Here is a 122,590-nt window from a genome sequence, read left to right on the forward strand (position 1 = left end):
ATGAGGTAATGTTAGTCGGTAACAGTAGAAAGAGAGAAACGTGGTCCCCACAAATAGCAAACTGGGAATGGTGGTATATGAGGCCTGTCTCTCTGTGGTGGGGTAATTTAACAGATGGCAAGAAGGGAGACTGTTCAAACACTGTCCTTAAGACATGGAGGTCAGCCACCAGTGGCTGCCCGTCAGCTCCATGGTACAACTGGGTTTTGTTGTTGTTGTTGTTGTTATAAGCTTCCCAGATGTCAACAGATAAGTGCTTTGATTACTGCGGTTAAGATTGGTCAAGAATGAATATATATCCAACCATTTTATTCTTTCTCCACAGCAAGCAAGCTACAGAGGAATCCAAGGCACAGCCTACAGAGGAATCTGGGGCACAGGACCTGGATGCACTGATAGAAAAAATCCAGATGCGCCTGAAAGACAATTCATGCAAAGACAACCTGCAGGAGACGTTTCAAATATATGACAAGGACAAATCAGGATATGTGGACAAAGAGACGTTCTTTAAAATCTGTGACACTCTGAATGTTCCGGTTGATGACTCATTGATTAAGGAGGTCAGTGTGAATTTGTGTTTGGTGTGAATTGTGGTCAGTGTGAATTGTGGTTTGGCTGATTGTATAGGCTGATGACTCCTCATTCCTTCCTAAAGAGTTAAAAGAATCAGATCCCCTTCCGTTCTGATGGTGGGATTTCCCACATCACAGTATCTGTATCAACTTCCTTTTCTAATTGTTGCTTCAGGGTATCTCTTAAAACAGGGCTGGGGACAGATGTCAGAGAAGTTGCTAGACTACCAAGTAAGGGATGGGAGGCAGTATAGATCTGATCCTAGGGCAGCAGCTGCCAAGATCAGTGGATTGGACAAGATGTTTGCAGGCTTTGGGGTTTTTTCAAAGCCAGTTGGTTCATCGGCATGAAGTTCATCAAGTAGCATGAAGGCTGAAGCTGAGAGGACCACTGTCCAAGGCAGCAGTGTCTCATCTAGGGATAACATGGCTAGCTACAGATGAAGAGAAGATATAGAAGGTTTCCTCTTAGAAGTCTCATGATGGCTAAATAATGCTGTTATTTCTTTTATTTGTTACAAATCCCATAAGCCAGGAGCCTCCTGGAAGTCAGAAAAACTTTTCCCCACTCTGACCAGGATTCTAGCTTAATATCAAGACACGCTCATTAATTAAGACTGTGGTGAAGAATATGGAGGCTTTACTACTGACCTCGAAGAACTTCAAGCAAGAGGAAATGTTTAGAAATTAAGGTTTTGATTAAATAGCTAGGTTAGGATGCAGGGTTTTAAAGACAAGATGCTAAGGAGTGGGGAAGGACAGACAGCACTTGATGTGGGCTAAACACCCATTTAGTTCTACAAGCCATTGGTTGACAGCAAGAGTTAATCTCCCCCTCCCCCTTTTCTATGAGTGGACAATATAGAGGACAAGAGTGGGCAAGTGGGGGTGGGGTGGGTGAGGCAGATTTGCATATCTCACAAAGACAACCAAAGTCAAAGACTGTTGTCCATCACTGTTGAGTCCAGAGGACTTTTAAATGGATAGACAACTAGCTTCTTAGGTATTTCTATTTGAATACAGCCATGAAAGTATGTTGAAGCTGGGTCTGCTGGTACGTGCTGGCATTCTTAACACTTGAGACGCAGAGGCAGGAGGATCCTGAGTTCAAGGCCAGCTGAGGCTCCAAAGTAAGATAAAAAAAGAGGAAAATCGGTGTGCTACTGACAACGCCCTTATACATATGGATATCACCACTGTGGTTTCACTGTGTATAATGTGGGGCTTAATGTCTGACCTACCTTTCAGGATCACCGGATTACTTTGGAGTCAGCTGAGGATATAAAGGCTGAACTTTGTTTGGATTGGCAAAAGCTGGGGCACTTTCTGCGTAATCGTAAGAGAGCTCCACCATCAAGCTGAAGGAAGCCTGGCTCACCTATTCTCTTTTTCCCCCCTGCAGTTAATAAGGCTGTGCGCCCACGGAGAAGGGAGGATTAACTACTATAACTTTGTCCGAGCTTTCTCGAGCTGACCTGAAACAGAGGACGCAATGAAGTTTTGGCACCGAACCAACACTGAGAAATCTACCACACAAGCCTTTAAATCACTCCGGAAGCGGTATTCCTTTCCCTGCCCTTCTATTTCACTATCGCTCAAGTCTAAAGTAATATTTAAAGAATTGGAGACCTGTGCCTTTATTTGGAGTGGCAGGGGTACCATGATTCATTTTATGCTTTAGGGACCAGGGGGCTCCCGGAACTCATCAGACAGTATCCTGATATGATAGGGTGCTTGGAATAAGGTTAACAGCGGAATTGACAGGTATGTAAAATAGGCCTTAAAAGTAAGGAGACCCCAATCAGAAGTCTGAACGTCTAAAGAGAAGCATAAACTGACATACACCCGAGTAAGCAAGTCCTCCGCCCAACTGCCTTTAAACTACCATACGGCCTCCTCCGGCCTTCAGACGCAACCTTCCCATATCCTGAGGCTGCAACCAACAGACTGGAGCTGGACACTTCGGGTCCTTGCCAGCTTACAGACTCTGCCTGTGCAAGATACACGCTCACTCATCACACCACGACATACACATTCATTCTGACCCTTTGGAAAAGCTTAATACAGATGTAGAAGGCTTAAGAACAGAAGCAATGACAGCCATTTCTAGAAACATTTGAGATACTGAACGCTAAAGTTCACGGCAGCGCTGTTACCGCTAGCTAGCCACGGGCCTCTCTAACTACCCATCCGCTTTCCTTAACATTGCAGGGTGGCATCCTCCGTGCTTTTCAGAGTGTAACTCTAAGCCCATTAGTAGAAGAAAAACTGGGAGCTTGGGGTTTGGCTCAGTGGTAGAGTTTTTTTCTTAGTATGCATGACACCCCAATTTTACCAACTCCCAATATTACCAATTTTAATTCAAAATTATTACCAAATGTTACAAAAAGATTAAGTTAAATATGGAATAAATAATAATGTGGTAGCCATAGTACGGGGCCTATTTTTCTAAGACCTGTGCATTTACTAGGCTATAATGTACATATTTTAGAAAAGAGTTCTATTCAGCAAATAGCACTTTTTGGCTCGCTATTGAGTGCTGAGAGATAGCCAGGGCTGCTCTTCAACTGAAGATAGCCATGCTAGATTCTTTCCTGCCACCCAAAACACAACATGGTGAGGATTGAAGTCATGCAGGACCCAGAATGCCCAGATCCTCTCAAACCTGCCAACCTGGCTTTTGCCTTTTGCAAGGAGTTAAGATGCATCTGCCTAGCTTGTTCAAGAAGTTCCTTTTCAGTTCTAGGCTATCTCAGAAAGAAACCATGTTTTGTTTTCTCCCATCATTTCTAGCTGCTTGAAGTCATAAGTACTTTTAAAATATCTATTTCAGTCACTTTATCCTGCCTGCTCTATCTGGTGCGACCCCAGGCCTAGTGTGTACTAAACAAGTATGGCCTGGCCTCTGGCTCCTGGATCTGGCCTTTCACCTTTGGAGTATGAAGGAAGAGTTATAGAAGCTGAGGAGCAATGTATTATTCCAGTGGTTAGTAATATCGTTTGGAGATAGGACTGGCAAAATTGCATGCATCAGACTGGCTTGTTCTTACACACATGACACTGTTCTTGAGGGAGCTTTTAGGTCATTTTCTACAGAAATCCTGAGTACAGGCCCAGTCCCCAACTGCTCAACTCCAATGCACACTTCCTTACCTCCTCTTTTCCTTCCTCAGAGGGGTCTCTTGGGAAGAGGCCATCTCTGGTTGGTATTCATGGTCTTACCCAATGTTCATTCCAAGAAGGTACTTGGTAACTAGGGAGGCCAATCTCTTTCCTTTAAATTTATCTTAAAGAAGAATCAGTCACCCCGGATATGCTTTCTGAATTGTAGAGCACTGAGGCAAGGTCATGGGCCTGTGGGTAAGAGTGCCAACTGGGAAAGTGTAATGATCTGAGTTCCAATCCACAGAACCTAAGAAGAAGCCACTGTAGTCACATGCATCTGAAATGTCTAGCACTTCTCCGGGGATATAAGAGGCAGAGACAAGAGCTTCCCCAGGAAGCTCATAGGTCAGTGATCCCAGAGTTCCCAGTGCAATGGCTATTGAGAGTTTCTACCTCAAAGAAGACATGGACTGACTCCAAGTTTGTCCTCTGGTCTCCATATGCACACCATAGCATGCTCCCAGCCCCCACACACTGAAATATGTATACACATCCTGTCTTAGTTATGGTTTCATTGCTGTGAAGAAACACCATGACCAAAGCAACTCTCAGAAGAGACATTTAACGGGGCTGGCTTACAAGTTCAGATGTTCAGTTCATTATCAGCTTGGCAGGAGACATGGAGGTGCTAGCAGCTTGATCTGAACACAGCCAGAAGGCTGACTCTTAAACTTGAGCAAGTACCCAGAGCATCCCGAGAACCACCAGGGAATCTGTATTTTTTAATCTTAACTTCCACTGCCTCTCTCAGAAAATGGAAGTTCACAGAAGCTAAGGCCTGTGCCTGTCAATCTTTCACAGAGGCCTACGGTCGGTAGCACGTGGAAATGCTTCTTGGTCTTTTTCCAATCACTTTGGGCTTTTGCTGAGGTAGAGGGGTTCCTTTAGTTTTTCTTCCTCCCCTCTGAAGTGGCAACACTCATACCCCCTCTGTCCTGTTAGCACTCTCTTGTTGGCAACACTTATAAAGGACAGCATTTAATTGGAGCCTTACATTGAGTTTCAGAGGTTAGTCCAGTGCTGTCATGGTGGGGGAAACAGCACACAGGTAGACATGGTGCTGGAGCAGGAGCTGCGAGTTCTACCTCTGGATCCACAGGCAGCAGGAAGAGAGCGTGTGAGGCACTGGACTTGGTTTGGGCCTCTGAAACCTCAAAGCCCAGCCTGAGTGACACACTTTCTCCAACAAGGCCACACCTCCTAGTCCCTCACAAGTATTGCTACTCACTAATGATTAAGCATTCAGACACAAGAGCCTATGAGGGCCCTTCTCAAACTACCACACCTGCAATCTCAGCCCAGACCACTTATCTCTTATCTTTTCTACCAGATACCATACAGATAGATCCTTCAAGGAGAAAGTGGTCATAGGTAAGGTTGGCACATTCATGTTCCAGCTTTCTTCCCATGCCTCATCTTGTGCCTTCCAAACTGATCCAAGTTTGAGAAGACCCGGTAAATCCTTACAAAAGTATGAAAGATATTTTGTAGACCAAGGCTGAAGGGCTTTTCTGTGGAACCATCATCTCCGCTGTTCACTAGAAAGTCAAAGTAGGTCTCATTCTTTTGAGACCCTGGAGGAGCTATGAGTTCAAGATACTGTCATGGATGTCATGCATCTTGAAGCCTGGGCTCAGACGGTGAGTGACAGCTGAGTGATACCTGCAGTGTGCAATACTAAGACATGACCATTCTTTCAAGTAATCCACAGGAGAACAGAATCAGTCAGTCAGCGTCCGCAGGGCCAGCACACCGGTAGCTAGCCACAGCTATCAGATTTAACTGAAGCAAGTGTGCAAGACTGATAAGGATAGTTCATTGCTTCAGGGCAGAAAAAAAAAAAGAGTTGCCCTGTGGGTAAAGACAGGCTTGGTGGTGGTGAGCCTCTGGCCAAGAGCCACTGTTCTGTCCAGCGTACACACCCCACATGCACCAGGAGGGGGCCTTGGACATACTGTCTGTAATTTGGGGGTGTCACTTTGCATCAGCAGGCTTTCAATATACTCTGGACAAACAGGTAAAGACGACTTCTCTAAATATTGTCTCCAAGGGCCCATAGGCATGTGGCTTTTTAATATCCTGTTGTCACAGGAGCACAAGCACGGTTATTAGGACCAATTTAGGCAGGTATGGCTGCGTACATCTACAACCCCAGCCTGCTAGGATGAGTGTGTAAGTCCAAGGTAACTCTGTGCTGCACTTGAGGCCAGCCGGGACTATAGATGGCGAAAAAGCAAACACCAAACAACCAGTTTAAAGTTAGGCATGCTAGTGCACACCTGCGATCCCAGCTTTCCGGTGGCACAGGCCAGATTGCCATTTGAGGCAAGCCTGGGCTAAAAAGCCAGTGACAGCTCAACCAGAGCTATGTGAAAACACCCTGTCTCAAAAACCAAATTATATATAGTTTTGTTTGCACCACGAGCCTAACACCGTTGCCAGTCACCATATCCGGAGGTAGGGTGATGAGAAACGGGCTGAGCTAATGGCTGGATGTCACCTGGCACGGCATACAGAGCAGGACAGAAAACCACCTGCACCAGTGTTTGATGCCACCTGCTCCTCTCTCTCACCTCAATGAAGGCTCAGGGAGATTTTTACCCACTGTGGGTTTCCCTTGGCTAACTGTCCCTCGTAACTGTACACATCTCCTGAGCACGCCCCAAGCACAGTTCTGGAAAGTGCAGCCAACAGCCATGTGCAAGACCAGGCCGTTTCCATGACACCAGTCACCACCCTTGCCACCATTCTTGCTAAACTGGGGATATTCACGGAGACCAAGACCTGTGTCCCTTCCAAAGCTGAGTGCCTTCACAGGGCAGTAGCCAAAGCAGAGGCCATACTGTTGGTATATCCAGCTTACATAACCTGTTAGGAACCCCCCCTTTGTTAAACACGAAATAAAAACAATGCATACTACTCACAAAAATGAGAAAACCCAATTCCCTATGTCCCTCCCTATTCCAGTTTATTAGTTCCCGCTACTGCTGTGGATCCACAGACCCCCTAAAAAACAAACTAACCCAGCCAAGACACCTTTAATCCAGCTCAGAGGCAGAAGCAGGTGGATCTCTCTGAGTCTGAGGCCAGCCTGGTCTACACAGTGAGTCCCAGGTCAGCCAGAGATGCATATTGAGATCCTGTCTCTAAACAAACACACACCCAAAATCCCAATTCTTACATAGCGAAAAATTTCAGACATAAACTAAAGCTGACATGGACTCATTTTTTTTCAAAGTAAGAACAAATGAAAGAATTAAGACTAAAAAAAAAAAATATTACCACATACAACACACCAATGAAGCCTATCAGAAACTGTTATGACCAATAATTCTATGCCCTTTATTCGTGTATTTCAGAAAATATTTGATCATTTGTTTCAAAATGTACATTTACAAAAATCCATACAAAAACGGTAGCTTGTTTTTAAAACTAGACAGAAACAGTGGAAAAATGACTCTGAAAAAACTTCACCAAAAGTAAGACGACACCCCTCCCCCAACCCTTTAACAAGAAGGCATAAATACGGTAGGCACACGTTTTCCTCGAGTTCCTTGTTGAATTTGGTCCATAACATTGAACAGGCCAACGCAGAAAAACAGTCACTGTGTCCGCGTTTGCACTGTGAGTTTCTCGGGGCTCCTCAGCTCATCCTTCAGGTGCTTGTTAAACAGAGTGACTGAAAAGTGAGGTTTAATCACACATGAATCTGTACCCCAAAGAATGTTGGCATTCCCCACCACAGCCAGGCCCCGTTGTGTGTGTGTGTGGGGGGCAGTAAAGGGGAGAACAGGCCTCACCACTGTGGCTGATTCTTGGAAACATGGCCCATCCTTTGCGCAGGAACAAGAAACCCTGGAACGCCTTTGGTGGTGACAGTGATGTCAGCGCTTCCAGATCGATCTTATTCCCAGACACCAAAAATGTCCCAGTCTGAGGTTGTTTTTTTTTTCTTCTCTCTCTCTCTTCAACACATTTTTAGATTTAATTTTATTTTTTAAAACACAGTCAAGATTTCTAAGACAATAGAGCACATTCTATAAGATTGCCACAGAAACCCACCCAGGACCATGAGGATGACAACGGGAAGGGACTGACGCTTTTGTAAGGGGTGACGATGACCCCTCCCGTGGGTCCCCCCTCATCCGATACTGCAGGAAGCAGTAGGGGACAAAGGCCTGTGGGAAAGACCACTGGCCGGGAGGATTATTGCACAACCCGGAATAGCGGGAACAGGCAGGCAAGGGTCAGGGAGGGGAGGGCTTGGTGCAGGATACAGATAACCCTGACAGGAATCCAGGAGCTTTGTAACTACCAGAGCACAGGCACTGTCAGACAGGTTACCAATGAGCTAAGACTTGGAACCAGCGAGTACAAGTAAACACATTCCTCATACACACTTCGGGTTACACGGAAAGAAAACGGACGGGAAGAGGGTGCTTTTTCTAATCTGGGACGGGAATGAGGAGGTCAGAAGAGCCAGGGCTTGCCATGCAGGACCAGAGGTACACAGAAGGACCGTCTTCCCAATCCCCCAAGCTTCCCTTATTAGATGGGAGGTTTGGGCACCTACAGCTGGGCCACCTCATGGCTTCCATAGCCACCCAGTTGAGCCAGAAGGCAACAAACAAGGGAAATGTAGAATAAACCAGAGAACTCACAAGATCTTTCTTATGCTATGTGTGAGGGAGGAGAGGGTCAGAACAAATGAGACAAAACTGTCAACCTATGTCCCTTTTCCCCCCGAGCGGTGCTGAGGTATGGTGTCATTGGCTGTGGATGCCAGTCAGCCCTAGAGCCCTGGCAGTTGGAGGCCCAGCCATACAGTACCAGTGAAGGCCACAAGGCAATATAAGGCACTTTTTACACAAAAGAACAAGGACCTGCTGAGGACAAGACTTTTCTTCTTATCTGGGGAGCTTTGGAAGCAGATGTAGTGGGGCTAACACTTGCATAAAGATCCGGGTAAACAGTGAGAAGTAGGTACCATCATTGATAGTTTCCTTAACATCCTGTTCTGAGGAAAAAAGCTGTCAGCTCAGGAGGACGAGGGAGATGCTGGACCAGCTCACTGTTCTGACTCACAGGCTTTCAGTCCATTCCACACCAGGGAAGAAGGAAGGCCAGAGATCAAGAATGAAAATTTGTCTCCTGGGGACACAGAGGCCCTCAAGCAGTTAGCTACACCCAGACCCTATACCTCCTCCCACTCGACTTCTGCAAATCCAACCAGGAAGGCTGAAAGCCATTAAAGACAAATGCAAATGAAAACCTTCCCTAGCTGCAAAGAGTCAGCAAGTTTCTTTAGGGATGTGAAATCTAAGCTTTGCAGACTTTTGCACCCTTTCTGCTCCTATTAAAAAAAAAAAAAAAAAAAAAAAAAAAAACCAAAGGGGACTTAAAAGGTCTCCACCTCCAGGGTCTCTTAAAGTCCCAGGCACTCCACAAAAGCATGATGTGAGTAGCCAGAGCACAGTCATCTAAATTTAAGTGCCTTATGTTCACCCTTAGGGCACGTCAGATGATGCTGTCTGAAACCATTTAGGCACGCAGGACTAGGACTGACTGGAATAGCAGAAAGCTTGAGTCATCTTCTCTTTCCCCAGGGACCACCTCTGAATGTTAGAGGAACACAAGGAACTAATTCAGAGTGTAGGCACCCAAGCCTGCATAGCTTGTAAAAGTAACCATCTTATCACCACACCTGGGAAGGGTAACTAGAAACTGGGATTTCTCCATCCACCACTTCTTCCACTGACATCTGCTGGCATCCCAAGGATGTTGAGAGACAGGCAGTGGCTGCTGAGGTAGTGATTAGCATCTTCTGGGCTTGGTACATGGTAATGAACATCTTAAACTTAAAGGAGTATGACAAGTCCTTCACTGAGGGTGTGGTACTTTGGGGACAGGAGAGCCTGCATAAAAACAAAGAATGGGGCCAGGGTACCCAAATTACAAGCTAGCCTACAGGCCCGAAGGATGGTGTGGAACTTAGTTGCTGGTTCTGGCAACAAGGTTGGCGCCAACTTCACAAAGTCTTGGCTTTTCTATAACACCGACGCCAGAGAGGCTGGGTGGATGAGAAAGCATCCACAGTACTCTTAAGCCCAAGAACATCCCAGAAGGCAAGCCTGGAGAGGTGTCGCCCTTGGTCTCAGGCTTTTCTGAAAACGAGCACTCCAAACTTTTATGGCTGACCAAACCCTTATGTTCTAGAAGAGCCTAGATCAATCCCAACACTGGTAATATATCCAACAAACAAGCAACAAAGGAAGCTTGCAAGCACCTAAGGAGGAACGAATCCATGTCATCTCAGGCATCTAAGTGTCCTGGGAAAGAATAACAAGCACCTCCCCCACAGGGACAGGACCACTGGATCCTAGACAGCTGGTCTTTGGACCTGTTTCTCCAAGACTTCCATACGTCTCAGGCTTGTCCCAAGTATTTACTGAATGAGTCCTCAATAGTTCCACATAAAGACAAAGCTCCTGCAGTGAGCTGGCAAAGGCCTGCCAGTGACAGGTAAACTGATGGGGTGAGGTGAGTTTGGGAGCCAATGGCCGAACTTCCTCCACATAGCTCCAGGCAGCATCTCAAAGGATAAGCTTAAATAAAATCTCTACTCGGTCAGGTGGGCTGCACTGGCTAAAAGGTGCCAGATCAATTCTGTGGGGACATCCAGAGAAGGGCCAGGAAGGAAGAGGGAGAGACTAGAGAAATGTCCTTTCAAAATTCTATCTTGTTCCCTAAGCTCACACAAAAGAAGCCAAGGGGATCTCATCTCGATTCTGTATGCTTAACCTGGACGCAGAGAATAAAAACCTGCCACACTGATGTTTGGAACCAAACTCCTGCTAAGTTAGATTTTACGTACATCAGTTGTGGCTTGGAAAGGGGAAGCTGCCCTGATGAAGACCCATGGCCCTGTATATATGGGTAAAAATTCAAGCTCTGCTCTCGACTATGGTGTCCAAGAAAGGCCAGTATATCAGGTGACATTAACATTCCTGTGTCACCAAGAACTGCTCCCCTATACTCCAGCCCAGAGTTTGGGGACCCTTTAAAGCCTACATTCATTGTGGAAATCCTCACAAGGTACCATAGAAACCTGGTGACCCCATCTTCAGGTAGAAGTGAGAGGAAAGAACACTGAAGGGAAAGGGTCACAGACTCCTGTGGACATGGCTGCGTCGGCTCATGCAGCGAGAAGAGTGACCCCGAGGCATCCTGGTGTCAGGCTCTAGGATGTGCTCAACAAATGACACTGAAACTTTAAAGAACATTCGGGCGAGGCCAGAGGGAGGGTGGCCAGGTGACCCTCCCTGGGACACCAGGGGAACACACAGCGGTGGAGTCCTTGGGGCTTTGTGTTTCTGCAGAGATGAAGTTGAGGTTGCAGGTCTGGCCCTGGCTGGAGCAGGCCATTTCTGGACTTGGGAACAGCATGGGCAGGTTCGTAACTGCCATTTGGTTTGGTTTCAGATGCCGGTGGACAGGTGACGTATAGCAGCTGGCACCGCTGAAGAACGAACGGTCCAGCTCGCCTCCTCTGTCCTTTGTTTTGTTTTGTCACGCTGCCTTTCTAGAAGAGGCAGCTCTTTGACATGCTTTGCTCCTTAGCATGTCCCCCACAGAGCGAAGGCAGGCAGGTTTCCAATTCAGATGACACACTGGAAGCCCTTTGGAGTCCGGGGACTCAACAGTTAGTTAACACTGTCTTTCTGGATTAAGTCACTATGTCCCCAAACCGAAATGCTTCGGGGTCAGACGCATAAAACCAGAATCCTACATCTTGTCTGTCAGTCAGCACCAAGAATATTGTAATCCGAGAAGGATGGCTTTTCCTCTTCCTGTCCACAAGGGCCACCAAAGATCTGCCACCAGCTCTAGGGGAAGCTCCTTGGCAAGAGGCTTCCAGATTGGCAAGTCCTGGGACCGAAGGGAAGGACTGCCATCTTAGCTCCCTCCCATTGTAAAAATCAGAGAAATTGCACATTAAAGTCAGGAAGAAAGGAGGAAAAGAAGCAGCCATGAAGAGAGAGAGAGAGAGAGAGAGAGAGAGAGAGAGAGAGAGACAGACAGACAGAGAGAAAGAGAGACAGAGAAAGAGAGACAGAGAGAGAGAAAGAGAGAGAGAGAGAGAGAGAGAGAGAGAGAGAGAGAGAGAGAGAGAGAGAGAGAGAAGCAGGAAGACGACTAGGAGAAGGCAGGCCTCTGAGAAAATCCAAGATAGGACAGAGGTGAGGCCATGAGGTGGCTCAAAAAAGCAAGAGAAGATTTTTGGCTTTATTGAGAATGGTTTATGAAGGAAGAGAAAGACTAGATGGTAGAGAGAAACTCCCCCTCTGATGCCAAGGTTTCTGCTGGTGGAGATGGAGTATGGCCAGAAGGGCAGAGAGGCTGAGCTGGGGGTCAGGGTTCGTCATCTCTGCCGGGCCCTCACCCAGAGGATCCCTCTCCTCAGCACAGTGACCTTAGGGAGACTTGAGTTTCTTAGTCCGTGAGGAGGTTCCGTTCTCTGCCTTCACCACGCCATTTTCATGGTAACCTGGGGAATGGAGAGAAGAGACACACTCAGGGTTGTTGCTGATACTGAGGCAGGAAAATGGAGGCATGGAGGGGTTGGGGTGTCTAATGGGTGGGGACCCTGTGGCAGACAGACCATCCAACAAGGAAGTGGGCTGTGGCCAATGGAAGCCAGCAGACAGTCCGAGGAAGGCTGCTGCCTCTCCTAGAGTCTTTGATAAATGGGCTTGTTTCACATGATTAGTCTTTGACTATCTTTTAGTGGAGAGCATCTATGGTGACTCACAGAAACTGATCTGGGCAATGCTGGCTTTAATTTATTAGGTTCCCCTATCCCTCAGTCCCTCAGCCCCCTAGAGGACTGGTCTCAGCAACGGGAATGGTAACAAGGAGAAGAGATGGGGAACAAGATACTGCAGGGACGAGGCCTGACATTCCTTTGACCAGCAGCTGGACAGTGGTCAAAGCCTTGAATCCCAGCACTGGGAGGCAGAGGCAGGTGGATCTCTGAGTTCAAGGCCAGGCTGGTCTATAGAGCAACTTTCAGGCCAGTTGGGGCTACACAGAGGAATCCTGTCTCAAACAAACAAAAAAGAAAAATATCTCCACAAATTCAATGAGTTGTAGCCACACAGGAACCTCTCCTACCCTGTGCCTCAAGTTGTCCTCACACCCGACTGCCAACAAACAAACATACACTCTCTTTCCGGGCAGGCAGCTGCCTAGAAAAATGCAGGTGAGTCAGGAAACAGGCATGCAGACAGGCTAGGCCCCAGAGAGGCTGCAGTAGTTTGAGGACCTGAGAGCAAAGGGGGCTCACTTAAGGATGCTCAGGGTGAGACCCACCCCTGCTGCCCCTCCCTAACATGGTCACTGTCTTTCCTGAAGAGAGATGGAGAGCCTGGGAGGCAGGGATGGGCCGAGACACAGGCCACTTTGCAGCACAAGACTTGGGTGACAAGAGCAGCAGAACTTGGCTAGATGCCAGAAGCTACCCTGAGGGCATACTTCCTTCTATAAGTCCCCACCCAGTGCTGTTCAGAATTTCAGTGCCTCCAGGCCCTGTTATAGCCAGCCTGCTCACACCGGGGTTCTGGCTCGTGACCAATTACATGCTGGTCATCATGCCCCAGGCTGGGAGAGAAGTGTCTACAAGGAGGGAAAACCAGCAGGACTGGTTTGTGGAGCACTTGAGTGCTCAGCCCTAGCTCTCCTTCACCCATCCCAGACCCACACCCCCAACCCCTTCTCGATCTCTGCCACAGGGCGGCGCTCACCAGGTTCTCTCTTGAGGAGCCTCACTGGAAGTCTGGGGACAGCGGCAACTCTGTGTTTGGCACTCTGTTCCTTCCAATACTCCCGCCAATGCCTCAGCTGGGAGTGGATGAAGCGCCACATGAGCCAGGCCTGGGCCGCACACACCAACAGCAGCATGCCGAGCCTGGGGGGTTAGGAATGGATCTAAGGGTGAGGTTCAGGTCTATAGTCTGCAGATGAAGGCCTGGGAGGAAACCAGCCCATCTCCATAGCTCCTGTGGCCCGCCCTCCCCATAACCACTAGCCTCAGGAAGGGTATGTTCTTCCACCAATCTCTGCTCCAGTATACTTGAGCAATGTGAGATGAAGGCCCTACGGTGATGCGCACCACAACCACACTGATCCCACAGTTCCACAGCTGTCCCCTCTCCCACATGCACAGTCCATAATAAAGCCAATATAATCTAGACAAATACTGGTAGCATTCGGATGAACTAGAGTATGAGAGTCGGGAGATAATTTTCTTCTTGTATATCACATGTGGTCGGTCAGTGGAGCAAGCCTAGAGAGATCACACGCACTAGCTTCATGGACCATATGGCCTGAAATAAAAGATGAAGCTTTGCAGCCTCATGAGGGTGCCATGATCAAGTTCACCCGGACTGAGAACTGTCCTCTGCACCAGGATGTGCTACTCAAGTGTGAGGGGCCTGTGTTGCATTTGGACTGGGGTCCTCACTGTGGTCTGAGCACACGAAAGCTGTGGAATGAAGAATGTTGGACAGGAGCAGGAGACTAATGTCAAGAGACTTGCCCCTAAATGTCACTGTGTGAGAGACCCAAGGGTAGCCCGCGCCCTGACCTTCTGTGAAGATATGCCAGTTCAAGAGGTACCTGGCGGTGCCCAGAGAGCCCCTGTTTACCACCTCAGGCTTCTGCCAGCTCACCTGCAGGGCAAGGTGTTAAAGTTCCCTTTCTCGGGGTCAAACACCTGGTTCTCCACCCGAGCCAATCCAAAGCCAATGGTCAACACAGCGAGGGTGAGGATGAAGAGGCGCGTGACCCCAAACACAGCAGCCCATGCACTAAACCTGCTCACAGGGGTAGAAAAAGGATGTCAGTTTTGGGAGCCCCTTAGGGAACCTTCACCCCCTCTCCAGATGTAACCCAGAGTGGGACAGGGGATCAAACAGGACCCAGGAAGGTGAGAGTTTCAGAAGTTCTAGAACAGACATAAGTGTAGGGTGCTGGCTGCATTCAGGGAGGCAGCTGACACCCAGCGAGGAATCCCTTCCCAAAACCATTCAGACCGCACAAGCCACCCAGGTCCCACCCCAGTGATCTCTGGATAGGCCAGCATCCAGCATCCCACTTACAGCCTTTCATTATTCTCGTCTGCAAAGTGGAAGAGCCGAGCCATGTGAAAGAGGGCCTCAGTCAAGTACTGCAGCAGTAGCAAGGTCAGCCCCAGGCGGCTCAGGCTGGTGGGAAAGACAAGCGTTATCTTCCCTGCACGATACCCCAGAGCAGAAGCCATCGGCCCCACAGTGGCTCAGGCTGTTCTCTGCTATCCACTTCTCAGGGGACAATGCCGTATTCTTCCTAACCGCTCATCTACTGTATCGCCCAGTAGTTTTCTTGTACAGCCTCCCCAGACTTTGACCCATTTCCCCTGGGTCAGCTATATTTGCTTTGTTCCCCATAATGAACCTGATCCGCACATGCCATCTTCTATTGTCACCACTGCTGGATTCATGCACAGAAGCCGGGGGCAGGGGGGTTCCTAGAACAATGTTGCTGATCTTTGGTGGGTACATATATGAAGATTTCCTGCTATCTGACCTTGCACTATCTGAGGAAGCAGGGGGCTCTCCCCGTGTGTGGTGCTCAACACACTGCTGGGGAGCAAAGCAGTCACCATAACCCCTCTGGATGTGAGCTGTGAGCATCCAACACCGGAGCGCAGCCATGGCTCTCCGCCTCCAGAGACAGAAAGCCAGCATTTGCGAGGTGGTGGGCTCCAACGCATACACTGTTCACCCACCTCAGTCATTCTCACAGGAAGCCTGCTGTGAGCTCCTAAGAAACGGGGTTCCCCGGGACATCTGGCCACTACAGCAAAGCTCTCAGAGACTAGCATACACAAGGTTTGGGTCCTACTTTATACATGAGAAGTGCACGGAAAGCCCAGTTACTAAGCACAGCACCTCCATCAAAATACTGCCTGTAAAACAGGCACTGGAGGCCCAGTGCAGTAACCCTTCACACTCCTAGAACAACTGTACAGCTAACTGCTCTCTGTTCCATCACAAGCTGAACCGAAATCAACACTAGGGCTATCATGCTCCAGCAGCATTTGGACATCGGGTGGCAAGAGCCCAGTTTCTGGCTGCGAAGCCACAGTTCAAAGGCCCACTGGCATCACCAGAAGCCTTTCTTGGCTCTGCCTCGGTTGAGTTGGCTAACCTTCTGGGTTCTCGTGGCTAGTGGTTCGTAGAGTCTATCACACCAGTCTTTCTTAGGACTGTCTTTCCTACCACTTGGAGAATGAAATCACTGAGACAGGGGAGTTCTCCACTAGCTTCTGAAATATTCCCAAATCAGCAAGGCACTCCCTGAATGCTCACTGGGAGATCGTGTGGATAGACGCAGAGGCATAAACGGAGTAGGGAAATGGGGCTGGTTCCACTGTCACTCACTTTAAGAGGTATGCCCCAACGATGTGAAGCAGGTACAGACAGATGTACTGCAGCTGGCGTGGGATTTCTTCCTGGAAAAGAGACGGGCACACTGTGAGCTTGCTCATCCGCCAAGTGAGTATGCACAGGACTGAGAGGACATGGGAGGTTAACTAGGAAGGGCCGGGTCTCCCTCCTCCCACGGTCCCGTGCCACACTAGAACCACACAGGAACTGTGTCTGGGGGGAGTGGGGACTGGCGAGATTGCCTCGGTCTAATATCTGATTGGATTAGATTTTGCCAGTGGGCACACATCTGGTGGAGGAGTCGATACCCTGACAGCGCTCTCTTGGGCATCTGTGTGGTTCTCTATCATCAGCCAACGCATCATGCATTCAGAGAAAGGGAAGAAGTCACTGGGGACAACAGGAAGGCTGTGGGGAAGAGAGGCCTCCAAAGGGGATGGGGGAAGGGAATACTCACCTTCCGTACCTTCTGGAAGTAGAGTTCAGGGAGCGAGTGCAGCCAGTATGCCAGCTGACCCAAGTAGAAGAACTTCACCTGGAAGCTGAAGATGAGGGAGTTCTTGGTGTGACCAGGAACATCCCCAGGGGACTTGCCAAGAACATAAGGAAAGGGTTAAGGCAGGGTTGTGGGTGAACAGCAGGACCAGGAGAAAGGGAGGGAGAGGCGAATGCAGAGATGACCACGCCCACAGCATCATGTAGAAAACCACTTAAAGGGCTACAGCCTATCCGTTAGAGGCATCAGTAGTGACCAAACACATCATTTCAACCCAGAGAAGGAAAAGCTAAGGAGGACACTGATCATGGCGCACTGTGTGGACACTGAATACAACCACAGAAAAGCTCTAAGGTGCTCAACTCCACACCCTTTGCTACTGCTTCTCTGAGGAAGGCCCCAGGGACACAGCGTGGCCTCCAGACGGAGATAGACCCAGGTCTTGGCAGCACCCCAAACAGGAACATGACTATGGAAGGGAAGATGTGCTATGAACTTAAAGGGTCTCCAATAAGATAAATCCAGAGTCCCTGATGGAGAGTCTGTTTGCATGTGCCCCGTGGAGAGTAGGTACAGATAATGCCTCAAGTGGACATTCTCAAAGGCAGGCCTACTGCCCGAAACCCAGTGCTCCACAGGTTCAAGTCATAGCTTGGTCATCACTGGCTTTAATGAGTCACACAAATACTCACGAGAGGTACACATGTGGGTAATCTTCCCAGAGGCTTCTTGGGTTTGTTAAGTATCCTTCCTGTGGGGGATGAGAACGGAAGGCATTCAGAGATGTGGCCATGTGACCTGCTAGGGCCTCGACTGGCCCAGAGATCAATGATCCTGGCCTCCATTGACCACGAAGATGAACAAACAGCTTTTGGAAACAAAGAACTCCAGTGTGTTGGACTTGCATTGGCACTCGTGCAACCGCGGAGTGACGTGCAGTGCTCTGGGGTCTGGCCACCCGTGTCTGAAGAGGGGTATGACAGAAGCTTCGTCTACTGAAACATCTTGTCAGTCTCTCGAAGGTTCCCCAGGCTCACGTGCAAAGTGAAATACTAACTTTACAGAGTAACTGTAAGTAAATGTGTTTATGTGACAGTGTCTAGTGCGCTATCTGCCATGTACACACTCAGGAGTTTCTTCCATAATAAAGGACTAAAGAATAGTAGCACCCAGCGGAGGAGGAAGCTTTTCTCGTTGTTGTGTAGTTAATGGTCAACTTCACAGGTTCTAAAGCCACCTAGGTAGGAGACAAGCCTCTGCTGTGTCTACACGGAAGTCTCTCAGCTGGGCTAAGGAAGGAAGGTTCATGCTGTGGGTGTCAGCTCCATAGGCGCCAGAGTCCCAGGCAGGATAACAAAGGAGAGCTGAAGCCCAGCATCCATCTTGCTCTGCTTCCTGACTGTGGATACACTGTAACCCTGACTTCCCAGGAGGAGGGACAGCAAGCTGTAGGGCCATAAACCCTTCCCTCCCCAAGCTGCTTTTGGTCATGATATTTAATCACAGCATAAGAACATAAGACAAAGGAGAAAACAATCCATGTCCAGCAAGCGTCCAATCGGAATCTTAGTTGATGGAATGAATGAATGAATGAATGAATGAGCAATGGATGCTCCCAACAACTCTTTCCTGAGAAAACCAACCAACACACAAACAAACAAAACCAAATCGAACCAAGAGAAATGAAGGGGCCAAAAAGATCTGAAATGAGGTTTGTTCAGTAGCTCAGCTGCAATCAGAGTTGGGCCACCAACCTCCTCACCCCAGAACTTCAGGCGCCTTGCTTCAGGACAGATGAGAAGTTTGAGAACCTTAACTCTGGGATGCAGGGCGGGAGCTCTTCGAGGCCGTGGAATGACAAAGTCCACAGGGCTCGTGGAACTCACTTGAAGCTATGCAGCTGTGTTTCCAGGGCAGGTCCATCTACCCGCCCTCAAGTCACGAAGGACACCCACCCCCCCCCCCACCCACTGTGTGCATGCTGAGTACTATCCACAGTCCTGAAACCACAGCCCCAGGCTTCTAAGAGCACAGTGAGCAAGGCGAGCTAAAGGGCGTGGCCAATCAAGGTATCTGCATCAGTGTAGACGCAGCAAGCTAGACTGAAAAGAGGTATCATTCCAACCCCTACCATCACAACTATATTCTCTGCTCACCTCTTCCTCCCTCCCTCCCTCCCTCTCCCTGGGCAGGGTCACACACACTGTGAGGTGGTGGTACGTGGTACCAGTGACCTTTGAAACACCCACACCACTGCTCTCTGTTTAGGTCGTGAACATCTGTGCCTCTGTCAGGCCTCTGCCCGCAGGCACAACGGTGACACCTAAAGAGCCACACTTCATTCAGGAAACCCTGAAGGTCAAGATAGCCCTTTCCTAGAGGAAGCAGCATTTAACATGAAGAGTGGTGCTTCCTAGACTGGTGGTGGTGTGTGTGTGTGTGTGTGTGGGTGCATTTTTGTCAAAAAGATTGGCCAGGAGCCTTGTGTCCCAGAGACCGAAGGCCTGGATGGGCTTGTGTGTTTAAACAGAAACTGCTCGATTGGCCTCTGCACTTCGGAGACAGAAAGGTCAGAAGTTGGAAGCCAACAAGTCCCTTCCCCCTCCCCTCCCAAAAAAAAACCTTCTCAGAAAAATGCTGCCTGTTTGCAAATGTCCAGTCAGCTGGGACTGGAGGAGGCAGAGTTAAGAGTCAGGGAAAAGTGACTCATGCTCTGTGAGGAGCCCTTTCTAGCCCTGTCTAGGCAGCTGTCTGAAGGAGGATAAGGGAGGGCTGGGGCTGGCTGCCTCCGAGTTCAGGCATGCCAAGGCGCCTGAGTTCCAGGGTCGCATGAGACACAGCAACCACAGTAACCCCTTCCAGCCCAAACTGTGGCCTCAGCAGGTGGCTGGGGGGTATGGTGGGGGTCCAAGTCAAACACTTTGTTCCTGTCTGAGTCTCCACATCTACCCATGCAAGGCCTTGGCATGGCTATTTCCCTAGCAGCCCTCCTTTCTGCTGTTCACACAAGATCCACAAAACTACTCGAATTTAGACACAACAAAGCCGGCTGCTACCTAGACTCAGATAGCCTCATCGCCATTTGCCTTTCAGGGATAAAAAGAAAAAACAAAAACAAAAAAAACAAAACAAAAGAACACCGGGCATTTCATAATCACTCCAAGGCAACTGTAGACAGCAACCAGTTCTGACTCTCGGTTTTCTGTTTCACTGACTACTGGATTTGGAGTTTTAAAGAGGAAGTCAGACATCTGGTGAGACGGGGGAAGGGGGGGGGGGCAGTGCACACAGCCCCTCGGCATTCTTCAGTAAGTTGTTCGGTTCCCCTTCCTTCTCTAGTCCCTCGCTACTCTCCTCCTTTTGACATCCTTAGAAAAATCTAACCTCCGCTCCGGTATTCTATTTGCATATAACCTGTGAAAAATATCTATGTCAAATATTCAGGTAAAACTGGAATTTCTGGGAGGGAATTTGATGTAATTCTGGCTGTCTTTTACAACTCTACCAGCAGCTAACGCCTGATCACCCATGTTTCTGAAAGTCAGTAAATTCATCACTCAAGAAACTGATGAAGGGAAGCTGGAGGAACCTAGCTTGTTCTTCCAGGGGACCTCAGTTTATTCTCTGTATCCACGGTTAGGTAGACACCCTCTTCTGCCCTCCACAGGCACCCACTCACATATGTGTGCTACAGACGTGTGTGCCTGCACGCGTGAATAAAACAAACACGAATATAATCAAGCCTTTTAAAAACAGGAAAGGAGAGGCCTTCCAAAGCCTCTTCATCAGACTAAAAGTTGATACTGAATGCTTAGCAAGGGCCAAGGACCGCACTAAGGGCACAGCAGTGAGCCTGGTGCCTGTTAGAGGGTAGCTCAAGACAGATATCCATGAGCCAGGAAGACACCAAGGAGGCGCACGGTGTGGAAAATCCACACAGGGAGGAAGTGAGGCTTGGGGGAAAGATGGCAGGGAAAGGGCTCGCCGTATGAATGATACTAGTGGACGGAGCACTGCGGCAAGGGGAGCGGCCAGCAGGGCAAGAGCAGAGGTGAACAGAGTGCTGAGTCCCTGCTGATGTCACCAGCAAGGCTCCAGGGCCCAGGTCACACAAGCAAGGAAGAGAAAACACTTCCTCTGCAGCTGTGAGGAGAGCTTATTTGAAGTGGGAGGACACATGATTTAACTCAGGCTGTAAAGAGATCCAACTGGCTGAGCAGAAAATCGGCTGGGCGGAGGGAAGGCCCAGAATGGAAGCGGACTCTAGGCAAGAGAGCCGTCGGTAGGCAAAAGGAGGAGGAACCTGGGTTCTGTGTCCTTTACATTGATGACAGCTGGAGCCACATATGGACTTCCTTGTGCAACTGTCCTCACCCCTACCAGGGAAGTCAGGGCCATATGACCAACATCTGACCTAGATGGGGGCCTACAGGCCTTCGGGGAAGCAATACACGTAGAAAGCTGTGTTGAGGATTTCAGGCAGGCTTTGCTGACTTTGGGAGGTGAAGGAAAGAGAAGAAATTTGTGACAAATCTCCATCGCCACAGAAACCGACGACTTGAAAACCAGGTGGTTTTGCTCCTCTTACAAAACCGACTTCTCAGATTCATTGACGCCCTTCCGCCCATGCAGATGGGCTGGGGAGAGGAGGTGACCACAATTAAACCAAAAGCCTCAATGGTTCCCTGGTCTCTATGTCTTGCTGAGCATGCTGAGTGGGGGATGGGCTCTCCACAAGACAAAAGGCCTGGGAACTTCCTCTCCAAGAAGACAAGTCTGGTCTCTACTGGGCACAGCTGGGGTGAGGGTGCAGGGATTCAGAGACTAACCCCCCCCACACCCCCCAAAAAACCCAATCCAGAGTCTTTGTTATTCTGAGGCTTTCGTTTTTGCCTCAAGCAGCTAAGGCCTCCAAGAGGTGGGCATGGACTCAGTGTTGGGAAGCTGAGGAAGGCCCGAAATCCTAAAGTACACTGGACAGTTTAGCTCTGTACTCAAGGGGAGTGGCCCTGCTCCTGCAATGTTAACTGTCCCATTCGAGTGGAATGCAGGAACCCCCTCAGAGAGGATGGAAGTTTTTGGTATCCCATTTAAAATCCCTACCGTGCTGGGGGTGGGCAGTGTGCTGAGATGAACTGATAACTGGGCTAAAAGCATCATACAAAGAAGACATGTTGCCTCCTGCTTTGACTCTGTGCAGTCGGCATTCAGCGTTCCTTATGATGGGAGGCCCCATCCCTTGTCAGAGAGAGCGGAGGGGAGGCACCTGGGCAGGGAAGAGTATCTGAGGTCAGATAGCTAATGTGGGACTTAGTTCCAGACAAGAGGTACTCCAGATGACAGCGGGCACTAACAGAATAGTAACATAGGCAGGGTTTCCTGACAGTGAAGCCCAGACCACAAGCCAGGGTCCATGTGTATGTGTGTGTATACATACATACATACATACATACATACATACACATATACATACATACATATATATATATATATATATGGCTTCGATGTGCAGACAGGTAAGAATGAATGGCCTTTGCTAATTGGTTAGACATGAAATATACCACCCTAAAACTTATGTGTTTATAGCTTGGACCCTAGTGTGATGCTCTGGATTTAGAGAAGTGACTAGATCCTGTGGCATCAATTAGGGATATTCAGTTTGCTGGTACTTTTGGGTGGTGGTGAACCCAGGTGGAGGAAGTAGGTCACTGGGACATGCCCTTCAAGGGGGTACAATAACCCTGGTTCCTTCCTCTCTGTGTCTCTGCTTCCTGTCCACCATGAGGCAAGCGAGGCGCTTTGTGCGACATGCTCCACACAATGTTGTGCTTTTCCTCAGGGTCAAAGTAATGGACTTTGAAATTATTAGCCAGCATAAATCTTTCTCCTTCCGGTTGTTTGTATCAGGTTATTTTGTCATCGTCGTGACGCAAATACAGCCGGACTTCTGAGCCCAAGCCATGCTTCCACGGTTGCCATTTTGGAAGTACACAGCTGTGGACACGTTGGAAAAAATAAACTTGGAACCCTTAAGTCAACATAAGGGGTATTGAGTGAATATAAAGTCGTGGTTGTGTGTGCGTGTGTGTGTGTGTGTGTGTGTGTGTGTGTGTGTGTGTGTGTGGCCTAGGGAAAGATCAGGTACCTAGCATGTACAAAAGCTCAGTACTAGGGGCAAAAATAACCTTGTAAGGCAGTGTTTGAAGACAGGGCTAGGAAAACAACACCTAGTTTGTGGATACCTGGGTAAAAACTGTAACAAGTCCGTCCTCGAGAGAGCAGGACTCTGTTCAGTATCATCTATACTATTTTAAATGTAAAATGAGTTCTAATTCTAAGATGCCTATTCCTGGTTCTTTCTCTTCCTTTTAAGCCCTTCAAAGGCATTTCATGGGCCAAGAAGAGACTGCTTGGTGCTTACTCCTCAGCGGGCGTGAGGACGACTCACCGTTATCATCACGTAGAAGCACCACACCACCGAGCTGAGATGAAAGACGACCAGCTGTCCAGATTCATTGAACTTGCTGTGTTTGACTTTGGAGAGATGAAGGCGTTTGCTGATTTTCTAAAGAAGGAAGAAAACTCCACATGTTAATACACTGAGCATACGGACAACCTGGCGGGTTACACTTTCCTGTTTCCCCTTTCCGAGACTGAGTTAGTTCAAACTCCTTACAGCCCAAGCTATTTAGCCTAAGCCTACTTTGTGCCCATGGGGCTCAGACTTCCAGGCAAGCAGTAGGTGTTAAGGTTGTTAGCTTCTTAGGAAAGAAAACATCTTCTGGCAGAGCTGTTTGACAGACCCTTCCGGATATGCTCATGCTGTGTTTCAGACAGTTCCACCCCTACCCTCACCCCATCCCCAAGAGTGAACTAAAGAACTCCGACAGAGAGGACAGAGACAATGTGTGCAGAAGGAGCCTAGCCTCTGAGGCCAACTAGAGAATCTAAGATAGGGGAGAGAATGAATCAGAGCTGTGTGTGGTTTCTCCCAAGGAAGAGGGTCACCATCCTAATGGACGCCCCAGCTTCTGACCTTAGAATCCAAACTGGTCACTTACATCTAAGATGTACTCTTGAACCACAGCATGCAAGATGATGGTGATTAAGATGTAGAACAAGATGGTGACCAGGTCCTTTGGGCCATAGTGGTAGTGCACTGTCTCGCCATCTGTGGGGTAAAAAGGACCCTGTCAGCATCCCCCAGGCGTGGAGATGCTGTGAGACCAGAGAGGGGAAAGAGATGGGAAACACAACTGTATTCTCAAGCAATCCTCATTTGCTACAGCCCCTGACTCAGCATCCTGCCTACCTCTAGACTTGGTCCTTGGGAAGGTCTGGCACCCATGGGGAGGGCTGTGGAGAACCAAGTCCTTGTCATCATGTGTATGTGGTTCTTCATCTTCTTGGTAAAAAACCAGAGTGGACTGTCTTTGCCTGGACAGGCATCTTTAACTAAATGACTAATCTCTCTGGGCCTCAGCTTCCTCCCCTAGGTCACAGCTCTGTCTTTACTTCCTACGACACCATGAGGCACCTCTCTGTAAGGGCTCCTTCCAGACCCCAGCGTTCTACCTCTGAAGTCAGGACAGGAGCTTCTGTGTCACAAAAAATACACAAAACAATGTTACATACCGTGGGGTGATCCGGAGAACCTGACCGAGTTCAATGCCACCAAGGAAGCACACTTCTGTGTCTGTCTATGAAGGTGTTTCCAGATGTGTTTAACTGAACAGGAAAGACCCTCCCTGAAGATACACTGAAAGCAACTGCCTCAGGCTCCGGTACTGCACCCTCCCTACCAAGATAGAGTCTACGCTCAGCCTGAACACCAGTAGACCCTCTCTTCTGCAACCTGCCTTCGTTAGGTCTTTTGGTTTAGGCACTGCAATGCAAAAGGTATCTAATGCAGCAAGAGTAGAGTGAGTGAGTGTGTGTGTGTGTGTGTGTGTGTGTGTGTGTGTGTGTGTGCATGTGTTATATTTATATATTTGTTCTTACTTGTGCTGCTGGGTTATTACTGTGAAGATTAAACAGGACGAAGTCTACAGCACAGCATCTAAAAATCACAGTAGGCCTCTAGCAAATGGTGGATTATTATATAATAACATTAAGTCAGGCAGAAGAATTGTTTTGTTTTTATGGACAGGGTCTTGCTATGTAGACCTCCACCGTGTGGCAATCCTCCTGCCTCTCCCTCCTGGCCCCAGCGCTGAGTCCAAGTCCGCCATGCAGGCTGGGAAAGGACAGCCTATTGCCTGGCTCCAGTGTGCAGGCAGACACAGGGCTGGAGGAAACTGGCTGGCACACACTTGCATGGGACTCTGGCTGTCCCTGCCCTCCCCAGCAGACGTGCTGGCTGCTCTTCCAGCTGTGCGGCTGAGCCTGAGTCACAGGCATGAGTCATCCCTGCTGGGATGCATTTACCAGAAGGTAGGCCGGGGTCAGTTTGTTTCAGGGTGGCCGGGAAAGAAGCGACGCTGAAGTAGGTCACGTGGGTCACCGTGGGAGTTCCTCTTAACTTAAGCCACCCTGGGCGAGGAGAACGTGACAGGGGGCAGTGTCTAGATTAGAGACACAGAAGTAGAAATGGCACACTTTCCTTTCCCATCTCCCTCTGCCTCTCTACCAATACCTACTCTTCAAGAGAGGTGCTGGGCTAATGCTAAGTCTCTGCCCTGGGGTTGGGGGGTCGGGTTCCAACTGAGGGTTGAGAAATGGAACAGTTACATTTCAGACAGGCTTCACTGCCAAGAGGAAGGAAGAGACTGCGGTAGGCGTAGGCAAGGATGGGCTGTGGCCAGGGTGCAGATACTCTTATCTTACTGGCCAGAAAGACCAGGACATGATGGAAATTTGGTTACATGCATGCATGCATACATACATACATACAAAATACATACATACATAAATACATACATATATACATATAGTTGTATTGGCATTCCAGGCCCAGAGCTCAGGGCAGGTGATCAAGGTTGAATGACAGGGCTATCATAGCTGGCCTATGTGCCACTGAAATGTGTGGTCTTTATCCTAAGGGACATGTAGAACCATCCAAGAGCCTGAATTAAACAGCCAAGTGATGAAACTTGTTTTATGAAGAGTGTACTCAGCAGCAGTAAATAGGAGCAGGCCTACAGGTAAGGACACTTTGGAAAGTCACCCCAGGATTCATCTGAGAAACCATAGGTCTCAAAGCCAGGCAGGAGGTGGGACAGACACAGGGGGAAAGGAGTGTGTGTGTGTGTGTGTGTGTGTGTGTGTGTTTGTGTGTGTGTGTGTGCATGCTTGCACATGAGAGAGAGAGAGAGAGAGAGAGAGAGAGAGAGAGAGGGGGGGGGGGGGGGGGGGAACACATCCAGGACTAGGTTCTGTTTGCCTGTCTTCTTCATAAAGGAGGAACAAAGGGGACAAAACTAGGACACATTTTGGAACCACAGAAGAACTAGGCATATACAGAGTTTCATCATCAAAACCAACAGAAGGTGAAATAGGACCCACACTCAATCATGTGAGAATAGTTTAAAATTAATGAATTAAGTCCACGCATGCTTTCAGTCCTAGGAAATCATGTCTGACATTACTGAACATCAGGGGAATGCACCTCACAACCACCTCCCCACTAGGATAGCTACCATTAAAGAAAATGTGTTGCTAGGGATGTGAAGAAATTGGAACCATGTGCTTTCTTGGTGGGAACATACCTCAGTGCAGCCAGTACAGAAAACCGTACGGTAGTTCCTCAGAAAATCTTAAAAGTAATTAGTATAGGTTCCAGCATTATTACTGAGTATACATTCAAATGAATTGGAAGTAGGATTTCAGCGGCTGGAGAGATGCGTCAGCTGGCGTAAGGACTTGAGTTCCAACCTCAGAACCTACATGAAAAGCTGGGTATGTGGTATGTGCTTGTAACCTTAGCAGTTGGGAAGTTAAAAAAGCCAGCTTAGTGGGATTGCTGGTCAGCCAACAAACCCACTTGGCAAGCTCCATGTCAATAGGAGCCTCTGTCTCAAGTTCCCGAGGAATAATATCAAAAACTAACCTCTGACCCCAAGGTGCATTGATACACCCTCCCACACACAAAATGCACCAATCTACACACAAAGAAAACAACACTAGAAAAACACTGCACAAAATAATTTTCAGTGAACGAAAGGTAAATACAAAATAAATGAAGTCCCGTGTTAGACATGGGTTCCCCTCCTCCCAAGACTTCTTAATACAGATATGCAAATACTCCAATGCAAAGGAATCAGAAATATTTATACATACATGTGCAAAGTAGTATTCAAGATGACAAAGGGGAAAAAAAAGAAAAGAAGGTAGAGACAAGTGGTGGTGGCCCACACCTTTAAATCTCAGCGCTCAGAGGCAGGGGCAGGCTGATTTCTGAGTTCTAGGCCCGCCTAGTCTACTAAGCAAGTTCCAGGACAGGCAGGGGTACAGAGAAGCCCAATCTCAAGAACAAACAAACAATCAAAGTACAGAGAACTCAAGTGTCCATCGGTGGATGAATAGACAAACAAAATGTGGTAATGTACACACAGTGAAATATTTCTGAGCCTTCAAAGAGAGGAACCTGGACAGAAGCTCCCACACTGACTTTATGCCATGTGGAGTAAGTCAGTTACAAAGTGATAAGATATATTTGATTCTACTGTTCAGGCCTACTAGGACTGACTGTCAAATTCTTAAAGGCAGAGAGCAGAATGTCAGTTCCTCAGGGCAGGATTAAAAATGGGGTGCAGTTGTTTGATGGGTATACATTCAGATTATTTGAGATATTTATCTGAGCGTACCTAACATTACTATCTGTTTACTCAAAAATAGTCAAGATGAAAGAGTTGTTGAGTGTTTTTACTATAACTAAAACACAGTAGAATGGCAGATATTTAAGTAGACTCTGGTTAGGGTCGGGGTGAGTGGCCGCAGGGTGGGAGACTGTAAAGGGCTTTATAGACCGGCGAGCTCTGTGGACTTCCTAAGGAAGCCCCGGAAGTCCAGTAAAATCCACTTCTGGCCATGTGGCCACAGGGTGGCAGGGGGACAGCCATCGGTCATCACTAAATCAGTCAGAACCTGCGGGTCTCCAGCTGGTGGGACAGAGTCAGGGTCCCTGTTCTAGATAGGGGTAGAAAAACAGGACAGTGTATGAGGAATTGGCTGTAGGAACAAGTCTCAAATCCTTTGGGGATTTTACCTGTGTTTGGAGCCCTTGTGCACCACCTCAGAATTCTTCAAGGAGCATTATGCTGTGTTCTGACCAACCCTTGGAAATGTCTTGGGACATGGGCAAAGCAAATGGTTGCAGGAATGTGGACAATGGGCAAGGCAGATGGGTGCAGGGACGGACATTTCTCAGTTCTCCTAGTTTCTAGAGCTCGAGCCCAGTCTCCAAATGCTACCTCAAGGTCAACTCCACCTTATGATCCTTAGCTTCAACACTGGCTATATGTTACCCCCTTGAGTCTTTCTATTACAAGGATCACTATCACATCCATATTCTCAAAAGGGTACACTGAGTCATGTATCACGACTATTACTTTCCTCCCTCGATATCTACTTCCTGTTTGATCGGAGGAAGAAAAACAATAGTGTGGTTCCGATTTTCTATTGAGTTAGAGGAGCTGGAGCTTTGCTCAAACAAACTCATACCTGGTTTTTCAAAAGTATTTTAAAATCAGTTGCTCACTAACATATAACACAGCTTCAGGGGCTAGAGATGGTGCCAAGGTTAAGAGGGCTCACTGCTTTCTTTAAGGACCCAAGTTCAGTTCCAAGCACCCACATGGTGGCTAGTAACCATCTCTAACTCCAGTTTCAGAGGATCCAATGTTCCCATCTAACATATGTACTTGTGACTGTACACATGTGGTACACATATATGCAGGCAAAAACAAATATACAAGAAATTAAAAAAATATTTAAAAAAATAATTGCTTTAAAAAATGTCACACTGGTCGGGTGGTGGCAGCACCCAGCGGAGGCAGGTGGATCTCTGAACCTATCTGATCTACAGAGTACATTCCAGGACAACTAAGGCTACGCAGAGAAACCCTGTCTCAAAACCAAGTAAACAAAAAAGCAAAAGAATCACGATGCTCGTATTATGTAAATGGCCCTTGTAGACCACTGTTCTCAGGAAGGACAGTGTTGGTGGTGACTTGTATGTTTCTAGAAAGGGTACTGTATTTAGGCTATTAAATCAGTGAAATAAATGGTCAAGTGACATGGCAAAATGTGTCCTGGGACCAGCACGCAAAGTGGCCCCAGCTTGTTATATGCATACTCCCTGAATGGAGGCTTGCTGCAGGAAGTAGCCGAGTTCCTGCATTTCAGCCAAGGAGTACGCTCCTGACTAGCTTTCTTCCCACATCGCTGTCTCTGCCCATCTCTCACACATCTACTTTGAAAAGAAACAGGTTCACGAAGTTCATCATTATGGAGACAAGCACACAGTTAAACAGGGGTAAATGGATGGGGAATGATGGGCACCCTCCGCTTTAGGGGTCCAGGGGGAGGAGTAGAGGATGGAGATCTGAGCATGTGCTTAGTATGGGGGTGAACGAGAAACTGCTTCTCTCCAGTTGTGGCCACGTGACAGGCAGCAGCAATCCCTGCCTTTTAAAAAGCAAAGTGAGATCATATGATTTTACAGTACTGGAGACTAATTCAAGAAGTTTAAAGACATTGCATGGGCCAATCCTAAGTAAGCCAAAGAAAACATATCTACAGGAAATCTCCAACCACAAGCCATCAGTTTGTAAGCTGCGGCCTGGCTGACCCCTGACCCCTTCCCAATACGAACATTCTATGGGTTTCTGTGCTGACTCCCAACTGTTTCTACATTATTTCAGATCTTCTCTATTATACATAAATCTGGAATACAGACTTGAAAAAAATTACAGTGAACAAAATCACAAGTCAAACGGGGCTGGGGATGTGGGTCAGGGAGTGGGCATAAATGATGGAGCTTCAGCTCTGCTGAAAGAAAGGGAGAGGCACTGTGAAGAAGGGAAGGGGAGAGAGAGACAGAGACAGAGAAAGGGACAGGGACAGGGACAGGGGAGACAGAGATGGGGGAGTGGAGGGAAGGGAAGGAAGGGGCAGGACAGAAAGACACAGAGAGAAAGGGAAGAGAGGGGAAGAAAGGAATACAGACAGACATACACACAAACACACAGAAAGGGGAAGGGAGGGGAAGGCAAGGGAGGGGCAGAAAGATAGACACAGACACAAACACACACAGAATTAGAGAGAGAGAGAGAGAGAGAGAGAGAGAGAGAGAGAGAGAGAGAGAGAGAGAGAGAGACTATAAAAGAAAGGAAAAGGCATCAAATGACTACCTGGGGCAAATGTTTCAGTTCCCAGACAAAGGCTTCATCCTGCCAGAATGTAAAAAGCTCCCAGAACTTACATGAGAGATGGAAAATCATCAGACAAGTGGGCAAAGCATATGAACAGACAGCTCACAGAAAAGGGAGACACAGGCAGCTCTCATGCAGTGAAAACGATGCTCTCTGCTTTACCCAGAGGAGAGATGTAAATTAAAGCTACACCGAGATACCACTGCATACTGGATCAGATGGGCACCAATCCCAAGCCTGACAATGGAGCCTTGCAGAGGCTTGGAGAAGTCTCAGCCTTCGGCAGTAATGGTGGGTGTGCCAAAGGGCACCCCTCACCGTAGAGGGTCATTTGGCCATGTCTGTTAGGTTACGAAGGCACTGACCCATGGAGACAGCAATCCCAGTTCTGAGGACTTACTGTTTAGATAGTACTTGTCCCATGGTAAACATACACTCCCAGTTCTGAACTAGAGCACTGTTCAAGAGTAAAGTAACACTGTTTCCATCTCTAGGGAACTGGTACACGTAGATATATAGGCTGACTATCCTTAATACAAAAATCCAAAATTCTGGAAATCTCTGAAAGATGTACGGACATGAAGGCACATTTGGACAAGGCCACGGCTAAGCTTCCACGACAGGCTGCAGTTAAAATTTCAAGGACACAAAAAATACTGTGCAAAATCACTTTCAGGCAATGAAGGGCAAACATGAAACATAAATGAAGCCTAGTTCAGACTCGGGTCCCCTCCTGAGATTTCTTAACACATACATGCAATATTCCACAATCCCAAGACACCAGAACTCTGAAGCGCGCTGGCCCCAGGCATTCTGGGTAAGTGAGGCTCAACCTGCAATGCAGCAGAGTTGCTCAGAGTGTCAACGGCTATACTTTGATACAGGCCATGCCTGAGAAAGTGGAAAGTGCACTTCTAGAGCTGGTCTTTGCCACCATGTATCCATGACTCTCTGATTCGGTTGCCCGGTGGACAAACTCCTTGCCGGGCCTGGTGGCGCGTACCCGTAACCTCAGCTCCTGGGAGGTAGACGCAACAGGATCAGAGGAATTCATGGCTGGCCTAGGATCTAAGACCTTTTCTCCACCAATCCAGATACAAATAAGATCGGGTCAGTGAGATGGCTAGGAGAGAAAGGTGAGAACTGACCCCTACACACACAAGATACCTTCTCCAGTAATCAATCAATCAATCAATCAATCAATCAATCAATCAGTGTCAGAGCTGGTGAGACAGTGCAGTGGATGAGAGCATGCATTGCTCTTGCAGAACACCCACGTTTGGTACGAAATAAAATAGACAAGTAACTTATAAAGCTGTAACTTGCTGCGTAAATGGAGGCAGCTATCCCTACTATTTCCCACAGAAACAAGAGGAACAGACCTGTCCCATGTACTCATTTAGAATGCACAACTGGCTATTGGAAGTCCTTTATTAGGCAGGACCTATACTGAGCATGTCTGGTAAATGACATCATTCATTCCCTGTGATCCCGTCTATTATCCCCGTTTATGGACATGGCAGCTGCGGCTCAAGGACAGCAAGAACGGTCAAATGATCTGCAGCTGGGGTGGGCGACGGCCACAGAAGTCAGTGGACAAACCCAGTCCCTCCTAACTAGGTCTCTCTGCTGCCTGGCTGTCCTTCCAATCCCAGCGGGACAGTACAGTCCTTAAATCTTGAAGGCTTAAACCACTCCTTGAGATGGCAAGAGAGAGAAGAATCTAGAGTATGCAGGGACGGACACACACACACACACACACACACACAGAGAGAGAGAGAGAGAGAGAGAGAGAGAGAGAGAGAGCGCGCCTTCATCAGAATTCTGACCTCCCAACCAGGAAAATGGAAGACGAAGTCATTGATATCTCAATTATAAGCACCATGATGTTCCCCAGAGTATGTGTGCGTGTACATACATGGATACACATACACATGGTTGTGCTAAATTGTGCCCTTCACCTCCGAAAAATTATGCAGAGCCCCTAGTACCTCACAGCAGTATTTTATTTGGATAGGGTATTGTCAAAGGAAAGAAGTTCAAATAAGGTTATTAGGGTGGGGACTCATTTTAATATGATTTGTGTCCTTAAAAACCTGGGGAATGTGGACACAGAGAGACACACAGGAGGAAGGTGGCAGCCATGCACAAGCCAATGAGAAGAGCTCCTTCCTAGGCAGATGCGGAAGGAACCATCACTGTTGGCATCAGGGAGTCAGATTTCTAGGCCCCAGAATGTTGCCTTCCAATCCCGCTTTCTAGTACTTTGCATCCACGGCCTGAAGAAACGTACTCTCAGAATTTCCATGTACGGGTCCCAAAAACGAAAGACGTAGGTGACAACTGAGTGCCCAGGCTCACTCAGCCTCTTACTGCATATCCTGGAATTGATTTTCACCCACTTGATAGTTAAGAAGACAAAGGATTGTTTTTAAATACCATAAAAAAAAAAAAAAAAAAAAAAAGACGGAACTGAGAGAGAACATTGAAGAGGATTCAGGAATAGAAGCTCGCAGCCTCTGAATCGTCTCCCCGAGGAACTAGCCCTTTCTCTAAGGCTGTAAACCTCGCTGCAAGAAAATCTATGAACGATTCCTACGTGTCAGGCACATACTTCTGATCCCTATGCATTCAGTTTCTGGCTTCTTATGACACACCCGAACACGGCACACCATGCAGATGGCTGTCACCCCACACTCACAGGTGGGGGTCATGTGGACTTCAGAGAAAAAGTCACCAAGAGTCGGGAGAAACATCATTTCTCCAGAGCCACGTGAAACAGCCGCAACATGACAATTTTTTTTAAAAAGTAGAGTTTTTCTTTACATTTTTAAATTTAAAAAGTTAAACCAGGGCTTTAACTTATGTGAAAATAACAATTTCATTAAACCTGTTGAACTAAGGACAAAAGAATTATTTTTGTAAATACAGGTAACTAGGAGAGAAAAAAAAGAACTCTCAAGAAAAGATAAGAGGGTTCTGATCCAGAGACCACGAGATAAAGATCACAGAAACAAAGTTAAATCTAACCTGATCTGTTAGGAGGTCTGGGTCAGAGGGGGTACGGTGAGGAAGGACACAGGAAAGCCCTGTTCCCATGGATCTCAAGGGTCAAACTGAGAGACACCCTGGTAGCTCAGAAGTTCTGGCTAAGTTAAGCCCGCAGAGATGCTACACTGAATAGCTCAGACCATCCAGCAATTCTCAACCTGCCTCGACCCCCTCACAGGGATCAGATATTTACATTATGATTCGTAAAAGTCGCAAAATTATGACGTAGCAACAAATTTTATGGTTGGGAGTCACCATAACATGAGGAACTGTATTAAAGGGTCACTGTTAGGGAGACTGACAGCTGCTGGCACAGATAGACTCCCTGGACTGTGGACAGGGAATTGGATGGAATCAAGTCTCTTCTGGAAGATGACACGTCCAGACTTACATGGACACATTCCCTTTCTGAAGCTTATGACTCACGCCATCTTGTGAACAGTTGTGCTGATTGTTAAATTTTAGTTACTGAGATGAAAATCAAGTCTAGACTTGACCATAATTCCTGGGAGGAGGCTTATCATGGCTGACACAGTGGGGGACCTGCTTTAGTTTTCTCTTCATACAGAAGGACCCTGAACCAAAAGTGGTCTTGGAAGCCATTTAGCACAAGGTAAGGACAAGGCCAGCTAGCTCCGTGTTTCCCTAGTTGGCATCTTCACATGACAAATGTAGCCTCTTTATAGCTTTCTGGGTCCTAGTTCTGTCTGAGGTGCAGGTAGCCTAGCCTCTCTCTGCCCTTCCTGGTCATCCTTGAGAACATCAATCAACTTTGTGGGCTCAGTTTCCCTCCTTGTAAAAGGACGAGCATGGCCTTAGTCTCCCACAGCTGCAAGGGTCACCAGGATGGAGTTTGCTCACCATATGTAGCTTCCATCTCCAGGGCCCACTGCTGCCCACCTGTCTTTCCCCTTTTTGTTCTCCCTGAGCTCATCTTACATCAGGGGCCCAATCTGATACGTGACGCCCATCTTTTAAGTGTGTGACACAGGCAGGACACAGTTCTCATGTCCTCAGGGGAGACAAGAGTCACTCAGACACTCGATGCAGCCTTTTAAGACCATCTATCTGAGGGTGTTTTCATGGGCAGCGTGTCTCTTCCCAGAAGGGGCTAGAAAACAATGGCCAAGCCACACTGGAGGCCACTTTCCCAGGCTTGCCACCTCTTCTGGCTGCAGAGCACAGGTCGGTAGATACGAATGATCAAACCAATAGAAATGGACAGGGCGAAAAGATTGATCTATCACTTTAACCACTGCCTCCTCTGGAACAGATCCCTCCAAACCAGCCTTTTTGTTCTCCGTGTAGAGTAGCCGGTGGGCCCAGGACCCTCAAAGCTAGCAGGACTCCCTTTATACTTTCACTGTTAGGGTTTCTATTGCCAGGACGGAACCCATGGCCAAATGCGCCCTGGGGAGGAAAGGGTTTATTTTGTTTATGCTTCTACATCATTGTTCGTTATCAAAGAAACTCAGGAACTCAAACAAAGCAGGGACCTGGAAGTAGGAGCTGATCCAGAGGCCATAGAGGGGTGCTGTGTACTAGTTTGCTTTTCATGACTCGCTCAGCCTGCTTTCCCACAGCACTCAGAACCACCAGTCCAAGGGTGGCAGCACCTTTGTGATCTGGGCCCTCCCACATTAATCACTAATTAAGGAAATGCCCTCCCTAAAAGCTTGCCTACGGCCCAGTTTTATTAAAGCGATTTCTCGATTGATGCTCCATCCTCTCAGATGGCTTCAGCTTGTGTCAAGTGCACATGCACTGTACCACAAATGTGTTCATGACTTCTGGGGAGCCCCAGATCCAGCTGAAACCCAGATCCACTCAGTCATACTCCCCACCTCTCCACCCCAGCCAACAATAGTGTTTACAGTGCAGGGGTTTGAGTGAGAACGACCTCCCATAGGCACATATATTTGAATGCTTAGTCCCTAGGAAGGACTAGGAGGTGTGGCCTTCTTGGAGTGGGTGTGGTCTTGTTGGAGGAAGTGTGTTTCTGCTTCAGTGGGCTTTGCTTGAGCTCCTAGTGCTTAAGTCGCACCAAGTGTAGAGCAGTCTCCTCCAGGCTTCCCGAGAAAGACACTGTCCTCCTGACTGCCTTCAGATCATGATGTAGAACTCTCAGCTCCTCCAGCACCATGTCTGCTTGCTTGCTGCCATGCTTACCTCCATGATGATAATGGACTAAATCTCTGAAACTGTAAGCCAGCCCCAAGTAACTGTTGTCCTTTCTAAGAGCTGCTTTGGTCATGGTGCCTCTTCACAGCAATGAAACCCTAATACAGCAACCAGGTCATGGAGTTAAGTCTTAATTTCATATAAACAGTGATTGATTTTTGCTGGGTGTGATGGCACATGTCTATAATCTCAGTACCTGGAAGGTTGGAGTGAGAGGAATCTGGTGAGTTTGAGGCAGCCTGGACTACAGAGTGATCAAACACCAGGCCAGCCAAGCCTACCTAACAAGACCTAATTTACCACAAAACAAAGTCACTAGTGAATAATTTCCTATAATTGATGTATTTGTGTCCCATGAATTACTATATATATATGAAAAATGTGTTTTGTGAAATTCAAATAGACCTGGTCTTTTTTGTTTGCAATATCTGGCAACCCAGACAGGATGCCAAGCTGAGGTAGTAAGAAGAGCTGGAAATTGTTTTAAAAGTGGAGAGACTTCTTTATTTTTATCATGGGCAACTGTAAGGCCAGCTTTCGGGATGCCAGTGTGACAGGCACTGCAGCCTATCCCATCACTGTTGTAGTCACCTCCCTAGGAACCTCACTGGTTCATCACAGTGCAACGAAACCATCAATTTGCAAGTAGTCTACCTGGCTGCTGGAATGTGGTCTGGGGTAACTGGTGTCTGTTCTAGAATTCATACTTTGATAGACTACCTCCCTAGGACGCTCATTTGAAAATGAGGACCCTCATTTACTGATATAGTCCATTAAGATGATGCCATGGTAGACTACAGAAATTCAAAAGAGACTAACACGCATGCACACGGAGGGAACAGCATATGAAGCTGATGCGGAAAGAAGCCGGGAATAGATCTCAGGCCCTGAGTCCTGTGGATCTCAGATGGCAAGACTCCAAACTGAGAGAAAATAAATGGCTGATGATGAGGTCACTAGGTTACTCAGGAGGAGACCGTGGAGTGGTCCTGAAGCTGGAGACAAGAGCAGTGGAGAAGACCAGTGAAGAAAGAGTCAACATCTCAGATGCACTGAGTTCCTTAAAACCTCAGCCAGGATGACCTAGGGACGTAAGGCTTAGGGCAGAGATAGATGCGAGAGAAGTTCAGGTGCATGAGAGGCTGAGGAAGGCTGAGGTTAGAAGCGGTGCCTTGAGCTCAAGGCTAACACTCTATATGGCCTGGACGCGAGATGCACATTATAAAGAAGGATTTTTTAGAAGGCAGAGGTTGGCATCGAGCCCCCAAGGAGATTTAAGAGGAGGGATTTAGACACTGCAACTCTTATCAAACCTGTCACTGTAAAATGGTTTTGTCCCCTAAGCCCTTTGCTTTCCTGAGGGCCAGGTAAACTGTCAATACCATACTGAATTGGTCACCACAGGCACTCAGAAAAAAATTCAACAGCTGTTCTCAGTCCATTGTCCCTTGTGCTTCTTGCTCCTCTTATTTCGAATAGCCCCAACTGGTAAGATTTCCATGACAGACAACGGAATGATACCTTATCTTCCCTTTCTAAAGTAACTGAAACCCCTCGTCTTGCAGGCACTCCAGTGGACCTTCATCCAGGGCACACAGGCATAGAGCAACTTTCCAGAGCAGAATTCAATAGTTGCATTCTAGAAGAGGCCAACCCCGCTGCTCTGGGCTCTCGGTCAGCACTAACCCAAAAGTACAGCCCAGGCATGTGTTTCTCAAGTGAGAATTTCTCCATCTACACATGCTGATCCCTTAGCTAGGGCTGTCCTGTCGTCTCTGTTCACAGCTGCAAGTTATCCAACTTCACTATAAAGGCAGGATTTTGGAAGGATTTGCTACCCAGGTGTGTGTGTGTGTTTCACCTCAAAGCTCTGTGTGTTTCCTTCACCCTATTGCAATTACCATTATCTAGCTATTTAGTCTATATCTTTCCCTTCAACTGTTTTATAACTAGAACCAGCGTACAGGAGACTCGGAAATATTTGTCTAGAGTGAGCAATTAACTGATTAAACTAATGAATGCACCACACGCCCAAGATTCAACGGGAAATTCTTTATGCCCAGCAGCTCTGACAGGGGCCTAGCCTGGAACACAGTCTGGATTTCTCATCCCGGCTGTGAGATAGATGGTTAAGGCATTGCTCGCTATCCAGATTTCTCCAAAAAGGAGTTAAAAGGATGCCCTAGGCGCGCGCATGCTCAGTTTTATCGCTCTTGTGTTGCTTTGGCAATATCTGACAGAAACAACTTTAAAAGCCAGCTGTGTTGGTACTGGCCTGTAACTCAACACCTGAGAGCTAGAGGCAGGAGAATGACAAGGTCAAGGCTTACTGTGTCTAGTGGCTTCCAGATCAGTCAGGGCTACACAACGAACCCCTTTCTCAATTAATCCTGAGTGGGAGATGGTCTTTGCCAACTATGCGTTAGACAAAGGATTAATAGCTAGGATTAATGAAGAAATGCAAAAACTAAACATCCAACCCCACCCCAACCATCCAACCAGAAGTGAGCTCATGGACTAAACAGACAGCTCTCAAAGAATCATAAAAGGAAAAAAGGTTCAACATCTTGACCGTCAAGACATTCAAAGGGAAACTGTTCTGAGAGCCCATCTCACTCCAGCCAGAGTGGCTATCATGAAGAAAAAAAACAACAACAAATGCTGGAAAGGATACAGGAAATGTTGTGGAGGCCAGACAGCCATTGTGGAGGGATAGACCCAAAGGGCCTCTCTGTCAGCATCCCACACAGACGCTGGCACATCCATGTTACACTCCTGCGCTATTCGACATAGCTAAGAAACAGAACCGACCTACACGCCCAACACCAGATGAGTGAATAAAGTAAATGTGGAATTTTATTTGGCCATAAAACAAAATCAAACCAGGAACAATAAAATGGACAGAACTGGAGATTATGTTAACTAAAAAACAAGCTAGGTTTGAAAAGACAAATACTATGTACTTTGTCTCCTTCGAGGAATCTATATTTAAATTTATATGAGTGTGTGTGTGTGTGTGTGTGTGTGTGTGTGTGTGTGTGTTTGTGTGTGAATATGTATGTAGGTGTGTGTGTATGTATGTAGATGGTTGTGTGTGTAGGTGTGTGTATGTATGTATGTGTGCACATGTGCATGTATGGAGGTTACAGAAGTGAAAAGAAGGAAGAAAGTAATGGAACACCTGTTCCAGGAAAGAAACAGGAGTCCGTGGTGAGAAGAAAGGGGACCAAGAAAGGACCACATGGAGTTGGGGAGAGAGGATGAACAAAAACAAAGTACAATGACCCAAATGTATGACAATGCCAATGAAACCCATCACAAGATAATTTTAAAGAATAATAATTGGGGCTGGAGAGGTGGCTCAAGCATCGGTGACTATTCCTGTGGACCCAGGCTGGATGCTCAGCACCCACGTGGTAGCTCACAACTGTCTGAAACTCCTCTTTCAGGGGAGCCAGTGCTGTCTCGCTTCTGAGGACACGGCATAGACATGGTACACAGGCACACATTCAGGCGGAACACCCATATACATTAAATAATAACTTTTTAATGAAGAGAAAGACACGGGGGGAGGCAATGAGTCCACATGTGGGTAGCAACTGTGTGATTTAATCATGAAGCCATGTTTCCTTCATTTTAGATCCTGTCACCCTGAGAAAAGATGTTATCTTAGAGTTCAGTGGGGTTGATAGATTGACTAAACTAATGCATGACTTTCAGGGAAAAAGAAAGAAGAAAAATAAAACACTCCCAACTGAGCTCGAGTCAGTAAAAGGCCTCTTCTAGTGGAAGAAAGAAAAAGAACAGGGGAGAGGAGGGAATGGAAGGGAGGAAGGAAGGGGGGATCACTAGCTCAATTATTATCACATGGAAAAGATCCGCCACATTCTAATCCCAAAAACTTTTGCAGGTTATGAATCAGTTTCTAAAAATATTTATTAAAGATTTATTTAATGTATGTGAGTACATTGTCACTGTCTTCAGACACACCAGAAGAAGGCAACAGATTCCATTATAGATGGTTGTGAGCCACCATTTGGTAGCTGGGAATTGAACCAAGGACCTACTAAGCCATCACTCCAGCCCTCTAAAAATATTTTAACTACAATTTTTGCTGAGTGGTGTTACCACATGGAATTGTTATCGCCTTGAATATACTGTGTATACTTTCTCAAAGAGTTAGCAATGTTCATATAAATGTATTTTGGGGGTAAAATGTGTATTTAAATTGTAAACCTGGACCCAAAGATTAATTAATATGATTCTAAAACTGAGAGTGCTGAACTCACCTGTACTTACAGCACTTGGAAAGCTGAGCCAGAGGACTGCTTCAAGTTCAAGGCTAGCCTGGCTTAATATTGCGTGAGACCCTATCGAAAAAAATCTAAACACACACACACACACACACACACACACACACACACACGCATGCATGTATCTATACATGCATACACACATGCATAACACATATACACACACATACATACACAAACATCCATATATATACAAATACATATACACCATACATAATACATACACACATACACACACATACACACACACACACACACACACACACACACACACACACTTCTGAGGTAACTATTGCAACAAATTCATAGAGAAAAGAGAATGGTGGTTGCTGTAGGAAGTTATTATATAATGACTAAAAGTTCAGTTCTGCAACATAAAGACTTCTTGATTTGGAAAGTAGCACAGTGTGACTGCACTTAATACAATCATATAAGCACGTAAGACTGGATAAGGTCTGGCTAGATACAATAGAAAATGCCCAGCTACCACAGAGACGCCACTATGCCCAGCTATTTTACCACATTTTAAAATGGAAATAATTTAAATCGCTCACTTGTAAATACAAAAGATTCTACGCACTTTCACAGCGGACAGATGGGAGGAGGTAGAGAAACCTGACTTTAATCCTGGACCACATGCACTGCCCACGGGCAATACAGTGTTACTGCAACACATGTGTCTGGCCAAACCATTTCCTGGCTTCCCAAGCTGATTGATGCTCTCAAACATCTCTTCCCACAGCCAGGAATGTTCTTTCTCTCTTACCACAATCTCTCAGTTTGGTTCTCCAAAAAAGGAACTATAGTATATACCCAGAAGCAAGGATTCCCTCAGTGTCTGGTTATATTTGCTGTAGGAATGTGGTCAGGCAAAACTCATGGTTATAACTCCCTGGGCCACAGAGTCATACACTTACCTCCACCCACCCCCAAATGCTTGAGGTAGAGCCAGATAAAAGACCCTCACATAAAAGTGAAGATCATTCAACTTCTCTACTCCCCAATGATGAGAGGAGAACAAGACTTGGCAAGCAAACCCCCTTCATCCTTTATCCTGGTATTCGACAGCTGGAACCCAGTGATGCCTCCTTCCAAGGCTTGAGACCTCAGAAACCCAAGGCTGCAGAAATATGACCCAAAGCTGGACCTGGCCAGCAGCTGTATTGACTTCTTTTTGTTGACTGTCCTGCGTGGCAGTCACCAAAGGAGCTGCCAACATTTAAACGGTGGTGTGTTTATATGGAAGAAGAAATGTCTTCTGATGCTTTTGGGATAAAACTTATCTCAAGAGGTAACTGCTTCAGCTACTGTGTTGCATTGGCCTGGTTATCTGCTTGAGTAGACTGAGAGAAGCCTGGAGATTAGGCACATCACAGCTCTGCAGCATCTGTCCTAGCGTCAGACCACGAGGACTCTGGCCTAATCAAATGATCAATCCTTTCATACCAACGTAACGCGATGAGATCACTGGGAAATGGCGAAGACAGCAGGGGCTTACCTAGAAGTAGATTCCCAGGTATGCACCCTTGAAGGCAGGTACCCTGTTCTGGCCCCCTTCCTCTATTTACCCAACAGCTCTCCTCTGCCACGTGCTTCTGCCGCCATTATGGCTTAAGTACACAGGCCGAAGCGTCCACATTAAGAGCCCCCTGAAATCGGGAGCCCAAAAATACCTTTCGTCCTTGAGGTTGTTTCTCTTAGGTATTTGGTCACAGTGATGATAAAAGCAGCTGTACAGACACTCTGGCTTTGCAGCAACCTCTGCAATGGTGACTTGTCAGAAGGGAGCAGCAGCTATCGAGTTAGAATGGGCTCACTCTCTCCCTGTTCAGCTCCTACTGGCCCTGCTACTCCTTGAGCTGCAGGCCCCATAAGTGGACTAGAAGCTGCCAGTGAAGACCACATGGTACTTGGAACATTGCCAGTGAGATTTTCTGCAGGTTCTTGGAGATACTAGATGCAGGCCAGCTTGTAATGCAACAATTACGGCCATCGTGAGATGGCCCTGGGTGAAGACTCAGTTTACTCCTAACTTCAACCTAGTCAAAGTACAAAGCTCCCTTTCCTGCCATGTTTCCACCCTACATGGAAGTACAACACCATCTAACCCACTGTCCTCACGGAAAACTTTAACAAAGAGCTAAGCTCTTGATCATTGGTCATGGGCTTAGCTTTCATTCCCGACAGAAATCAACACCACCTACTTTGGAGGAAGGGGCTCACCTCATAGTACGGTACTTTTCTTCCGGTTCTACAGTGGAGAACTGAGGGCCGGAACCGCCCAGCCACCTGCCTTGGGGGAGCACGCTGGAGCCCAAGGGACAGAGTATCGGAAAGGTCACAGGCATAGAGCAAAAGAGAAGTCTTCCCCAGTCCTTGAGGGTTAACAGGAGCAGGGGAGAGAGAGCGGTTTTGTTCTTACCTGCTGTAGGCACACTAATGTTATACTGGGGTAAAATAAATAGGAAGGCAGTCTTGGCTGTGACCTGGAAAACAAAGGACAAAGGTTCCTGTTTACTTTCATGGCCACATCAAAAAGAAGAAGCCAGGCTGTTCCCTACCTGGGGCCCATCCCTTTACGCGCGGGTGCTCTCAGTCCAGGATGCAGGGGTTTTACCTGCCCCAGAGTTAACACCAGTTTTGAGCCAACCCCTCCCAGTTCCTAAGCTGTAGAGAAAAGCAGCCCTGGGCCCCAAAGGATGGCTCCACTTGTGTTCACTGCAGACAGAATGAAGCAAGTTTTATTGACAGGCAGAGCGATGTGTTCACTCGTTTATGTACTGACTCAGTTCTGGGCACCCAGCTCTGTGGAAGATCACAGCTTAAAAGTTCCGAAGCCAGACTTCCTGGGCATTTCAGTCACCTGCACACTGGACAGCGGCCCTGATGTTTTTAACTCAAGCTTTGGAAACTGGATTCTAGCTGTTAATTTCACATCTCCCTTCTATCAAATAGGAAATGAGGCCTCGCAAATCCCGAAATTCGTTTGGTCGTGTGTGTGTGTGTGTGTGTGTGTGTGTGTGTGTGTGTGTGTGTGTGTGAGAGAGAGAGAGAGAGAGAGAGAGAGAGAGAGAGAGAGAGAGAGAGAGAGAGAGCTTGCTATCTTTAGATGACTGTGGTCCCCATCTGGTTACTAATAGTCAAATCAGCTCTGAGACAGTTTCAAGCAGAGGTGAGATGACAAATTGTCTGTGTTCGACCGCTGACTCTGCTATGTAATCACAGGGAAGTCAGTTCACACCCTGACCCAAATCTCTTGTCTATAGATTCATGGATCTGTGCAGGGCCTCAGCTGTGTATTATTGACTGGCATGGCACCAATCTCTCTAGTAGCATTGTTTCAAATTCCAGAGATGTCCAGCTAGGACCAAGAAGTGCTCAGTAAGGCACGAACAAGGTCAGGTGAAGAACGTCACTTCCTTAGAGGCTCTGAAGACACCTCCTCAGCCAGGGGGTTATGGACAATCTTCCAAACAGAGCTCGGAAGGTTGTATGCAGAGAGTGGGGCGGGGGAGAGCAGGCCATGGCCACGCCAGTATGCAAACAAGTGAAGGGCACCTTCTCTGGACGGTGACTGCCCTTAGCCTATCCTACAGATTCAACCCGATCCTTTAAAAGACAAAACATCTTGGCATTCCTCTGCAGCGAGATATCATTTACTTATAGGCAGCTCTGTACACAGTCTTCATGTATCTATGCCTAGTTTGTAAGGAAAGAACAAATGTCAGGTATGAGAAGGCCCCCTTCTCCACTCTCCATCCCTGAAACTGATTCCTTTGGTCCTTAAGACCCTGCTCTGCATTCCTGACCCCGTTCTAGCACAAATGCATGCATTTTCCTTCCAATGATGTGCTTGGCTTCAGTCTAAAGACTGCCCATAGATCCTTCTTCCACCACACTCACTATAACTTCTCCGTCATGCTGACACTCCAATGAGCAGCCTGCGCCCATCGGAGCTGCACTCATGGTGTGCTATTTCTACACAGCAGCCCCTCATCCCCTAGGTGAAGGTAGGGACACCACCTTCTCAGTTCTCACTGCACACCCTCTCGAACAGCCAACCCAGAAGAGGGAAGTGCTCAGGTGATCAAGGCAAAGAATGAAATGCAGCTCACTTCCTTGAACTACAAGTTCCCAGTCTCTAGTCGGAAATGTCCTCTGTTACCAAAGGTCTTTTCCTTGGGACGAAAACTCTGAGGCCACCCTTTCCTGGCTTGTTATTGTTTGAGTTGAGTTGGAGCAGGTGCTGGTCAATGCCTCAAGCACCCTGTTCCTTCAGTGAGGCGAGCCCCTGGAGGCTGAGACCCCTTGAAGTTGGGCAGCATCCGTTTCTCAGAAGCATTGTAATTCTATGTGTGGAGTACCGCTGTTCAACCATGCCTTCGACAGAGTCCCTGAAAAAACTTGAAATTTTTTTATATCTAGACCATACCCCCCCCCAGGCAACTAAACGAGACCCTTACTGTTGAGTGGCTCATCAGCCTTCAGTTCAGCTCCCAGAGCACTCTAACAGGCAGCCAAGTCTCAGAGCCCTCACACTTAAAACAAACAAGACAAGACAGATAAATAAAGCCCAGGAAGCAGGAATTCAGTATGTGAGTGACATACAGTTTGGCTCTAGCCCTGAGTACACAGTCGATTTTCATTCATGATGGTTCTCCGGAACTTTTCAAACACTAAAACACGGCACCCAAGAGAAATACAGAGTTGGGATGCTGCAAACCAGTCACATTTCACCAAGAGATCAACATGCAACCTTGCTTTACGAGTGTTTCTAAAAGGCACCTTTGTTAATACATTCTGTTAGTTCATTAACACTAAACTCACGGTCAACAGGACTACTGTAGCTCATGTCCAAATGAGGCAGCTGAAGGCATGGCTTCTCCCTAAGGCATGCTACCTCTTTAAGATTAGAAATATGGATAGCACTTCAGCAGAATACTTAGGGGTCATCGTAAAGACCGAGATCACCACAAAATGCAAAACTGTGGCCCTAAATAGACTACAAAGTATGATTTGTTTATAGTATGAGAGATGAAACAGAAAGGTGGGCGTGGCTGGTGCTCAGGGCTTTGCACCTGTGAACTATGAGTGACCACAAGAGCCAAGTATGAAAGTGGAGGTTCCAAGTAAGTTCTAGTAAAGGAAGCAGACTCACAAAGATGAAACGTACACTCAGTGATAGGAATAGGTATCGGGACAAACTTGAATGTCCGTTCTATTGGGGCAAAAGTTTGTTTGTGTGTGTGTGAGTGTGTGTGTGTGTGTGTGTGTGTCTTGTTTCTGCTGCTACTGCACATGCTCACTAAAAGATGGCTCTCACATCTCCCCTTCTATCTTCCCCGATTACAGACATGAGCCACCAAATCCAGATTTTACACTATAGGCTTCAAGGACCAGATGTGGGTCACTGGGCACATGCAGCAAATGTTTATACCTGCTGATGTCTCACTGTGCCTTGAGATTTTTTTTTTTTAATCAGCCCTACCAAGGTAGAGATTGACACCACCAAATATCAGTTCTAGAAGAATCAAAACCTACTTTCCTAGATGACCTTCTCTGCACAGCCTCCAATGACAGAAGGACATAGCTGTCTGGGTAACAAATGCTCATCCTGTGGACACATACCTCAGCTTGTCACCCTGTCACCTGCTCACAGTTCTATCTCTGTACAACTGTTTTCTCTCAGCGTGTCCACCCCAGTACCGCCCATGCTATAGGTATCTCAGAAATACTCATCTGATGACCTCACCCTGTAAGCAGCTGCAGTCTTCGGTAACCACACACGAATGTCTAACACATGTTTTCTGAACAGAAGTCCACGAAAGCAGAGTTGAAGCAAAGTCTAGATTCTGGTATTTTTCCATACCTGCCCTCTGGATTGTGGCAGTAGGAACAGATTCTCTACCATGCGTACTCCCATGTGACAGTATCCTAGATGCCAGTTCCCTTGCCTCATAGGAAAACGCGTTAAGCTCCAGGCACAGAGAGGCATACTGGTTTTCTATTACCCAGTGAGTATGAGCAAACACGGGCAATCATCAACTTGGGGTTTTACAAGTGTGTTCTGAAGCAGCTTCAGCAGGCATACAACACAGAATAACAGAAGCTGTCAAGAATTAGAAAACCCAAACCAAGGAGATCATGTGTCAAACGCCTAGAGAGGAAGAACAGGGAATGAGGCTGATCATCAGAGGTGCATCCCAAGAAGTCCTATGTGTCATCTAAGCTCGTCCCCAATCATCTAAAGGAACAAAATAAGATCAGCGCCTACACTCACCCCATGCACTGAAGAAAGGGGGCACAGGGGAGAGGAAATGGAGGGAAGGGGAGCCGAGGGATAACAAAGCAGTAGCAGCATTCGCCACAAAGAAGAGACCCTACTTGTCGCTCATAAAAACCACTCTGTGTGCTTTCCAAGGCCCTTCGGCGCCCCAAACCTTCATTCCATTGCTCTCACCTGACCTGAGGTCAAGGACCAAACAACTGACAAGCCCCTCTGTGAAATGCTGGGTTCCCGTAGCACAGGGGCTGAGAAACGGGGGCCTATTAAAACTGTCACTCCGGTTACTTCTCGTCCCTCTAAGGCTGCTTATAGGAAACAATATTGAGTTTAACAGCATATTAAATGCCAGGCTCGGTGGGTGAAAGGTTAAACGTGACAGTGTGTTAATATACTCACACAAAGGGAAAGCGCTAAACTGCACAGGAGGTGCAGGCTCTCTCTCTCTCTCTCTCTCTCTCTCTCTCTCTCTCTCACACACACACACACACACACACACACACACAGCAAGGGAGAGTGATGTGAAACAAAGGCAGAGATGTTGCGTGTGCTCACACAGTCATAACACACCCCAAACCATTCCACATGCCATGGACAGGAGCGCAGGCACATGGACCTGAGCCCTTGGTCGCACTGACACAAAGAAATGCCTGAGAAATCGCTGCTTCCGTGAAGCAGGCTGGACGTGGAGTCCAGACCTAAGTGTGCCGTGGACCAGTGTGTCCTTGGGTAAAGCATGTCATCTCAGTGGACTCCTTTGTCCAGTAATGACAACAGGGGCAGACGATGCTACTGAGTGCTTGCTTGGTGCCAGGCATGGTTCTCAGGCTTTCTATAAATGATCAAGTGCAGTTTCTTCAATGGCACTGTTCCACACAAGCATGGAAATGACCGGGCCCACTGAGGTAGCTGAAACGGGCATCCATAAAGAACTCTGCCCAGCTATCGTTCTTGAACACACTTGATCTTTTAGGCTCAACCGTGGCCTTACTTAAGGGTCTACCTTCAAGTTACAGCAGTGCTGCTTCTCTGGCTGTGACAATGGATGTCTGGGTGTCATCCCTGCCCCACAGGCAAGAAGAGTAAAGTCCTTTGCCAGCCCCAGGCACTGGCACACCAGGGCTTCCAAATGCACAGTCCCGTTCCCTGGAAGTTGGTGGCAGTCACCGAAGACAGAAGCAAAGAAGATGAAAGGGACCACATGGTTCCCCAGCAGGGATTAGATGCCTTCCTTCAGCTAGTTTTGACTTGCTCCCCACATCAGCATAATGGCTCTTGGAAGGGGCTACACGGGTATGCTATTCGAGGCTTGGGCAGGAGGAAGTCATGGTGCAGAAAGGCTACAAGCCAGTGGTGTCCTACCAGAGGAGAATAAAAACTGAGTGTTACAGGTCCCCCACCTGAAAGCTCAGACACTCATTAATTGATATTACCTGTCTAAATTGAGGGGGCCATCCTGCTGAGGCTGGGGAATTTGCCTCCTCCCCATGCTTGGCCCTGATCACAGGAAACCAAATATCCAGGCAAGCCTTCCTAAAATTGGTTTCACATCTTTCTGCTAAGGTGGTAAATAAGAAAACCTCAGTCAGACAGGAAAATACTGGAAAGTTACACTCAACTGGCAAGGAAAAGATTTGTTGTTTTTTTTTTTTTTTTAACCTTTTCAGCTTTCTTTTCCTGAGTGAGTGTCCCAGCCTCTAGCTTCTTGAGAAGGACCCGATGAGACTACAGCATGCACAACAGTGTCCGTGGGCCTGACATTCTCCACCAGCAGAAGACAGACTGCCGAGACGCTTTCCACAGGGACTTTCTGCAAACCTCTCTTCTGGATGACCATTAAGACGTGAGTGCTTGAGACCCAGGTGGGGGGCACAGTTCTGACAGTACTTTTTTTTGTGTGGCTCCTTAGCAACATCTGAAGATTCTGGTTCCTTGTCTGAATGGCCTCCTTGATTCAAGAACAAGGGCAAAGCCAAACAGACAGATGCCACATGACGCTGGACAGGAGAGTCATTACCAGTCATGGAAACGGTGCTGTTGTAATGGCTACAGCAGCAGACTACTCTGATTATCTCCGTCAGTCTAAACAATACAAGGATAAAAGGGAATTTATACCGGAGCACAGGAGAGATGTTTGCTTTTAGAAGCCTGCTATGTAGCCCAGGCTGGCCTCAGGGCCTTAGCTTATCATCCTCCTGCCTTGGCCTCTAGAATGCTGACATTATGGGGAGATGCCATCAGACCGGCTTCATGAAGAGCTTTTAGCGTGCTTTACATTTTTTTCTATTTTATCTGAGTGTTTTACCTACACGTATGTATACCATGTGCATGACTGTTGCCTTGCGGAGGTCAGAAAAGGACACCAGACCCTCTGGAACTGGAGTTACACATGGTTATAAGATACCATATGGGTATTGGGATCCAAATCTGGGTCCTCCGCAAGAGCAGGGGAGCTCTTAACCACCGAGCCACCTCTCCAGTTCTTTTAACATCTTCTAAGAAGGGCTTTTAATAGAATGTCTGGACAGCCCAAACTTGCTGTCTTACACCTGCCGTGTCACGTGCTATGAAGTGTGAGGTAGCCGAGGGACTGCTTTCTCCACATCTTTACTTACACAACACGTCATCTGCAGAGAGTTGTGGGTTTTTTATGCAGTCCCGTGACATTTTCAAGAAGAGCAATCCTTCCCTAAAAGTGCACACGCTTTTGTATGCAAGTTACATGCTTCTACATGCTTACATATGAAAATCAATGGAGAAAGAGGCCATAAATCTGCATGAGAATAAGGAGGGTTTGGAAGGAGAAAAGCAAGGGAGGGGAAATGATGTCATTATATTATAATCTCTGAAATAAAAGTTAGGGATCTGGGGTCTAAAGAGTTGCAGCAAGGGTTAAGAAAGTTTGTTGCTCTTTCAGAAGACCAGAGTTCAGTTCCCACTTCACAAGTCCCTGTAACTCTAGCTCCAGGACATCTGCTGCTCTTTTCTGGCCTCTCGAGGCACAGACAGCCACACGCACACACATGCACACATGCACACACATGTACACTCGTGCTTAAGCACACACGCACACATGTACCTCCTTGGGTGGGTGGGGGGCGTCCAGGAGCCCTAAGTAGACATTTAGGATGTTTTTCTTTCGTATTCTCTTCTTGTTGAGACAGGAGCTCAATACACAACCCTTAGACAACTTGGAACTTGCTATGTAGACCAGGCTGTCCTTGAACTCAGAGAGATCCATCTGCCTCTGCCTCCAGAGTCCTGGGATTAATGGCGTATGCTACCACAACTGGCCAAATGGTCTTCACTGTTCTTTCTCCCTAAACCTACACCCCCCTGTTTTGATATTATAACATATCTACAAAACATTCCTTGTGGGAACTAAGAATTAAATGAAAACAAAAAACTGCTCATGTAAAAATAATTTTTTGAGAATACCATTTTGAAACATGCATAAACATGTCAGGGTTTAGGGCACTGGCTGTGTGTGCATCTAAGCAAAACATACATATCTGTCAAAAACAAGTATTTTACATTTTGTCCGAAGTAAGACGCAGTATCATCTCTACAGGGAATTTAAAACATAGACAGGAACTTTGAGGAGTAGAGTTGGGGGTTGTAGGAGAATTTTTTTTTAAGAGTCGAGATCAGGTAACAGTTTTAGACTTGATAACAAAAAGGAGTCACATCACCAGCACATCGGTGTTACTTTAACTGCAGTTTTTAAAATGTTTAGCAGCTCGGAAGACAGAGCACAGAGGGCTAGGGAGGAGGGTGACTAGAATTTCAGATGGGTCTGCGTGAGGCTGCCAGCCACTGCTGGCAAGTGTTATGACTGGATACCCTAGAAGCATCCTAAGCATCAAATGGCATTGCCTGGCATTTCTCAGGGCAATTCACTTCTCAGGGTCCATGGCCTCAGCACAGCAGGGGCCGATGGCCCAGGTGTGTTTGCTCTCATTAGCTTATTCACACCTTTCTAGGAAGTCACTTGTGTCCTTGCTGATCTGCTTCTGGTGCTTTCAGGAACTGTTTGCCATCTGGGCACCGTCCCACTCAGCATGCCACCCTGGAGTCCACATAGTCAGAACTAAGGGACCCCGTCTTATGGGGCAGAGGAGGGTAAGGACAATAAACTGGCTTCCTGGCCGGGCCAAGGTCATTATCACAGGAAGCCCTAGGATTCCCCTAGAGCAGCAACCTAAAGCTACCATCCTTCAAAACAGTTCCTCGTGTTCGGGTGACTCCCAACCATAAAATTATTTTCATTGCTGTTTCGTAACTGTCATCTTGTTACTGCCGTGAGCCGTAATGTAAATAGTCTTTAAAGACAGAGGTTTGCCAAAGGGCTCCTGGCCCACAGGTCTGTCTACTCAAGAGGGTGTTTACTTCTATAGCGTTGAAATAAGAGGGGTCTCTCAAATACTAAGCACGAGGCTCCTTCATAGATGGTTAAGAGCTGCTGAGAGAATGAGCAATGGGTGTGTAGAGTTGGAAGACACAGACCTCAGACCGGGAGTGCTGCCTTCCTGAGCCTTTTGCATCAACCTTATGTCCCACAGTGCATCCAGCACCAAAAGAAGCATCAGAACATCTGCGTGGACATGAACTCTTTCTGCTTGAGTTTGCAAAGACCCATCCAGGACTGTCTTCATGAGGGTACCTTATAGGCGAAGTTTAAGGGTAATTATTCACACACACACACACACACACACACACACACACACACACACACACCTGAAGCAAAAGCCATGAAAGTTAATGAGAAACATCTAGCACTCAGACATCTCTGTCTACAAATAACAGACATTCATTATCACCTTCAAGGTGCAGTATCTTAGTCACCCCTGTTCTCATGCTGTGAAGAGACACCATGAGGGAAGCACCTCTTAAAGAACATTTAACTGAAGGCTGGCTTACACTGTCAGAGGTTTAGTCTATTACCATCACGGCAGGGAGCATGGCAGGTATGGTGCTGCAGATAGCACATATGCTGTATGATACACACACACACACACACAGAGAGAGAGAGAGAGAGAGAGAGAGAGAGAGAGAGAGAGAGAGCCTGGTATGAGCTTTTGAAAACCCCAAATTCTACTCCCAGTGGTTCACACTTTCCCCAACAAGACCACCCTTGCTAATCCTAATTCTTTCAAACAGTTCTATTTCCTGGTGACTAAGCAGTCAAATATGTAAGCCTATAGGGTCCATTCTTACTCAAACCACCACATAAAGAAAGGAAACAGCAACATGGAAGACAAGATCCCCAGATGATGAATGGAAACACATCTCTAACACCAGAGACATGGCCTCAAGAAGACATGACCCGCACCCACAAGCCATAGTCACCCTGCAGCCCTAAAGTCAAGGTACAAAGCCCCAGCAAATGTCAATTTTAGGTTGAACCCTATATTTCAGCTGGAGCCTTGTGACTCACATTTATAATCCCAGTTCTTGGTAGGTAGAGGTTCAGAGAGTTGCTACAAGTTCAAGGCTAGCCTGGTCACAATTTCAGGCCAACCTAAAGTATAATGCGACCCTGTTTCAACACCACGTTGGAATGATAACTTTTCCAAGTGCCATGCATCGTTACAGATTTCACTGTGAAATTTCACTATCCAATTTGAATAAGATATTTCAACTGACCCTGGAAAAGGCTAGGGCTATGGCTAAGTTCTAGTGTGTGCAAAGGCTCTGGGTTCCAGCCTCAGAGCCACGGAACAACAAGAATGATAAAACCAATGGCTGCACAGACTTGGTGCTTATTCTCAGGCAGGCTGGGACCCTTCCCATTACAGCCGTCTGTGCTCCACCCAGCATGGCTGTGACTTCAAGTAGCAAGCAGGAAAGCCAAACGACCAAGGGGAAGGATGGATCACCTCTGAATGTGACAAGGGGGCATCAGGCATTCCTACTGAGTATTCAGTGTGCAACCCCCCACTCCCTGCTGATGGATCTAGCCTTGAGCGTGGTCCAGAAAGCCAGGTATCCTTCCCAGCCCCTAGTCAGTCATATGACTGTATTCCAAACTGAAGCAAGAAAGCGTGGGAACTTGGAATCTATCCTGATCAGGAAGAGAGGGGGCACAGGTAACAGACATGGGACAGCACTTAGTGACATGAAAGACTCAAAGATATATGGAATTAAGGTAAGAGAGTGATCGGGAGTGCTGCTTGGGTCTGGTACAGAAGAGACACAGACACAGACAAAAACCTGAGGTACCCCTTCCTGTTACCCTGATGAAAGGACGAAGAACTTTGGTTCATTTGTTTTGTTTTTTTTTATTTCATGTTTTGTTTCGAACTCACACTCCATGGTCACTGTCATCAGCCTTGACTTCACTTTCTCATGAGGATGAGAACTCACTTGCTCTATGAGTTCCCAGAAGGACAGTTTCGAAGGTGCCTGAGAGTGTCAGGCCCAGGAGAACTACAATCTCCTATCAGTTCATCTGCCTTTAAAAGCTCTTAACTAGACTGACTGGTTTGGAATCAGAGCCAGCAGATACACAGATAGGCTCCAACTGTGAGCCGATAGGGCCACCTCCTCCATCCAACAGTGGCCAGATCAGTTTTCTAATTGGATATGTCTAGGAGAGCCTTAGAGCGTGTGTGTTTACACAGACATGCTTGTATACACGCACAAACCTAGATGTCAAGGTACATTCCACCCCTACAAACTCATCTGCACATAGCATTAAACGTGTTTCTAGTCTCGAGATAAACGACATCTTAAGTAAAATTAATCTTTAAAAAGACAAAGCAGAATCAAACAAAACTCAGCAGTCTGTATGTGGAGGCAGGAGGATCCCAGCTAGTCTGAGCCAACTGAGGCAGCCGGTGCTACAAATCGGTTCTGGGCTACTCTTAGTGGTAGGGTGAGACCGTGTCAACGCACATGCGTGTACTTAGGTTAAATTAATCTTTCACTCAGACTACTTGTTGAACACATGCTCTGGGAAAGACACAGCACTAGAGAGGTTCAGACAACAATGATCATTCCCTTCCTTCAACGGCCCTGAGGCCAAAATCAGGAGATGTGTTACCCACCGAGTATAACTCCCTTGTAGACGGAAATGGTCAAGCAAACCACATTGTTCTGAACATTTGATGCAACCCGGCTGAGACCAAAGCATTCCAGCACTGCCCCAACCCTCCTAAGCCTGAGAGAAAGTCTAGCCTGGACTCCTGGATCTCAATAAGACTGTGGATGGCAGGCGTTGTGTTACACACGGGATGGTCATTTTCTCTTCAGATCTACCGAGAACTACATTGTGACTGCCTCTTACTGTGTTCAAGGTCGCACTGAACACCCACAGAAATCTTTCCTTTAGACCCCACAGATGCCCCCAGAACACAAAAAAAGGAGGTTCAAAGAGCTTAAGAAACTTGCCCTGAGGCATGCCACATAGGAACCTGTGTGGGGTATCTAGACTTAATCCCGCGTGCTACCTGAGGTCTGTGCCCAGCACCTAATAACTCAAGGACATTGGGATGCAGAAAGAGTCTGCTTTAAAGTTGGTGAGGATGGGGTAAGCCAGGACGGGGAGGGAACTCTGTCCCTTTCTCAAAAGCAGACTGTGCCCACTCATCGTCCAACTCTCAATATCTGTTATGAAGGAGGGGCAGAAACTCTTTGGTAGTCCTGTGGACTTGGAGGGGACTTAGAGATTCCCCCAGAAGACTGTGGGAGGGATAAGCTGAGTCAGGAGAATGGAGCCTTGGGTGGGGAGAGGGAAGAGGATAATTAAGACAGCATCATTACAGGGCTGAGAAAGCACGGGAGTTCTGTAGAAGGTGGATCTGGTGTCCATAGTGTAGGCCAACTTCAGTCCTCAGATGCCCCATTTGTCCTGAACCCACTGGCTTAGTGCGGGAGGGGGGGGGGGTGTGAACACAGCATCACAGTCCTTAGGCATTTACCTAAGGCATAGTACCTTCCCTCTGCTACTGTCCTGATGCTACAATGGTGAGGAGGTCTCAAAAATACAGGGTGAGTGATATCTGAGGAAGAATGATCCCCTAAGTGGTTCTCTGGCCTGCACACATGCTACATGCATGCACATTCATGAGCACACATGTGAGTGTGTACACACTCACACACACACACACACACACACACACACACACACACACATCAGAGGAGGGAAAAAGAAACAGAAAGGAGACTGAATAGGAAAGAGAAATACAAAGCAGTAAGCTAAGATAGCTGGCTTCCAGGCCCCAAGATGGAGCCAGTTTATCTCATGGTTCAAGTGAAGGACACCATCCACCCCTGCACTCTGTATACTCCAGTCTTTCTGCCCAGGATAACTCACGGAGAAAGATGACTGCTTCCCTCGAGGTGGAAGAGGCTACGTCAGAAAACGTTTCAGATGCTTCCTACACGCTCCAGCAGTTGAACTGCTTGTCTAATGGGTCAGTCGTGTCAAGAAAGTGGTTTCCCTGGCCATGCACAGTGGTGTGTGCCTTTCACCTCAGCACTGGGGAAGTGGAGAGACAAGGATCTCTGTTAATTGGAGGCCAGCGTGGTCTACAAAGTGAGTTTCACAGTAGATGGGGTTAAACAGTGAGACCCCACCTCAATAAATAAACAATCAAACAGATCTGTTTGTTTGTTGGTCTTGAAAGGTACTGGTACCTGTCTCCATGATCAGAGCCTCATGCAGGCTTCCCTGGAAGCTCTTGCAGGTCCCAAAGCAGACACCAGAGAAGGAAAGGGGTTTAAGTGGCACTTAAGTGTTATCTGAACTCGCTGCAGGAGATGGAAGTAGAGGCATTTAATGTGCTGCCACTTTAAGAAGCAAGAGTGCGTCTGTTTCAGCAAAAATCAAGGCAATAAGCAGCTTCAAACAGATGTGTGATACGACTTCGCTTGTTACAATCAGGAAAAGGTCTCTCCCAAGAGCTTGCTGTTGGGGAGTAGTTTCATGAACCTCGGCTACCTCCCTTGCAGATGATGTTAACGTTCTCAGAGGAGGCAAAGAAGAATTGTAGTGCTCCCCAACCCTGAACTCAGAGCTGAGCTTTGTCGGGATAAGGTCGGATGTACAGATGACTAAAGGCCATGGGCAGAGTCTCTGTATTTAGTCACTGTTCTACTGCTGGAAAGAGACACAACAACCATGGCAACTCTCATAAAAGAAAGCATTTACCTGGGGGCTTGCTTACGGTTTTAGAGGTTTAGTCCATTATTTTCATGTCGGGGAGCAAGGCAGCACACTGGCAGACATCGTGCTGGATAAGTAACTGAGAGTACATTCTGATCCAAAGAGTAAGACAGACATGACATGGGCTTTTAACAGCTCAAATCCCACCACCTCTTCCAACTTCTTCTTCTTCCAACAAAGCCACACCTCCTAATCCTTCCCAAACGGTGCCGCACCATGGTGCCGAGACAGTCAATGACATGAGCCTATGGCGGGGGCATTCTTATTGAAACCACCGCGGTATCCATTTGTTGGCTTCAGTCAGTCTTCTTCCACCATCACAGGTACCTCCAGATCCCTCCCATCTTCGCTCTGTAACAGCTATCTGCCACCCCCACCATGTTTTTATAGGATTCTTCAATTGCTCACTTTCCCATTCCTTATCTGTTTCTAGACTCGGTCAATGCCTTAGTCAACTGTGCTTTCAAAACCAACTCCTCAGTTACCCCTGGTTTCCAGATAGAACCCTACCAATACAGCCATGCTTCTAAACTGAAACACCATACAACCACCGCATGAGAGTAACCAACCAAGTCAGTACCACCACGGGCAAGGTGGCACTAATATGGGACAAATGTCTTCCTGACACACATGCCTGTACAATGAGAGTCAAACAGCCACCCAAATGCTGAATGCTGATAACCAGCGCCTGCCACGGTGTCCCAGAACAGAACTCCCTGGATCTGGCCTCTCAGACTGTTCATCGGGTAGTCTCCTGGACGCCTCCGGGGCTTGGAGATGTAGGATGCAGAGAGCTGAACTCAGGCTGCAGGAGCAGCAAATGCCAGCTCCAGCTCAGCACTCAGCCACATAGCTTTCATTACTATTTTAGAACGACCACACCCATCATGAGTAGGAACTGGCTATATACGAATGAATAAGGTCTTGTAAAAACTATCTGATCTGCCACAGCCAGGAGGCAAAGACCTCCATGTGCTCAGGTGCTATATATAAGGATTGCCAAGAGTGGGGTGAGGGGTTACCCAGAATCCCAGCTATTCAGCTATCACAAAAGGCTTCTCTTATTGATCGTGTCAGAGAGACATAAAGTGAGGGTAAACAAGAGCCCACTTGACTCAGGGCTGTCTTTCACTTTGTTTTGCTCATTGGGGGTGGGGTGAAACAGGATCTCACCCATAGCTCAGGCTGGCCCGGGAGCTCACTGTATATATAACTCAGGCTGGCCTGGAGCTCACTGTATATATAACTCAGGCTGGCCTTGCTCTCAGTAGCTCTTCTGCCTGGGCCTGGCTGGGAGTATAGGCATGAGCCTCCACACCCGCTGGGATTGTCTTTCTACCTTTTCCTCCAGCTGAGTAGCTTGGGGGCACGTTGTCTGCCAAGCTTCCCGCCCATGTAAACACTCTGGCACCAGCTGGGGCTTGGAATCCGCTGTCTCTGCCAGCTGGCGACCTGAAGATGGGTCAGATTAAAGGAATGCATAATGAAGGAGGGGGAGACAGAGGCTGTATTTACACAGGCAGGGTCTGTGGGGGTAGACAAGGGCTGGCCAAAGGAGCCAGAGAAGTGCAGACTAGGAAGAGAAGAGGAAAGGGTCTCGATGTGCCCAAGCACTCCGCCCTACCCAGAATCCAAGGCTGTCGCCCTCTTCTATTTTTTGCTCTTTGAAAACAGACATCTTTGTCTCCGTCTCCTGCAGCATCTCCCAGACGAAACACACACAGCCCTTTGAAGAGTTTGCAGCTGGCCACATGGGAAGGCTCAGCGTGATCACACAACACGGACACTTTATCCCCTGCGATCCCAATTTGGGACCTGTAACACAGAAACCCAAGCCACGTGCTGACAAGCAGGGCCCCGGGCCACCAGCAGCTCCAACTGAGGCTGGGTGAGAGGGGAGAGCGCCGAGAGCCAGCAGTCCTAGGCCGCCACACTTGCTTCCAGCCTTGGAGACTTCGGCTCTCTTGGGCCCAGAGGGTAAGCATCTAGAGAGGGTAGCCCAGTGGGCAAGATCAGCCAGCCACACCACCCGTCACTGTCCTGCAGATGCAAAGAAAGAAGAGAGAGGTTGAAACTGTTTAGCCTTGTGGGCACTATGTGAACATACATGCTAGGAAGGCTACCTGCAAGTACCTTAACCTCAAAATAAATAAATAAATATATATATAATACTTATTATATATTAATATATTATATATATAACATATAATCTCCATTAGCAAGAGAAAGCAGGCAGAAAGAACATCCGTTCTCTTAAGCCTCTGACCACTCCCCCTTACTAAGCCAGATGTCCTTGTCTCTTAAAAATACTCTCTCTCATCTTTTTGCTTCTTGGATTCTCCTAGGAACCTCTGGTACATACATGGCCTTCTGGGCTGGGGTCCAATCCCCTGCTTTTCTTGTTCCATTGGCCACCTCTATTCCAGTGATCTCCTAATCAAGCTTCCCGACCCAGATCTCCCCTAAGCCATGCTCCAGAGACTCCCTTAAGACATGACAGTGCTGGGAACCAGAAAGCACCAGCTCTTGCCCAGGCTGCCCTCTGACTCTCCACCCTTCCATCAAGCCCTGTTGGTTTTTCCCTTTACTAGTTTTTTTTGTTTTGTTTTGTTTTGTTTTGTTTTTTAGAGATTTCACTTTTATTTTCAGTGATGGGTATGTGCTTGGGTTAACAGGCGTACGGGTCCACACGAATGCCTGAGCCCATCAAGGTTAGAGGCTTTGGGTCCCCCGTCGGCACGGTTACAGTTGTGAGCCACCCAGCATAGGTGCTGAGAAGGGAGCTCTGGTCCTCTGCAGGAGCGGTATACGCTCTCACAGCCACTGAGTTGTTCCACAGACCCTCGTACAACACTAGTTTCCCCTCACAGGGCTGTGGCAGCCATACACACTCATGACAACAGCTGGCAGATGATGCTAGATTATCGGTTCCCTATACCTTCCTTCTGGGTCTATCCTTGGCTATCACAACCCCGCACAGACTCAGCACCACTGTCCTGGGTATAAAAAGGATATTCTGATGCTATCATTCCATGAAATGCTCCTCAGAGTCAGTCAATATGCCTGGCATAGACACGAGATAAGCATCCTGCATTAAAGAAAAGGATTTAGGCCAGCCTATCCGTCCATAGAAGCTTTTTGTCAGGTTAAGCCCCTTGGTTACTTTTTAGTGGTTCTCTGAGCATCCTTTCTCACCTCTTCTCCTTTCTATTTGTCCTACTGCCTTGGCTTTCTTTGTGAGGCTAACACTGGCTTTCTTTCGAGGGCTAGCTTTGGCCTCACCTTTAGAAGCCTTCTCCTCTATCCTGACCTCAGCCCCCATGGCCACTCTGGGCCTGAAGAGATGTCAGAGAGCAATGGCTTCATGCTGGGATTTGACATCCGAACCCAGCTCTGCCCTCACCATCTCTTAACTCCAGAGTCACTCAGCTTGGTTGGTGAGGACAGAGAGATTCCCCTCACAGAGATAGCTAAGAGGAGGGCTAGCGGGGTTAGGTGAAGTCCAGGGGGGGCATCCCAAGCAAGCCTGGAACTCACTACATACTCAAGTCGGACCTTAAACTCAGAGCAATCCCCCTGCCTCCTTCTGTTTTCCAATGGGATTATAAGGTGAGCTACCATTCCTGGCCTTATTCCTCATCTTAGAATCGCTGTTTTGTCGCCTGTAGTTTTGGTCTTCCTTCTCCTTCCCTTGTGCCATGCTCTGGGTTTCACAAGAGAGCAGCTAGGCAAACCCCACTCCTCAGCTAGAGGGACCACAGGAAACTCTTCACCCACAACTGAACTGGGAGACCCAGTCCCTCGAAACTCTATCAGCAATGAACAACCTAATTATTCAGTCACTGCTGAGCTTGTTATACGTGTGAGTGTGAGTGTGTGTGTGTGTGTGTGTGTGTGTGTGTGGTTATTTTAGAGTTATAGTTATGTGTACAAGGATCAGACGACTTTTAAGGTCTTCTACCACGTGGGCTCACAGGATCAAACTCATGTCACCAGTCCTGGTGGCAGGCGCCTTTGGCCACTGAGCTGGAGCCATCTTGCAAGCTCACAATTCTAGTTTTTAAAGCTTAGAATTTACCACAAGCCATTTCCTTCACATGTTATACACTTACTATCCAGGACCCTTCTGGTTGGGGATGTCACTCCATCAGTACGGTGCCCACCGAGCACTCGATACCTACCCTTAGCACCACAGAAAACCAGGTGTGGGAGTGCCGGCCTGTAACCCAGTGTCAGCCGGGTAGGGGTGGAGACAGAGGAATGATAGTTCAAGACCAAACCCTGCTTCAACAATAACAACCCAAAAGTTTCTCTCTACTCCTAGCCAATCTTAAGTTTCTTATTCATGGTTTGGTGTCCAAAAATACCCCCCAACAAAACAGCTATGAGTACCCATTTTCACCCCTGAGTCACTCTTCGGAACTCGTGGAAACAAAGAGCATCCTGTCTCTAAGATCAAAATGTGTTCCTCCTCCCTGCAGCTCTGCTGAACCTCATCTCCCCAACTCCCCATATGCCAGCTCCCCCCACCCTTGTCCCACACACCTGTCCCCTTCTCCAAGAGCTCTTTGAAGAATCCAAGGCTTTGACCTTTTCCTTTTCCATCATGAAGTTGCCTAACCGAACTTTTCCTGACTGTCGTGGCTGAAATGGAGAATGTATCCCACGGGCTCATGTACTGAACATCACCCTGTCCCCCAAGGGTGGCAGCACTGACTTTTGAAGTCTGGAAAGTTAAGAGGTGAGACTCTAACTAGATGAAGGTCATCGGGTTGTGTTCTGTCCACCTTGACGCAGCCTCTGCCACAAGCTCCTGCGGCCACAACGTTCTGCCTCATAAACAGCCCAGGACCTACAGAGTCAAGGACCATGGGCGAAAGCTTATAAAACTGGGAACGAAAATAGATACTTCCCTCCTTAAGTGGTCTGGCTACCATGTCAATAATCAGTAATAAAAGCTCACTGCATTGAGTGTGTGTATGTGCAGACAAACATTCCCATGGAGAAAAATGTTTACATTACTTCACAGAGAGAACTTTTTTGGTTGTTTCTTGAGTGTGTGTGGTGCTGGGGTCAGTCTCAAGAGCTCAGCAAACATCCAGGGTTATGCTCCACACTAGCTTTCCGTGATACTATTTTTGATGATTACCATGCAGATACCTTTCTGGAAGAATACTGTACTTCCCACCTCCCCACACCACCTCTGACAACGTCTCACTCTGTAACCCTGGCTAGCCCGGAATCCACTTTGTAGACCAGGCTGGTCCCATCTGCTGTCCCTGCTTTCCAAACCTGTAGAGAGAATCGTTTATAAGCAGCACCTGTCATTTTAAAAAGCATCTGATGCCCAATGAGCAGCAGGAAATAAGAGGTGAGACTCTGGCAGCAGGCAGAAAGAATTCTGGGATAGAGTCAGGCACTGGAAGGGTTGCCCAGGAACATGAGACAAGATGGACACACGGTAACTGAGCACAGGTCACGAGCCATGTGGCAGAATGTAGGCTCAAACAAATAGGTTATATTAAATTATGATCCAGTCAGAAGAGCCTCGATATATGACCAAGGTATTTGTAAATATATTTTGAGTCTGAATCCTTGTTTCTGGGAGCATGGGGCTGGGAGGAAAAACCAGACTAAACTTTAACACTGGATTAAAGGTGTGTGCTGTTCCAACCCACTAAAACCCATGTTTTAACAAAAAAGAAGAGGAAAGGGAGGGAGAACACGGGAAGGAAGAGGAGGAGGAGAAAGAAGAAAACAGATGGAGAAGATGCTTACCAATGTGGCAGTCTATAATCTGCTTTTAAAAGAAACACACATACATACTCAAAACAAACCAAAACAAAACGAAAAAGCCCATGGGCCATGAGCTTCAGTTGATGACACTAGGTCCAGATTCCTGTCACTCATTTTCAGTTGGTCTAGCCAGTCCTTTACTAACGAGCTCTAGGGACCAACCTCATCTTTTAAGAATGTTAACATCTCGAAGCATCTGAATACACTATTGAGAAGGGAGCAGGAGTCAGATCCAGTCTGTGCATTTTTATTACAACCATGAAAAACCAAAGTGTCCAGCCAATAAAACAGAGAAGTTAAACCATATGTAAAACTGGAGGAAAATCTGCTTATATAAGGAAGTCACCATTCAAAAGCAGAAACAGTCCTTCAACAATAACAATCTTGGAAAACGCAAAATGTCTTGTATTTAAAATAAATAAGTTATGGTGGTCAGGTTGCGCTTTAGTATGAGATGTTTCCAGGATATGATCCCATGTAATTCAACCCCAGCTTTCTTCTCAGTGTGAAAGATAGCAGGACAAAGCCACATGGTCCCTAAAAAAGGGAAACAGTGTGTGTGTGTGTGTGTGTGTGTGTGTGTGTGTGTGTGTGTGTGTGTGTATGAGTGTGTGTGTGTGAGTGTGTGTGTATTAGTGAGTGTGTGTGTATGTGTTTGTATGTGTGTGTATGTGTGTGTGTGTGAGTGTGTGTGTGTGTATTAGTGAGTGTGTGTATATGTGTGTGTATGTGTGTATGAGTGTGTATGAGTGTGTATGTCTGTGTATGAGTGTGTGTGTGTATTAGTGAGTGTGTGTGTGTATGTGTGTATGAGTGAGTGTGTATGTGTGTGTGTGTGTGTTGGGGGTAGGGGTAACTCTCAGGCATAAAGCACTTGTGAGACACATCCATAAATGGGACTCAAGTCCAGTGACTCTGCAGGAAAGAGGCTCACAACATACCAACAGAAACCCAAGAAGACCTACTCAGGCTATATATCCCAGTTTCAGTGGTTTATACAGAGATGCTGGGGATAAAAATCATGTCTGGAAGGAGCAGACACACCAGGAGGAGCATGCTAAGTGTAATCTATGTGCAAACGAGAACACGCATGGTGGTTGTGGTGAGTCTGAATATGCTTGGCCCATGTGTACTGCTACACATGGGAGGTGTGGCCTTTGTGGAATAGGTGCAGCCTTGTAGAGGTGTATCACTGTGGGGGTAGGCTTTGAGGGCTCCTATGCTCAAGCTTTTCTCCTGGCTGCCTTTGGAGCAAGATATAAAAATCGTGGCTCCTTCTCCAACACCATAATGATAATGGACTGAACACCTGAAACCGTAAGCCAGTCCCCAAAATGTTGTCCTTATAAGAGTTGACTTGGTCATGGTGTCTGTTCACAGCATAAAACCCTAACTAGGACACGGGCAAAGCACTAAAAGCTCAGCACCCACAAAGCTGAGGCAGGAAGAATGCTGTGAGTTTGAGGTCAGCCTGGGCTACACGGTACCATGCCTACCAGGGCTACATACCAAGATCCTGTTTCAGAAAATGTAAGAAACGCAGAAAATGGCAGCTTAGTTATAGGGGCAATATTTATGGAATTAGTTGTTAGGCACAATGAGCCACTCAGTGAACTGAGACCTCAGGATGTTATCAGGCTCCATTAGAAACACTACACATGTGTTCTGAGCATGCTCACTCTATCTCTAAGAGGCAGTTCAAGTACTTTCAGCCCCTTTTACTGAGAAGAAAATGGGTCCAATTAAGTACCTTAACCAAGCTGTCCTCTTACATGAGAAAAAGCAAGGGCTTTGGATTCAATCAGCAGTGGCACCAAGTATGCGTGCCCCACCCCCCACTCCCACCCCCAACCCCAACCATTTATAAGCATGACACAATGTGGCAACACAGACTAGAGATTTAAAGTGCATAACCACAGAGAAAGCAATGGGGACTCAAGTCTGTCCCTTCCGAGGAATGAACTTGCAGGAGAGCCTCCTCTGCACGGGCGCCACCACACCGCATGAGATGCCAACACTCACAAGAGGCCACTGGGGAAAAGCAAAAACCAGATGCTACCTGGCGCCTGTCCTCTCTAAGGACTTCAGTTCTACACGTGGCCCTTGTCACATGGAAGAGACTTGGGCCACATCACCGTGGACGTTTTTCCAAGACAAATTGAGAAAAGGCACTTTATAATAATTACAGCAGTCATTCCTGGAGGAAGCTGGGCCTCCAAACTGAAAGACAGTATATTTAGTTTATGCATCATGGCTGAATTCAGGGCCAGGAGGCTATATTTGGGCAATCCGTTGATTTGGGGTTTGGTAAAGTTCTGGTTTTGGCAGAGGTGTCCTTCCACCCTGCCCCCACCATAGGCCACGGCTATGGAGCAAAGTTCTGGTAAATCACACGGGCTCCATCCACAGACTTGGTAACAGCCCATGACCCTCCCCATACTACCCAGGGTTCCACAGAGCACAAACTGCAATCCCTCCAGACAATCTGGACAGTCAGACAGGGAGCTGAGGCAGCCCCAAGTTCTAGTTGATGAGAACTTGGTCCAGGTTGAAGCCCAGAAGTCCACCAAGGATCCAGCTCTTTAACCTGTGCTTCATCTCACTGGCCATGCTGAATTCTAAAATTCTAACCCTGATCTGATCCATCCTAGACTGGAAGGAAGGAGGAAGTATGTTGGTTTTTTTGTTTTTTGTTTTTTTGTTTTTTTTTTTTTTTTTTTTTTTTTTTGGGTCGGTTGGTTTGTTAGTGGCTGGAACTTGCTATGTAGCCCGGGTTGCTCACCTCAAACTCATGGCTGTCAGGGCTCCCTTCTTGTACACAGTGTAAAGGTTGTGTTTGTATATTCAATTGTTGATGGCTGTACCGGCAGAGTGTGCAGAATCTGTACTGGACAGATTCTGGTACTGTCGTTTTTAAGGCTTATCACTTGCCTCTGCATTTTGTAAGAAAGAGCTGACAGCCAATAGCTGGGCAGGAAAAGAAAGGTGGGACTGCTGGGCTGAGAGAGGGTCTCTGGGAGAAGAAAGAAAGGCAGGAAGATTAGCCATTAGTACACAGAAGTGATCAGATATACAGGTGAGATACACACACACACACACACACACACACACACACACACAGAGGTGATCAGATATACAGGGGATATATATATATATGTGTGTGTGTGTGTGTATGTGTGTGTGTGTGTGTGTGTGCACAGATATATATCAGATACATGTAGGGAGAAGGAGGTGAAGAAATAGTTGGAGGAGGATCATGGGCTAGAATAATAAAATTAAGAGGGACAAGCTAGCTAGGAGGTAGCCTAAGCACTAATCAGTATGAGTCTTTGTGTCATTATTTAGACTGCTGGTGGGTCCAGAATGTCCCGTTATTCATGGTAGTCCTCCTGCCTCAGTTTCCCACCTGGTGGGATTACAGGTATGCACCATCACACCCAGAAGGAAGTCTGTCTTCTCTGTCTCCTAGGAGGTGCTTGATATATGCCTGAGAAGCAAATGGAACAGTTCTGGAGACTGACTGGACCATAGGCCTACACTCAGAACCATGTAAATATACCTCAGAATGGGCCAGGTGTCTCAGTGTTTATTATCTGTATTTCCTACAAGAACATAATGGTACATATAAGGATCACAACAGAGGAAGAGGGCATGAAGAAATGGTTGCTTGAAAGACATTTGCTATTGTAGGCTGAAGAATTCTGATCTTGGAGAGGTAATCAGTTAAGAAACCAATCAACAGTGAATCATTACCCACGGAAATGAAATGCCCACAGGCAGATGGTTTCTCTCCCACAGGATCCAACATACAAAAGGCCAGACACGTAGCTCCAACCACCAAGAAGTCACCCTCCACAACTTACCCAAACTCTGGTTTCCAGGTTCACACCAGACCAGTGCCAACTTACACTCTTGCTCATTGAGAAATGAACACATTCGCTCAGCTCATTCAGTGCTGGCATCTGATACAAACGGGCCTTCCATCAAATGCGACATCACTCAGAAACACCACTCACCGCTTGGAGAGAGATGATCATTCAGGTCTGAGAAGTACAGTAACCTACCTTAATAAAATGTGCACGTTTATCATATCGGCACTAGGAGGTAGAGATTGGGAGCTCAAAGCCTCAGCTAAGTAGTTAAGGATGAAGCCAACCTGGGTTGCATAAGACCCTGTCTCCAAAACAATCCACAATTTATATGACACCCGGATCTCCAAGAGGAATCCCACATGCCTCTCTGACCAGAACCTACCAGCTCCCCGTGGGCAGTTCTGGGAAGGCCCAAGGGACAGGCATGTAACAGAAACAACAGGTTTCTGGGGGGAAATTCTTAGCTCAGTATGCCCTGCCATGCACAGGGCCCCAAGGCAGAGCAGGCAATATGGCCTACATCTTATACTGATGCCTAGTGCTTCAGCTGTGGTGGTGCTATTAGCAACGCTTTGTTTCTGTGAGGGAGACGTGGGGGATGCAAAATCAATCCAAAAGCTATGCAAACTTACTGGGGGAGAAACTTTAAAAAAAAATAGGAAAAAACACATCATTGAAAGCTAAAGTCTCCTGCAGCCTTCCTCCTGCAAATAAAATGAATGTGGACAGTCAGTTTGGACCTTTCTTGGCTTTGCCTCTGCATACATAAACATAAGTTTCGTATGAAAATGGGCTGATGCTATACATGCTAATCGACAGCCGATATTTTCCACGGCCATCGGTCCACGCCAACACACAAGGCACGGCGGTTTTGGACAGCTGCAGTGCGCCCTGCCTGGCGATAGCCATTACTAAGTGGTTCAACCCAGATGGATATTTAGATGGCTTGAAATGAATGATGCTATCGGGGCAGGATGAGTGTCTGTGAGCCTCCATAGTCAGCAAAGCGCGTCGAGAAAGCAGTAAACGGCGTCGTATGAACTCAGACATCTGCCTGTGAGTTATGGCCGAGTGAACCGCAGACCATCAAATAGGACTTCAATAAGTGCCGGGTGAAGGCAGGATAATGGGTACTATATACAGTACTGGCCTGGAGATAAAACCCTTGAATTAAAAGGACAGACTGTTCAATACACTTTCAACCCTGGCTCCTTGCCTACATGGAAATTATTTACTGACCCAGCAACTCCGCTCCTAGGGATACATCCAGGAGAACCCAGCACACACTAACTACACCAGTGCTCACAGAGGAGTGTGCAGAAGGGTATTATTCCTAATTTCCAAAGAGCAAAACAACTCAAGTGTTGATCTCGGGTAAGCCACACATAGTATCTCCACACAATGGAACGAACGAGTCAGGCACAGAGCGAGTGAGATGCCGTCCATGCTACAGTGTGCATAAATCTCAAAAACATCATGTTAAATAAAAGCCAGGCCTGAAGGCCACATGTAGTATGATTGCACTTAAAGAAAATGTTCAGAACAGGCAAGTCCAGAGAGAGCTTAGTGGTTTCTGGGGTGCTGACAGGGGAGGGAGGCAGCAATGAGGGATGAATGCTAACGTGTCTCTCGGGGAGGAGGCGAAGGTTCTGAACGGTGAGAATGTGAGCTGAGAAAAATTGGTGACTGATCTTAAAAAAAAAAAAAAAAATATTAACACGGGAAATTCACGCCGAGTTGGTATCGTGATTCAACATGGATTCAAAAGTTTCTGAAAAGATATTTGTCAACTAAGTACCAACCGCCCTTTACCACCTTTGCTGAGTATGTCGGTGAGAGTAACCGGGGTGTTTAACGCTCTACCACCTGTTACGCTGAGACCGATCCATCCTCCCGGAACTGCCAGTCAAGAGTATGGGGTAAAGAGATAGTACCCAAGGAGGCTGTCATCTGAAGGGAAGCACGGGGAACCTGAGAGCCAAGGAAGGAGTTACTGCACAACCCAGAGGGATAGAAGGGTTTCCAGAAAAGGCGTGTGGAGCCCAAGGAAGAAGAAACAGCTGCAGCAGGGAGGGTTTGTCCTTCGGAAAGACTTTGAGTGAAGAGACAGAGCAAAAAAAATGACAGAAACATCTGCATGAAATGTAACAGGAGGGGTGGGGCGGGGTGGATGGAGATGGGGTGGAGTGGGGGTGGGGTGGAGTGGACAGAGGTAGGGTCAGAGTGGGTACCATTCTTTTTGGTGTGTATGGTGTGTATAACCGCTGGTGGGTTTGCAACGCCGCAGAGGATGGTCCCACACCATGATCATGTTGGCAGCATGAACTGAACTTAGTAGGTTGTTTTTAAAGAGACAAACATTGGGAGGAGGACATACTAGGGGGGACCTGCGGGAGTCGGTGGAGGGAATTGGGGGTAGGTATTGCATAGATGGATGAGATTCTCAAGAATAAAGTAAAAATATTTCCAGAGATCAGTAGGAAATGTTCCCCTCATCGAAAGGCATGAAGCCGTACATTTTAAAAAACTTCAAGCATGTTGTTGTTTTTGTTATGCGTACAGAGCTGTGCTCAATGGGGAGAACACGTGTGTAACAGTAAACTAGTTCGTGTGGAAATTGGCAGTGCTTTTAGTATCTAACCACATATTACAGTGCGTTGTCATGTAGCTAAGCGAACCACGTGCTAGAACACATGACTGAAGGCACAGAGGGAAATGTCAGCACCCCTCAAAACTACAAATGCACTGGAACTCGACTGCCCCGTCTCTGAGAAACAGCCTGTTGGACGTTTCCACACAGGAACAAAGAGAGGCACATACCCACGCATTCTCTGTAACATCATTTGTAAGGAGCAAAAGACTAGAGACATGTCCACTAACAGGGAACCCAGTGAATGGATGGAGAGTCGCTGTGCACTGACAGGAAGTCCTCCCAGACTTCTGATCAAAAGGGAATCACTAGGAACAAATCTATTTAGATAATTGTGTCTTACTGTGGGCCATAAAGAAGACAATATACATGCTTACAGATATGTGCATAAACACTGATGACGCTGAAACGATATCATTTTATTATTTTTATTACTGCTATTTTATTATTCTCATTACATTACTGTGTGTGTGTCTGTCTGTCTGTCTGAGTGGTGTATATGAAACGATATCATTTTATTATTTTTATTATTGCTATTTTATTATTCTCATTACATTACTGTGTGTCTGTCTGTCTGTCTGTCTGAGTGGTGTATATGAAACAATATCATTTTATTATTTTTATTATTGCTATTTTATTATTCTCATTACATTACTGTGTGCCTGTCTGTCTGTCTGTCTGTCTGAGTGGTGTATATGTAAATCCGTGCGCCACAGCACTCATGCTGAAGTCAAAGACCAGCCTTGAGAAGTCAGTTCTCTCGGTCCACCTTTACCTGGATTTCAGGAATCGAACTCGGGTCATCAGACTTGTGTGGCATGCGGATTCACTCACTGAGCGATCTTACTGGCCATGTTTAACATTTCTATGGCTGCTCACATTGGCATAAATAAGGTCGGTATAAAAACACCAAGAATAGTAAAAGTGGTTCCAGAGGATGGAGGAGGAGAGACGGATGAGAGCAGGTGCTGGGGGCAGGGGTGCAGTTCAGGTGCTAGGGGTGCGGGGGGGGGGATTCAGCTCAGGTTTTGAGTCATCCCGTGGGCACCCTGGACCACCTCAGTTAATCCGCATCCCGCCTTTCTATTACTATGTACCTGCTGGGGACAGGATGAGTTGAGCTACCTCTTCACTGGCTGTGAGAGAGGCCCTAGCAAGTGCAAAGACCTACACTGGCCTACTGTTCAAAACCTGGGTCACTCCATTCCTCAGAGTCTTTTATGGCTCCCTCCTACCTAAGATCCAGGTTTTTGGTCAAGAAACCTCACTGTCTGCATCTCCAGTACAGTTGGCTCATCTTTCAATACCACACCCATCCTTAGTCTCTCCACATAAACACACCAAAAGGCAGCCATGGTGTACACACCTGCGATCCCAGCATCCGGAGGCTGAGGGAGGAGGATCATGTGTTCAAGACCAGCTTCAACATCAAGGCAAGAACCTTTCTAAACAGACACAAATATCCAAGTACACCCCAGTCTCTCCATAACAAATCTGCCTAGCCAACATGCTTTAGACAGATATCCAAATATACGTCTTTATTATAAATAGTTTTTAAATATAAACTAGTGGGGTGGGGTTCCCTTCATTACTGCCACTGTACCTCATATACACAAGATATCAATAAACCCCGTCACCTCTCTGCCTCTTCTATTCATATCTTATCTCCAGCTCTGAGTACTCTTAGCAGACAGCAGATGCTCGATCTACACCTAGCCCACAGACTGATTAACAAACGCCAAAGATGGCTCAAAGAAAGAAGGAATTCCATCAGAGGATGGCTGGCCCAGGAGATTCCTGTGCAGGGGTGTTTGGTAAGGTCTGACTGGGAGCGTTAAAGGAGAACCCAAAACAGGACATAAGGAGGAGATTTTGGGAGTCAGAGTGTGTGGGGAAAGCTGGTAAAGACGCCGGATGTTCAGAAAGCACAAGCAGACTGGTGAGCCACACAGGTCCAGGCACGGCAAGACAGATGCCTGGAAAGCTGGCACCCTGGAGGAGGACCTCAGCTCTGTCTGAGAACAACTGAGGTATCTCTGTAGAGAAAAGGAGAGGCTGGGGCTGAGTCAGGACCTCCTACTGCACTGGTTCTCAACCTGCAAGCTTCAACCAGCCCCTTTGGAGATTGAATGATTTTTTAACATAGGGGTCGCTTATCATATATTCCGCCAATCAGATATTTACACTGCAATTCATAACGGTAGCAAAATTACAGTTATGAAGTAGCACCAAAAATAATGTCATGGTTGGGGGGTTACCACAGCATGAGGAACCGTATTAAGGGGGTCGCAGAATGCGGAAGGCTGAGAACCACTGCCCTTCACCAATTCATTCGAGGGGTACTAACTTTAAGGAAAGGTCAAAGGGAATTACAGGTGAGAAGGGAATTGGGAACTATTTGGGGAGTGATGTCGACAGACTCTGTGGTCATGGGGATGAGGGAAAACGAGTGATGGGTTTTTGCTGTCACTCACCTCACATGCACAGGGGGCTGGAGAGATGGCTCTGCGGTTAAGAGCACTGACTGCACTTCCAGAGGTCCTGAGTTCAAATCCCAGCAACCACATGGTGGCTCACAACCATCTGTAATGAGATCTGATGCCCTCTTCTGGTGTGTCTAAAAGACAGCTACAGTGTTCTTATACATAATAAATAAATCTTAAAAAACAAAAAAAAGACATGCTAAAATCCTCAGTGATAGCCATAATAAGGAACCCTAGCCTCATCTCAGAGCAGAAAAAGAAATGTGTTGATACACTTGGGGAGCCCCTAGAGCAATGCACACAAAGACTGAAGCACACAGCTAGTGGTTACTGCCTTTCTGAACAAATGTTACAAAAGGCAGTCTATTCGTAAATCCCTGACCTCCACCCACACCTCACCCCACCGTATACAAACCCTTCCATAAAGGAAATTCCCATTCCCCTGCCTCCACTCTCCTGAGGTAAGGCCACAGTACTCTCTCTGTGGCTTATTAGCTAAAAAGAATATAAAAGGGTAGCGGGAAAAGAAAGTCTGAGCACCTTCTTTTAAAAATCCACAGATGCTACATGCAAATCAGTAACTCCTCCCGGGGTCTGAAGAGCACCTGGGTGCTGGTCATGGAAAAGCAACACATGTCGGTAAAACAGGTCGAGAAGACTCGACACGGGGGCGGGGGGGGGGCAGGGTGTGTGGGGCAAAGTGGGAAAGACACAGGATTTTCTTTCCTGTGCAGTGTCAACCTGCACGCGTACAATCTCCAGGTGGTGACGACTGCTTCAAGTCCACAAGCCCACGTCACACAAGTGTATTGCTGCTGTCCCTTGGTGTGCAAAACACTTAGAAAAGATTACTGACACTCAACATTAGTGAATGCTCGGGTGTGTGAGTTCCTGCTGCTTCTTACGGCTTACTTCCAGGCCAGAAGCTCACACACAGAAAGACTTCCCAAAGGGAAGTTCTCACGTGGACCAGCCCACAGTCGCCTGCCTCTCCCCCACTGTCTCCAGAGCAACCACATCATACCACTGTGCTCCTGAAAACTCTTCAAAGGTTGATAAGAGCTCCACCCCGGGCATGACCTCCAAGGCCTCTGTGATCGAGCCCTGTCTTCCCCCTTGTACACTCTTTCCCCTTCGTCCTTCCTCCAGAGCAAGCTGATTATAACCCCTCAGCTGAGCATGCTGGCTCCACACTAGCCCTGCCTTCCCTGATGATACCCCGCTCCTCTGCCTAGGACCCTCCATAGTCACTCTAGTCCCCAGCCTTACGTAGGTAGGAATGTTTCCCTCATATTCTTAAAGCACCCTCTCTGGTAGATATCACACACGTTGATCACCACTCCGTGGGAACAATATGGCCGCTCAGTATGGAAGGCTCAGCCGCAAGTGATTGCCTGCTTCCTGCCTGCCTCCCTTCCAGGGGGAAAGGTAAGGTCTCTGTGGCTATACGATGTATCCTTTCCCTTATAAAAACATGGTGCTGGCTAGTTTTATGTCAACTTCACCCAAGCTAGAATTATCAGAGAACAGGGAGCCCCATTGAGAAAATGGCCCTACCAGATTGGCCTGTAAGGCAAGCCTTGGTGCTTCTTGGCTGATGATGTGGGAGGGCCCGGCTCATTGTAGGTGGTACCACCCCTGGGCTGATGCTCCTGGGGAATGTGTAAGAAAGCAGGCTGAACAAGCTATAAAGAACAAGAGGTAAGCAGCACTCTTCCATGGTCTCTTTATCAGTTCCTGCCGCCAGGTTCCTGCCTTGAATTCCTGCCCTGACCTCCCCAGATAATGGACCACTAGCTATGAGATGAAATGCACCCTTTCCTCCCCAAGTTGCTTTTGGTCATGGTGTTTTATCCCAGCAACAGAAAGCCTGACCAAGACAAACACCGCTCCATCAGCACTGCAGGATGAGAGTCAAGAACCAGCTCATTCCAGACTCCCCTCCCTGAGGCCAGTAACACTGGACAAGCTGCACCTGGCCACGGAATAACTGAATGCTAAAGATGGGATAAGTCAGCCGTCACAATCTGGCAAGCCATAATTGTCACACTAGCCATTTCCACTGGAGCAACTCAAGGAAATGTGGTCACAAGATACCACCGCCTTCTCTCGTTTCTCAAGCTAGTTTGTCAACAACGATGTCAGCTGCCTTCCCATTCAGTTTTCAGTGCCTTGCGCAGCGTAGCTGTATTTGATGGATGGGAGAAGGAACAGACAGAGAAAAGGAAAGACAGAAGGAAGGAAGGAAGGAAGAGGCCAGGTAGGTGAACAGTACTGAATTAGTACATCATCCAGGCAGCATGGTAAGAAACCAAAACTGCTTCCTTCACATTGCAGGGGTGATAGGGAACCCAGCAGACATGCTCAACATTTTGTTGCTATGTTATAAAACTAGCTCTTCCCAGAAGCTCTAGAAAGGAATCGTTCTGGACAGCGAACTTCCAATAGGACCATTTCTAGGTCCCAAACTCGAATAGTGGTTACTGTGGATGTATAAAGATCTATGCTCAGACACAGGTTGGGAAGGATTCCAGGCTCTTTCTCTCTTCAACACATGGGATGTAACTGTATATATGTAATGAGATACCTCAGGGAGGAGACCCAGCGGCAAACATGAACTTCATTTGTATTTAGATGGGTCATTAGTTTAGTGGTAGAGAATTTGCTAGATCCCACAACAGCCTGTGTTTAACTCCCCCGGCACAGTACCAACCAACAAACATATTCAGGTTAAGTGCAAGGAAGATGTGAACTAGACCTGGAGGGCAGGCCACCTGTGGGAGTTCCTGGCAGGAATTAAGGCCATCATGACCTCTGACCTGCATCTTGGCTCTGTTCCAAATGGATGATACAGCCACAAAGAGGAGTTTTATATATATATATATATATATATAACTGAGGTACCACCCAGCACTTTCAGAATGTAATAAGCAATAAGCCACATGTACAAGGAAGGCTCTTATCTGTCACTGTATGTTACCCTTTCATGTATTATATTAATATAACTAAAATATGTTAATAGGTTATGTGTTTATATTAATACCTCCTGACATCTCTAAGACATATTTTTAGTTTTCTGTTAAGGATGAGGAAACGGAAGTACAAAGGTTCATTTGCCAATATGGCAGGGCTGGAGCAGAATGCAGACCCTAGCGTAAGTCTAACTGTAGGTCTCTATGTGACTCTGACTTCTGCAAACGATAGCCTCTGAGGGCTTCCTAACAGAGCCAGGTCACACGGATCTCTTCCTATCTTGTTACCGCGAAAACAAAAGGCAAAGTCAGAAAGCAATGTGGTAAGGAGCGCCATCCAAGAAAGCATTCCATGATCAAAAAACAATCTATCGAAAGTGGAATTTCGCATGGCATTTTCAAACTCATTTATAAATAGTTAAATATGGCCATAGTCAATTAGGTGACTATTGTTTTGGAGTTAGTAAAAAAAAAAAATATGGTATTTCATTTTAACATTATATTTATTTATTTATTTATTTATTTATTATTTATGGTGTGTGTGTGTGTGTGTGTGTGTGTGTGTGTGTAAGAGGACAACGTATAGGCATTGTAGTTTCTCTCTACTAATATGTGTCCCAGAAACTAAACTCACATCAGGCTCTGTACAGTACCAAGGGCCCTTTACCCACCAAGCCTTCTCGATGGCCCCCAAGCCGTAGTGTTTCAAATGTTAGCGGTAATGACTATTTCTATCCTTTGGGGGGAAGGGAGGAGGAGGCTCCAGATAGGGTTTCTCTGTGTAGCTTTGGGCGTCCGATAACTCACTCTTCTTACTTACCAGCACTGACCGGAGTAAGATCCTACCCAAAACCAAACCAAACCAACCAAACAAACACAAAACCTCTTCCTCTTGTTGCGTGGGATCTATTTCCAGTATTGTGACAGTTGGTCAGAGTAGGAAAGGAGATGAAGGGGAAGTAAGGTCAGGATAGGTCACTAGGTGGATGTGGGGGTAGGGGCAGAAGACGCAATGGGAGTGCGGGGCAGAGTCACACACAGAGAGAGACTTCCATCTATCACTAAAGGTGAAAAATAGTTTTTTGTTTGTTTGTTTTGTTTTTTTCTAAAGTCTAAGGTCCCAGACCGCCCTCAGAGAGTTGAGGTGACAAAAATCTGATCTGGCAGAGCGAAGTGCATAAGACAGTCAGGCCAGGCAGGGACTTCACGGGTCAGTCCTGCAGAGGACAGTGGGGATTTGATGATGATTCCTTTATGATACGGATTTTTCTCCTTCCCTCCCTGAGTTCTGCTACACTGATAATTAGATGCTAAGCCCAAACGTCAGTTTAGAGCTGATTCTGACTCAAATCAAAAATGAAATCAAAAGAAGACAAGGCTCTTAACCCAATGGAGGTGCAACAGTGCCCAGGGTCACAATTTGTGTGGGTGGAGGCAGGCAGGTTCCTCCTTCTATCCCCTCCTCTTCCTTCCTGGCAATTCAGGCTTTTTGCTCATCCTCTGGTCTTCTACAGACCCATGGGAAGAAGACAGCTACAGGAAAGCCACCCCCCAATCTCTGTACCTGCCCACTCACCCACCCACTCACCCCACACCCCACGAAGCAAGCATTAGCCCAGTGAAGGGTCTTCATGGGCCACACAATCTGCAGGAAGAAGCCACGCCCCACCGGTCACTCTATTACACACCTCCCTAACGGCTGTCAGATACGACAAGGCACGAACCACAAAGTCAACCCTGAGGGAAACACTCTAGACTTTTTGCCCAAACTAAAGACACACACCAAAAAAAAAAAAAAAAAAAAAAAAAAAAAAAAAAAAAATTGCTAATGAAAAAGGAAATAAATAAACCAGCCATCAGACATTCCTTCCCGGTTCGCCACCTGCCCTTCACAGTTACAGGATCCATACAAACAAGTTATCCCTTGTCCACTGAGGTCAAAAGTTGATCCGGCACCAAGTCCAAGTTGAAAATATACTCTAGAGTCTAGAAGTATGGGGCTGTGAAAAGTTCAACTCTGCTCCAAGTTCTGTGGAATTTGTCTCTGCCGGAAGTCGGGCCTTGTGGAGCAGACCTCCGGGTTTCCTGTGGAACTCTTAAGAACTGGAGGAGAGGCCAGTTTTCCCAACGACTAGATAGCCCAGAACCTCCAGACTGCTTTCAACATTAGCTGTGGCACCTGTAAACACAAGCCATGTTTAACACCCACTTTCTGAGGATCCCCGAACTACACTAAGCACCAAACAGAAGCCAACGTGTGCTGACTAAAGCCATTCCCCCTTTGTGGAGCGGAGGTCAGCAGGGGCTGGGGAGACCAGCAGTATGAATTCCATCTATATCTACCCACTCTCCTGGAGGGCATGTCTTTCTCCCTCCCTGATAGCCACAGACGTCTGTCTGTGAGCCACTCACAGAATTCCCTGTAAAATAGAAGTTCTTTTAAAAGTTCTCTGAGGAGAAAGAAGAAGAAGGAGGAAGAGGAGAAGGAGGAGGAGGAGGAGGAGGAGGAGGAGGAGGAGGAGGAATAGGAGGAGGAGGAGGAAGAGGAAGAAGAAGAAGAAGAAGAAGAAGAAGAAGAAGAAGAAGAAGAAGAAGAAGAAGAAGAAGAAGAAGAAGAAGAAGAAGAAACACACCCTGTGAGAGAATCTAACTTTATAGGATGTGAAGTAACCCAGTTCTAAGATGTCCTGTCCCGCTGATACAGTGTCTTATGTCTGGAATGCTAGTAATTGAGAGGCTGAGACAGAAGGATAGCCTTGAGTTTAAGGTCAGCCAAACTACTAGTCAGCCTGTCTGCAAAGCAAGCAAACAAACAAAAACAGCAGCCAGGCAGAGCACATACCTTTAATCACACTTAGGAGGCAGAGGCAGGCAGATCTCCGGGAGCTGGAGGCCAGCCTGGTTTACACAGCAAGTTCCAGGCCAGCCAAGACTACAGAGTGAAATGCTCTCTCAAGAACAAAACAAAACAAAAATAAACAACAACAACCACAAAATCCAAAGTCAGGGGATGTTGTCTCGGGAAAAGAACACTTGCCTAGCATGTGCAAACGCCCGGGTTTCTTTTCTAAGCCTGAAAACCAAATTCTTAAGACACCATGTGACAGGTTAGGGAGATGCATCAGTCAGACACTGCATGCCACACGGGCACGAGGACCTAAATTTGCACCTCCAGCACTCACACCGAAGCTGTTCGTGGCAGCAAGTGTATAGATAGCAGCCAGGGTAGCTAAATCATTAAGCTATGGGTTCAGTGAGAGACCCCGACTCAAAATATAAGGTGAGGAGTGAGAGAAGGCACCCAAGTTGAATTCTGGCCTTCATACTCATGCACACATATGTGCTCACATGGAACACACATGCACACACATACATATGCCCCAACACACACACAGTCTATTATGGGCAGAACTTTTGATGCCTGCTACCAATGTTCCCAGGCTGAACACATATCCCCACTGCAATGTTATCAGGAGGTTCTTTAGGGAATAATTAATTCCAATACAAAGTTCTCCTGAATGGGTTTGATGCCCTTAATAAAGAGAGCAGAGAGATCAAGTACCCTATTCTGTCCTTCCTTCCTGAAGATAGAGATGCTGCCACAAGGTAGGTAAAGAGCCCTCCCCCAGGACAAGATCTGCCAGGGCCTTGACTTAGATTTACTCAGACTTTAAAACAGTGACAAGGAATTGGTGCTTTCTAAAGTACCCCAAAGGATTTTGGATACTGGCCACTATGTTCTGTCACAAAGCAATCACATGCGTCTGAGTGTCACCTGTGCCTGGCAAGATCTTGAGACACGACTGTCACTCTTCTATTCTAAATCCCCACACCCACAGCCAGGGTGCTAGTTTGGAATAAAATGCCTTGAGGGTGAGGCCTGGGGAGTCTAAGGAAGGGTGTACCTGTCAAACGTGCATCACATTTACGGCATGACTCTCGTCCACAACTATTTTCCCTTCTGTGGCACATGAGTTTGAGTCTAGGGCTTTGCACATGCTAGGCAAGCATTTTACCAACAAGCACAACCACGGCGCTTCTCACTTTTTAACTAAGACAGTATCTCCCTATGCTGTTCAGGCTAGCTTTAAGCTCAAGAGTTTAAAATATTAAAAATATTAAAATATTAAAAATGTTCCTGACTCAGCCTCAGGGGTAGCTGGGCTCACAGGCCAGTGCTTTGGCCTTCAGATACCGCACTGTGATCTTGTTGAGGACTTCTTCATCTCTGCGTTCCCTTGAGTTCACGCCAGCACAGCAGTTATTCAACCATTCCATGAATGAGCACGGCGCTCTTAGGCATCACACAACACCTCGAAGACTGCCACACAGACTGGCATTCGGAGGCAGAGTCTAGAGGTCAGGGCAGAGACGAGGAGATGTACCAGAGATGGACTGGGTGTGGCTCCAGGTTTGTCGAACAATTATTCTAATTGTCTTGGGCAAATTTCTCAACTGCTTTGGGGGCGGGGCTTATTTCCCTCTTCTGTAAACTCAGTAGATAATTTCTTAGGTTGCCCTCTAAAGTCATGAACTCATAAAACGGAAAATGCGCCCTTGAGCTATGACCATAATATTTACTCGATGATAAGGTCAGCGAGCAAACTACAACCAGAACCCTCTTATCTCACATAGATAATGGCAGACAGGGACTTCAGTGGAGGATGAAGCTCCTGTTCCTTCATCTGTGTTCACATGTGACAGATGAACACATTCGGGTCACTCTCTATAGTCCCCGGGAGGGAGATGTGAATTTCAATGATCATTCTGGGCAGAAAGGCTCCTGAGTGGCCCAGAGACGTTACTTCCAGGTAGTAAACAGACCCACTCAGACAAAGGAAAAATAAAGCCGCCTGTGGCTCCGTTCCACAGACACCCTGTGTGTGGGGGCATAAAAGCTGCACTCTAAATGTGAGCCACACATTGCTGGCTTCTTATTTTGGCTCTGACTCTAACAACGAGTGGACGGCCATTGGCCAAATCTCTCCTCTAAAAGCCAGGCTTCTGGATGGGTATGACAACCCCCATAAACCATCCCAATGACAGGGTGAGGCCAGTAAAACATTTCACAGATGTAAAATGCTGCCAATTCCTCCAGACAAATGAAAGAAGACATCAAGAGGCCACGTGGCAGCATCCCCTCCTAACCCCGGCCTCCAACAAACTCAGCGGAGGACCCCTGAGGCCTTGGCACCCCTAACTCACAATCTGGCTCCATTTCCTCTGTCCAAAAGCAAGAAACGCTACTCGACCATGCACTATCCAGAAGAATCCTTTGCAAAGCTCTTTAAACCACACAGTGAGCCCACAACACTAGCCAGCTGTGTCTAAGTTGGGTTTGGTTCTCCTCCACTGCAGGGTATCTGAGACAGCAAAGGAAAACCAGGGCAAGGTAACAGAGTACCTTAAGGATAAAGGCCTGCCCATGAAACAAGGAGGGCTGTTCAGTAGCCCTACTCATAGTTCCAATGTTTCCCACCCCCTCTCCCCAACCCCCTTCTTTTAACCATTAGGTACCAATGGATACCAGATACACAGCGCTGCCTAAGAAGGTTAAGAGATAGCATCGGTAAAGTTTCCCACCAAAGCGAGCTAACAGCACACAGGCTGATTAGAAAGCAGTTCTGTCCTGTGGGAATTCAAATCGGCTCTTATCAGACCTCTGGTTTCATCGCTTTATCGGGGTGGGAATGAGAGGTACATCAGCTATGCCACGGAATGATTTCTGGGGCCCCTGCCCACATCGAAGCAGATCAAAAAGGAGCTCATGCCTGCCAGAGTGAAGCTTTCACCATAGCAACTCATGTTATTCCACAAACAGTCAGGACTGGGGCGCTCTGCTGTGACCAGCCTGGCTAGCGCGCCAGGAGAAATAAGCCACTGAGGGGCTCAGACAACAGAGCGAGCAAGAGAAGTGACACCTATTTAGTTTCCAAGGCGTTTCCCTTGTTGTCTTTACTGCCCCAGTGCTGACGGTGGCGGCACCAAGAGGCTCTGCTACCCACCGACATGTTCTAACAAGACAAACATCAGAGAGAAACATGGCACAGAATCCTTGGGGCAAGAGGGGACTAGGGAAGTCAGGGACAGTCATTTGACAGTAGACGGCCAGTACCGGAGAATGTCGGAGAAAGGTACTCATCTTAATGACATCATCCTAAATGACATACAGCCAGGGCCCTCAAAGAGCGGTAGAAAGCAGATCCTCAGACCCAGTAAAGAAGCCAGTGACAGCAGTCCTCGGTGTGACTGTTTTAAGCATCAATAAAGCACCCCATGCTAGGTCTTCATCCTGGACACAGAGTCAAAACTTCACCAACCGACCAAAACCATCTTTCACTTTGCCAAAGGAAGAGTCTAATATATATGTCCTTTCATCCCACAGAATGGGGTTAAACTGGAGTCCTGAGCAAGAGAGACTCAAACTCCAAAGTTCTGTCCTGTGGTTTAAATCGCTGAGTTTCACATGCAGGGGGTGTTCACCCCTGGGGATGAAGGACCCCTCCTGGTGTCCCCTAGCATCTCCACAAGGCTGTGTCTCCAGTTCCAGGGGCAGGGGCATAAAGTCAGGAATTACAAAAGCTGACAACGTAACATCCTCAGAAGTGCTCAGAAGTGCATTAGAAGTTAGGAAAAAGCAGCCAGCATCCACGTTTCTATACGCTGCGTATGCGCTTCTATTAACACAACAGAAGAATCTTTTCACAGTGCATAAACTTATCTGTTCACCCAGCATCAACAGAGGACTGGCTGCCTGGCTGCAGACACCTACAGGTCTGTCCAAGAGTATGATGTGGTGTCACAGACCCCCTAGTGCAAAAAGCCCAAACCAGCCACTAACCCCAGATTCCTCTGTGTCCCGAATGCTTACAGCAACATCATGGCTAAATAAAAACTAAACACCAAACCTGCAAGTGACCTCAGAGTCTCAGAAACCTCTCTCTGCAGCTGCAGAAACCAAAGAAGAGACTAGTTTCTGTCTCGAGATGACATTTTAAAGGTGATAACAGAATTTGCCTCCTTTCCTCCAGCCGCCCTTATTTCTTACTCTCCGTTCCACTAAATGAAAGAGTTTCTCCCTCTTCCGCTGCCTGTTTCAGTTAGAAACGTGGCACAAGGCACTGGAAGGCAGGCGAAGGGAAGAGGGAGGAGGGGGATGGCTACTTTCAATATCCACACATCCCAACTGGCCACCCACACCCTGAAGAGCCACACTCCACCTAAGAAAGTCCAAGCTGTGGAGAAGAAAATTGAGCCCCTGCACCAACTATCCCCTGAAGCAGGGTTAAGAAAGAGAAAACTGGAAAAGAGGGGGGGGATAAAGTTCCACATTCCTGACATTTTTTAGCCAAGTGCACTGACTACACAGAACAGCTCTATTCCAAACAGACATAAGAGGGGACAAAACCTAGCTTGGGGGAAGAAGCTGCCCTGGCTTTGGAAATAAAATAACCCAGAACTAAACTAAAAGTGTGTCTGAGCACAGCTTGGGGGAACAGAGGCCAGACAGTCTTTCATGTGTGCCCAAAAGGAAGTGATCCCAAGGGAAGGAATTTGGCGTCAACATCTCCCTAAAGACAGAGCCTTGGGGAGCCTGCAAGGGAAATCGAACCTATGAATGCTGCAGAGGTGACAGGCAGGGGAGTACCCATGTGGGTAGGAAGGCTGTGGCTCGCTAGGGTGTGAGGAGGGTATAGGGAACAGCAGAAGCAAGGTAGGGACAAGAGTCACATTCTATTGGGAGAATTACAATACAGTGTTCCTGGCTCAGCTTCCCAAATGAAGGAATCCTAGCCTGGCCTAAGATGAAAACTCAGGAACCTGATGACTGGTCCCTGTTCCCCTACACCTCCTCCTTCCCAATATATACCTACCTGTAAACACACACACACACACACACACACACACACACACACACACACCCCACCACCACCACCACCACCACCACCACCACCACCACCACAGCCACCACCAGCACTATCCCCAGGAAAATCCCACAAGTATTCAGTCAGTCCCTGCTAGGTGTGAGATGCCTCCCTACCTCCTACTTTCCAGGATGTTTCTGTTCTCATTTAGTAAATGATAGCAGAGTTCTGAGATAGCTGATCTCTCTCTCTCTCTCTCTCTCTCTCTCTCTCTCTCTCTCACACACACACACACACACACACACACACGCACGCACACACTATCTGTACAGTCAGTAGGTAGAAACAGACACACTCAGCACAGACTGAGTCTTTCATACTGGCGATTCAAGGGAAAGCCCCCTTTTTCCTAAACCAGCTCAGACTGGTGAGCAACTTCCGAAAGAAAACATCTGCTCTCAAAGTTCCGTAGGGCCTAAGATGAGACCCTGAAGAGGGAGGTCTGTGGGCACCACAACCAAGTCTGTTCTACAACCCCAAGGCTGATCCTAAAGAATAAAAAAAATGGCTTTTCCCCCCTTCACCTTAGTCCTTTCTCTGCCATCAGGTACTAGGAAGGACAATCTCATGCAACTGTCATGTTTCCGTTGGCTGTCATTCCCCGCAGGCTAGAGATAGGGAACAAAGGAGGTCGGAGTACAAACTCCATGTGTCTCTTTTTGCACAACACTAAGACAGGTAAAGCCAGAACTCTCAACAAAAGCTAGAGACGCCACAGAGAGAGCCACAGGCTAAGCAAGAGGCTCTGGCCAGCTGTGGAGCACATGGCTATGAGGTTTATGATTGACACATGTGTCGATCCAGCCCTGCCCTCCAAGAACTGGAGCATGGCACTGAGAAGCCTCTCAGAACACAGACATGAGGCAAACGTTAGCAGGGCAGGTAGGTCCCCTGCCTTCTCATTAAGCCATTAGTTAAATAATAACAACGGCCAAGGCGCAAGAAACAGATTCACAAGAAACAGATTCACCCTTTGGTTGGAGAAAAGTTTTTTGTTGTTGTTGTTGTTGTTGCTGATAAAACCTGGGCTTTAAGCTTTACAATCACTCAAGGAAGATTGACTTTAATGGTTCCTTCAATGATGGGGAAACTGAGGCTGTCGTCAGCCTTTAATGAGAGACTCTTCTTCACAACCTCAAGGGGAATGTGAGTGGAGGGGAGGAGAGAATTGACATTTCCAAAAGAGTGTGGGCGCCGACCCCAACCCCAGCTTCTCTCCTGCAACCCGACAGCCCGCATCCAGCTCAGACCTGGCTACCACAAGAGCAGCCCAGCTAGAGGGCAGGTTCATCAACCAGGTAAGTCCTGTGTCAGTAAGAGAAGGGAGCCATGGTAGAGGCGGGGATAGACAGGTAACTTTTAAACGGTGTGGTTTCTTACTTCACTGCAGAATGCAGACCAGGAGGCTCACACAGAAGAGAGGATAGCAATGCGTGTTCTCAGGACCAGGAGACTATGGTGAGAGTCCTGGGAGTGTCACATATGGTACTGTTGAGACAACATATACCATAACAAAACCATACACGGTTTCCTTAAGTCCTTCCCACTTTTCAATACCACCGTTTTGTATCATTCCGTAGTAGGGACAGACCATCAGCCCTTGGATTCTGACCCCTTGGTGGTTTTCACAAACAGCTCTGAGGCCTACACCAGCACGCTGCTGAATCTAGGATTCGGTTCTCTGTTCCCAACCCACCTCCCTGCAGCGACAAAAAAAAAAAAAAAAAAAAAAAAAAAAAAAATCACTCTCTCCTGCAAAGGGGACAAGGCTCTGGGTCCAGTTCACACAGGGATCTACAGGGACGGTCCAAAGTGCCAAAGGATATCTTACAACTTGCCCTTTGGGTCATATTTAAAAAGAGGTTGGTCGCAGAAGGTCCCCCTGGGATGGAGCCAGGGCCACATGTGAACACCTGGATCAAGCTCCAGAGGTTGGGATGAACTTCCAAAATGCCTTAGGAGAAGTGGAGAGGGTTAGGGTCCCTTCCACTGGAAGAGCATAGAAGATCTGGCGGCCCCCACTTGAGAGAAGGAGGGGGGATTGTGCAATTACGGCGGGTCTAGGAGTTTCCCACATTGGCACCAGGACACCAGAAAGGAAACCCCAATCTCAGAGCCAGGAAGGCAGCTCTGCATTTGGTTCGAGGCCAGGCATGGGTTTCTGAGATTCAGAGAGCTGCAAGATACGGTGGGTGCCCAAGGGGGCGACAGAGCATGGCACGGCCCGCACAGCGAAGAGTTAGAGGTGCTGTCTGGACTATCCTAGGTCCAGGCCAGGGTGGATACAGTGCACAAAGCCAGAGGTGCAGATAACGTGCGGGACAGCCGGGCGCGCTCCAGCCCAGATGAGGTCCGGGAATCCCTGTCCCCGCCGCGGACCAAGGGAGCTGGGACCGCCAAGCCCTGCAGCACCCCCCTCCCCGCTCTACTCACCTCGAACATAAGCCCGATGAGGACGAAGAGCACCAAGCAGAAGCCAATGTCTGCATGGTTGTGGATGACGAACTCCTGGCTGAAGAGAGGGTAACTTTTCGTCCTCCTACGGAAAGCCATGGCAACGGGCGTGCACCGCCTACGGGGGCCCGCACCCTCGCTCGGCAGCCGCAGCGAAAACTTCTCCGGCCCGGCCCGGTCCGCCCGCCAGCCCCGCAGCGCAGCGCGGAACAACTTCGGGCCCCGCCCCCTTCCTCCGCCCGCCCCGCCCCGGCCTGTCGCCCGGAACCGCCCCCGGCCACAGCCCTCTCCCCGCGGCAGCTGCACAGGCGCGGGCCCCTGGCCACACCCCCTTCCTTCGTCCGCCCCGCCCTCAGGCCGCAAAGGCGCGCGCCTCTGGCCACACCCCGTTCCTCTGCCTGCCCCGCCCCCAAGCCCTTTGGCCAGCGCCACCGGCCACGCCCCCTGGGCGAGCCGAGCGTGCTTAACCCTCGCGCCACTCCTGCTACCCGGGCTTGCGGGTTCTGCTGGGGTACACTACTTGAACCTCCATGAACCTCCTTGAACCTCGCCGAGATGCAGGAATAAAAACCGTGTCCTCCGACTCCGGGAGGAAGCGGCTCCGAATCCGCTGGACAGGAAGTGGGGCCCGGATCCCACTCCTAGGGCCCAGCTTCTTCCTCCGGAGGAAGCTTCCCGCCAGCCTGTGGACTGGCCCCAGCCCTGTCCTGGACCTTAAATGAGCCATGGCTACTCCAGTGTTTGAGGGCTTGCACAGTGTAGGTTCAACCTCTCAGAACCTTCGGCAGCTCCCCAAAGGCCCTACCCTGGTAGAACCTACTTTGCAATGGCGTACAGATACCCCACGTTTTGCTCCCTCACTCAAAAGGCCAGGTGTTACCCTGAATTAATTTTTCAGGGCTTACGCAGAATCCACTATCATCAGTATTAATTGATCAGAAGTGGAAGAATAAACACTGAAGAAATAAGAAAGTTTCTCATTCAAAGTTTCCATTAAATGTTAAGTTTCAGAACTACTCCTGGAAGGACAAAAGGTCTTTTAAAATAAATTATACTGGCAAATATTGGACTTAATCCTGCCGGTAATGAAGGAACAAATAATCAGTTCTAAATGTACAGAAATGCAAAATGAATAAAGGACTGTTTAATTTCTTTTTGTAAAAATTAGTTTCACAGTTATGAGTTTGTAAAAATGGCAGCCTGAAGGTAATTGGAACTGAATGAAGCTCCTTAAAGAACTTTATCTCCCGTATTCTAAACTGCACTATTTAACAGTCAGCTCCAGGGCTTCTAATTCCCATGGGGGCGGAAGGAACACATTGGAGTAACCCTTTGCTTATGTGTATGTGATGTATAGGGGATGCACATGCGTGAGCTCACACTTTCAGGTATTTTCGCTCCAGTGACCTCCGGTGTAAGGCCTCACCTTCCACCTTGTTTGTTCCAAGGTCTCTCTTTTTGTTGACTTTTCCACTGGGTAGGCCAGTCTTGCCGCTCCTCTTGCTCCCCCCATCCCCTAGGAGAAATGCCCCTGCCATGTGGCCAACATTTACATGGGTTGGGGGTTCCGAGTCGAGTCGGGTCCTAGTGTTTGCACAGCGTGGGCTATCTCTCAGTAAGCCGTCTCCCCAGTCAAGACTCTTCTGAAATTCAACCCTAAAGAATAAAAAGATTAGGAACTCTGGAGCACCTTGACTCTCATTGAAGAACTGTTCTAAAGGTCAACTTGCAGCAGTACCGACTAATCTGAGCCCCGGGAAACTGAGTTCTTCAAAGCAAAAGCCGGAATCCTAGTTTTTTTGTTTTTTTTTAAGGTTGTAAGCTCACTGTCCCCCACGTTTCACAATGATTTCTGGGAATTTCCATTGGATATGTAATGGTGTCAGTCCAACTTTTAGTTCCTGAAGCCAAGACCAGTGGGAAACAGACGGTAGAGCCCCACCCCCACCCCGCTTAGAAATATGATAGCCAAAATAAGAGGTGTTTTAGACATTGCACTTGCTGCTGATAGCTCTTCCCTTTGCAGAATAACTGAACAATCAGACACGAGATTCTAAGATGTATGTTTGATGGTGCATCGCATTGACAACTGTAGAGGAAGGACCAAAAGCTTCCTTCAGCCATCACAACCACTTCTAAGTCCAGGTTGCCCGAGCCATCTTTAATACAGACAACAGGTTAAACGTTTCCCGATACTTGCAATGTTGATACTGAGAATTGACAGCATCCTGCGCCTTGCAGGAAATTTGCAAGCCCGTTCCCAGCCCTCCTTATTCACTCAGCCACAGAGTCCTGTAAACTCTCATCTCAGGATTCTTCCCACCACTCCCCGGCTTCATCAGCCTACATGCGACCCCCACAAATCACCCATGTATTTCCCAAACCCATTACTATCCTGTGTGTTAGCCGCTTCATTTGGCATGCCCACAGAGCACCTACCATGTGGCAGACACACCTTGCTCCTGAGAAGTAAGACATGACAATCCAAGTTACTTCTAACACAAAATGGTATAAGTGATGTTCTGATTTTTTTTTTTTAACCTCTAACACTAGGCTCTAAAAGGTCTTTCTAGTTTGTCCTTCAGTTTGTGCCACCCTCTCCGGCACTGTAGTAGTCTCTTTTGTGACTACTCAAAAGGCATACAGTAGAATCCACACGCCAGTGTCTATGACCTCTTGCCAGCAGCCAGCACTGACTTTATGCTTGGGAGAGAGCGATGGTGGAAGAAGATTGTCCAACCCTATGAGTTCTGTAGCTAGCATCTTGACTACAGCCTGTAAACCACCCTGAGTTAGAGCCAGCCAGTGTAGGCCACTCCTACATTCCTGACCCAATGATAAGATAATAAGAAGTTGATATCTTAAGCCACTATATCTTAACAATTGTTTTGTAGTAACAGTCAAGGAATACACCTTGTTGGAGTTTTTTTTTTTTTTTTTTTTTTTAAGGAGATAAAAACATTCAATAGTTCAATAGGATGGTGGTGGCTCGAATAGTTTGAGGTAGGGTAGAGACTCATTTTGATGGAGGTCTAGGAAAAGGGGAAATTTGGGCTGGGCCTTTATCTGAGGTACCTTTTGCCAACAGAGAATACAGGCTGTGTGTGGAGGTACACATATGTTATCTCAGGAGGATGGAGGACTGAGGGTTCAAGACCAGCCTGAACTATTTAGGTAAACTTTCTCTCAAAACGTAACAGAAGATGGAGAGAGAGGGAAAAAAGGAGGGAGAGAGAGAGATGCAGAAATGGGAAGATAAATTTGGAAAGAGATGGAGCTGGATTTTTAAGACATTTTAAGAACTATGCTAAGGGTTGTGACTTTATTCTGAAACCATGAGAAACGTTAAAACAGGCCTATATTCCAGATACAAAGAAGCTAAGGCAGAAAGATTGTTATGAGTTTGAGACCAGCCTGGACTACTTACCGCATTCGAGGCTAGACAGTGTTACTGAAAAGAGAATCTAGCCCAAGACAAATAAAGTGTTTTAAAAAGAAGAAAACGTCTGATACAAATCAGGAACCTCAGAGTGAGTAGATATTCAGTTACCTCTAGAGATGGAATGGATAATGAACCCTTACATTTACACTGCACTTTGCAAGTGTCCTGTGAGCAAGGATGACAGTAATTGTCAACCTCTTCCTGCAGCTGCTCTAAGACATATAGATGACCAGGGGCCACGTAATTAGTGGGTAGCTAAAGCTGGACTCAGACACTGGAATCAGTCTCTCTGTGCCTAGTTCCAGGCGCTGTTCCACACTGTTACTGGTGAAGCATGTCAGGTACGCTCCAGAGACCCCACTCTGCCGACCCAGTGATGGCTGCCAACAATTTGAGTGCATCAACGGTTATCCGATTACCCCCTCTAAAGCTTTGGGGATATCACAGAAGGGGTGATGGAAAGAGTTGAGTAGGAGCTGAAGTTGGGGAGTTGTGCAAAAAAAGACGACTTCCGGGTATAACATGGACATCGCAGTCATGAATTCACCACAGCTGTGGTTATTTGCACAAGACCTAAACAGAAATTGAACCTATTAACATTGCCCAACAATGGCTATGAGACCTCACTTCTCCTCAAAAGACTATTGGCAACTAGGTAGGGGGGGGAGGGGCGCGGCGGCGGTCATTTTCTTCAGTGATGTAGCTATAGGTAAGTTGCCTGTGCTCCAGGGAATAACCTCCCAGCATGCTTGTAATCAGCTCTTATTAAAACCTAGGGGGTTACATGCAAAAGGAGGACTCAAAAGCAGCAGAGGGACTTGTAGGGAAGAAGGGTTCTAGTAGGAGAGGAAAAAGAATAGGAGAGGGGACTAATAGGTAAAAATGACAAAAATTCATGATATAAATGCATGAAACTGTCAAACAATAAGACAATTCAAGGTTATCTACATTGGATAGATCTTGTTTTCCATTAGGGACCCAATGGTTGTCAATTCCAGTGTTTGCATTTGCCTCGGTGCCTGTGTCTCATCCTTTTCCCTAGAAGTAAGCATCCGTGAAGAGAGTTGTATTGCTTCCTTTAGATGTCTATGCATCAGTCTCAAGGCATTGGGAGTACCTCATGCTTACCTCCCAGGTAGCACCAAGTACTCCTGCATTAGGCGTGTGAGCCTCTGAATTTCACCCCACACTGGATGGTGTGAAATTTCAAGGCTGGATTATGGATATAAAATGTCCCCCTCAGAAAGCTCTCAGTGGAAGCTTGGTTCTCCCTCCTGGCTGATGCTGTTATGCAGAGATGACTGGACCATGAAGATGGTGTACCAGTAGGTTAACCCACTGAAGAGTCTAAAGAAGAATAAGATTGAAGGGGAAATTTGAGGGGTTTTGGAGAGTTCGTTGTGTCATGTGGTGGTTTTTGTTTGTTTGTTCTGTTTGTTTGTTTTTTGTCTTTTTGAAACTGTCTTGTGAGAGGATGTTTTTACTAAAGCAGACACGTGGGAGAATGTTTGGCTGAGAATAGACGCATGGTGTTTTTCTGGAAGCTTCCTGGGAAAAGGGCATGTGATGTTTTGTTAAAATAGATACTAGAGAGAACACATGATGTTTAAAAGGGGTATAAATATAGCCCAACAGACAGTGGATGATGCTGTGTTGGTATTGGTTCACCTTGCCCCTCTTTGCTAATCACCATTTTTCCATGTGTAGTGAATTTATAGAGAGAAATGCCACCAATGAACTTCTTTTTTCTTTTCTTTTTTCTTTTCTTTTGACAGCAGAGCCTGGGGCTCTTTATTGCCCCTTTCCTAAGTAATAGAAGAAAGCAGTACCATGTTCTTCTGCTACCACTGCTGGGAGCCACAGGGGAAAGGCCCCCACCTCTGTCGAGAGCTTAAAAGGCTGCTCAGTCCCTGGATAGGGAGTGGAAGGGAACCCACTGAAGATGGCTGAAGATGGTTGACCCACATAGAGCATAGAGCAGAGTGAAGACTATAATGGCTACCGAGAGCAGCATGTTTTCCGGGTTCTCTTGTCAAAGCAGCTTTAGCTCCTACTCATATTTAGCGGCTTTGTTCATGAGGGTATTTTTCTCCTTTTCTAGAGACCTCCTGTCCTCAGGACTCTCTTCCCTGTAGAGCTGGGAGATCCAGGTCCTTCCGAAACCGAGACAGCTTTTCCTCTAGCCCATCAATCATTTCTCTCCTGATGAATACCAGCCTCAGCCAGCCGACGGGGTGGTCCCCAGAGGAGCCACAGGCCTTCTTCAAACTGCACTCCTGAGCGACACTACGAGTCTCCCTCTTATTTTTTGTCAGATTGCTAATTGTGTCCCCACGCTGGGCTACCAATGAACTTCTGATGGAGTTCCAGAAGCTTGTTGCCGCTTCCTCTGATTCAACCATTGCTGATTTGTGAATGGTGTTTGCAAGTGGATTGAGCTGCTGCTGCTGATTTGTGTGAACTGCTGATATGCTAACAACGCAAACTGGATTCATTCCAAAGAACTATTTCCAAACAGGTCCACATCCTCCTTTACCCTATTAACTTTTCCTTCCCACTACCTCTTGTAGATGGTAGGCTAGAAGGGAGGTTAAAGCATTTTAAAACTCCTATTAAAGGTAAGTTTAATAAAAGAAGAAGAAGAAGAAGAAGAAGAAGAAGAAGAAGAAGAAGAAGAAGAAGAAGAAGAAGAAGAAGAAGAAGAAGAAGGTAAACCTACAAAGGGTATTAAGAGGAAAAGCAGAGGCAGGTGTATCTCTGTAAGTTTGAGGCCAGCCTGGTCTACAGAGGTAGTTCCAGAATAACCAGGGCTACACAGAGAAACCCTGTTTCAGAAAACAAACAAGTGGTGGGGAGACGTGTACACTAGTTAAAAAAATGAATGTGTATGTGTTCTCCCTGGAGAACTCCTTCCTGGTTGATTGTTTCCTCCGTGAAGTGGCCATGAGGTAAGCAGCTTGGCTTCAACATAGCTACCTGCCAAGATATTCTGCCTCATTACAGTCTCAGAAACAATGGAGCCTGCCAACCTCTGGCTGAAATTCTAAACAAATTCTTCCTCCTTCGAGTTCACTCTTGTAGCAGAGAAAAGGGTGACAGGGCAAAGATGCCGTCTTAGAGGGCTGTCCTGTTGATCCAGAGCCAGGACCAGAGTCCCACATCTGTGCAGGCAAGTGTTGAATCCATGATGATTGAATGAGAGAGGCTTCTGAGGTGGACTCTTACAGTGTTAATAAACAGGATCTGTTGTGGTCGGTCCTGCGGTCTCACTCTGAGAGAGTTCTCACTCTGCAGGAGCCGCTTTAGTGTGAAGCCAGGCACCTGGTTCCACACGGTCCTCTAGACAGTTAGTTACCAAGCCTAGCACCTACACATTCCACTTCATGGGCCACATGCGTTCTGTTGGCGTGAGCAACAGAGCTGGAACTGCCCACTCCAGCTGCCTCTCGGCCATTGCTTTCACACACTGTTTGTCCTCCACAGCCAGGTAAACTCACTTATCAAAGAGATTTACATATTAAATTCTCAGTCCACAATACATCTACACAATAAATTCACTGCCAATTAATAAAGATATAAACCTCCCACCTAGACAAGATAAAATCAATCTAGTTCACCTTGATCTAAACCATCCTTCTCTGCTGTCTCCATCCTAAATCTCCCGCTTTCTCTATCTCTTCCGCCTTACCAAAACTTTGTCCCTGACCCACTTTCTACTGTCCAATCATGCATAGCCTTCACGTCAACCTACAATGAACTGTACAAAAATTGACCACTGCTTCTAGACGTCTAAATGGAATATAACACCCTTTTAGTATTTATTTATTTATTTATTTATTTATTTGTTTGTTTGTTTTTTATTTTTATTTTTATTATTTATTTATTTATTTATGTACTTACTTATTTTGGGGCAGGGTCTCTTTATGTAGTCCTATCTGCTGTCCTGGAACTCACTATATAGAACAGGCTGTCCTCAATTTCACAGAGATGTATCTTCCTCTGCCTCCTGAGTGCTAGGATTAGAGGTGTGGTCCTTTGCTGGCCTCCAAGCATGTTTTTTTTTTTTTTTTTTTTTTTTTTTGTTGTTGATGATGAAGGTTTTTTATCAGGTGTCAACTTTTAGGTTCCACCTAAAAGAGGAAAATGTATTTTCTCACATAACAAGAGGTCAGGACTTAGCTCATGCACAGGCATAAATAATTCAGCTAAAGATCAGGGTCTCAGTATCTTTCCATTTTGGACATGACATTTGCTTCTGTGTCAGGCTTGTCCACCATGGTTATAAATTAGCTGTAACAGCTCCAGGCACTTTGTCCTTCGACAAAGGATAACTCAAACATAAGGCTCAAACTTCAGACAAAAAGAAATGGGGGGAAGGGATTTGAGGAGTGCAGGGGAGCTACCCAGTAACTTCAGACTTTTTATTAGCCATTGACCAGAATCATCTTCCAACTTCACTCCTAAAGCAAGCATGGGCACACTTGATTGAAGTCGCCAAGAAAGCATTCTCTTAGGGTCCCGAAATGTCCAGATGTCTAGTTGGAGGACCATTCTGTAGGTCCTCCTACTCAAAATAAGACAGTGTAGGGGAATCGGTGGTACCAAGGGTGGTGAGAGCATTCATCTCCCAGGACATATAATGTAACAAGGCTTTGTAGGTAGTAACAGTTAAACAGTAGTAAGCCTCTAAATCCAATTCTTAAACTAACTTGCAATAGAAGAGGTGTTGCATTGGAAACACCAGAGAGCTCCACATTAAGTCTGCAGTTTGGATAAACATGCTATACTAGTATCTGTTTTAATAAATGTGCAATGGCTGTGTAAACCTAAAGAAAGACATGAGAACTCTCCATCCTATTTTTCCAACTTTCCTGTAAACCTAAAATGGTACACACTCCAATTGCTTTACATTAACGAGAACTTTGGGGTCTGCTTTTGCTACTACATGAACTGCCCGTTATAAACAACATTAGTGGTAATTGTAGCTTCTCCCCTACTAAGACCCTATGCATTATAAGCCACTTTTTTTGCCTTCAGAAAAGGGAAGACTCAGAAATATACTACTAATAAGGATCTGGAGAGTCACTGAGTACTGGACCTACTGAATACTGGCATGTCTCCTAGCACTGACTGCGTCCAGTCGCTGGCTCTCCCTTTGCAGAGAAATGAGCACTCTGACAAATGAACTTCCTTGTCTAGCATAGCCTAGTGACTCAGTACCAGACTAAGACATGAAAAGCAGCTTTCCTGGTGGCTCCACGGCTCTAGCCACTGCACCTCACTTCCCCTTTCCACATGCATGCCAGGTGACTAATGACTGTACTTCCCAACGTTCGGATGGGAGAAGGGCTGCATCTTTAGAAATGGGATGTGACTCTAAGTTGAAGATAAGTAAACGTCAACCAAATCTCCCTCCACCAGGAAAATACTAACATGTATCAGTGCAATGGGGCCACTGCTCCACTTACTGAGTTCTCCAACTTATAGGATCATTTTTATGGGTGGAAAGAGAAAGAGATTGGGAAGTTAAACCTGCCCAATAAACTGCTTATCCTTAGTAATACATGAGGATAGTAAAGGAGAAAGAAATAAATGGTCAGAATTATGATGCTGTGGGTGTCATGTTGAGGAGAAGCTGCCCAGTAAGAGGTCTCACAGAGCTGCACCTGCCACATCAGGCTTCTCTAACCCCTTAGACTTCAGGGAAACTTAGATGCCATCTTGATTAAACTTAAGCATACCTGTTGTTACCAGGCCTCTACGTTTATCCCATCATCCCTGCTCTCACCTCGCCTCTGCCCAATGCTGGGGAAATATTTAGTTGTGATAAGGTTTGGGTGCTGAGTGCAGACTGCGAGGTTCTGTTTTGCATTGATATCTTTTATAGTAATTAGTTGTATTTGTCCTGAGACCCCATTCATGGAAAAATGATAGATAAGTGAATAGATGAATAAACGGAACTTATAGATGGAAGGGAAGATGTATGTATGTATGTATGTATGTATGGGTGGGTGGATGGATGGATGGATGCATGGATGGATGGATGAGTAGTTGGATAAATGAATGAATAGAGAGATGAGCAGATGGCTGGGTAGATCAGTGGGTACACAGATAAGTGAGTAAAGAGACAGCAAAATAAAGAGCGGTTGGAATGTAGAAGAGCTGGTAGATTAGATCAGTATAAACTGATCCATATCATTGAGTTTTTTTTTACCCTGTCTCAAAACCAAACTAAAAACCAAACTAAAAACCAAAAGCAAAAACAAAAGCCCAAACCATAGCCAAACTGTAACGGCAACAACAAAAACCAAACAACAAGAAACTAAATAGATAAAAGAATTAATTTGGCATCTAGGAGATCCTCCTGGAGATTCAACCTGGCCTGAAGAGATGGCTCAGCTATTAAAGGCCAGGCTCACAAATGAGAGAGAGAGAGAGAGAGAGAGAGAGAGAGAGAGAGAAGAAGAAGAAGAAGAAGAAGGAGAAGAAGAAGGAGGAGGAGGAGGAGGAGGAGGAGGAGGAGGAGGAAGAGGGAGGGAGGGAGGGAGGGAGGGAGGGAAAGAGAGATTAAGAGCAAATGGTAGCAGGAGGAAGCAGTACAGAGAGGAAAAGAGTAAAGTTGAAAAGAGCAGGGATCAGAGAGATTGGAGAGCAGATGGTGTCCCCAGCACAGTTCCTCTAGTGACGTCATCATTATCTCTCCAGAACAGATGTGTCAGGACTCCTGGCTACTCATTATCCTCAATGGAAAGGGAACACGTTTCTATGATACTCATCACGGTGATGGTGACAGAAAGTGCACCTTGTTTCTGAGACGTGATTTCCCCCCTTTAAACAGCCCTGTGTGTACTTAGAATTCCGGGCCTTGCATATGTTAAGGAAGCGTCTACCACTTGCAATATGCTTTCTTTATCAATGGTTCATCTTTTTTTTTTTTTTAAATTGGGGCTGGGGTTGGGGAACAATGGGGGTTGTATGTGTTTTCTTTCCATTCTGTTTTTAATCCTAAAATTCTTTACCCTAAGGTTTCCTGCTTTGGATCACATTGAATCCCTGTCCCTGCCACCTAGGGCTAGAGCTAGCCTGCTGTACCCCATGCTAAGGGCTCATTCCTCTGAACAGCCCCTTACTGCTCTCTGCTCCTCAAACTCCAGCCTTATTTACAACTTCAAGGCCTCTCTTTTACATATGTCCTGACCTCAGTGTCCCTTTCTCTCCAAGACATCTAAAATGTGTACAGTTCAAGGAAAGAGCATAATTCTTCCCAACTGAACAAGGCTTGGGCAGCCCACAGTCCAAAGAAGGGAGTAGGCACCAGTTTCCCTCTGAAGTTCCCCCCATAGCAGACACCACCTTTCCCTGGGAAGGCAGCCAAGGCCTGGAGCCCCGGGTAGGAAATCCCCCGCGAGAGGCCCTTCCTGAGCCCCACAGAAAATGGTTCTTTTCATACTCCCTGAGTCTCCTTCCTTTATAGCTGAAAATGTCCACATCACATCCCCCTTCCTGGCTGTCTCCACTCGATTCACATGCCAAGTGTCCCCACCCAGGCGTCTCAGGCCTCATAGATCCCCTTCTCTGTCCCTTCACACTCAACTAGCCTCTTCAGCGCCAAGAAAGCCTCCTTCCTTCAGCCGTTCTGTGGCTATCTCTTCAGCCAGGGTTAGATGTCTCTCTGTGTGGCCATCTCCCGTCTCCAGAGACTCCTCTCAGGTTGAGCGGAAAGAATCTGTGGACGTTGTGAGATTAGAAAGGCAGATGGATGGTAGACAGGGATGCCTCTGCCTCACCTAAATCTCAAGGTTCAACTCTCAGACAGGCTATCAAGGACCCTAGGAGATGGCAGGGAGGAATCACAACAGTGCCAACCACTTTCTGTGGAACGATAACCAGCAGGTGGCAATTGACCAACCCTTCACAGGAAGTTTTAAATGTAGTCTTCATCACGGACTGCTGTGGGTAAGTATTTCAAGAACCATTTGGGAAACCCAGGGGTATTAAGGAACTTAGCCAAGGCACTAGGTTAGTGAGAACAGACTGAGTGTTCCCCCACTGGGGATGAAGCTCTGCACTGTTGTCCACGATTTCTGCCATGCCCTCAAGTGAGAAGAAACTGAATTCCAGGCCAGTTCTGGCATTCTTCATGCAAGTTACTTGAGTCTGCCCCTTCTTCTCCCAAGCCTCTGTTTCCTCTTCAGAAAGGTAATGGGATTAGAAATGGTCTCCTAGGGTTCTCTCCGTAACAATCTATGGTGCCTTATCCCAGTGTTGAAAGCACTCAGAATAATCTCTGATGTTTCTGGACTCGGGGTCAACCACAAGCAAGGCGATGTAGGAAACAAGTCGCTCTTTGGTTGTCCCTAAAGTTCCCCATCTGGGCAATATTCTCTCCGTTCAGATCAAGTCACTGAGGCAGACCTGGTTGGCTCGTTCTATCCCATCAGAGTCTCAAGGCAGGTGCAATGAGGGATTGCCCATCAACAACAGACACAGGACACAGTGCCCTCCCCAGGAGGATGACCAAATATGAGCTCCCAGATAAAAGCAAGCTACCCTCACGGTCAACACCAGCAGTTGAGGTTTAGGAAGACCGGATAAGGTCTTACTGGATACAGGTTCCTAGAGCCGCCCTCTAAAAACCTAATAAAAACATCTTCTTAGTCATTGCAAAAGTAAAGGCCTACAAGAGGCCAGCTGCTGAGCAAGTCAATGTTCAAGGCAAGGTTGCTGCAGACACTGGAGAAAACACAGCCTCCATCTGTGCAGGACAGTGAAGAGAAAGGAGTTGAAGAAACAGGTGTAGAAGTTAGGGACATAGAATCAGAGAGGTCTTGAGTACAAAGGAAGTCCAACCCTGAAGAGCAACAGTGATACTGTAAATGCTCTTACAAAATAAAAAAGGGGATGAAGAGATGGCTCAGTGGTCAAGGGCATGCACTTCTCTTATGGAAGACTGGAATTCAGTTCCCAGCACTGACATCAGAGGTCCCATAATCACATTTAACCCCAACTCCAGGAGGTCTGTTTAATCTCCTCAGGTACCTCGCGCGCGCGCGCGCGCACACACACACACACACACACACACACCATTAGAAAAAAAAAAAAAAACCTTTTTAAAAATTCAAAGGGAGAATGAAGACTTTTTCCTCCCCCAAAACCAATTGCGCTTGCTTGGAAATTTGTATCGTTTCCGTTGTTTTCAAAGTTACAGATTCTTAGTGGATGGTAAAAGATGGGGAACTGGGCCTGGGGATCAGTGCAGAGATGCTTTGAACTGGAGAAGAAGAAATGGGGGCCAGGAAATGGGGGAGGGGAGGGAACAGAAGGGAAAGGGAGGGGAAGGAAGGGAAGGGAAGGGAGGGAAGGGAAGGGAAGTGAGGGGAGGGAAGGAAAGGGAGGGGAGGGGAGTAAGAGAAGAGAGGGAAAGGGAAGATAGGAGAGGAAGAGGAGGGGAGGGAAGGGAAGGGAAGGGAAGGAAGGGGAGGGGAGGAAAGGGAGGGAAAGGGAAGGGAGGGGAGGGGAGGGGAGGGAAGGGAGGGGAGGGAAGGGAAGGGAGGGAAAGGGAAGGGAGGGGAGGGAAGGGAGGGGAGGGAAGGGAAGGAAAGGGAAGGGAGGGGAGGGGAGTACATGGAAGGGGAGGGGAGGGAAGGGAGGAAGCTTCTTTTCTTGAGTCATACAGGGTAAAGGTGAACATTCTACCCTGTGCTATTCACAGGTGACCCCCAGGCCAGACACCTCGGTGACTGCCTATAACTAGGCAGAAGTAGAAAATCAGGAATTCAAGGCCAGCCTGATCTACATAGCCAGACCTTGTTTCAAAACAATGACAAAAGCCAAAGGTAACCCAGCCATTGCTTCAGTTCATGGTGTGGGGCACAGATCTCTCAGTACCCTTTAGATAGAAGTCATAAACACTGTTTCACGTTAGTTGAAGTCAGGTAATTGTAGACATTAGCATCTTACTTCCCAGTGAGAGAGCCCTCGGCAACTGCAAGAGGCCTGCTGGAGGAAGCCCTGCAGCCTGGCTTTCAGGACCGTCAATGCTCTGCCATTGTTCGTGCTACAGCATTTCTTTGTTAAATTGTTTTATTTCTATTCATTACACCACGTGGGTGGGTATGCATGCACTTTTTGTATGTGTGCACACCCCACGGTGTTGAGATCAGAAGACAACTTCTTGGAGTTGTGTGCGTCCATCTCTGCCTGGGTCCTGGGGATTGAACTCTGGTCTGTCGAGTTTGCATGGCCACATTAGCAGCTCACTTTTTTCTTTCATAACGCAGTGATGCTGTCTCTGACAACTGGAGACGCCTCGTGTTTGAGGAAGTGTGCTACACAGCATTCTCTAGATTCATGTGTTCGCTGTTCAGCTGAAGGCTGGGAACTGGTGACATCATTCCTAGAGACTTTTCCTCCCAAGATAAAGATGGCTCTCTTTCTTATGGGGCCTACATTAAGACTTCCCTTAGTTGTAACGAGAGGGATGTTCAAAGTTTTTACTGATAATCAAACCCACGATACACAAATGTGTCTGGCGTTTCTGTCCTGGACCTCACCTGCTGCTCCTCAGCCTGTCTGCCACTCTCAGTAATGTTGGCTCTCAATCTTTCTATCTGCCCTCAACTATCTGATAAATAATTGATAGCCTTCACACAGAATGGAGCCTGCCCCTCCAAACCCAGTTTGGTCTAAACTATATGTGGTTATACCATTATCGGCTTTGAGTATTACTTTTAAATTACTGTCTCAATAACCACTACAAATATACCATACAATAGACATCATTTTGTTATAGTTTCATGTCTCTGGGTCTTGTCTAAAATCATGGCCCTGTTCCCTTCTAGAAACCAAAAGAGACTTGGTTTCCTTGTTCTTGGGCGGGTGTGGCAGATTGTGGTTTGTTTTTTTGATGCTATAGGACTACAGCCCATGTGTCCTTGCTGGCTGTGAACTTGAGACCCTTCTGGGATGTTAGCAGCTTCTCCCAAGTTTTCCCTCACAGCCCCTATATCTCAGAATCAGTCGTACATTGTTATAATGCTGCCATTGCCCTCTCTCCGCTGAACTGTTATATTTAGATAGGGCATATGGTAAGACAGCCTGGCTATGTCCAGGGTCACTCCTTAGTCCCAGTGCCTTCTGCTGGGTAAAGTGAAACCACCATGGTTTGCAGGAGGCGAGAGTGTGAATACCTTCAAAAGTATTATTCTGTCTACCAGAATGTGTGGAGCATTCTGGCTAATGGTATTTGTCTCCGTTAGGGTTTCCTTGCTGTGAAGAGACACCATGACCAAGGCAACTCTTATAAAGGAAACATTTAATTGGGGCTGGCTTATAATTTCAAATGTTTAGTCCATTATCATCACCGTGGGAAGCATGGCAGCATCCAGGTAGACAAAGTACTGGAAAAGCAGCCAAGAGTTCTACATCTTGATCCCAAAGCAACCAGGAAGAGGGTCTCCTCCGCACTGGGCGGGGCTTGAGCATAGGACCTAAAAGCCCACCCCCACAGTGATGAACTTCCTCCAACAAAGCCACACCTCCTAATAGTGCCACTTTCCATGGACCAAGCATGTTCACGCCACCACAGAATGTAAGAAGAAATCAGCTGGAGACTGGAGGAATACATTCCCTGATGGCAGAGACGTTTGAATTTGCCCCAGGCATGTCTGCTGTGCTTCAGATAATATGAGTTGTGACGGATGCCTTATGACTATAGGAAGTCAACCACAGCAATGAAAGCTGACGTATAAGAACACTGACCATATCAGAAAGGAGAGTTTGGCCCTTCAGTGACCCTGCTTGAGCACTGGACCAAACCAACCATCATTTCCAGACTCTGTGAGATACTTTAGTAGCCTTTGCTTATTGGTGCAATGGTTTTAGTCCTTGAAGCTGAAATTCTCCTAGCAGAGATTCCATTCATTATTAGCCGATTCCATTAATGCCTTGATTAGCCACATAGTCCCCTGTGGTCTGCTCTATTTACCTCGGTCTGCTATAGCAACAATATTACCATTCTAAAGTTTAACTAAGATTCCTAGTTCTTACTTCTGACTCCCTCTCTAGTGGCTAAGCCAAGGCCCTATGTTTTCAGTTATAGCTGGGATCTAACCTTGGATGAGCAGATCTCCCATCAGCAGTCACACTGTCTGCCCACGCTATCCCCTGATTGAATGATTATGCATGCACTTGCTGTCTCTTAGACACACATAGTTGGTTTGTTGGATGCCTTTGCAGCACCTCAGTTTCCTCAGCCCTGTCCTCTCCAATCCCAGTTTCCCCTTCCTGTTAATTCTTCTCCCCCAGTGTTACATTATAGCTACTCTGCCCACTCCATGTTCCTGGTATATCTTCACATCCACATACACTGGACGGCTAGCCAATGTCCTGCTATTACGTTTCTGGTCCCTTAATCAGAGATGCCTTTAGCCAGCCAGAAGTGTTGATTCACATCTGTAATGCTAGCCCCCAGGGAGGTAAGGCAGGATCATTGTGGTAAGTTTGAGATCAGGCTAGGCTACAGAGTGAGGCCTAGGTTTTGAAAAGGAAAAATAGCCCTTTTTTGCGACCTTGGGTTTTCACACAGTGTCTTCATTGAAGAAGGCTTTACCAGCATTCCCCATTTAGCTCCCTGTATAGCTCAGACTAGTCTTGAACTTACAATGTATCAGAGGCTAACCCAGAGCTCCTGATTCTCCTGTCTCCACCTTTGGATCACTGGGAATGTCTTGTGTGTGGGGGGGGGGGGGTAAATGTCGGTGGGATCCATATGTAGGGCTGCCAATGTAGACAGTAAAAGAATTAACAGGAACATGGGAAAACACAGAGAATTTATTGAAATACACTGTAAGGGGATGGTGAATGGGTTTCCAGAGAGAAAAAAAAAATGGGCTGAGAGAGAATGGAAGAATTGCTTTGTTCTGTTCTGCTTTGTAACAGTAGTGAAGGAAGTTTCTTGTAGGCCACGGGTGCAGTAGCTTCCATGTCTGGAAAGACAAGTGGGCATCTCATTCCATTAGTAAGAAGTAAACTTTACAGCTTGATCTGTTTTCCTTGAGACTGGCAGCACAGGTTCTTAGGAGTTAGGCTCCAAGTGACTGCATAGCTGTGTAACTGCATAACAACTGGGAATCGGATGCCGTGTAGTCACGGCCTGACTGTTGAGCGTGAGAATTTAGCTTTTGCTTTTGGATGTTTGTGCAGAACGGAGAGGTCCCAGCATTCCTCATTTGCTCCTGCTTAAACACCGAGACTTTACCATTTCTGGTGACGAGGCTAGCAAGCGGCAGTGTGAAGATACTCAAGCTGGTCTCCTTCACCTCTCCTCTGTCCCCTGATCCTCTTCTATAGCATGTTTTCAGGAAACAGTGCCCAAGGCTTAAAAGGCTTGTTTTCCTTGTACCCAAGGCAGAAATCTTTGTTGTCTCCTGACAATGGTATTCTTACCCATGCAGGCAGAAGAAAACCCTGGTTCACATATCCACATCCTAAAGAATAGTGCTCCCTCCTTCCCAATTTCAAGCATACTAGAATGAGGAGGACACCAAACACAGAGTGAGATGCTTGTCCCAGCTGTATATAGCACTTCCACCATACAGATACAGTGCAGGGAGCACCCTCCAATGAGACACAGTGGATGTGATGAGTTGGGGTATTTATTACAGATAATTATTTGTGTATCTGAATGTTAGTGTTAATGTTGATATGAGTGTGGGTGGGTGTCCCCCCCACACACGCCCATGCTCATGGGCTCAGGAGAGAAAGAGAGAGAGAGAGAGATCTCTGGGATCTGGAGTTACACTTATTTTCAGTTCATCTGGTCCGGCTTGTTATGTTGGTGCTGGGACTTGAACTCTGGACCTATGATTGGGTAGTAAATTCTCTTAACAGCTGAGCTATTAAAAGTGTAAATCTTATGTATTTGCCCGTGAGAGTGTGTGTATACCTTAGCACAGACGAGATGGCCAGGACAACTATGGGGAGTGGGTTCTGCCTTTTCACTACCCAGGTCTAGGTGGGAGCAAATGTCTTAACTCACACAGCAGTCTCATCAGCCATAGCTTTCTTAAATCTCAGTTATCCCATTGCAATGATTTGTAATTCAATCCTTTAATAATTATGTTCAACAATCTGTTTTCAAGGTTTCTGAAAATACAACAAGACTGGTAAACTGGTTTGAGCCAGCCGCAAGATGTCACTAGTAGAATCTAATATAATGTTGGGCTTTTTAATAGACATGGCATGGTATGAAGGCTGGTGATATAAAGAATGTGGTAATCTTCTAGAAAGCTTTCCCACAGCTGGCAATCCAGGCTTGAGTTGTTTCTACTGTTTGAGGGCTGCTCAGCTCCATCCTTCATAACTTTACAAAAACCCAAATGAATAAAATGCACTTGAGGGTGGAGAGCGAACAAAATAGCTAATGCCCCAACTTCAGGCTGTGAATCCTGACCTCTGCCTAGGGTCAGGGTGTGGCTCTTCGACTGTTTCCAGTTCCCAGCTGAGCTCAGCTGTAATTGGGCTCGAGCAAGCCTCTCTGCTTGTCTCCGCTCCTCCTTCTCAGCTCCCAGCCACACCCACACGATAACAGATTATTATTCTATTACATTCCAGCGAACGCAGCCTCCCAGGAATTGGGATCCTCGAAAGAAATGAAGAGCAAAATGCAGAGATCCAGAAGCACAAAGCCCTGGTGCACTTTAGCGATCATAACCTTTTGTTACGGAGGCGGGGCTGACCTCATTGGAAACTGGAGTGGGCTAGCAAGGCTTACAGAGCCAGAGGGACAGCTGGTGAATCAGCTGTGTTGCGTTCTAGTCTATTCCACTGTTGGCTCAAAGACTGTACCATATATAGACCGAGGCTCAGTACTAGCAGGCCTACCGATTTGCCCCGGGGTTCCTCTAAAATTGCATCTTGGGATTAGGTCATTGTTCCCAGCAGAAGGGAGACCCCAGAAAAGTTGGTGAGTATGAAGAAATTGAGATGATTTATAGTCTGGCAAAGATGAGGAGGGCAGAGCCTGGAAGCAGTCAAGCCGTACTTGCAGATGAAGGCTGAGCCTGAGAAAGCCGTGGGAGTGATTCTTTGCAGTAGTTTCAAAGGGAGAGCCGCAGACCCCTCCTGCAGACGCTGGCCTGAGGTAGACTCAGACCAGGGTCAGAGGTGCTGAGCCATCTCTGCCCGTTGAAGCAGACAGGCAGCCTCTCTGGCTGTAGATGAAGGTGGCTATAATGCTACTGAAGACACGGGGACTGTACAGCCTACTAGGGATGGTCCAGGCGCTGGATTATCTTGAGGGTGAGGCAGGTTCATTCACACGGAGCACAGATCCTTTCCTATCTGTTCAGGCAGGATCAGATTAGGGAGATACAACCAGGACTGTAGAAACTAAGGGAAGAGATGGGGTGGAGGAGGGGACGATGAAGGTGACGGTGGAAAGTGGCTCTTAACAGGTCCATTACATTACATTTGATCTAAAAAAATGAAAGAATTATCTTTCTGTGTCAGTAACTTAGCTTTATCTCTCTCTCTCCCCCAACTCCCTCCTCTCCATCTCTTCTTTCTTTTCATGCACTTCTTAAATTGCGTTCCACATACTGAAAGTATAGAATGCTCTACTGCACTGTGAAAATGAGTGGCTTGCTATGCAAAACGCAGGCAAAGCTCGAAAACATCCATGGAGCAAAGAATCCAGACACAAACGAGTACTGGGAAATCCCATTTATGTCAACTCAAAACCAGGCAAAACCAATCTGTGATGTTAGAGGTCAGGATAGAGGCTCTTGTTGTCGGTGGTTGGAAGGGGCTGGGGGGGCGGGGTTAGGGTAGTGGTGGTTAATGTCTTTATTCTTTGTCTGGGCACTGCTTACATTGATGTGAACATGCTGAATATCTACTGATAATCTGGGTCATTCTGCTACTGTTCACAGAAAAGAAGGAAGGAAGGAAGGAAGGGAAGAAGGGAGGGAGGGAGGGAGGGAGGGAGGGAGAAAGGAAGACAGGCAGGCAGACAACCAGAATATAGTCTTGTGAACCTGCTATTTACAGGAAAAGTGAATGCTTGTGTGCCAACCAAATATATATAGTCTAAAATTTGGTAAAGCATAGGGATACTTTATTCCTAAAGCTCATTGAAGATCCAGTCTAGCCTAATTTTTAAGTGACACTGAATTTGAGTGGCCCTGTCTCCAATAATGAGATAGAGCAAAATAGTGCACCCATATACATATGTGCATATACAAGACTCTGCCTGCTCTGGGGAGGCTGGGACACCTCTTCAATGGCTGGTTCCTAGTTCCTGTTGCTGTAAATGCTGGCTGGCTTCGTCTGCTGTCACTCTAACGCATGGCTCTACTTGAGTCTCCACAGGAACTCCACTCAGAACATGGCTGGACCCAGACATTTCCGCTGAAGAAGGACAGCAGTGGTGTCCATGAAAGCTCACTCCAGTACCTCCAGTTTACTTCCATTCCACTTGCAAAGGCTCCACTAACAAGATCACATTCTATAGTACTGGGGATTGAACATCCATCCCTCTTCTTAGCCACAAATTTCAGAAGTGCTAGCTGCTGAGACAAATGCCCAGGGCCATCTAGAGCAGTCCCCAACTCCATGCCTTGTTTGCTTAAGGACCCCAGCTGAAGGCCAAACAGTAAGAGGCTGAGCACGCAGTCACAATCTGGTGTGTGTGCAGTGTTTCCCTGCTCCCAGGCTCGGTTGAAATCCTCCCTATGTAAAGCTTCATGGTATCAGGAGTAAGAAGGCAGGCTCTGGACCCAACTGTCCAGCTTGGACTTGAATGCCACTTCCATCTGTGACCCTAGCTGCATGGTCATCAACTTGTGAGCCTCAGTTTCTTCGTACACAGAACCAGGATGCAGGTCGTAGTAAATCCACCAGTACCCAAAGGGTTTACAACAGGACCTGCAGCAAGGTTAACCTTTGATAAATACTACTCGAGACAGGGACAAAGGGCAGGCAGTGCCGTGGGCATTTTATAGATGGGGAAACAGAGGTGTACACAGTGAAGTTCCATCTACAGCTGAAGTCCAGACCCTCTGTGCTGCGCACAGGGCATGGGGTCGGCACTGCCTTAAGTCTACACACACGGTCTCGCTCAGTCCTCATAAGATTGCATGAAGTAGTTAAAAAAAACCTTAATTATCCTCACCATTATTAGTCTTTTTGTTTGTTTTTGAGAAAAATCTGGCTAGGTACACACACACACACACACATACACACACTACATATATATATATATATATATATATATATATATATATATATATATATATATATATGTATATATATTCTTTTTTCTGTTGGTTAAGTCAGAGGTTTGTGTGTGTGTGTGTGTGTGTGGGTGGGTGGGTGGGTGGGTGTACGTATGTGCATAGAGTTATCTGTGGAGGTCAGAAGAGGGTGTCAGATCACCTGAGCTGTAGTTACAGACAGTGTATGTCCCTCGGTATACTTTGGTATTCTAGAAGAATTGTAAACGCTCTTTACTGCTGAGCTATCTCTATATTCTTTGTTATCTTGGTATGTGAATACCAAGGCTAATCAGAAGGCAGGGTCAGCAACAATTCACTTAGTTGCTGGAGTCCAAGGTGAGAGGAAGAAATCTATTCCACAAAGTTGTCTTCTGACCTCCACACACATTCTGTGGTATGGGTCTCTACATACACACATCCTAAAAACACATACATACACACACATTCTGTGGTATGGGTCTCCACATACACACATCCTAAAAACACACACACATGCACACACATTCACATACTTACATACACACATGCACACACATTCACATACTTACACACACACATGCACACACATTCACATACTTACACACACACACACACACACACACACACACACACACACACACACACACTACAGAAGACAAAGTGGGTCGTTCTGCTAGTAACAGGCAGCTGGAACCTGAATGAAATTGTTACAGCTTCAGAGCCTGAGGTTTCAACCATTTATTTTCAGTGATCACTACAACAACAGCAATAATAATAATTTTAAAAGGCTATCCAGATAGCTGTTACTTTATAAACTGCAGCGAGCTGCCAGGACAAACTGGGTGACATTCGTGAGCTCCTCGAGGTTAGGAAGCAGTCCTTGTTAACCACCCTTCATCTCTCCATCAGCATCAGGCACTAGACCCCCACAGGTGACCCATATGCTCCTATGGAAGGACCTCAAGCCAGGCTCAGGGACATAGATGCCCCGTGAGTTCATGGTAGCCAAAGCCAAAGCAGTCTGGGGCCAGCGGGGCTGGGACGGAGCTGAAGAAACAGAAGTAGATACCAGAACTCAGAGGGACTGATGATGTCTGCTCACAGAGGCTTGTGATGACTGGAGATGTTCCGGAAGCAAACAAACTCAAGGCGAGTAGGCTGGCGCTTCCCTAAGAAGCCTCGGGTGCTGCTCAAGCCTTGGGCGGCTGCCTGCTTTAAGATCACAACATAGGTCTGAGCGACACAGCCCTTTAGCAAGCATTGCCTGGGCCATTCTGACTCTGACGAGCTCTCAGGATCACACATGGTTGTGGCTGGCAGCCAGACAGACAGGACTGTTTTGGCTTCTGTGGTTTCTATTTTTCCTCTATCACCAGGCAGGCACTCAAGGTCCCAAATCTGATTGGAAGTGGTGGCCAACCCGAGTTCCTGCTGGCGCCCCCTGGTGGAAGAGCAAAGGCTAAACCATCTGGCTCAGAAGGAAAAGATATGGTAAGGGAAGGCAAAGAGGGAGCTGGATGTATTATCCCAGCTGACTTCGAAGAGCTGTGCTGTGAGTCCTCCTGCTGTCCTCCATAGGTAAATGATTTACTGTGACTTAAGGGTCAGCAAACACAGCAGCTTCTGACCCTCAAATGGACTTTGATGATGGAGGCAGAGGTTTTTTATTCCCCCAACCTTGGCTCCCTTTGGAGGCCCCACAACCCTCAGGAGGCATAGAAGGTCATTCGTTCAGGGCTTTCCCAGAACTCAGGGCTGTGGCTTGAGCAGGAGGCGTTTACTCCCACAGAGTTAGTTTTTTTATTGCTAGGTTATCATCAAGGAGGTGTGAAAGCTATGTAGAAATCTTGCAGAACAGTACTGTGTTGGGGGTTGCAGGAAGGGGCTCCTAGAGCTTGCCTGGCGTCTCACACTTAGCAGCACAGGAAGCATCTGGGAACTTGCATGACGTAGATTTGTGATAAGTGGGTCTGAGTGGGACCTTTCCAAGCCTCAGAAGGACCGCATTGGCGTTCGAATCTCCTGCCGTCCTAGTTCCCCTTCCTTATAGCTGTCTGACCTGCGAGTCAGGAAACAACCCAAAAGCTGGGAACCTGAATCTCCTGGAAACAGCTTATATGATCTCAAGCAACTGGGAAGGGGTGTGTCACCAAGAACTTTTACTTTGAGGTAAGATGTCTCCACAGGGGAAAGGGGTTTTTGCTAGCCAAGTCTGACCACCTAAATTTAATTCCTCTAACACACGTGGTGGAAGGATATAACGGGCTTTCTACGTGGAAACCATGGCAACAACACCACACACACACACACACACACACACACACACACACACACACCAAATAAGTAAATAAAATTTAAAACAACAAAACCAAAGAATGCTGACTGCTATTGCCTCTCCACCCCGTCCCGGGCAATTTTATCAAATAACCACAGAATACAGTCTTCAGAACACAGTCTTAAAAATAGTTTTGACAGGCAGATGTGCGTGAGAATAGCTTAAAGATGGGCTAAAAAGCAATCGTAATATCCCGTTGTGTTATTTCATATTTTTAAACTTTTCTGCCGATTAGTCTATATCGTTTTTTAGATTTCTCTTAAAGCATACACTTGAAACATCCTGTGCTGTTGGTGTTCACCAGCCTTTCCTTCCCCTGGTGCTAGCTGACCCGGATGGAGTTTATAACATGTAAGGGCTAAACCGTAGACACAGGCACAGGCTCTGCGAGTAGCTGAACCTCAGTGTCCCGAAGGACCAGTTGTCTGGTGCTGAGAAGAGGAAGCTGGCAAGGTGGCAGTATTGAGTCTGTTTGGCACCAAAGAGGGATAGAAAAGGCCAGTGAGGGGCACCCAGTCTCTGCCCCTGGGTCACGCTGACTGCTTGCTGACCAGGGGCTTGGTATATTTATTTTTTATTTATGTTTTTTGTCTGGGAGCATAACCAGTTTTCACGAGTGGTTATACGACATCTTGATGCACGTTTACAGATGAATGAGACAACCCAAGTCCATGGTCCATGGTTATGTGAATTTTGTAGATGAGAGAGGAAGGTTGGGCAAGGTAATGGCCGTCCTGGAAATGAGACGTTTCCCGTTGCATGGGGCTTCCTATAAATAAGACATCATTAATTTTTGGAAGGGCCTGGGTAGCATACCTTCGGGTAAACACACTCCTCTTCTGTCAGATTTTATGATTTTGTATACAGTAAGTACTTAATTATTTTTTTCTAGGAGAGATGATGGATGACACCTTGCTGCTGAACGGAGCAGGGAGGGGGAGGGAAAGCTATCTTCTTGTGGGGTTAACAGTGACTATGGGGGGTAGGGGTGGGGGTGGGGAGACTACTCTCGTGTGCATCATGGTCCGGGGACTTTTCTCTAGGTGGAAGGAGCAAGCTACATGGACTTCTAGGCTCAGCTATACTTTTTTTTTTTTCTAAAATAGCCCAGGCTGGTCCCACACTTGCAAACCCTCAGCCTCCTGGGTGCTGGGATTACAGGTATATGTCACCATGCCTAGTTTCAATTTTCAAAAAAGGATTGTGGTGTACTTTTTTTAAAAATTATTTCTCTCACGGTAGTCTAAGCATACAGCATGGGGCAGGATTGGGACATCACCATTCCTGCAGGGAGCAGGAAGATTTTTCAGGAAGTTTGGCTAAATAGAGACGCACACTTCCTTGTTAAGTATATTAGAAGAGCACTAAAGAGATCAGGTCTGAGGTCATTCAAAAGGAAAAGAGAAAGAAGACTGGGAAATGGGTAACTCTGAAGGTAGCCAAAATTCGGCTTAATTGAAGCATCTCAGATTCAAGCACTTGATGTCTGATGTCGCTATAAATTCTTTATGGATGGCTCATCCCTTTATCGGCCTCTGCAGTCTCACTTTGCGGACGCCGCTCTAGTACGGAGCCAAGCTCACGGACTCTGTCACTTGGTCAGCAAGCCGCCCTCTCCAGGTGATTCCCTTTCCAGGTAGTTCACCAGCCCTGGTGCTTCTGTCCCGGGTGGATATAACCGCCCTGGAGTGTTTCTTTCTTCCACTGCCCAGCACAAACATGACTTATGGCCCGGTATCTTTTCATGTAGGTTTATATATTGAATTCTCAATCCACAAATCCTCTACACAATAAGATTAAATCCAGTGGACAAAGATACAAACTGCCCTTCTATAAGAGATAAAAAGAACTATAGAATCCCTTAAGAATATTCATATCCACCTATCGCCAATTATTGCCACCAGAATCTAGGTCCTCTTTCTCCAGCTCCATCTTGATTTTCTTCTCAATCTCCTCCTCTTCCATTTCCCCATCTTTCTTCCGCCTACCTCTTCACTGTCCAATCATGTATCACCTTACCATCAACCCACAGTCTGATATTTGCCTTCCACAGTTCCCTTAACCCACTGTTGGGTAGTGAAACCCGTCCTTATTTCCCAACCTTGGCAACACTGTCTGCTGAATTCTTTCAGTCCCAATCACCCTGTACCCTTCCACACTCTGGCCTACAAAGGTAAATATAAGGAGCATTTGCTCCTAGCGTCCCCTGCCTTCATTCTGCTGGGTTCCCTATTCCCTCTAGTGCTTTGCTCCAGGGATTCAGGATTCTCATGGTTTCCTTTTATGGAAAAAATAAAATAAAAGGACTAAATAACCGATCATGGCCTAGAGTGTTAGTCTGCAACTGCCCCAGGCCAAAACACAGTATACTTAAAGTATACATTTGTCTTTTAAGGCTAGATCCACTTCAGGGATAAGGTGCCTGTGATGCTGAGGATGTCACAGATGCCCCCTTAGCTCCATCAGGCCCCCTTCTCGGCAACTGTACCCTGGCTCTGTACCTCTGTTTCTTTTCTCACCATCTCATCCAAAGTTACCAACCTTAGTCTTTAATTTAAAAAATTATGGAGCAAAGCTAGAGTTTGTTCAGAATAGAGTTGTTGCCTGTCTGTGTAATTTTGGTAAATATGTGGAATACCACAAAGGGTTTAGAAAGATAGGTATGTGTACAAAATGTTGGTCATGCAAACGTGAAGACTGGAGCCAGGAGGGCTTGGTTGCCCACCTGCAACCCCCGAGATCGGAAGTCAAGACAAGGGATTCCCCAGACCAAGATTGCTACTGAGAGATGCCCAATTGGGAGTTCTGTATTCAAGAAGGAACCCTGGCTTCCAGGAGAAGCAAAGAATAAAGATACAAAATGTCAACCTCTGGGATCCGTATACATGGGCACTCCCACATGTGAACTAATGTGCACCACTGCCCACAAATGAACCTACACACAGGCACCTTGTGCTCACATACACATACAACAAATGATCCAGATGGAAATATATCAGATAACGGAGCCATCTGTCTAGAATGGGGGAAGTATGCTGTGAAGCAGGGATATTTTGATGGAGATCTGCTTTTAAAGAAAGGTGTGTTTCTAGTTTCATGTTAATTGGACACAAGCTAGAATTATTTGTGAAGAGAGTACACTCATTGAAAAAAATGCCTCCATAAGCTTAGGCAACTATGTAGTGGATTTTCTTGATTTGCTATTGATGTAGGAGGGTCTCCATTGTAGGTGGTACAATCCCTAAGCAGGTGGTCCTGAATGGTATAAGAAAGCCAACTGACCAACCGGGAAGATCAAGCTAGTAATCAGCATCCCTCCATGGCCTCTGCTTAAGCTCCTGCTTTCAGGTTCCTGCTCTGACTTCCCTAGATGATGGACAACTACAAGATATAAGAGAAAATAAACCCTTTCCTCCTCAAGTTGATTTTGGTTATCGTGTTTTTAGCACAACGATGGAAACCCAGACAAGAAAGGAGGAAGGATGTAGTGGGTTGGCCTGATGCTGTTTGTGTTCTAATGTTAATTTTGGGCTCCCGAGACTGGTTGCCCCAGAGACAAGAGAGTCCCCTCATAGACACTAAGTAACCCTTTCCCCAAGTTATTCATGATTGGCAAATAAAGATGCTAATACCCAATAGCTGGGCATAAGACTTATAGGTGGTGTTGAGGTTTCAAGGACTTGGGGTCAGAGAAGAAGCAGGAGGAAGAAGAGGGTGCAGGGGAGGAGAAATGAGAATCTCCCATGGGTTAGGAATTCAGAGAATGTAGCCCTGACGGCTAGCCAATTGGAGTTAAGAGCAGCCCAAATAAAACATAGTAAGTAGTAACTTGGGGTTATCAGTAAGGAAGGATCTGTACAAAGGTTCTGAGACAAGGGCATGCTGCATTAGAGAGAGGAGCTGTTGGAGTTTAGGGTGAGACGATGGGAAGAGAAAGAGAAGTAAGTGGGACCTTACGGATCTCATTCTGGAATCTGATTGAAAACCAGGGACCAAGGAGAGACCTTTCAAAAGAGACATAGATCAACTTTTGTCTTTTCCTAAGGTTTTCTCTCTATTCTGCAGACCATCGGAGGCTGTGACCATGTTGGGACAATAGTGTTTTCTCCAGGGTCTTATGGCAGCACACTGAATCACTGTGCTGGGAACAGTGCTGTCTCCTTCAGACTCTTATAGCAGTGTACTGAGTGACCATGTTGGGATAACACTATCTCCTCCAGAGTCCTTTGGTAGTGATTGAGACAATGCTGTCACCTTCAGAGTTCTCTGGTAACAAACTGAATGTGCTTGTTTGGTCCAAGGACAGTTGGAGAGACTCTTCTTTTCCCCAAGGGTTAGTGTCTTTTAGGAACTAACAGACATGAAATCCCAATCTACAAAAGTGACAAAAAGGAGAGAGAACTTCTATAATCCAAGAGGGTCACAAGAAGAAGAAAGATCAGGACTTATTTAACACATTCTCATAGGGCTCTCCAAGATCAAAAATGCATCTGTTTGTTATGTCCACTTTCCCTCCAATTACATATTCATTCAGTAGGACTGAATGTCATCAAGTACAGCTATTCATCACACAATTCTGTAAGGTTGCAGCTTATCAGCGAGGATCCAACAGACCAACAGAACTGCAGTGCTAGGACTCTGAAGTTGAAAGACCAACAGCCACCACTTCATCCTCTGTAGAGAGCCGTAGTGGGAAGGAAACGTAACAGGTGGAATGTAAAATGTCCTTTCTCCTGTCCAGTAGTTAGTGTTGAATCCCGACAGCCTGTGAAGCCTGAAGTAGACTCTGAGACTCTAAAGGTGATTATGATTGTCTGTATCTAAGGGGAAGTTCACATGGGAGAAGAGTGAAATGTGATACACTACTACAGAAGACTGGTCAGGGAACTACGGTGGCCCATCAGATTCAGCCAGGAACATTCCACAACTGGAAGATGCTGGAGTAGAAAGAGACCTTGGATTTGCCCTTGCATCTGAAGCCACCCAGTGAGTCTTCCCATTTTGGACCACAATGTCAAGATGTGATTGTAGAAAATGTTCCCACTGTGCTCACCACAACTGCCCTGAACTCTATGCAAAAGACTACAACTGGTATGCCAGTTGGTCTTTAATGTCACCTTGGCACAAGCTATGTCATCTGAGAGGAGATAACTTCAACTGAGGAAAAAAATTTGCATATTATAGGGCCTTAGCCAAGTTTGAAGTGCATTTTCTTAATTATTCATTGAGGTAGGAGGGCCTAGTCATTGTGGGTGCTACTCCTAGGCTAGTAGTCATGAGTCCTATAAGAGAGCAGGCTGAGCAAATCATAAAGACCCAACCAGTAAGCATCATTCTTCCATAGCTTCTCCATCATCTCCTTCCTCCAGATTCCCATGCTGTTTGACTCTAAACTTAAAAGGAAGATAAAATATTCTTCATCCTCTATAAAGAGCTCTGGTGGGGAGAAAATACAAAAGGTAGGATAGAGAGAGAATCCTCCCTTCTTCCTCCTTATAAATGAGGGAAGGCATGTCCAGGTACTGAATTATGCGAGAATATTATCCCCTCATCTAATCTAGAAATTATAAGAAACTGAAAACCCAGTAAAAAACCTACTAGTATTGTGGTTATTATAAGAATTTGGGAGAGCAATTGCCTTAGTTAGAGTTACTATTAGTGTGATGAAACACCATGACCAAAAGCTATTTGGGAAGGTTTTATATGGGGGTTTATTTTCCTTACATTCCTACATTACACTTCTACTCTTGGGCGGTGGACCTGGGTCCTATAAGAAAGCAGGCTGAGCCAGCCATAAAGAGTACTGAGATCATGTATCGAGCATGTTCTGTTGGTCTGTTGGGTCCTCTCTGAAGAGCTATGACTATAAAGAATTAAGTGTTTGAATCATATTTGCTGACACCAGCCCTGTGATGGTAACTTAGCAAAATCGAAGTTGCCAAACAGTAAATGGTATGATGGTCTGCTGATAAATTATAGAACTCGTGTATTAGAATCTGCCATTGTTCAGAGGGAAAAATGTCTTCAGACCAAAGGTTGGCTTGTGCAGGCAATTGACCATTCAATTGCTTTGTCTCTTGATAAAGTCAGTGGGAATCTTTTTGCTCCGCCTTGGGGGAAGTTAGAACAATAACAGCCTATGTCCTGCTGGATACTGTTTTTTTCTCTTGGAGCCCCATCTCTGTCCTATAGACTCAGCTCACTTCTTTCTCTTCCCACACATATGATATCACTATGGTGTTTTACAACCATCTATGCTCTGTTAGCAATTCCTACTGTTTTCCTTTCTGTGTGATGCACTTGGTTACCAGAGTAGACTGAGCTGTTCCTGAGTTTAAGCAATGCTTCGCCCATATTGCTCTCTTTTCCAAAGTTTGCTCCCACTTCCAAAATACAGTAGTTATAGAGGAGGTGGGTAGTCTATAAACACCTTGTGTGTGTGTTTGTGTATGTGTGTATGTATGTGTGTCTCTGTGTGTGTAAGAGTGTGTATGATCCACCAACCTTAGTGATAGGAGAAGGACTTTGTATGTGATTTGTTGGAGAAAGGCTAAGCAGGACATCTGGGTGGTTCGTGTGGTTCACTGCTGCTGTGAAATCTCCACAGACCCAAGGCTCAGCATGTTTGAAAGTTGATGCCTTGCAGGGAAGGAAGTCAACTCTCATCAATATGAAGGGTCATTACCATTGATCCTAGCTTGGACTACAGAAACCTCTAGTCTCTGCTGAAGACACTTTATTTGGGGAAAATTTAATTAAAAAAAAAAAAAAAAAAAAAAACATTGTATTAACTCACCCAAGAAAGTTTTTCTTGAAAATGACAAACTCAAGAACAACATGATTTATTTTTTTGTCACTACAGCCATTTACCGAGATAGAAAGTGATTCTTCAGGCAAGATGAAAACTTGTTCTGCTTACTTATACATCCAGTGTCATAATGCTCATACTCAAAGACACTGCCTTCTAGACATGGTCTTAGTTGGTAGCCACCAGAGAACTCAGTAATGAGTTGCTTCAAGCTGACATCAGATGAGCCACCACGTCTATGAGGATTTGTTTTTAATGCAAGTGTAGACGCTGCGTGTTTTTAGTCTTAGAAGGGGCAGGGCATCTGAACTCAGGATACAGTGATTCAGTCACCCACTTGGGAACTTTTCTCTGTCCCTTAAAGGTATGAATGAGAATATCACATATTGTTTGTCAGGCTCAAAGGAATTATGACAATAAATTGTCTTTAGTCCACCCCTTCAGGGAAAATTATACTTATGAAGTATGGATTTTTACACTTACCTTTTCCATAGTGTGGAATCTCTATGTGGCAAAAAGAAGCTTCGAAGGGAGGAAGCTGTGGACCAAAGTCAAGGTCTTGTGCATGCTAGGCAAGGATTCTGTCGCCGAGCCATACCTCCAATTCCTAGCAACCAGTTTTTAGCTGATCCTTTCAGGTATCAGATAACCAAGGTATGAGATAACCAAGTTAAGTCTTCCTAAACCTTCCTTTCCAAAGCCTGTGTATCTATCCTCTTTCTTAAGGAAAACAAATGGCAGCAGGCCTCACGAGTGGCAATCACTCAGCATCAGTGATCGCTCTGAGCATCCGTGATACCCAAGTCACTGTTGTGGTTACAATGAATGGAAAGAAGAATACATTAGCTCAAGAAATGGCACAATGTTAAGAACATTGGCTGCCTGTTCCTAGGAACCAAGTTCAAATCTCAGGACCCACATGGTCAATCACAACCACCTGTAACCCCAGCTCCAGGGGAACTGATGCTTTCTTCTGGCCTCCACAGGCATGATGCATAGCTAGACATGTATGCAGGAAAACACTCATACGTATAAAATAAAAATAAATACATGCTTTTTTAAAAAGAAAGGAGAATATGCCTTACTGTACACGGGTAGAAGTTTACAAAGCTGAAGGGTCACAGTGACCCATCTCTCCTAGGGCTTTCCTCCCATGATAGAAAAAATTAACCACAACCATCTACATGTAATCTCTTCTTCATTTTGTTTTCTAATAACTCTTCTGCCTCAGTGACGTCCCTAAACAAGAGTTCTGTCTGTTTTTATCATTTAACCTAGCAACAGTGTCTTGCTGTGTAGTTCAGGTGGCCTAAAACTTGCTATGTAGCTTAAAACAGCCTTAAACTTGGGAGCTTTGACCTCCCAAGTCCTGGCAAGATAGAGACACATGCCACCATGACCCCAGTTAAACCCCCAGTTAAATAACTATCCCAAGAATGTTATTTTATGGATTTAATACTTCCCACGAGTTCAAGTCTATCTCTTAATTGGAGTGTTTAAGAGCTTTTCAAAACTTGGAAAGAAAGTATTTACTGCTCCGATTTCTTACAAGTCTCCCATTCTAAAATTTCTGTTTGGTCGAATTGGTCAGATCACAACCATAAAGGTGCATCTCCCATCGTTGTAACGCACTCCTTCATTCACAGGGCCAAGAATGAGGTTGCTTCTGTGTGGCCAGGCTGTGACCAGAGGCTTTTACACACACACAAAGTATTGTTTAGTTAAGAATATGTCAAATGGGTTGACCGTAGCGATGCTGGAGGAACCTTGATGGGAGTGTTTAATATATTGCGTATTTGATGATGTATTGAATATAGCCTTGGAGAAGTTAAAGAATGGAATCCAGAGGGGGAAGGGAGAGGAAGGGAGGGGATGGGGGGAGATTCACAATGAATGGACTGAAGTTTTAGCACAAGTTGAACACATCCTGCACCAGAGAAGAAAACTGGTCAATGGCCTTGTGCGATCATGGTGTAAGATCTCATGGTGTGAGATCATTTGAGTAACTGAGGAAATTACAGTCAGAATGGAATTCAGAAAATAAAGTACATACATATGTATGTGAGTGTGTAATGTAAGGCAAAGGGCAAGAAAGGTAAAGAGGCCAATAAGGTCAGATAACCGGAGGTCTAGAAAGCCAGCTAAGGCATAGGTCTGGAGCATTAGTACATCATGATTAGATTGGATTGGATTTGGGACATCCTTACCACCATCTTTCTCATCAGCATGGTCATTGTCATGGTCAGGCCTGTCAATCTGTGCTGTTCTCAGAATTGACACAAACTTTTCCCTATCACGAAGCTCAACCCCCACATCCCAGAATTACTCTCTTTTAACTACATCAGAATATCTAACCTGCTGCGTATGTCCTAGATTTCCAACAATGTTGCTAATACTGCCATTGTAACTCAGGCTAGGCTCAACCTGGGTATGTAGCACCGGTTGATATGGGACCTAACGTATTCCTATCATAGGGCTGGGATTACAGGTGTGTGCCACCCACCCCCATCCACCCACCAGTTTCAGGCCACACATAATTTCAGCTATAGCCAAACATAGCATAGCCATAACATAACAAACGGGTATGTTTCAATAAAACTTTATAAAACTAGGCAGCTGCAGGACAGCTTTGTCCTGAAGGATGTAGTTTGATAGTCCATAATTCACAGGGTCTGAAGAAACCAACAAATAACAGGTGTTTAATTAAGATGCATCGTTATCCACCTCATTCAAAGACTTATTGTTTTGAAGTATTGTTAACCAGTGAGGCTTTTCTTCCCAGGATTATTATTAATAATCTTTTCTTAAAAACTGATGTATTACTGTGTGTTCATCCTGAAAATCTAAGAAATGCACTTGAAGCATGCTTTGAGCCCCAGGCTTGTCAGGTTTGAGAGCATTGAAGCCTCTCAGTGAATACACTGGCAAACAGGTGACCTAGCAGTGTTTCTTTCATACGGGGCTCTTGTCGCAGAGCTAGTATCTGCCCCTGTTGGATTGGTGTGCGCCTATAATCACATTCCGACATGTGGAGTCCTCATTACCATTTTCCTGGTGCTTTGCTGCTTAGATATCTCTTTGGGGAAGCTCTTGAATCTGCCGGCCACGAAGTTATAGGAACTGAACATAGTCCTGGCTTCTTGCAAGTGAACACAAGTGTAGTGTTTGTTCTCATCCCAAGTACGTGGCTCCTGATGTCAACCTGGGACCTCTTCAGGGTTGCCTTTCCAGCTGTGTTTCTCTCAGCATTCTGGTCATGATCACTGGTCTCATCTCTGTGAAGTGGCAGGTATCCAGTGTTTTCCCTCTTCCTCCCCATTCTCCGCAGAGCCTGCCCTATCATACCTCACATCCAACCTAGATATTTTTTCCCTGAACCTCTGAACCATGTAGCCTCTCTTCACTACCCAGAACCAAAGATATTCCCACATTTTCAGGTATGTGTGACAGCGACAGACTGGCTTCTCAGTACCAGTTTTGTGCCTTAGATGATTAAAAAAATGAGACAGGGTCTTGTGATGTAGCCCTGAGTGGCTTTGAACTTGTGTCCTTTTGATTTCTGCTGCCCAAATGTTGGCATCACAAGCATGTATCAGCATGCTTTACTTTAGACTGTTTTAATATGATATAATAGGATGCATACGCCATAATGTTTAATAATAATTTTAAAAAGAGATTATTTTACTATTCTGGAGGTTTGGAAGTACAGGGGTGACCTAGCAATGGAGAGAGGGGGATAGAGAGAGAAGAAGAGGGAGAGGGGAAGGGGGAGGGGTAAGGGAGAGGGATGGAGGGAGGGAAATAACTGAATTAAATTTCTTGTTCAGCATCCATCCCCTTGATAATTAACCCACTCACTGGATAATGCCATTTATCCACTGTGAAGACAGAATCCTCCGGACACAATCGCCCCCTTAGAAGTCCATATCTGATATCTCTCTTGCATTGGGGATCAACATTCTGACAATGCACAATTGTATCTTCCTGTAGTTTGAACATGGGATCCGTAACAAGCAGCTGCTATGTGCAGTTCAACCTGGGATTCAAACCTAGAACTCTCTGTCCTCAAATGCTGGTAAGTTTAAGGGTTAGTTGGACTTTATTGATCAAAGATATTTTATTTTATTAAAAAAGTTAAAGTGGGGTCTCACCCTGTAGGCTGGTCCAAAATGCACTGTACAGAGCCCAGGCTGGCTTCAAACGCGGTGTGATCCTCTCCACTTCAGGTTTGCTCGGGCTGGAATCGCAGGCGTGAACCTGGCTTTGAGGATGCTGTAGAATCCCCTTTGCGTCCTTGTTCTCCTTATGTCCTGGTCTGTAGGCTATGCTCTACTTTGTCTGGAGAGGTCAGGCATATGAGACGCTGGATGAAGAACTGAGTAAAGAGGCTAGAGGATCGGAGCACCCAAAAAACCATCCACAGACCTTATGAAGCTCAAAAAGAAGGAAGACCAGAATGTGGGTGCCTCAGTCCTTATGAGAAGGGAGAACAAAACAGGGGAGGAAATACAAGGTCAAATAGAGAAGCAGGGATTGAAGAAAAGATGTACAGAGACTGCTTCACCTGGAGAACCACCACATTTGCAGCCACCAAACACAAGTACTATTGCTGATGCCAAGAAGTGCTTTCTGTCAGGAACTAGACATGGATGCCTCCTCAGAGGTTCTGCCAGAGTCAGACAGATACAGATGAGAATGCTTACAGCTAACTATCAGACTGAACATGGGGAGCCCAATGAAAGAGCTAGAGAAAGAACTGAAGGAGCTGAAAGGTTTGCAACCTCATGGGAAGAAAAACATCATCAACAGCCAAGGCACTGAGGTGGAGAGGGTGATTGGGAGAGGGAGCACCTTCATGAAAGCAAGTTGAGGGAGGTGGGGGGAGGTATAACATTAGAAATGTAAATACAGAGACTATCCAAAATTTGGAAAAATTTAAAAAAGAGGGTAGAGGACCTGGGTTCGATTCCTAATACTCACTCATGGCTCATGACTGTCTGTAAATTCAAGCCCAGGGGACCAAACTCTCTCCTGGCCTCTGAGGCTACCAGGCATGAATGTGATGTACAAATATTCATACACATATTTTTTTTATAAAGAAATAAGCAAAGGAAAGCTACTCCGTGCTGTGGAGGAGGGGCACTCTGGGGCGACTTTACCACTGAGACAGTGGCTAACACAATTTCAGTTATGCAGAGTGAGTGGTCTAGTGTTTCTCACTGACTACATATCATACTCAGGCTTTATGGTAATAACTGCTGGGCTGCAATGAAATGCCTCCTGTCCCACGGCCCATTTGAGAAGTGTAATGAATGGCCCCTTACATAAGGCTCCCTTGTACAGTTTGACCAAGTGCACGGAGCCAAGCCTCCAAAACCAGGGGCTTCCATCCAGGTTTTAAAAACCACCAACCAACCTGTACCCACAAACAGTCATTCACTTCTCTCTGTAGGAACCGAGTGACTTCACAAACGTTCCAAGCCAAACGGAGCAGGACGAACAGCAAACACCAGCAGCCTGTTTGCATGATGTTTCCAGGAATCACCCTGCCCGGTAAAGAAAAGAACGCCCAAGTCTGCGTGTTAACCAGTTCAAGGCCTCGGGCAAAACTCTGGCACAGGTCAAGGTTATTTTACAGTTTAAAAGTACACAAATTAATGAAGCTCCCTAGGCAATAAAGGAAAGAAATCAGATTGTTCGGGTCCAACATTGGACATCCATTCTAGAGGCAGGGTGTGAATGGCACCTGTGTTGTTATGTGTCAAAAACCGGAAACCTGCATATCCTCTGATGGGGGTTGGGGTTCTTATATTAGTGTGGTCATGGGATGGTACCAGTGAAGGTTCACCTTGTTTATGGTGGAGTAGGATAAAAAAAAATCAGTGGCACAAAATTAAGTACAGTTAGGCATTTGGTAACACACACACACACACACACACACACACACACACACACACTTATGTATATTCATCAGGAAATGCAGAAGAGAACTAAATTTGAGCATCTATGTGTCCGGGAGCATCACCCTGGTTATGTGGGTGATTGGTAGGAGTGACTCCTTTGGAAATGACAAATTGGGCCTGAGAACAGAGCAGGGATTTCATGGTGGACTGTAATAATGACTTATACAAGGAGACATATGTAAACAACTGCTTCATAATTAGAAATTAGTGGTGATTATCAAATAAATTAGGACAATATAACTTTCTGAAAAGGAGATGCTCTGCTTAGTAGTTGGAGAAGCCTACTTAGATACTCTGCCAAATTTATGTTGGAAAGAAATATCTGTTAGTCTCTCTGTCTCCCTGTCTGTCATCTGTCTGTCTGTCTGTCTCCTTTTTTGGTGACATTCAGGATTAAACCCTTAGCCCTATAAATGTTAAACATACCAAGGACTTATATTCTTATTTCCAGAAAAAATGATGTTAAAGAAGAAAATATTTAAAATTTTAATTATAAATGTCTTGACGCTATTAAATTGATAATAAAATAAAATTTTAAAGATTTTCTTATGAGGGCTCAGCTTTCTTGTTTCTGGTAGATCAGGAAAAAAAATCAATGGCATAAAACTAAGTAAAATTTGGACATATATATATATATATATATATATATACACACACACACACACACACACACACACACACATATATACACACACATATACATGTATACATACGTACATATAATACACATACATATATATATAAAACACATGCACACATAAAACACATACATGATTATTTAAGTGACTTATTTTTCTTGAAACAGTGTCTTATGCAGACCAGGCTGGCCCACTATGTGCTCTGTAGCTCAGGCTGCTCATGAACTTCTGATTCTTCTCTGACTGCCTCCCAAATGCTGGGATTGTAGGAATGCATCAGCACTCCCAGCCTGAAGATGCTGTCACTCGAAAATATCTAATAAGTTAATGGAGCAGCAAGTGATCTCCCCCCAACAAATGAAGCAAAATTGAGAAATGTCCAGTGTTTTGTTTTATTTTCCAATTTGAGAACTTACTGATTAAATAAAAAAGTGGTAATGGGAATAAACATCTGTCAGGGTAGAAGACCTATGTGGTCAAAACTTAATTAGAAAATGCAGAAGAAAATTGAATTCATCGAGACAGTATGGACTGTGTTCCTCGGTGGGGAAATGGTGAACAAACCTTTCTGTGCTAATTACAAAGTCAGGAAATGCCAATGGAATTTCATCTTATTAATTTTGTTTATTTAATGGGAAAATATGACTCTGAGTTCAGAGAACGCGTTGATGTGAGTAATCAAGACACTTCTTGACTTAACTTTATTTTTAAAATACAGCATAGAGCTTCACATTTCACACCTTTACTTTGGACAGAAAAGTCAAATGCATTGGTGCAACGGAATAGAATATGGACTGCAAACAAGTTTGCCTGTCTGTCTATCTACTAATGAATCAGGAATATCACACTCCAGCAGCGAGTGGAGGAATTACGTTCCCATTGCTGTTTTTAAAAAAGTCCTGAGGCATGCTGGCACATGTCTGCAACACGTCAAGAAAGAGCCTGAAGTTTGAGTTCAAGGCCAGCATGGACTAGTGAGTTCCATGCTAATCTGAGCTGTATGAGAGGTGTCTCAAAATATACAAGGAACCAACTACTTATGTGAAACTAACAAGAGAGGTAGAGGTAATAGGGAAGAGAATATGAGCAAAGTATAATCATATGTGTGTGTAAAAGTGTCATGCTGAAACCCATTATTTAGTATAGCAACTGAAACAATTAATAAAGATGTTACTAAAATACGGATTATATTCTGAGCACAGACAAGTGCAGTGGGAGTGTCCTCTTCTCTGTATGAGACATGGTTTCACTGGGTAGTCTCTGGCTGGTGTGGAACTCATCATGCAGATCAAGTGACCTTAAACTCACTGCAATCCTCCTGTCTCTGCCTTCCAAGTGCTAGGATTAAAGATGCCACCCACCCTAGGCCGTCCCTAACAATCAAGGTTTTAAAGGGCTTCAGGGTTGTAAGGTAGCAGGGAAAGAACCTGCCTGAGATTCTCGAAGCCCACATAGCAGGGCTCATGTGATGTGATGTGGTGTGTGTGTGTGCATGTGTGTGTGTGTATGTGTGTGCACTCGCACCAGTTCACATGTTTGTCAGTGTTCTCAAATTAAGTACACGTAGAATGCAAAAGGTGCTTCTTTAACATATACAACAGAGCCAGTCACACAGCATTTCTTCTAACACCCAGCAGATTACCTTCCTCTACTGAAAGTTTTTCAGTGACTTCTGCGGCACTCCATCTTGGGACCTAGTCTTGGCATTTTAGCTTTCTGTGGTATTTGACGGTGTTTAAGGGACTGTAATTTTTCTAGCCCACTGCATTAAGTCAACTGTCAACCTACCCTTGACCCCCAAAGTTTTCAAGAGAGATTAGTAAATGTGTTGAGGCAAATTGTTGCCGTGATTAATTCTGACTGGGAGAAAAATAATGTTGGAAGACCAAGAACATCCACAGCAGTTGTAGAATTGCTAGTGCCATTTGTGCGGGCTTCAAAAACCACTTTCCCCAGCATTAGCTGTTCAGGAAACATATTCTCCCATGCTTTTCACACGGTGATGTCATTCCTAACATTTTCAAAGGATGTAATGTTCTCCTTAACTACAGTGTCAACAGAACAGTCTGCAATGCCTTCCTCTTCTATTTACTCTCATGTCAAAGTTCATAGTGATGTTGCCATGGTAACCTTGAGCTCTGTCTATGTCACACATGGCACCCAGAAGGTCCAAAGGTGGGTGACAAGCACTCTCAGTGAGCAAAGGCCATTCCCTTCACTCTAAGTGAAAAGACAGGACCCACAACTGCCTAGTGGTTTTAGTCTCACGTCATCATTTGTTTAAATTAGAACATAATTTCCAAAGAGGAAGTTGAAGCAAATAGTTCATTGTTTGCCAAAGAAAGTAGAGTCATGCTCAGAGGAGGTCTGATAAACAAACAAATTACTAGGTTTTTGTCAGAGTTTCTATGTGGGTAGGTAGCTCTAAGGCTAATAGCTCTTCCACTTATGTTAAATATTAAGAATCGTTCTATAAAATAATTTTGTAAAATTCTCTTGTACAGGGTACTGGGAAATACCTGTTTCTGCATTGGTGCTAGAGTTACACACACATCTTTGTGAATTGGAGCAGGGAAGTTTTATGTATTGAAATGGTGGCCTTGATGGATCATATAAAATGGCTTTCAAAATTAAATTGAATGTGAAGTGTTCCTGAAAGGGATTGAAACCATGCAGCATTTACACGACCCTTAACTGTATAGCTTCTCATTCATATAAAGAAGTATATGAGAATTGAAGGATGCCAAACATCATTAATGATTCAATCTAAGTGATAGGTACAAACTTCTTGTTGTTAATTCATTTTGTTTTGATTTTTGAGACAAACAATCTCACTCTGAGTCCAGGCTGGTCTTGAACCTGTGGCTCTTTACAAGAGCCTCCTTAGTACTGGAGTTATAGATATG

The 122,590-nt window shown here is 46.4% G+C and overlaps 1 protein-coding gene across 1 annotated transcript; it reads right to left on the minus strand.

Moving 5' to 3' along the window:
* Positions 1 to 12,104: 12,104 nt before the first annotated feature.
* On the minus strand, positions 12,105 to 83,369 carry TRAM2 (translocation associated membrane protein 2). Its single transcript, XM_080942581.1, has 11 exons — positions 83,223 to 83,369; positions 42,062 to 42,125; positions 23,783 to 23,892; positions 23,170 to 23,286; positions 17,414 to 17,472; positions 16,683 to 16,767; positions 16,220 to 16,290; positions 14,897 to 15,001; positions 14,468 to 14,611; positions 13,541 to 13,704; positions 12,105 to 12,285 (listed from the first exon to the last, which is right to left on the minus strand). The coding sequence occupies exons 1-11, from the start codon at positions 83,340 to 83,342 to the stop codon at positions 12,212 to 12,214; spliced, it is 1,113 nt and encodes a 370-aa protein (XP_080798707.1). The 5' UTR covers positions 83,343 to 83,369; the 3' UTR covers positions 12,105 to 12,211.
* Positions 83,370 to 122,590: the final 39,221 nt, after the last annotated feature.

Source organism: Micromys minutus (genome assembly GCF_963924665.1).
Source record: "Micromys minutus genome assembly, contig: SCAFFOLD_516, whole genome shotgun sequence".
NCBI lineage: Eukaryota > Metazoa > Chordata > Mammalia > Rodentia > Muridae > Micromys > Micromys minutus.

Excerpts from the sequence above, each read along its gene's own strand:
- TRAM2 (XM_080942581.1), bottom strand. The coding sequence starts at position 83,342 with ATGGCTTTCCGTAGGAGGACGAAAAGTTACCCTCTCTTCAGCCAGGAG. Across the intron at positions 16,291-16,682 it reads ACTTCCAGAAGGTACGGAAG|GAAGAAATCCCACGCCAGCT; the intron begins GTGAGTATTCCC and ends TCTCTTTTCCAG. Across the intron at positions 12,286-13,540 it reads GCTCCTCAAGAGAGAACCTG|GTTACCATGAAAATGGCGTG; the intron begins GTGAGCGCCGCC and ends TCCATTCCCCAG.